Source organism: Opisthocomus hoazin, chromosome 6 (genome assembly GCF_030867145.1).
Source record: "Opisthocomus hoazin isolate bOpiHoa1 chromosome 6, bOpiHoa1.hap1, whole genome shotgun sequence".
NCBI lineage: Eukaryota > Metazoa > Chordata > Aves > Opisthocomiformes > Opisthocomidae > Opisthocomus > Opisthocomus hoazin.
In genome coordinates, this window is record NC_134419.1 from 314,348 (window position 1) to 437,558 (window position 123,211).

Below are 123,211 nucleotides of genomic sequence, written 5' to 3' on the forward strand. Positions count from 1 at the left end.
CCTCTGTTTTCTAATGCTGTGTGTGGTTTAATCACATCCCCAGGAAGAGGTGTAATTATTAAACCACAGGAAAGTTAATGACTGGTATTTGCTCTTCAGCATAACCCATTTTGGTGTCCAGGCTTTGGCATGTCATCCAATGGGAAAATCAGCTTGGAGACATAATCCTCAAACCACACATGATTTCCCAGTGATTTATAGATCTTTTTTTCATGTACTAGTTAGAACAATAGTTTTGCTGGTTATTTTAGAAAGGCATGTTTTTTCGATCAAGCTGTGTGGTGCTTACCATGAGGCAGAAAGTAGTACCTGCTGAAAATTCTTCCCTGGATTTTGCACATCTTTCATATGGGGGATGGGTATTTCACCATATGCAAACTAGATTTTACATAAAATTTGCATACTTGTGTAAAGGTTGCCTACAGTACTTGTCATTACACAAATGCATAATTCAGGGGTTTTTGTTAAATCAAGAGCTCCTAATGTACTTTGCTTATTATGTATAAAATCCCTAGGAAATTGGCTGACAATTGCTCAACATTTTCTTTATTGAAGGGATTTCCTGGCAGTCTCACAATAGCAGTGGGTTATTAGTAGCTCTCTGTGTGTCTTGTGAATTCCTTTTAACAAAAGGTCCACTAAACTATATCAAATTCTATACTGGTCAAAAGGAAAGAAATAGAACCCATTAGAAAACAGCATTTCTGCATACAGTTGGTATTTTATTTAGGAAATGATCTAGAATCAGATCTCTCCTTTTGGCTGTGAGGCTCATTAAATGATAATAATAATAAAAGCTTAGAAAGAGGGCCAGTTTAACCATCTTTGTTAGTCCCCACACAAAGTATGCAAACCCAGAAAGAAATCTGTGAGCTGTGAGTACCTGAAGAGCTGCTGCACTGACCCCATTGCTGCTTACACACGGCTGAGCCTGCCCCTGCCTTTGGTCTTTTACCCACTCAAATCAGTAAATCAGACACTGGAGAAAGACTCTGCATATGGAGGATTAGGAAACACAGTTTTGCTCTAGGGGTGAAGGAGACTCGTGCAGGGGTTGTGCTTGGTTTATTGTTTATGAAGTCCGAAGGTGAAAAGAGAAGAGTATACCATTGACAGTTTGTTCAGGGAATAATTGTGTGAAATCAGGGGAAACACCCATGGAATAAGGTTCTATTCTGTGTGAGTAAAGGTATCAGAACTGCAATGAGTAAACTTGAAACAACCCTGCCTGTTTAAAGGAACTGGTTAATAGTTCTGGAAATGGAGGATTAACAGTATTTTTTGGGGTGAAAATTACTGTGGTTTGCTTTCTGTTTCACGGAGCTGAATAAACTGCACACTGCTAGTTCTGCTCCTTGAGCATTTGTGAGACTTCTTCTCTTGCTGTGCATGAAATTCACTTTCTCCTCTTTTTAAGATGCTTAGTCTGAGCTGTATATAGGGCTGCTCTTAAAAACAACAGAAACTTTAAAGGGCTGCTTCTAGGTTCACACACAGACTTGACACTAGTGGTGTTCTACTACGTTCGTTTTAAAGACTGCTTCTGATTTCATATATTTCAGTTCAAAAAAGTCAAGATTCCTGACTTAAACTGGACTTGAGGTCAAAAAAAGGCTTTAAACTCTTGCTTAGGAATTTACGGTCACTTGAAAGGGGCTGTAAAGCCCTTCCACAATGCAGTGGCAGACTCTGTGTGGGTGTAAAGATTGCACATGATCTGGACACTGGAGAATCAAGCTTTGGGATAGAAGTTTGTCTTCCTTCAGCCTAAACCTCCTTATCCTGGCACCTTAGTGAGAGCAGGCTAAGTATCCCCATCACCAATTAAAATTCCCCACCCCTTAGGTACAGGTGAATTGCATCAGTGGAGGTGATCCTCAAAGGAGGTTCTTCTGCACATTCCCTTTGATACTGGTGGGGGCTGAGAGAGCTGAGGTGTGGTGAAACTGCTGGTGTGCTGCCAGAGGTATGTGGCTATGCAGAACCTTAACTTAAGAAAATCAGCTGATTTCTCAATGAAAATGTGCATGGCATGGGAATTGTTTCTATGTTTTAGGGAAGATGAAATCTAGGAATGTGCTTTTGTTTTTATGCAAATGGGGCTCAAAAGAAAAAAATGTTGTTGGGGAGTAGGGAAGCAGTTATTCAGTTAGAAAGTTTGAAACTTGTTTTTGAAGCAAGAGAACATACTGGGGGTTTTTTTCCCCACTCTATAAATAACTCTTGGCAGGCAGAAACAACCTTGATTGCATGAGATGAAGTAGAGCAACCAGCAGGCTCTACAGCAGAATAAATGGCACTGTGCCAGGAGCTTCATCAAATGAATAATAGCTTCCACTTGACAATCAGTAAAGTGCCTCTTCTCCTGTGGATTTAGTTTTTAATGATGATTAGAGAGGATGGGCCCCTAAAATTTCTCTGGTAGAAATGACCTCCTATTAATTTCTGTTACTTGAAATGCTGAATTTCAAAGCTATTTTACAGCTGCAAAACCAAAGGCACTGACATAAAGGAACTATTATCTTTGTAATTGTAGCAACAAGTATTAAATTTGTCATTGATTAACAGAGACTTTTTAACTTTATGATCCTTCTGTTGGCTATGTCCCTTACATAATGTTCTGAGCTTTCCAGATTGCCGTCCTTTGAAAGTAAAATGTTTATTAGAGTGTGAAAGTATGTCTTGTAGACTAGAAACCCTTTCTATATTGCTGCCTTTCTCTAATGTAATTCCTTCATGTGTTTTTCTCCTAACATTTGGTATTGATCATCGTGGGTAGCAAAGGGTGTGTTTCAGTACGCATGGTGTGGTTGAGTCCTTCCAGGCGTGCGTGTTCAGGGGTAGGTAGGTGTGCTTCCTCAGTCGGGTGCCTCACAAGACAGTCAGAACGAAGAAGTAAATCCCAGTTGCGATCCTCGCCATGAACAAAAGGATCTTCCCTACTCTGAGAGTAAATAATCATGGAGTTTAACTGACTTGAAAACCTAGACCTGCAAACATATCCCATGCCTCTTGTCCTTGGTGGTTTGTGTTTTTTTTGTTTTGTTCTGTCTTGTTTAAGGCAAAGTTGTAGAAAGAAACTTTGGAAAATGCTGTGAGAGGCTCCATGATGCTGTTTTAGTGGGGAGTTATGAGAAAGGCTGATTAGGTCTTGCCTCTTGATTAAAATGCAGAAGCAAATTACAGTCTAGGCTTCTGTCCTTGGGCTGCTACTGCTGGTGGTTTGGGACAACACATGCTGCACAGTGTTTAATAACACAGAATAATTTTACAAAGCTATAAACTGCTTGGTACGATCACCGCAGTGTTTGAAATGTCCTGAAGGTGCCTGTTTCCTTGCTAGCAAGGCGCCAGGCAGTGCAGGTGTCTGCGCCGAGGGGCCGGCTGCCCGGTGCCTGGTCCCCTCGCCCCAGGAAGGGCAGTGCAGGCGAGGGGCCCCTTCCCTGGCCCCACTGCCAGCGGCCGCAGCCCACCGCACGGGCGACCCTGGGAGGGACAGCCTTCTGGGAAGTCTGGCTAGCCCTCCGTGCTCCCCGCGGGAACGGGAGAATGGGACACACAACAGTAAGAGAGAAGGAACAAATATTAATTAACAATTGCATGGCGTAAGGCTGTTACTAAGTGGACAAAAGAAGAGCTTTGAAGGAGATGAAGCAAACTTTCTTTTTTACATCCAAAGGGGGTTTCGGAGCACTGTCTCCTGTGCGCCACGCTGTGATGGAGCATTAGCAGGGGACAACGTAAGGAGCATTGCGATGGGAAATTTCTGTCAGTGCAGGTACTCAGATGCGTTACGCACGAGGATGTGCTGGCTTGACCGCCTGCACAGTGAGCCCTCTGTGTTTGTCTGGATTGTGCTAAGAAGCAGCTTTCACAGCTATTGATGGTACTCAGAATAATGCTGCAGGGGAAAAAAACATGAGAAAAGACTTAAGACCGCTGTCCAGATTTCTGGATGTCAGGTTAGGATGTGAGGAACTACTGAAAAGAAAAAAATTGGGCCAGTCAGTTGTAAACACTTGCTTAGAGTATTTTTAAATGTTTTGTGCTGAATTTCATTTTTTTGTTTTACATTGCATTTTTACCATAAGTGATCACATTTTCATAGTAAAAAACTTGCTTTGAACAAAAAATTGGAACTTTTCATTTAGACTACTGTAACTGGATTTTGAATTGGATATTGAAACTGGGAATTTGTCATAGCTGACCTTTTTCCCTCCATAAAAAATCAGTGCTGATGAATCAGCGTATTTTTAAAATAAACATTTCTCTAAAAAGTCTTGGCAAGCAATGTAAGTATACAGAGCAGAGCACGCAAGCAGAGATAGTAATTTATTTCTGGAACTGGTCATTTGATATGCGTACCATGGGAGCTGGGATTTTCTTCAGTTTTGCCACGAGCGAAAATTATTTTGCAAATGTTTTTTGTAGATACTTGTTCTGGCTGCCTTTGTGTGTTGCATGATGTTGTGGTTATTGCCAAGTCAACAAAATAACTCGAACTAGGCATTTTGGGCAAGAGCTTTGTTTGCGAGTTCAGCTGCAGGGTGGTGTGGACCTTGCCTAATGTTTGCACAAGAGGTGCTGTGTCTGGGACCTGCTGCTGTGAAATCGCACAGCGTTTCTGCAGCGAGCACGCTGGAAGGAACAGCGAGCGGCAGGGCGAGGCGCTGGCGAAGTGAACGAGGGCTGCAGGAGGGCCTGGTGGGAAGGGGCTCTGCTCCGACCCCGGTGGTGGCACGCGCAGGGCAGGAGCAGGACTGGGCAGCGCGGAGGGGGCTCGCGCGGCGGAGGGACGGGGGCTCGGTGCCGTGATTTGGGTAGGACACAGCAGCCCTGCCAGCTGTTAAGACTGGCCTCAGCTTTCGGACACCTCTTCTCTATGCACCGTCTCTGGGACTCCTGACGCAGCCGGGCAGTTTGTAAGGTGTGGGCAGTCACTGTCTGCAGCATCCTGACGTAACACGGAGGTGCTCAGAGCAGTGTTCGCTCGCTGAGATGAGTTTGCAACAATGGGACATGGTATCCTGGGGACGATACATCATCCTACCAGCAACTCTGCTCACTGGACTCTGGTGTGTGCCCCCACCCAGTCTTTGCAATGGGCTTACAGTCTGGGTTTTTCTCCTTTAGCTGCTGGGACCTGTATCAAACACTTGCACAATTATATTTTTGTGATTATTGGCAGAAGTTGGCTTTCATTCAGCAAGTAGTGTCCTATCAGTTCATCTAGAGTTCTCTCACAGATGGTGTGTGATCAGCAAACAGCATTTAAATTACATTTCTATGCTAGCAGACATGTACTCCAGGGGATTTTCACTGAAACTGTCACAGCTCTTATCAAGGTTTGGAGAATAAATAGAATATCCAACGCTGACAACACTGAATTTCTTTTGTGAGATGCCACAACACTTCAAAAATTGTTTCCTGCTTGAAGTTCATGGGAATATGGCACTGTCTTGGACATTGTTGTGTGGTAACTGGTAGTAAATATTTCTTTTACCATAGTGACCTGTGTGTGACTGCCGCAACACCAGGCAGCACCGAGGCAGTAATGCAACCTTGGTGTGCAGTGGAGGGGCTGGGAATGAAAGCAAAGGCAAGGAAGTGTTCAGGAAGTCAGGTAACACTAGTAGGAAGGACTTGGTTTCTCAACAGGCAGAGGCTTTGTTGCATACACTGTAGATCTACAAAGTTCATACTCAAACGAGATGGTAGCAAGAAGAGTGCTTTTACAAAGTCCTTCCTACTGATGAATGTCCTTTGCATACTCCTACATCTTCAAGAACATCCAGCATTTTATTTAGCCTTTCATAACCTGTTTGTCCTTTCTTTTTTGCGCCTTCATCGCAGAAGGACTTCCCAGTATTTGCACTGGTGCTTCAGTGCAAGTGCTGGCGCTGTTGGGACACACTTGGTAAGGCTGTGGCAGCCTGACATTTGTGCATTTATATGACATTAAACATACCTGGACTATCCCAAAGGCACTAGCATTGGCCATGGAGTTTAAATCACTGTACATCTGTGAAAGCCGAATAGGATTGTGGATAATACCCTACAAGGGATGCTGCGAACACCCTGAGTCAAATTCAGCCCAAAAATGTTAAAGTTTGAGTTTATTATTTTAAGTTAATGAGTCTAGTTTTAACTCAAGACAAAGACAAAGCTGAAATCAGGTTAATGTGGCTTTAAACCACACAAGAGTTTCCCTTTTTTTATTTTTTTTTCCCCTGATAAGTTTAGTAGAATAAAATAATCAAAATACTCTGTAGGAATGATTAGCTTGAAAGTGTTTTATTCGAGTAGCGTGGTTTGGATAATTTGTGGCAGCCTCTTTCACTCAGAAAGTGGTCAAAATAATTTATTGCAGATATTGGGAATAAAAATTAGCTTTAGAAATGGACTCCTTGAGAAATTCTTGTAATTTCATCTCTCAGAATCACAGAATAGTAGGGGTTGGAAGGGACCTCTGTGGGTCATCTAGTCCAACCCCCCTGCCGAAGCAGGGTCACCTACAGCAGGCTGCACAGGACCTTGTCCAGGCGGGTCTTGAATATCTCCAGAGAAGGAGACTCCACAAACTCCCTGGGCAGCCTGTTCCAGTGCTCCGTCACCCTCAGAGGGAAGAAGTTCTTCCTCATGTTCAGACGGAACTTCCTGTGCCTCAGTTTGTGCCCATTGCCCCTTGTCCTGTCACTGGGCACCACTGAAAAGAGCTTGGCCCCATCTTCCTGACACCCACCCTTCAGATATTTGTAGGCATTTATAAGGTCCCCTCTCAGCCTTCTCTTCTTCAGGCTGAACAAGCCCAGCTCCCTCAGCCTCTCCTCGTAGGAGAGATGTTCCAGTCCCCTCACCATCCTTGTAGCCCTCCGCTGGACTCTCTCCAGTAGCTCTTCATCTTTCTTGAACTGGGGAGCCCCGAACTGGACACAGTACTCCAGATGAGGCCTCACCAGGGCAGTGTAGAGGGGAAGGAGAACCTCCCTCGTCCTGCTGGCCACACTCTTCTTGATGCACCCCAGGATCCCATTGGCTTTCTTGGCAGCCAGGGCACACTGCTGGCTCATGGTTAACCTGTCGTCCACCAGGACACCCAGGTCCCTCTCCACAGAGCTGCTCTTCAGCAGGTCCTCCCCAAGCCTGTACTGATGCATGGGCTTGTTCCTCCCCAGGTGCAGGACCCTGCATTTGCCTTTGTTGAACCTCATCAGGTTCCTCTCTGCCCAGCTTTCCAGCCTGTCCAGGTCACGCTGAATGGCAGCACAGCCTTCCGGTGTGTCTACCACACCACTTCTCGTGGAAACTAATTGGACTTATTTGAAAAGCTTTGTCACAAACATAGATGTATTTTGTAGGAGATCAAGTTTTAGAGAATTCATAATTTTCCACAAGAAATCTAACTCTTCTGTATGTCTTCATACTTTTTATAATCATTAAGAATATCTGTAATTATTTTTCTTGAAGATTCTTCATGCTTCCAGTCTCCATTTTCTTGCTGCCTTAAAGAAAAAAAAGTAATCAGTCAATTGTTTCAAAGAGTTGTAAAGTCCTGAAGTCCCCTGCAATCTAAACTTGCAAGAAGAAGGAATCAAGAATTGAGTTTTCCATAACAATCCTACTGCAGCTTCCTCGGCTGGAAAAGACATGCTCAGAAGTTTTGTGCTGCTGCAAGCTGTGAGCTGCTGCACGTGTTGCAAAATAGAACTGTAGTCTTGAGGTTCATTCTTTTTCTAACTACAGCTAATTTTTCATGTTACGGAGGAGATCCTTCTCAAACAGATGGTCATAGTCCTGTTTTATAGGCCAGAGATCAGACCATGGAAATTTCAGAAAATCGGAATGCAAGTGGAATCCAATCTACTTTTTTATTATTTTGGATTTAGCATATTTTCTACAAGTTTTATAGGTCTGAGCTATATTTAGCCACCAAAGAAAGAGACTTTCTTCTCTGCAAGGCTCTGAAGGCTGCTTGATCATTTATGATGCTGAAGACTTTTATTTCGCCCTAATAGGCAGGTTTTTTCTTTGCAATAGGCACAAGATGTTGAAATTAATAGAAATTCAACCACATAAAACTAAAGACAGAATGGAAAATGGAGGGCTAAATCTTCAGATGCTACTAATTAGCTTATTTCATGGACTTTGTGCAGCTTTTGAGCTGAGGGAGGTGGACTCTAGGATATCTTTAACCCAGAGTGCCTACTTCTGCCAGTGCATTAGCTAGTGGTCTTAACTGAAATGAAAACCAAATTATTTATGCATCTGCTTTGTCATAACACCTCCACATCACTGTTCCGCAAGCATTTCAGATATGAACTAGAACCCTGGAGAAGTGTCTTTGTGTTTGAGGTGGATGTGCCCTAAATTAGCAGCGTCTCCTTCCTCTGAACAGCTGGAGGTGAATCCTGCCCTTGCTGCTGTAAAGGTGACAAAGATTTGGCTCCATTGAATAAATGGCAGCAAAATCTTCAACTTCAACAGACTTCTGCTGGCAATGCTAAAGCTTCTTTTACAAGACTGCTTATGAATCTTGGCTTCTCCAATGTAGTGTTCCTGAAAAAGTGCCTAAAAAGATGCTTAAACCTCACTGAGGATGGAGTTTAATCCTTGCTTTTTGCAAGTGATTACTTCTTGCTACAAGACAATTGGCTAAAATATCCTAGCAGCCCTGAAGTCAGTATGAATTTGTCTTGGACTGGTGAACTGCTGCTGTAGTATCTAACAAGTGGGATGGAACAATAGTTATTCCAATATTCCCGAGGAGCCCTGAGTAACAAATGAACATGTTCAGGGCTCTGCTTTGTTAATATGGGAGTAACAATAGACGTTCGTTGTGAAATTTAAGATCAGAACTTGCTGCCCTTGCTCTTGCTGTGGTAATCAAAATGATTCTATTTCCCCGGTATTATCATACTGATCTTCCAAAATGTGAAAGCAGTACATGATGCAGCTCAGTGACTCACCCCAAAGAAAACAATGCTTAATTATCTTTACTAAAAGCTGCATTTTTCAGGAAATTCAAGCCCCAGAACAGCCATGTTGAGGCAATCTGGTATTTATCAGTGAACAAGGCCCCTTGCGGGGCATGTAAGTGTTTGCCATGATGTACGGGGAAGGACAGATTGATCCCTGACTGCCCGCATCTGGGTGGGTCTCTGGAGGGTGCTCAGCCCTGGCCCACCCCTGATGCTACTAAGTTCTTGATTTAATCCCTGTCTTTGCCCATGTTTTACTGTGCATTTCTGTGACAGCACAGACAGCGATGAGCTGTTAGAAAACCTGACTCACTAGAGTAACCTGCAACTACTTGAAGACCTGCCAAAATTTAGGCTAATCATTTACTAATTAATTAGATGGCAGAGGTGCCTTTGAGGAAAAAACACATAACCAGGACCCCCACTGATACCAGGGCTGTAATGAGCTGAATCCTGCTCGCTGTGGCCATGATGCTCTAGCATCTCTGAAAGGCTAGTGCGAGACCTACTTGTCACTGTAGCCTGATTCGAAGGCTGCCCAGGTATCCAAGAAATCCTCTGCCCTTTGCTTAGTCACGCATACGAGTGGTTTGGTAGCAGTGATACTTGACCTCTTGTTGCTACAAGCAAAGCGGATGTCTCCCGCCCACCAGACACAGCTGGCTCCTCTTGCTCCTGGGACTTCCCTTTGCCTCTCTCTGTGTAGTACCAGCCTCTTGCTCAGCAACGAGCTTACTGAGTGAAAAATATAGTAAAAGCATAGTTTTCCCAATTAACAGAGAAAGAACTCTGATTATTCTCACAGGTTAGGTTCACTGGAATTAATATGACCCTGTCTTCAAACAGCATGCAGTCCTTGTCCCCGCGTATTTCTGAACTCTACCCAAAGCTTCCTGAGCCATTGTCTGTGATAAAAAAAGCACGATAAAAGTAGCAAGGCATTGAAGTTACGCCCACAAAGCTGCTCACAAAGGGCTGCAGGGCAGACTTTAGCCCGTGCCTGCGCTGGCAGTGGTGCACAGCCTTGCTGGCCCTGTGGATAGCAAGGTGGAGCTCCTAGGGTGACAGCAGGGAGCTTGCAGCATGGTCCTTTCCCTTGTGGGGAGTCAACTGGTTCTTATGTCCCTATGCAAGGAAGAGCAAAACCACAAAGTTATTTGCCAAACTACTCAAATCATTCTCCTTGCTTTGGCATTGATTCTTAAGCCAGGGCATACACTTCCCTCTTTGCTTCAATGGGACTTCTGTACATGTTTAAGGTTAGGGACATGCTGAAGTCCTTTCCTGGATTAGGAACCACTGAAAACAGATAAAATGACTTGTATAAGGGTGAGCAAGCCAAAAAGATGATCAGCGTGGCTACAGCTTAAAAATTCCCCCAGTGCAAAAAGCTAGAGTACAATGAGGAGAGGAATGCTTCTTCCCACCTTGCTTATCTAGGTAGCAGCTGCCATGCTCAGCCGGCTGCTAGATCCTCCTAACCACTTAAACACGATCAGCTTTTGCACCTTGCTCAGCACTCGTTGAATGCTTATAGGCATCAGTGTCTCTTTTTTTTTTTTTTTTTTGTGACTTTTGCTCATCACTGTATTATATTTATGTAATCTCCAAGTGGATGAATTTTGGCCTTCACTCAGTAATTTTTTTTCTAATGATTCCTGCCTATTAAGTCAATTGTATACATTTGATTGTGACTTTGTCTCTAGCCGGAGAAATATCCAGTGCAGGTCCAACAGGTGCTCAAGAAGACCATTATATGTCATTCTAAACCGACAAGTTTGCATGCTTTTTAAACAGAGTTGTTATGAGTACTTTTATCTTTGCTGAACAACATGTAAAGAATCAAAAAATATCTTGACCTGGAGGGGACTTGTGAGGACCATCAAGTGCAACTCCTGACTCCACACAGGGCAGCCTAAAAGTTAGACCATATATGCAAGAGCGTTGTCCAAAGACTTCTTAAACACTGACAGGCTTGGGGCCGTGACTGCTGCCCTGGGGACCTTGCTCCAGTAACAACATGTTACTTAGGGTGTTGATTTTAACGAAAAATTGTAATCTAGCCAATCCCTTCAGAAAAGCATTATCTAAGCAAAGTTTTACATAAGTCTTAGATTTCTTTATTTAACTCTTGTCCCTCTGTAATATGCTTTACATGAACAAAAGGAATCTTTTATCAGTTTCGTTTGCAGAGAACTTTTCAAGAGAGGGAATGAGGAGCCAAGTTTGCTTTAAAGACTGAGCCCCTGGGAATAGCTTTATTGACCCTCTGTGTTCATCTCCTGGTCATATGATGCAGTCTCCAGATAGTCCGGACTGATAGAGTGAACACTCATCTTCTGAGAAGCACTTACGAATTCTCCAGGATCCCTCTGTTCTCGAACAGAGGAGGTGTAAAAGGTGTGCCAAGTCGTGTAATTCATCTCTGCTGGGTTCAGATGTGAACAGCGCCTTTTGAACACGGATTTTGTAATGCTGTGTGTGCATGACTGTGAATAATAACACAACCTGAAGTTATTTTCTTTCGCACTGTTGATTCCGTTTTTTCCTTTGCAGTGTACTGTAGCAAAGATGAGCTTTTATGTTTGCACTGAGAAACAGACAAACAGATAAACTCTCACAGCATCAGTAACTAATAAAATTGTTATTTTTTGTTATCGTAAGTAGCAAGTACAGAATGTTTCATGCTGGTATTTAGGCAATTTTTCTATAGGCAAGGTTGTAGCACTCAGGAGTATATAGTCTAATTCCTTGGTTTTAGAACCAATAGAACTAATTAGTGGTGGTTAAGGATAACTATTTTGTTCAGCTGTTAACTTTTAACACTGAAAAGCAAATAGGGGCCTGGCAGTCAAAAATGCTGAATAAATTGGATTTTACAGGAGATGCCACGATGAACAATGCTATTGTGACCTTGCTGTTTGTTGAGCTGGGTTTGCAATACCACATTGTTTTGAAAAAAACATTTCCATATAAGTATTGGTGTGAGATTTTTACTTTCTGAACATACCTTCCTCAGTTTGACATGGTTTTCACTGCCATGGAGCTATAGGTAAGAACCTATCTGTTTTCAATTAGTTGCCAGAATGCTCACATACTTAGAGTCTGCAGTTAGAATTGATTTATTTTGTGGATATGAAGTTGCAGTTACAAAGTTTTATTGAAGGTAAAGAAAAAGCTCAGACACACTGCAGAGAGATTAAATACCTCTGAACCCGTGGGCTTTAGTCTGAGTGATGAAATGGAGAGCAGTCTTCTGTCATCGCAAGAAGGGCCTGGGACACTCCACTGTCAACCTGCTAGGAGATCTCTGTTTCACACTGAGTGTTGTGGTGTAGGTGGTAATGGATGTCTGATGGAATATTCTGAAGAAGGTCAAAATCGGCCTTTGCTTGTCTTGCTGTAGTCCTTCGGGCTAGCAAACAGAAATCCCTCTAAAGGATACCACCACACTGCGTGTTGCAGTAATCTGAGCTGGACCACTGAAGGTTACAGCTAGAGGGTAGCTTTAAACATTTTTATGCCTCTGCTTTTCTGCTATTTCTTGCTGGCCTGTACATGCCTTTGGGAACAGATTGAGTGTGGAGGATGGGCTTGTGTTTGGTGAACAAGCCAAAGACTCTGGACATCAAAATTCAGCCTCCTGCTGTGGCATGGCTTTCCATATGCCCTTGGGTAAATCATTCAGTCACTTGCTATGCCTCAACTCACTTTCTGCAAAATAGTGCACAACCTTACCTCTTAGGGGTTTTATAAGTGAAAATATACCAAATATGGTGAGTTGTGCAACTTCCATGGCAGTGCAAAGTACTACCCAAGTCCTGGAACTGCGATCAGGCCTCCTGTGTGTCCCCTGGGCATTCTTCTGATTGCAGCAGGAGTTCACAGTCACTCAGCACAGAGGAAAGGTTCAGATTAACAACTGTGTGTTTCTTACGCTCACATTCATCTGTCATCTTTGCTCAGTCTCCCAGCATGATTAAGTCATGCAGGAACGGGTTGAAAGGGCTGGGTTTGTAATTAAAATGGGAACACATGGCTGAGTTTTCTTTTACCTGTTGCAGAACATGGGGTGTAGGGCATGTAAGACATGAACTGGATGTAAACCTCCAAGGGGAATTGAGTAATCATTTCAGTGATACTGTCCGCAGCTTGCTCGCTTGCTTTTCATGCAACTATAGCGTTACCAGAGGGTTGTTCACATCTTTGTGACTGTTGGGATCCCAGGATTTTGATGACGTTTCCTTTCACTGTCTATTTCTCCTCAACTCATTTGTAGGAGTGCATAATTTTTTTTTGTTTGTTTAAAGGAGTCCTAGTCACGTTTTTCCCTCCAGTTCTTTCTCGAGGAAGCAAAACTGAAAAGAACAGAGTCTTGACAGCATTTTGGCTCCAGTCTTTGGCAGGTATTGAGTAAAAATAGTGTGAAAAGTGTAAGCTCACACTATTTACATCCACAGTGAATAGCTGATAATAAAGACTGGAGTGTTAATTTGTTTGTTTAACCAGTGTTAGGTTTGTTACCTTTGAGCTTCTGTTGCCTTTTGCAGCTCAAGCCCCACCATCTGCAAATGTCCCACTGCCGGATTTTTCTGGGTTAGTTGTTGTCCACGGATGCACAGGTTGGTACCCAGTAAGCTTTTCAGAAACGTCTGTAACTCCAGTTGGTGCTTTCCTGGGTGGACAGCAGAAACTCCAGGGTCATTCCACATCGCCTGTTGGCGTGTCAGCAGGTGCTCCACACTTGCGTCCGGTGCAGAGGCCGTGCCGTGCTTTGTACCCGTGCGGGGTGCCCGCAAGGTGCTGAGGGGTTTTCCAGCTGGCACCTGCAGTGCCCCATTGCAGCCCAGTGACCCACGGCTTGAGCTGACCCACAGGGGGTCCTCAGATAAGACTGTAATTTGGGTACGCTTTGTAAGAGCTCTACCTACCTCAGAGACCTCACTGAGATGTTTTGATGCTTGCAAAGCAGCCACCCAAAGCTCTGCTCTGAAGACATCTTCGCAGAGCACCCTGCCAGAGAACTGGGTAAGGCTAAGGTGTCTGGTACTGCCACTGCTGTTAGCGTGTGTTTTACCTGCTGCTTTGGGTGTATCACAGTCACCCTTTCAGAGTAAAGCTTGTGTTAAAAGGGCAACTGTAGTTTGCTGTTTTGAAAGATGGGCAAAACACCGCACCAAAAATTGGGTAATATTATTTGAGGTCACACAGAGGATCTACAGGAAGGGGAAAGATAGAAATCGAATCTCTCAAGTCCTGGGCCTCAGTTATGATCACAAACCTGTTTTACTCTCATTTACTTGTATTGTCATCAGGAGCTGATTTATTAAAATCTCTAAAGGTCACAGTGCTCCCTATAGTAAGAATCAGACAATGCAACAAACTATTGTCTTCTGTATTTGCCATAATCTGATATAATAGTTTGTGTTAGCATTTACGTTTATTTATATACCTAGGAAACTCTCCTTACAGTTTACTTTTGCTTGTTTCAGTTGTACATTCTCAGTAAAATAATTAAACTTTGATATCCCACTGGAAACCACCATCTATCCTCAATTTAATCAGAATGATGTAGGCAGGAGGAGTGTCTTGGTACAGACCCCAGGGTCTGTCTCCGTGGAAGCGTACCTGGCTCCAACTCCGCCAGCGCTCCGGGTTGGACTTTGCACTGCGTTCTGGTACCCCAGGCAGGCATGCTCTGTTGCAGCTGGGTATGGATTGTGTGCGGCACACAGGTCTGAGCTACTAACATGGTGCAAGAATTCAGAGCTATCCTTGTTAATGTCAGGCAAAAGATCAGTAAGATTTGCAGATCAAAAAAAATATCTATGTGAAATATCCGTATCTGGATTTTGTCCTTGATCCTTTTTCTGGATTTTGGAGATGAGCTCTCACTCCGCCATTTCCCAAGATAAGGAGGACTGACTGAGGTTGTCTTCTGAGTTGGCAGGGTAAGCAGGCGTGCATTTGGGCATGCAAATCCCAGCTGCAGTTCAGCACAAAGGCTCTGGGGAGACGTTGTTGGACAGGTCGGGGGGGTGTCTGTGGTCCGAGGCCATGTGGTGGAAAGGAGCCTGAGATGGCTGGCCAGCATAAGGTGACTGCTGTACTCACCTGGTGCTATGCTGAGAGAAAGAGGTGAGCTATGAAATGCTGGTTTAGTGTGGTGAAGGTGCTGAAGACAGGGAGGGAGCTGGAGTTCAGAACCAACCATCCGAGGAGGGGTAAGGGGAAAGGAATGGTGGGCTAGCCGCTCCAGAAAAAATCGCCTTGGAACTTGGCTGTCCATCAAGTTACTTGACTGTGTGTTATGTTACAGCATGTTACTCAACAGTGCTTACTGTTCAAAAGGAGAAATTGCAGCTAAATTCTGGGGGAGAAACACATTCACCGCTAATACTGGAAAGGTTAGAATCCACTACACAGTTCTACCAGTCTGACCTGGACTGTAGTTCTGGAGTTTCCTCCCCGTCAAGTTGCTGGAGTACATTGATCCTCAGGGTCCAATGACCGTCTGATTCACTTTAAACAAAAAGGAAAGTCAGAGTTTTACGAAGTGTTTTAATTATCATCACTAAAGCCCTTTGCTGCCAAAGTGAAATGTGAGCTGAGGCTGTGCTTTGGGCTGGTTCTCGTAGCACACAGCCAAGATAACCAGCACAAGGCAGAGTCATGAGCCACAGGGAGAAGGGGAGATCTCAGCCCCTGCCTCTCGGTTCTCGGGTTTTCATGTGGAATAGTTACACTTTCCAGAGTCGCAGCACTGCGTTGCTGCCAAGACCACTGATTTCCTTGACATCGTTTCTACCCAAGGTTAATAATATCACACTTTCTTTGTTTAAAACTACTAACAGCATTCTCAGTGTGCACTGGGACTCAGATGTCTAAATTACAATGTCAACAGCCTCAGCTGTTTTACTTCTGTGGAATGAGCTGTAGTTACCAGAACCCAAATTACTCCCTATGCTTCTGCTTTTGCTCAGATCTCTCCTGTGTTGCTTTTCTTTAAAATTAATCTGCTAGTCCTTTCCTTGTTTCCTTAGAGCCCATTCCTGAAGCTACTGTGGACATAACTGTGTGAACTGGGGGTGCGCACACAACTGCTTTGCTTATGGATTAAAATCAAACGACATAGGGTGCAGACAGTGAAGACAAATAATGACAATCTTCAAGCTGTTTTTCTTTCTTTTTCAATCATTTATTTCTGTCAATATTAAGAATTTGGGGGTTGGAGCTGAGACACCTTTGCTGTGCAGTGATAGAACTACCTGCCGTGTTTAGGGCACAGCAAGGTTGTTTGCGTTTTTTAGCACAGTCTTGGAGGTAGGTTTTATATCTCCATATGCCACTGAATAATTTATCTTCATTGTTTGCCTCTTGATTTTTATTTTTTTTTAAAGTTTCCAACTAACTACTTTCTGACCATGAAAAACACACGTGCCAGAAATTTTCCATGACAGAAAGTTCAAACTCAGTACAAAGATTTCTTCTTGGAAAATGGCTGAGGAAATAGGTTTTACTGTGTGCCCTGAAGATGAACAGACCTGGATCCCCATCAGTCAATGACAGAAGATAATTCCAGAGTCCAGGGGGCTGAAAAACTCCATCTTCTTTCCCAGAATAGTTAAATTTAATGGCAACGAACAATTAGATGGTATGGAAATCCCAGGATCTCTCAATGCCTGTACTGCATAAGACCCTGGTTAGATTAAAACAGGGTGAGGGTTGAGGGAAGATGTTTAGAGGAGCTAGGCTGAAATGAGTCTGCTATCGACATACTTACTTGAAGAAACTGTGCTGTTTAGGTTAACTTCAGTGAATGATAACCTTAGCTGAGAGATTTATAAAGATATATAAGAACGTGTCTGGCACTTTAGACTGTCTGAAAGATTACCGTGAATTTTTTATTGGTTCCAGCCCTAAAATAGTGCAAGCCATTCATATATCTCTGTGAACGCTCTTGATAAGAGTAGCTTTACATCCTATTCTTAAACAACTCTGCACGAAAAATGTTTTTTATTCGACTCTGCAAAGAAGCTGGAGATCTCCACAATATGTTCTGTACCCTTGAAAATTAGTGAAAGTGGAAAAAGAAAGGTAATGCAACAGTAAATCACAGATTGAAGGGGCATGAGCTAGAATAGTAAATCCAAAATTATTGAATGAGGGTTCATTACTATGTGCTGTGAGTGCTGTGTGATTAAAGAATCGGGCCAGATTTCATGTTGTATGCTAGTATAATCACAATGATTTTATCACAGCTATGTCAATATAGTGCAAAGGGAAATGTGACCCTAGAAATCTTTATGATTAGGTGTTAGCAACTCAAAGGAAACAGTCCAGTTGTGTGGCTTCCAATGACACAAAGCTCCTGGTGAAGTCAGCAATTGAAACTGCTTTGTCACTCCAAGGAAGAACTTCTGTGGATGGGGGTGTCGGGGAGCAGCACGGGTGGCTGCCCAGGGTACTCCATCCTGTTATGAGTCTCGTGCACCAGGTCCCTGCTCCAGACCCTGACCCTTATGCCTGGTAGTATCACGGGGCTCAGTCCGTTAGCTGCTGATGAAGAGCGAGCATCCGAAGTGAGTTATTCGGAATGGCTCTTCAAATACTGGCAGCATCTGTGCAACATTCATGGCAATCACAGAGTTTTGGGAGCTTAGTTTCCAGTCATATCTGTGCTTTTCTGTAAGATTCCAAAGTTGCAACAAGCTGTCCAGCACTTTTGCAAGTTTTTACATTAAATTGGATGATAATAAACATCTTTCAGGAGACCTGTGCACATCAGCATGTTTCTCTAGCAACATGCCTCCATACCTCCTGTTCCACCAGTAATGGAATTTCAGCAACTGGCTTTTAGTGATACCAGTAATTCCTTGTGTCTGTAGGAAGCTCGATGAACCAGAATATGACATGCAATTGTAGTGACCTGCGATTAACAACATCATTGATGTTACATGGTTGGCTAAGGCATACGGGTTCCTATCTTATATTACTTTCTCAGACCTGTGTAGGCAGCGACTATGAAGGCACTCAGGCAATGCGTTTATTAGATTGCTTTAGTTAGCGTAATAAGGGTCTACTTACTCAGCCTATAACCCTGACAAGGAATTTTCATTCTTACTTGCTGCATGTTCTTTTGGAAGGATGCAGGCTAGCCAACAGTTACTTTTTGAGTCTGATGTTGACCAGAAAAGCTGAAACTAAAGGTGAGAGAATGGATCTCTCAAAGTATCATGTTTCTTATGTTTTAACTCCCTGTGGATTGGTTTTGTTTGTTGTGATCAGTAATGTCTGTTCATCTGATACCCTGAACCTTCTTGCTGAATCAATTTTCCTCTCTGATTTAGAGTTGCTAGTTCTTTTTTTAAGCTCAAGTTAACTCCAGTTGGCATTACATGCCACTACATATTATGTTAGAAGTTTCTTTATCTCCACACAGAAATACGTGGTGACAGATTGATCCGCAAAGAGCTCATTGCTTTCACCTATTCTCCAGCTTGACACTTTGCTAGCTATTTGGAGACCTGTTTTTCAACAGAGATTGTAGATGCTACCAAAAGATTTAGGGTATTTGAAGGCAAGAGTCAACAGTCTCATGCTTTGCCAACTATGTGTAGTGCCAAAGTAAAGCTATCACATTAAAGGAAAATACACTCTAGACTTTTTTCACATGTTATTTATAGAAGCTAGAAATGACCAATACATTCAATGGCAGAAAATATGGGACTACATCCTGTTCTTGTTTTCTTCTTAAAACACCTTGTGGCCCTTCTTCCTAAGGAAACTTTCTGCTGTGGTGCGGGTTTCAGTTGTCTGAGCTCTGCCTCCAGGTGCTGGAAGAACCAAATACTCAATACAACCCTCATTAATGCCAATGAGTGCTGCTGGCCAAGGCCCCCATTCAAAGGGGAAAACCTGCCTTTTGCGTGGTGACTGCCAAAAAGACTCTCGCATGTAACTTGTCAAGGTGTGATTCAATACTGTCACTTTCCCTCATTAGACTGGGCGCCTAAAAGCCCCCACACTGGCTTTGGCACGACAGCCTAGCAGCGGGGCTCGGCTGGTACCGAGTCATGGGGGATTTTGTGAACGCACCAGGAGTTCACCAGCACTTGAACTCCTTGGGCCAGAGATAACAGATGCTGGGGATAGCCCAGGAGGCCAAGATCCTCAGGGCTGAGGAGAGGAAGCAAGCTGGCCAGTGACAGCAGGCTCCTGTCCTTGGGGCAGGGCTCAGGCAGGGACCGGCGGCTGGGAGGAGAGACCCACACCCGGGGAGCAGAGCAGCCCTGGGCAAAGGGCCCCCGAGTGAGCTGGGCATCGACAGGGGAGTGTGGTGTGCTGCTGTGCTGCTCTGCGCCTGTCTCCTCCATCTCCCCCGGGCTGCTCACCGGTGCTTGCGAACAAGTGTATTAGACTGGGACTTCTGACTCTGTTTTCCTTGTTTCATGGCAAGTAATGTCTATGGTGCTGGCAGCTGCACGTGCGTAAGTTGTCCTCTGAGATGAGCCAAGCAGTCCTGGTGCCAGGCTTTCTCACCCAGCCCCGAGTGTCTCTGGCAACGCGTGTCTGCACAGGGGTGCTTTGCCCACTTTTCTACGGCACCTTTTTTCAGCAAGGGGAATTTGTCTGGTTTGGATTTTGTTTTTGCATGAGGTTTCCAGTCTTGGGCTATGGGTAGCCTGCCTGGTCCAAGAAGTTACAAGTGTTCAGCGACCATGGACATGGTTATACCCTTCCTGTGTGAACTCTGCATTGCTGAAATGTTAATTATATCGTTATAACTTATCACGGGCAAAATTCTTCAAATGCTAGCCCTCACTGATAAAACAGAATAATGACCTTCCTAAGTCGTGCCAACCAGAAGAGTCCCACTGGAAGCTATTGCAGTTGAGGGCAATAAACTAGCACATGACGCAATAAATAAATGAGGGTAAGGGAGAAAACACGGGCACAGTGTGTGTTTGCTGTGTGTAGCTCACCCTGGGGATGGCTGGGCTTCTATGATGCAGTTTGGGTGGCTGCTTGAAATCCTGTAGTCCTGGAGAAAGGTGGAACCCCAGAAAGAGAGACTTGTGCTTTGTGGACCAACAGACAGCACTGATCATCCCAATGCGCAGCAGGACTGGGTAACTTCATCCCAGCGTGCTCCGCTGTGTGTGTGCTTACACAGACCTGGGATTTCTGCCTCTGTGCAGGGCAGGATCGGGGCCTGTGCTCACCTCCCTGGCCTGACAATGCAGCACTTAATGGGAAGAGCTGTTTGGAAAACAGATTTTCATTCTAAGGGGGGCAGAAAATTTGTTACTTAGCAATTTTTTGGTGTCACTTCTCGTGCTTTTGAACTGTGAATGTTTAGACACTGGCACAAGTGAATTTTTTTTGTTATGACAAAAATGAATTGTGTAATGGAAAGTTGCCTAAAAATGTCTGGACTGGGCTTCCTTAATAGGTAGAACACTGTCAACGGAGAAAACAGTAGAGGTCAATAATCGATTTGGCAGGTCTGACCATTTGAAGAAATGTCTTTAACAAAGAGCAGCTCCCTGCCCATGGCAGGGCGTTTGGAACTAGACGATCTATAAGGTCCCTTCCAATCCAAATCATTCTATGACTCTATGGATCACAGAAAATCCTTAAGTCTTAAAATAGACACCAGAAACTGGCTGAAAAAGCACAAGGACAAATCGACAAAGGACTACTGCCCTGACTGTCTAGTAGGCTTGAGGTGATGGTCTGGTTCTTGTTCCAGGCAGGTCTTTAAATACCAGAACTTCACTTAACTTGTTTAAACCATGTAAACTATGATAAAAATCAGGTAATATATTATTAATAGCTTTAATAGAGTGATTCTGGGGTAACAGGATTTATTTCCTCTGGGCTGGAAAATGGAAGCCCCTCTGATGGGCCCCTTGCTGAGCATCTCTTCTGGGAGCATGAAGCTGCCCCGGAGCTGCAGAGCTCCGGTTCTGCATGTAGCCCCGCATCCCTGCTGAGCTGCCCGGCACTGTGCTCTGCTGCGTGTGTGAACGCGGCCTGCCCGCCCTGTGTGACCAGCGTGGTGGGCCCCAGGGCCAGCTGGGGTCTGGGGCAGGCTGGGCAGATGTGCTTTCGGGGCTCTGAGCTGACTGGCACTTCAGAAGTACACTTACCAGAGCTGTGTCGTACCCAGCGGGCAGGGCAGCACTTGCGTGGGGAGCAGACTGGGCAGCCAACGTGCTGGTGCTGGGGAGGGGGTGAGGGGTCCCGAGCTCTCCTACCTGCGGAGACCCGCCTACATCTCCCGGGTCAGCACGTCCTCGCCGGTGAGCGGGTATGGTCAGGGCATCACCCTCTGTCAGCCCTTGGGTGCAGCGGCCCTCCGCGCGCAGAGGCACCAGAGCCACTGCAGGGGAGCGGGAACATGGAGTAGGGGGGGCAGGGGTCGGCTCTCAGGCCATCGAGAAGGGCGTTTGGCAGCCCTGGGATCTGTTCCCCACATCCCACGCTACTCCAGGATGCTGCCTGATGCAGAATATAGAAGTTGTCTTGCAGCCAGACCCATGGAGCAGAGTTGTAGGGTTTTTTCCTGGGGAAGTGCTCAGAAGTCAGAGTTTGCAGTACCTGGCTGCTTGTTACGTGGGGCCGGGTCCAGCAAAGTGTATCAGCAAGATGTCATTTGTTAAATGAAGGCTTGCGCTCTGTGCCAGACCGCAAACATATCTGTGTGATGCGAGTCATTCCACCAGAAATAGACCCTGAATGACCAAAAGCTCGTTGCACTGTGTCAGGAATAAAGTTTGGACAGGAAATGGAGATTTTTTGGCTTCAGCAGACAAAGTGAACCCCTTGTGAAAAGAATTTGCAATTTCAAGTGGAAAATGTGGAAGGAGGGGAGAGTGTACAAACAATGCCAAAAAACGAACTCACTTCTCTGGCACAAAATATGAAGAAGTCTTTCCAGCTGATGGTGGGGGACCCAAAAGCAATGTAGTGGTCAAAAGTTAGTAAACCGTGTTGTCTTTTCATTCTGGTTAGTATGAGTAATTTTCAAGTAAATTTTAAGGACCGTACAGTGTGTTATGAAATCCCTTTTGTGTGACAAGAGCAAGAACAAAAAGCAGACTCTAAGTTTGTCAGATGCATATATTCATGTTTCACTGGTGAAAACAAACAGAAGGGACAGTTCTTTTGAACTTGGGTGTAGGTGTATACAATGAGCTCATGTAGATCCAGGTGCAGCCATTAAGGAAACATTTGATATTTCTGAGTTCCTTGAACTTCAAATGCTGGTACTTCTAGAAAGTGTGTTAGTTCATGTAAGTGTAAATACCAGGCAAGAAAGGGAACTGCTTTTTATAGCTTAGGAAGTCATGTGCTTTCTCAATGTTAAATACAATTAACCATTTCATACACTTTGCACACAAGAAGAGGGTTTTAATGATGTCGAACCTGTGACGTTGTCCCTCTATACACTGCTGACACACGAAACTGTGACAATACTGTCTGCCGATAGCTTTACCAAAAACCACGCTCGAGCTGCCTGCTGCCTACAGAACAGAAACGCCCTGCTTCTGAGACTGCTCCCAGCGGTTTCTCTGCAGAGCTTGTCTTCGTGATTTCCCTGCCCTCGTGCCTCCAAGCCAGTTTAGCAAGGTGTCGAATCCATGTGGTGTGTGGGCAGGCGGGTGTCGAGCGGGCCGGAGCTGCTGGGGTGGTGGCTGGCCAGCGTGAGGGCAGAGGTGGCCCTGGCAGGGACCCTGTCGCTGTGCCTCAGAGGTGGCCCTGGCAGGGACCCTGTCGCTGTGCCTGGGCAGGACCGACTGCTGCGGGGGGCTTCCCCACCTTCAGCGGGGCTTGCCTTCTTCCTGTCCACCGTCAGGTTTCGGTGGGTTGCACCCGGTACGTGCCCTGTAAGTAAAAGCTGATGGTTTGTGTTCATGAATATGTTGAGAGCCAGTCTTGGATAGGGAAATTGCTCTGGTTTGGGCCAAGTAAAATATTAGTACAGGATTAATAAGGAAGACAGGCCTCCTCCTGCACTCCAAATTCATTTGTTTCAACACTGTAAAGCAGGAATTTTTTTTTTTTACTCTTTTGTCTCCTTAAAAAGATTTCCAACTTTTAGCAGCCTCTAAAACTGGTAAAGAATTAAGGCAGTAAATGCTCTACCTTTGTAATGGTGTTAAGTGTTGGGGGCATCAGCATATTTTAGTGTATTTGTGGGAGGAATTAAACAACAGATAGTCGGTCAACAAAAGTTTAGACCAAACTCTACTCTCTGCAGATGCTTACCCTCTGAAATGCGGACACAAAATCTCTTCAGATTTTAAAGGCTGTGCTTTACACTTGTTTCTCAATTCTAGTATTAAAGACAACTTCTCCCAAGTACTGCCTAATATTCTTACGTTCTCGCCTTCACTGACATATTTAGATCTTGCAACGTACTGATCATATCTCTTAAGTTCCTTTGTGCAGGACTAGAAATAAATTACCCTAGGTCAAGTTCTGTTTATACGGTGGACTGTTCTTGCAGAATTACCTTCTTGACTTAATAGCTTCCTTTTGGATGACATTTCTGCCAGAAAAGACAAATTGTCTAAGGTCAGCGTGCAGATCAGCTCAGAGTGTAGGAGGAAATTGCAGCGGATCAGCTAAATTGCAGCAGGTCTGGCCGGCAGTGCTGGGCATCACGCTGCCGGTCGCTGGCGGGCTCTGTGGGAGCGCAGCCCCTCCGGCACGGCTGAGTGCAGCCAGAGCCCTGCGGCTCTGAACGGTGTCTTGCTGTCGTTCGTCCAGTTCAGGCTGTTCCTGAGGTTGACGAGTGTAACTGGCGTGGTGACAGTGAATCAGATCAGCATAGCTATCCTTTCAGCTTAACGTTGATGTGTTTGGCGGTCCCCCGGCTCATTGCATGACACCTAGCAATTACCTGGCCGTATCCAAAGTGGTCATGTTTCTCTGCAGATGTTACAGGGTGCAATTTTCCCTGCACCTTCCCTCCCACGCGGTCCTGCAACCTTTTTGAAATCGTTGTCTTGCAAATAGTTGGGAGCTGAAACCTCGCAGCTGAGTCTGCCCTGGTAATTGCAGAACGGCTGTGATGTTGTTTCCTGATGTGTAACGTTGGGGGCCAGGACTGAAGGAGCTGTGGCAGATCCCATAATCCAACTCTTGCTGAACTTGATGCTGTTCCATATATGTATGTATGCTATATAGAATACATTATATATATATATGCTATATAACATATTATTTGTTTTACATATAGTATCAAACCAAATAAATATGATTTGATTGAGAATAGCTCTGCTAAAGTTAGTGGGTTTATATTGTATGAAATCTATGGTAAGAGAACAATCGGGGCTGCAGGCACTGATCAAAGGGGCACCAAAACCTGTGCCTTTTGCAAATGTGCTTAAAAAACTAAGCTAAAAGTTGACTCCATGCCTATCTGACAATACACTCTGCTCACTGAGGCAGGGCCTTAGCCTGTTTCTCTGTCGCGTTGCTTGTTACTGCACCTTAGCTTTATTTAAAGTGCACCTCCAGAGCCCAAGCATGTGGGGGGAAAAACCTAAAGCACAACCGTGTCATGTTCAAAACAACGGAGTTACCTTTTCCACTTGCAATTTCTTCTACTTATTCTATGTTTTACACAAGAAGTAGTATAAAAATCTCCTTTTAATTAAGCTCTTTGTCCTTTGAAGTTATTTTGGACTTTTTTTTTGCATTGGTGATGTAATTTATGTAAATAATCATCTATCTATGAAAGGAGTGTGTCTGTCAAAAGCTAAAATAAAAAACATCCGTCATTTTGAAGTGATTAACATTCTCCAGATGTTTAAATCATCAGATTTCAGGAGTTTCCCTTTGTTGTGATAATGATATAGTATCCAGAACAAGAATGTTTACTTTTTTGTATGGGTCAAACACAGATTTTTCACAATCCTATTAAAGCATGCAGTTTATTGTAATTGTATGTGCAGATGAAAGCATATGCAGTTATTATTATTTCCCTTAATTGTAAACTGCTGCTGGTAATTTTACTGTAAAGCTGAAACAAAAGGAGCATACTTGAAAGGACCACCACTGCCCACTTATGTAATCAATTTATAGATGTCAAGTTTGCACAGAGATGGTTATCCCTCGCCGTTAGAGGACCGGTGACATGCTACCACCCGGCAGCGTGCTCTCCCCCTCCCACGCTTTGGGGGAGTTCCTCGGGCATACAGTAGATGTAGCTGATAATATTAAGTGACAGTTCTGAACCGCCGTGGTCAAATGTGTTCAGCTTTAGACTTCAGGGAGGAAATAACACGGGCATTCATCTCTAATGCGATGGCCCTCATGGTTGATCAAGAGAGCTTTACCCGTCCTCCGCCGGCCAGCTTGCTGTGGCAACTGGAGCCACAAAACCTTGTTGGAGGTGAAGCGGCATTTTACAGTCAAGCAAAATGGCTACACGTTGTGTGAAATGGATCATTTCCTCCATGCTGTAGCCCTTGCCGAGCAACACCCTTCAATTCATAAAACTAGCTAATGTACGAGAGAAGTGTATGGATCTTGCGCGTCACCAGGCTGGCAAACTGTTCCCAGAGCTGACAAAATACACCTGGATAGAACTTTGAGTGCGCTGCTGGATGATGGCAACTAGCTGACACTTCTAACATTTTTTTTTTTTTAACAAAACCTCTCCTGAAATAGAAATTTTGAAAAAAATCCCTAGAAAAATAATAGATAGTTGTACCAGACAAATAACCTCTTTTTCTTCCCCAAGATTTAATTTGAGCTGAAACATTAACCAAGCAATTGTCCAAAATTTAACATTTTTTCAGCTGAGGGAAGGTTCTTGTCAAATGAATAGATGCACCCTGCAGGAATGTGGCGCGAGGTGGCAAAGACACAGGGTCTGTGAACGTGGCTGTGGCTGCTCTCTGCCCTCCACCACCTCCCCCCAGGGCTTGTTCTGGCACCCTGGCTGCTCGGCAGCTCCAAGCAGACTTTTCTTAGGCAGAGCCACAAAGCTGGCAGAGCGATTTCTCCCTTGTCCCACCCAGAACTCGCGTTTCTCTAAAGCTGTGCTTGGATGGGGTCCGTAAGGGGGAAGTTTAACCGTGTGCCAATCTCTAGTGCATGCTCTGAAAAACATGCCTTTTCCCCAGCATTATCTCATCCCGCTCGCTGGCCGTTACGCCACGGGAAAAAGGCAGATAAGTGAAAGCTGCGTTTTGTGGAAGGCGAGAAGCCAGAATCTCTGTTTCCCTACAGGGGCCCCCTAAGATACTATACATGATTAAGTCTCTAAAATGTTTGTCAATTTTTTTTTTATGTGGCTCCTTGGATCTGATCTTGCCTCAGGCACTGTGACAGAGAAAACTCACTGAAGTACAGCTTTTCCAAAGTCTAAGCCATCCTGAAGTAAGTTTTCTGCAGTGTGTGACCATTACAGGGCCATCAGTGTACTTGCTTAGGTTGGCCAAAATAATTTATTAAGGACTTCAAGATTTATTTGCAAATAAAACAGCTTATTCCACCAAAGACTTATTCTGCAGCCAAAGAGTTGAAATGCTGAGCCAGATCAGCCGAGGAGCTGAGGTGCACAGGGAGAAAGCAAACACACACGTGGTCCAAGCTCCGAGAGCTGATCCCGGAGCGGCTGGAGAGAGGAGACGGGACGCGGGACGGGAGGCCAGCGCGGTGGCACGGGCAGGAGGGCAGCAACCGGTGGCGGGAGGGGAGGACCGGCCAGGGTGTGGGCAGCCGGAGGGCGAGGTGCAGGGACACGGTGCATCGAGCGGCTGGGAGGGATAGGGCTCTGCCCTGCGGCCCCGGCACAGCCTGTCCTGGGCAGCACCGTCCCCCTCCTGCCCGTGGTCCTCTCCTGCACGTCCCCGTCTCCCGGGAAGCCTCTGTGCACGGGCGAAGGCTGTGCTTGACCTGGCCACAGGCCGCGCTGCCCTCGCCGAACGGCGACTGCTGTGGGCGCAGGGCTCGTGCAGGGCTCGTGCAGGGCGTGAGCGGCTCGCATGGGACAGTATTTCTGATGTGGGCGTGGGACGCGGACCCCCAGCCCGCCTCCTGCTGCACAAGGCATGTGGCAGAGCCGGGGCCGGCGGCAGCGGGGCGTCCCTGGATGGCTGCGGTGCCCGAGGCGGGCAGCGACGGGGCTGGGGGACACAGCAACCCCGCGGCTCCGGGCCAGCGCCTGTGGGGTTTGGGAAGCGCTGAGCAAAGCCGCTCGCTGGGAGAGCCAGAGCCTGGGGCTTCTTCCCAGCCACGTTTCAATGTTTTGATTGCTCTTGTGTTATTTTTGTCATGCCAAACTGGCTTGTAATTTTAATTACCTTAGGCAGGGGAGATGGACAAAGGGCAATTCTTCTGAGTCGTGTTTTGCATCATTTTACTTCTTTTCCCTTCTTGAGTTCTATTGGTGTGACTGTCACGGATGCATTAGCACAATTGACGAAGCTGGTGATAAATGGGCAGAGCTCAGTGCTGGTTCCCGGAGCCCTCGCCCACAGCTGAGATGCCGGCGCTGGGGACTCTGGCAGCGGCTCGAGGCTCTGCTCTGCGGTGCAGGGTCTGGCTCTGCATCCCCGCGGGCGCAGAGCGCGCCAGCAAGCGTGGGCATGAGGGTCGGGTCAAACTCCTCGCTCCTCCCAGCATACTCCCACCCTCCCTAGAAACCAGTGCACTGCGGAATACATGTAATCAATTATGCAAATGCTCCTGTTGCAGACTAGGTGAACTGCCCAGATGGGCAAGTGCAGCTAGGCACGTTTGTCCAAGTACAAGGAGAGTGGGTGGAGGAGTTTGGTTCTTAGCACGGGTGTGGACTGGGAATAAAATGGCTCTCACCTGGAGAGTTAGTTAGCAATAGCTAGCATCAACGAGGGATGAATTAAAGCTAAAGGCCGTTGTCTGTCTTTGTCCCACATTGTTTTCTCAAAACAGTCCTGTGCCGTTCACTCTGGACTCTTTGTGCTTATTAGAAAGGTAAATGCAGTGCAGCAGAGTTTTTCCGAGTCTGTCTTTTGGGTTCAAGTGCGGTTTGTTAATTGCAGATAATGTACTGGTCAGAAGTAAGCATTTTTTTCATCACTGGTTAACTGTGTACCTGGTTGTCTTTTTCTGAGCTGGTTCTCCTGTTTTTTCCCAAGGATTTATGGCACTGCCTTGGGGGTGCGTGTTGTTGTGTTTTCGCACAACATCCTCTGGCAGTCCGTGGGGCTCCTCGTGTTGAGCATGCTGCCTCTTTGATGGCCGGAGCAGTGGGCGCCTGGAGCCCCAGCCCCTGCGTGGGACCCCGGGGGTGGTGGTCCGGCCGAGGGGCGCAGGGGTTGGCAGGAGCGGGCAGAAGACGGGCTGCGCACGGGGATGTGGGGCAAGGTGGGGGTCTGTGCCATTGCCACCTCTGCCGCAGATGGGCCTGGGGCGTGGTGGTGGACAGCGCGGGTCGGCACGCCGGGGCAGAGCGTGGGGCAGCTGCTGGCGCGGACATGGGCAGGGGGGAGGCCCCACTTCCTCCGGGGGACACCTCATCCCGGCGGTATCGACCTCCCCCTGCCCTGGCACTGCTCTCAGGGCAGCCTGCGCGCTGGTGCTCTGCAGGAACGGGCGGTGAATACAGGTTGGGAAAGCAAATAACTTCTGTCCTTGTGTTTTGGCTTCGCTGTGCCTTGCCTCTGAGGCTGGCTAACGTGGGTTTTTTACTGCATAATGCTTCCCTTTTCTACAGTAATTTCTTTTTGTGTGTCTTCTACTACCTCATTCACATAAGCTTGCTAATTGGGCTGAAATATGAACCGGTTGTGTAGCTAATTTTCCCCTTGATATACTGGATCCTCCAAAATGACAGTTTTGGAAAACAAATGACTGTTAAATGGAAAGTAAGCTACAAACCTACACTAAAATATCTGTTCTGCTGCATTTGCAGTCTCTAGCACCTGGAAATATTAGTTCTGTTATTTTTACTCTTCCTGTTCTTACATACAGTAGCAAGCACTACCTTTCTAATGCAGCATTACATTACATAGCACAGTCTGGCTTCTGCACTCCCAGGGCCTGGCACACCATTGCAGTCGTGGATTTGGTAGCATTTCAGTGCTGCTAAACCACTAGTTTTAGGGATATGCCACTGGACCATGGAAGTATGTTTTATTTGGTTAGTTGACAGAGCTTCTGCCTGCAAACGTACTCTGAAGCAAAATCCAGCTATTTTCAGAGCAGTAGCAAGTAAATAAATAAATGTATTTGGCTTAAAGGTACTTGTGGCTTCCTACAGATGGGTGCATGTGTTTCTGAACCCAAAGCGCCCGTGTCCCTGCAGGCTGGTGTCTGAGCGGGGCTGGCCCTGGCGTGGGCTGCGCTGTGTTTCTGTGCCGGCTTTGCCTTGCGGCGGTGGGCTGTGGGCGATGTGCTGCGGGCTGGAGGAGCTTGGGGCGACGGGGTGAGCCGCCATGGTCTGCGAGCTGTTTGTCCCTTGCACCAGGACTCCCTCAGCTGTGCTGCACACCTCCAGAGAGAATCTGTGATGAGTTGTAAAATATGAAATGCCGGCAAAACAGATGGTTTCTGGAAAGAAATGGTATAAATACAAGTTCTTGGCTTGAATCTGGTTTTCAGGCAAACGAAACTTTAAACTCCAGCACCTGGGCACCCGTCAGTGCTTTTGGCTGACTTCAGTCATTTGAACAAGTCACTTTATCCCTATTTCTCATGTAACTGCAGATTTGTTGTGTGTCGTGGAGTCCAGACAACACCCCAGCCAGCTTCAGCTGTCTTCTTTCAACTTCAGATGTGGAATTAAAGTTCACACAGTATTTTCATTCCCCCCCCCCCCCCCAAAAAAAAAAAGTAGGGAAAAAAAAAGGAAAGAAACAGGGTGAGGAAGGAAAGGGGCAGGAGGAGGAAAGACAAACACAAAATGCAGTTCACTTAAAAATATCTCTGCTTGATGGAGGCTAAAAGGTGGCAGCTGTGCCAAAGTAGTGGACCCTAAATCGCTGAGCAAAAAGGAGCAGGGAAAGCTCTGATTGCTCCTAGTACAGCAGTGAATGTGCGCTCTCAGCCACAAATCAAGCAAGCTTAAAAAAAAAAAAAGACTCAATCAAGGCAATAATGGCCTCCACTTCACAATCAGACAAGTGCTTCTACTTCAGAAATCCTACCATTTATGGCTGATTGCTAACCCTGGCCTCATTTCTAATCTAAAGGGCGAGTAATAATTTGGAAAAGGAATTATAACAACTTCCCAACCATTTGGTAAATCGTTATTATTTTAAAGGGGTGTTGGGAGGCTGTTGCTGTCTGTCAGATATTTTTTTCCTGCTGCTGCTCTACCACTTCCACCACACTGACTTTTGCTGATGCCGTACTAGAAGGAAAGAAATGTACAGCGAAAATATATATAAGAAAGAAAAGCCCAGAGCGATATTCATCTTCACAGGGTTTCAGCGTGTTAAAAGTTTATACAAAGGCAGAGAGAGAGGTGAAATGGCTCTTGCCCTGTTATGCTGCCCGGAGCCGTGCACAGGGCTGTGCTGAGTGGGGACGCTGCGTCCACCCCAGCAGCATTTGCGTGGATTCCCTCGGGTGGGAGCCTTCTGCCTCAGAAACGTCCCGAATGAACGCGACGGCGAGGGGCAGCGTGGCCCTGGGGTGCTGCAGGAGCACCCTCGCAGGTGCCAGGGTCTCTGCGCCGGGCTCGGGCGGCAAGGGGCTCTCCGTGGAGGGGGCTGGGGTCGGGCGGCGAGGGGCTTTCTGCGGAGGGGCTGTGCCTGGGCAGCGAGGGGGTCTCTGTGCAGGGGCTGCCACACAGCGGCCCAGCGACCAGGCGGCCTCGGCCCTCGCCCTGGGTGGCCATGTAACACCGGGTAAATGAGTCCATTTGTGAGACAACATTTAGGGCTGCCCAGCCCGACGGAACCAGTGCTTTGCTGTCCTGATCCTGCCTGTACTGCCTCGTTGTAGGCAGCGTAATGAGAGACGCTGTTAATCATTTAACCCATAGGTTATCTTGATGGGAAATGCAAGGTATATCAGTCTAGAACCCTGATACCTTAACTGCATTTATTGCACTTGTTTTCCAGTTCCAAGCATGCAGAACTGCATATGTAATTATTTCAATATTTATGTAAATATTTATACAAACATCTTCTGCAAGTCTGCTGTGATTTTCACGTGTGTATTTTCTAGGGAGAATCGGAGGATTCAGATAATGTGCCTTCCAGCCATGAACCCGGGAAGTGCCACAACTGCCCTGCTCAGAGCACAAGGTTTTGTCTGATGCCTCTGTTCTAAATGACAAAGCACTTAAAGACAGCTGCAGTGTGAGCAGAGCAAAAAAACCAAGGGGGACCTGGGCACGGCTTCACCTGGGTTAGTTAATCCTGTTGAAACCCTGACAGTGTTTTGGTAATAGCAGGCATTTGTGATCAAAATACCTCTTATTTTAGTGAATCAATGACAAAAGGGGATGCTATCATTTCCCTCATGAATGTGATATGTTTTCTGAAAGGGACGATCAGTATATTTCGGAGGATGGCAACATTTCGTTCACTGACTCAGGAGATAAACGCAGCAACAGCTTTAACGCGGCATTGTATGCCTTACCTCTGGTCTGTGTTGCAAAGGGTTCTGTTGCCACAGTTGTTGAAGTCCGTATTTTAAATATGGTTTGAAGAGGGACTGATTCAAAAATTTTCAATGACCCCGTGAAATCTGAACTACTTATTGCAAAACAAAAACTATAATGCTTCAATCAAAATAACAGCTTGGAATGTGTTTTATTAAAAGGAGGTCATTTAATATTACCCTAGAGTGCTGTGGATTTGAAAGCACGTTCTTGAATTTGTACTTCCATATCTAGGTAATAGGAATGAGGGGAAAATGGTCATTTGTAATATTGCACATTCTGGGACAAATTCTGATCCCAGGTAGAACTAGCCGCGGTGTTCCTGCGTGTATTTTCCAGCAGTGGCATGTCCCTGGCTCCTCTCTGTCATCCCGAGGTGAAGACAGTGCAGGGAAAACACGGATCCTGCACAGAACTCTGCCTAAAATTCTGCTGTATTTTACTTCTCATCGCTGCTAGATTTCTGCAGTATTTCTGCAGTGAGTGTGTTTTCATCGAGAGAAAACAAAACCGGGTCCAGTCTCAGTGGAATGGAAGAAAACTGTCTAAAATCTGCCACTGAGGGATGCAAAATAACGGGAAAAAGCAGATTATACGCACCAACTCTGGGCGCGTTATACTTTCAAATATTCCTTGATTTTTGTCGGGAACGTTACGCAAAGCGATTTAAATCAGCGGATGATGAAAGTGCAGCTCTGTCAGTCTGACACCGGCGCAGAACCGAGCGGGGACGGGGAAACTTCGCAGCGGGCAGCGGGATCCGCGGGCGTCCATGCCGGCAGGAGACGGGTGGCCATGCCCGGCACACCGCGCCTGTCCAGCCCGGCCCTGCAGCATCCGGGGCTGGAAGGGCCGCGCCCGCCACACCGCAGCCCGGGGGGACGGAACGCGGGAGCCGAGGGGTCCTCCCGAGACGGCCGCACAGCCCGCCCAGACCGGTGAACCGCGGCTGGCGCCGGGCGCCGCACACCGCCCGGGTCTCACGGGCGGCCCCGCACCGCCCGGGTCCCACGGGCGGCCCCGCGCCGGTCCCGCTGCGGGGCTGGGCTGCCCGGTCCGGGTGCCGTGGGCTTTGCTGCCGGCTGGGCGGCGGCGTCTCCTCCTCTCCTCCCCCCCCCCCCCCCCCCCCCCCCCCCGCAGACACCGCGCCCGTGAGCGACCCAGCGCGATGCGGGGTGCGGGGCCGGGCGGTGTCCCCGGCAGCCGGGGGTGCGGGGGGGACGGGGGAGGACGAGCCCGGCGTGGCAGCCCCGTTGCGGTGGAGCGCAGCGGATAGCGAGCGCGCCGGTTAACGGAGGTGTCGCGGGGTTGCGGGAGCCGCGCCCCGAGTTCCGGGGTCACCCGTGAAACCGCGTGACGGGGTCCGGGCTGCGGTGCGGGATGTCCCGCGTCGTCACCCGCCGCAACCAGACCCGGTGCTGCCGCCGCTCGGGGCTGCGCTCCCCGGCCCGGCACCGCCCCGCGCGGCTGTGCGTGCGTGGAAGCGGGGGGGGGGAAGCCGCGGGGTCTCTCGGCGGCAGCCGGTGGGAGCCGGGGAGCAGCAGCACCGGGGGCAGCCCGGCCCGCGGGGGGACCGACCCTGTCCCCGGCTCCTGTGCCCGGTGCCGGCCCCGGTCCTTGTGCCGGTCCCCGTGCCGGCCCGCAGCTCTCCCCGCCGAGCAGCCTCTCACGGCAACGCGGAGCCGGAAAGCCTTGAGAACTCGCCGATGACTGAAGGAAGGGAACCAACACCTCCGCAGCCGCGCTGCGCGGGTTGCTGCGTCTCCTAGGTGGTGTGACACGTACTGTAGGACTAGGTTTAAAAGGTGCTTATCTCGAGAAATGGAAGCTCCTGTTCTTTCACACACGGAGTAACCTCTGGTACACGGACGAATGGCCACGCGCTGCCAGTTGCTGCTGTTCCTGACAGCTCTCACCGCTGCAACCCGCCTACCGGGGGCTTGGCCTTCGCCTTCCGCTGCGCGGAGCGCAACGCACCGACCCTCGCCCCGGTGCAGCACCAGCTGTCGTTCCACCTGAGGAATGGGGAAGCCACGGAGATGCGTACGTCCTGCCATGAGGTGCTGGGACTGGCACGCCTGGCAAAGTGCTGTAATGATTAGGCAGTCAAATTGTGAGTCTTTAGGGTTCTCCTTCAAAAAATCTAGTTGCAATAACTACAAAACTTGATTACAGTGTTATCTGAGGAAAGGAATTATGTTCTTTTTGATAAAAACTAAATTGGTTTTGAGTAAAATATTTGCTCTTCATAGGCTCATGCAGAAAATTAAAACAAAATAAGATCCCTCCCCCAGTTTAAATTTGACCAAAGTATTTTATCTGCTCATTTACCATAAACAAACTGCATCCAGAGAGCAGAATAAAAGCTTACGTGTAGTTTCTGTGTGGAATTGGGATATTGCTCTCTGTTTTTAAACAAGAGCTGAAGCGACTCTGAGCTTGATGTCTAGGTAGATGTCTGCTGTTGTCACAGAGGAGCTGGCAGGTTGAAGACAGTAATTCTTACAGGCTTTACTTTCTCTTACTGTAAAGAAATCAGGTGGGCAGCTATGAAAATTTTGGTACGTGATTATCTATTTTTTTAAAGAGTCAAATTTCCTTTCAAAGGTTCTTTTAAAAAATGCACAGTGTGCTGCGTTGGTGTTATTTTCAACTGTTGGAAGGCCAGAAGTTAAGCGTTCTCCTTGGTATCACATTATGTAAAATCAAATTGAAAATATACTGCCAAGTAATTGCGTATTTTCAGTAACCAAGAGTACCAAAGACCTTCTAAAGATCCAGTGCATGGTATATTCAATAGTACAAAGTTATTTAAAATAATTGAGACTAAATTTTATACAGTTGCTTGTTGTTAAATACATAAGCTCAGGCAAATTCAAGTAAAGCTTGAACAGGGGTGGTGACCGAGAACTGATAAGCTGTGCTGTCCTGAGAGCTTTAGCTGCATTTGATCACAACGATTTCTACCGCAATCTGATGCTGTTACCGTTATGTTCCTGTAAACTGATTTAATTACTCAAGTCTCAGAGGAAGAAGCTGTTTCAAGCGAATACTTGTGACATCTGTGATCTGCATGTAAAGAATTATCTTGGTGAATCAGTCAAGTGACTTTCGTGCTGAAGTGCCTGCTGGATGCCATTTGTGAGCACAACTGGCTAACGCTTTGGCTCTAATTTGCGGAATGACAACTTAAAGTGATTTTCTGGTATAGATGCTAAATGTTACGGGTGAGAAAAGACGATCAGTTACTAGCGTGAACGAATACAACTGCCTCCCCAGAAACAACTGAATGCAAAGTGAATGAAATTGTAATTGTAAATGTTCCAATATTTTAGCATAGCAAAAGCAAATACGAAAATTGAGCTGAAAATACCCTTTTGTGGCTAAGCACGCTTACAAATGGTAAAGATTTGCCAGTTTTAGGAATCTTGTTGCTTATCAGCAATTTTTCCTTCTGCTGTGAACCCCGGAATTACCTTTCCAAAGGCTGCTGCTGCCTGTTGAACACAGCCATTCTGTCCGCTGGGATGCCTGTAGTCTGCAGCTGGATAGCGCATTTAAAGTGTAACAGAATTAGTTGTAGGAGCTGGAAATAAAACACAGCTTGACAAAAGTCATCTCAAGAGGAAGCTGTGAAAGGTGGGTAGAGCTGGGGAAAAGTGTGGTTATGCCCTGGCACACTGGGGCAGGGGTGCGTGGAGGAGGGCAGTACTGGCCCCCTGCACCTTCTGGCACGGCTGCAGGACTGCGAAACATGACCGCGGTCTCGCCTTCGGAAACATTCAGGGGGGTTAGAAAACCAGAAAAGCCTGGTAAAAACTGTTCAATATTGTAAGCACTGGAGTAACATGGCTCCTAATCTTTCACCGAGAATCAGGTGACTGTGTGGTTTTCTCGTTGTAGCATCTTTTTGGTTTTTTTTGTACGAGGTCCCTGGCAGACTTTAATAATTGGAGTTAACAGGTATAAAGTAACAAGATGGCAACAGATAGGGTAACCTTTCTAGGTCAAGCCTGTCAAAAAAAATCTTCCTGAATTTGGTATCATTTGTCAGAGGAGCGTGCGATCATATCACACACCAGTTTCTGACAAACCGTATTTCTAAGAACGTAAATTCTGTACGTGCCGTTACACACTGTGAAGGTTTGGAGGTGGTGGGGCAGCCATGGCGGGGCCATGGGCGAGCAGAGCGCAGGCCCCACAGCCCGTGGGGCAGCAGGCCGGCGGTGGGAGCAGTGGGGGTCCCCGCGGTGGGCCCGGGTGACAGCAGCTCGGTGGGCACAGTGACATGGCCTGGGCCGCACACGCTGACGGAGTCGTGCAGGGCAGGGGGCTGGCTTTGGGCCTTGGCAGTCGCAGGTTTCTGCAGACCTCCATTTCCATTCTGAGGCACAGCTCTGCGTGTCTTTGAGCTGAGGTGAAATAAAGCCCCAAAGCTTCCATCAACGGGCAGCGACACCCGCTCCCGTGCGGCTAAGCGCCGGCAGAGCCCGCCGGCTGGCTGTCCCGTCCCCGGTGTCGGGGGTCCCACAGGGCCCTCCTCACCGCCCGGGGGGCTCCTGGCAGCGAAAGCGGCCGTTGTGGCTTTTAAAAGCGGGGAGGTGGCTTTCAGCCCGTTTGTTCAGAAGGGCCCAGACCATCTTCTGAAGGTACAGCGGTTCCAGCACCGCCTGCTCCGGCCTGCTGGGAACGGCCGCAAGCGACAGTAAATGCCGTTAATGAACACGAGCAGTTTCCACAGGCTTTGCAGCGCTGTGAGCTTGCACCACACGTGGGAAGAGAAAATTTAGCACTGAAAAAGGAGAGATGCAAAGAAAAAGCATCGGCCTTCAACTCCAACCCAAAGAGTCTGCATTTCGGAGACAGAGGAAGCCTGTTTCAGAATTCAGAGACTGTTAACTTTACCTATGGTCGTGAATGCATCTGTGTAAGGTGGGAGAGGGATCACAGATACTCGTGTTGTGCATACACCAGAGCTTCGGTATGCTTTCAAGGGCAGAGCTGTGGGGCTGTGTACTGGGAGGAAAGGGTATTCAATGCAATCACTTCATTTTTGGGGAAGCTTCTTTTTCCTTTCACTTTTTTTCAAATTCAATCCAAGCACCGCAATAATGGCCCAAACATCCATGCCATGCTCTTTGGTCCCGCCAAGTGCCAGGTGCCTGCCACATGCCGCCCATCCAGCAGCAATTCAGCATCAGAAACGACCCCCCCCCCCCCGGTTCCGTTAGAATTAAAGAAGGCCTATTCCACCCAAATACACATCAAGTTTGAGAAAAACATATGTGCCGTATTACTTTTGAAGGTTTCTTGTGGTATTTCAACATCTTACATACTTGGTTGTCTCACAAGCTGACGTTCTTCAATCTTCAAAATTTGTCACCAGCACCTTGCCCCTCCAGAATGGAGAAAAATAGCAGGGCCTGCTCCTTCTGCTGTTTGCTCAACTTGTGCTGCAGCCAAGGACAGCATCAACCAGCCGGCATCCCACTTGATACAACTGCAATGTTCTGGCAAGGACGGAAACGCGTTGGCCTCCTGCGTTCCCAGGCCCAAGCCAGGTGCTGAGCTCTTTCATGCCACCAGAAATGGGATGAAAGCAACCACACCACACTGCTCAAGCTAGAAGTCAGTAACACAAACAAGAAATACAAAAGACTCAAGTTTATTTGTTTTGGCACGCCTGCTACTGGAAACACAGCCTAGCAGGTCTTCCAGAATCTATTTAAAGCCCCCAATTACTTTTCCCTTTGGCTGCCACCTAGTATGTAAAATTTTTACAGTGGAACTAAAATGTCCCCAAGACATTGGCTTATGTAATGGAAACAGTAAGTCCTGCCTATATGAACTGGGAGCTATGGCACCAAATAAACCATTTCCTTCAGTCAGGGTCTTGTTTTGCAGTGTTAGCTACCACTCAGCCATAAAAGGAAGGGCTCAGAATCCATTGTTGCTAAGTTTATAAATTCACCATTTTTTCTGAAAACTACGAGTATGGAGTAACTTTCCCAGCGCTAGAATACAGGAACACACGAGTTACTGCACTGTTTAACATTTGTCGCATGTCAGTAGTTCACAGCCTGGTACTGTAGGCTTCAGCTGACTTTCTGCCCAACAGCTGGACTCAAAGCTGGGTGCTGGCCACACAGAATGGCACGTGAGTGAGTCAACCAACACAGAGCTGGCTAAAAGAAGCAAAGAAAAATAACACTTAATGGCTGCTGGCCAAGCAAAGCAGAACACATGAACACCGTGGGGCTGGAGCTGAGGCAGAGTAAAGTACAGGAAAACAGCGTCAGCTTCGCTGCCCAGTGCAACAGTCAGGAAGGATCCTGGATGTGCCTGGCTGAAGCTGGCACAGAGCAGTGAGTAGCTTCCACCTTGCTATTCCAGCCTCCACTCCAGGTACTGTTCTTCAGCTGACTAACAGGTGGCTTTGTGTCGTTTTGAAAGGGTCATCTATATTGCTGCACACCGTCTTGCAGAGCTCATACAGGGATTAAAAACCTTCAAGGGTAACAACCAGTTTTTAGAGTTTCTCTGCTCTGCAAAAACCAGAAGGCCTGAACTCGGCATTTGGAAGTGAAATGCTTCCATAGAGAACCTGGCCAAAGGCTGTAGCAAACCAGTTATTTCTGTGATAACTGACAGAGTAAGAGAGCGTTAATTCAACAGTGCTGTCAATGCCCTGTGGCATTAAACCTGTTCACAATTCTGTTTAATTACCTTTTTTTCTGATAATTGTCCATGAGAGTGCTATTACTTAGAACAGAGCGGTACTTATATCTCTTACAAAGAGCATCACAATTATTATTCGGTTTGCCATGTGCTTTCAAATGCCTTAGTCTATATCATCATTTCAGCAAAAATATCAAGATTGCTTTCTGGATCATCCTCAGGCTGCAATTCTTCATCATGATCCTTTGGAGAGGTGCGTACACCTTGTTCTCGAATCGTCTTTCTCTTCCTTCTGTGAACGTACACAGAGCAATTCTTCTCCATCTCTTCAGCAGGCAAGTTGTTTGTGCTGACAGCAGTTTTCAAAGCTAACTCTAAGCGTTTGTAGAATCTAGAAAGAAACAATTGTGTAGTTACTATTTTTGTAGGTTTGCTCAGGATCTGAAAAACTAGTCTGAGAAACTAATGCTTTTGTAATATAATCAAAACGTGTTAAGAAAATCATTGCTAACAGTGAAATGTTCTAGCCAACACTGGAAGAAAAATCAAAATAGCAGCACGTGTCCTTGTGTATGCCATGCACTTCTCTTCGTAATGCTAACGCACACATTAGAAATCAATTAGTGGATGCATTCACATGCCGTGAAGACCCCGTTAATCTTACAGAAACCATAAAATGGTGTAGGTTAAATGTCTGATGAATGCTAGCATTAACGATCAGATGGACTGCTACTATTAGCAATTACTTTTAACAGCTACAGAGATTTTCAAGGGACGTATAAAAAGAAATTGGTCTTGGTACACGCAGGTGCCTCTCCTTTTGACCCCTGTGGTCTTTGGCTCTTCTGCCTATTCTGTCCCTGAGCTGGAGGCAAATGTGAAGACACAAAGTGTGTGTAACCCTCCACCAGCTTCCTAAATCATCAGTTTCGGAAACTATACACAGTATTTAGTGGATTAAAGTGTGCACTGCAGTCTGAATACTTCTGAAACGGTCGCTGTGTTAGAATAATAAATAAATAAATAAATAAATAAGCATTAGAAAAGGAAACTTCAAACCTACTCAGTAACAAAGACAGTCTGCAAACTCATCTTGTGTACAGGTTTTTGCCTGAACAGTTTTTAGTCTTCAGAGCTCAAAAAAACTAATTGAAATTGTATTTTAGATGTTGAGCGGGTTGTCTGGTTTTGTTTGTTTGTTCGTGTGGTTGTTGTTTTTTTTTTACATAGCCTCTCTCACTTCTGGATTTAGATGTCATGAATAGGATTGGTGTACTTTTACAAACCTGTCAATCCTCCTTCTGTTTTCTTCCATTTTCTGATTAGCTAAGTGTATCAGAAATTCAATATATTCTTCAGAGACCATCAATTTCCCGTTGTGGCTCAGTGGAACTTCTAAGCAATGAGTGCTCCGGACAGCCTAAAAAAACACAGAGAAGTATTTATCTAGAATGAAGTTTTTTATTTTATGAAGGTTATTTAAATAATATGGGGAGTTCATCACAGGAAAAAACCCACTTACCCACACAACGGGTTACTTTGCTACCAACTAAAGCAGAAAGATATTTCTTTGCTACAGCATGCCCTGTGATAACTGTTTATCATATTACAGTTCAGATCTTGGCTCGTAAAAATCAAGGTTAACAGTAACGGTACGATCTTGTTATGTTCCTTACAGGTAAGTAGAAAAGCCCTTACCATCACAATTTTTCCTCCTCTGCCAACCGTAATACCAGAGTTCCTGAACCCAGAGTCGATAGCCACTGAATGCTGCAGAACAAATACATGTGTTAAACAGGTGTTCTACACTTTCACAGCAAGAAATACTTATGGATGGGTTGCAATGAAGTTTATAATTGCAGCTGTGCAAAAAACTTGTTCAAAACCATCTCCCCAAATTAATGCGACAATAGTTACATTAAAATGTTTTTAAGATCAAACCCACAGAGTATCACAAATCGTGGTTGGTTTTCCAAGAACCACAGTCCATCCTGATCATCTAATCTTCCTCCGTCAGTGCAGATGGGACATTAACGCTTCTCTGGGCACTGTACTATTTTATCCTGAAGAGCTGGTAGCCGTGTAGACAGTCGTGTAACACTTTTATAGCTAAAAGTGCAGCACTACTATGAAAGAAGTTAATCAACACACTTCTACATTAGTGAAGGAAGAAACCTATCACACGTTACTCTCCAGAGTCATTCTGGAAAAGCAGAAGGCAAAAGTCCTACTTGGCTGAAATACTGGAGTCAAAGGGCCTGGCTGGTAGCAAAACGACATCTAAAAAAATCATCGCTTTCAGCCAGCAAAAGCAACCCAGGCTCACTGGGAAAAACTTTTTATGGGGCAACCTGCTTCAGCTCAAACAGTAAGGCAATTTTGTTTTCTAAAAAGGACAGCAAAATCTCTGCTAAGTTTAAAGCTGTATTTTCTTCATCAGCTTACTTTTACTACCCCAATTATTAAACATACAGCACATCTGGGTCTACTTTTAAGTGCTAAAGCTTACTCAGGAGCCAATACTTTCACTTTTACAGCAAGTAATAACAGAACAACAATGTAACATTGTTACTTCATGTCATTTTACCAGAAGCTGTGCATCTTGCAGCTCTCGACACAGCACATGAAGAACAAATGGTTCAAACTTCAGCACAACGTCACCAGTGGCTTTCTCTAGTGCTGTCATCTGGAAAATACACCAGAACATTTATATTTAAACTGCAAATACCTACTGTTGCTACAAAAAGAAAAAAAAAAAAAAGAAAATAGCTAGTCAGTGTGTGAAACAAGCATTAAAAATGCAGCAATTGAGCGCCAAGCAATCGGGTTTGTTCAGCTGCTTTTGACTTTTCATTGCTCATAATACATAGAAATCCCATGGATTTCCATGATTCTGTTTGCTAAACTGATTAGGTTTGATAGCAATTCATAGCAAGATAGACTTTAAAAAGTGTGCTTCCCTGTTTATTTCTTTGTAGATTCGAAAGAACTGATACAGTCAGTACAGCATGGGAAGAGGACTGTTTTACTGCAATCAGATGAAACCCGAGCACGTTCTTTATTTTTTTTTTTAAACTGTTCTTTAAAATCAAAGACATTCAGATTCTGAAGTACATTCCTCAACTTCAAAAATCTTTCTGGAGTTCAGCATATTAAATTCATGGCCTAACATACTTGAACACATTTTAATCCTAGTTTAAATAATAATGCACAGCCTACTGTATAAGACTTCTAAAAAATTCAGAGTTGAAACAAGAGGTATAAACCCACAAGGAAAAAAAAAGAGGAAAGTAACTTCACAATTATGAAATTGAAGAAATTCCCTTCAGATTCCTCAGTTCTGCTACAAGACTGAGAAGCTAATGGAAATTTTGCCTGGATTTGTGAGTGTGGAGAAAACTGTATGACATTCTGCATAGGTTATTATTACAATTTCTCTATTTTCCTATGGTGTCTTTTTTCAGAGCAATCTTAACGGCCGCTATTACTTTTGCCATTCAGAAAGATTGCTTTGAGGGCAGTTATATCACTTATTTCATTTTATGATTATTTAATCACAAGCACTATTCCTGCCCCCTTCTTGTTTGCCTTCACTTGCTTAATTCTCAGCACTAAGAAATTTGCTGCGTTAACTCGAGAAACTTCAGCTGTTTTCCCATGCTTTGTTGTTTCATCTAGCACTTCTCATCTTTCCTGTAAAATGAAAATATTCAACAAAATCATCAGGCAATAATCAAATTTGTATGATTTTTTTAAGACATGATGGCATAAAGGAAAACTGCTGAAGTAACACTCTCTCCTTTCCTCTAAACTTTGACAAGTATTTAAATGTATTTATGCGGGACCTCCTCCATATTCTTATTTTAAGCTGAAAGAAGGTCTTTCTGAATGGCTAAGTTTGTAATTCGTGTGCCAGATTTCACAAAATGCCCAAGTAACCCCAGCTGTGCTCAAGCGGATGAGAAGCAGAGAGGACCCACGCTGCACAGCGCAGTGCTCCACCGAAATGCCTGAGCTAACCTGCTCAGCACGGCCCCGCACCACACGCTGTCCGCCCGGGCCGTGGTGGTCCCAGCAGGAACGTGAACCCACGCCGCAGCCAGCATTCACCGTGCGTACTGCGGGCTGCGGCCTGCCATGGACGCAGGCGTTCCCACTCCAGGCACGCTTCCGCGACCCCCCTTCAGACATTGCCCGTGTTTGGGAACTCTGCTCCAGCCACCGGAGCAACGCGTGCCCCGCTGCGGCAAGCGGCTGAGCCAGCCAGACTTCTCCCCTAGACAAGCATGTTACGAGCTGCGACCGGTGCGCGTGACATCGGCGAGGGTGTTTCTATGCGTTTCTGTTTCCCTGAAAAGGCTAAGTAATTTAGCAGACACTCTAGAGGTAGCCTTTCAGTGAGAACACAGCTAGTTCAGAAAGTCACTCTGACTGAAATCATCTACGTGTACTAGCACTGCCCCAAAGCTGTTTTACAATACTTGTTTCCTCAAAAAGCTTATTAATAGAACAAAATATTTTCAGTAAAGGTTTTTTATTATCTTACTGCATCTAGACCATTAATTTCACGCAAACTCAGTTTAATAGGAAAACACTGAAAGTAGTTTTCTATTGAGCCCCATGAATTCCGAAGCCCTGATTTGCTCCCAGTGAAGCTGAAAACACCCGACGGCAATAGGATTAGGCCCCTCACCTCTGAAGAGTCAAAGTCTAACTGCCGTCATGAAGCGACAGAAAGCACCCATCAGCGATACGTAAAAAAATCTCACACAAATGAAAACCCCTCTGTTCAAACAGAGGAACAAATATCCTATGTTCATACCGCTGAGGTTAATATACGCAGTGAGGTCAAACGATCCCACAGCTGGAAAGCACAACACACGGCATGCAAGAGCCTGACTTCTCATTTCCTAAACACTGCACTAGCAAAGATTTGTCATACATTATAGTACTTTAAAAATGATTCAAAGACTTTTTTCTCACACTTGCATTTCATGCATTAAAATTCCAGTCTACGCGTTAAAGGGAACAGGAAAAGTAAAAATATTTCCTCTTGTAAGAGTCAGCAACAACCTACTGTGTCCTGCTCAGCCTGAAATGTACTCATGGAAATTTCAGCAAGATCTACTTTGCTAGAACACATAGTAATGAAGAGAAATATTTTGTAGGGTTTGTTGTGCATGTGTGCGAATGTATGCATATGGTAAAGTGGGCTATGCACGAGTGAGAGAATTCTGATCTCGTAACTGCTTCTTTTTGGGGCAAAGCAGAGATGTCTGCAGAGAGCAGACTATTCTGAAAGCATACTAAAAAAAACCCCACGTTGTTTTTGTGTTTTTTTCTTTTTTAGATTTCAGGGGATTTCAAGATACTAAATTAAAAATGCAGTATAAGAGATTCATGGTTACACTAGTTTCAGGTGTCTGTAAACGAAAGGCTGTCACTGCAGCAAGGTGGGCTCAAGATAGTTTTTTTAACTCCAGACAGTTTTCACTGCCTTGAAGGAGTCAGTTACTACAAAATGAACACATTTGCTGCCGTGCTTACATGTCTACATTTAACGGAAACAAAGGAATTAATTTTGGTTACTTCTGGAATTGCTGACCACAACAGCAAAGCACGAATGGTCACAGCTTATGAAACAGTTAATGAGGATAACCCAAAATACTTGTTAGTCCCAGCTGACCCGTTCTGAAAGCGGCGTTACAGCTACTGCAATGAAGGTGCACGTCAGACCCCGACTGCTGGAGGACGGGACGAAGGCCACGCTGTCCTGCACCCGTGTCCCGCAGCAACGCTGCTGCTCGAGGAAGCACCGTCTCAGACGCTGCCTGACACAGAACTTGGACGAGCCGGACGCCTGGCTTCACACGACAGATGTCACCGCGGTGTTAGCGAGGAGCGTGCCGACCCCGCGCAGCCCGGTGCAGCCTCCAGTGCCCGGCTGCTCGCTGCCCCGAGACCACCAAGCGCTCTGCGGAAACGGACGGCGCTTTGCTTTCGGACAGGAAGGCTTTTAACCCGAACCTGGTCTGCAGCTGACACCTGGCCGGCAACCCGGCAGGGAAGGAGAACGCAGAGCGGACACAAAGCCGCAGGAACGCGCAGCCCCAGAAGAGGAAGGGCATCTCCGCTCGCTGCCAGCAAGCGAGGGGCGCTGGGGAGCACCGCAGCCGCCGCGCCTCGGGCGCTGGGAGATGGCTTCCCGGCAGACCGTCCCCTGCGGCTGCGGCACCGCGAGCTGCGCGCTGCGAACGGCTCTCCGGGCTCGCGCGCAGCCCCTGCAGCCCCGCGCGCTCGGTGCTGCGGGGCCACCCGAGAAACGTCTTCACGCTCCTCAGGGCGCGCTCGCCGCACCGCGCCGCGCCGCACCGCGCCGCGCCGCCCTCTTACCACGTGGTCCCTGTCGCACAGCTCGTGGGTCACCAGCAGCCAGGCGCAGTCCTTCTTCTGGACGGCGCAGCCCCGCGCGGCCTGCCAGCGGAGGGGAGGGCGGCGTCACGCGTCCGCTCGCCGAACGGACCGCCCCCCCCCCGGCCCGGGCCCAGGCCCACCCCCCCCCCGGCCCAGGCCCACCACCCGCGCTGTCGCCATGGAGACCCGGCCCCGCCCCCCGCACCGCCCGCCCCCGGGCCCCGCACCGCACCGCCGCGTGGCCCTGCGCCAGGACGAGGCGGCCGGAGCACGAGCTGGTGGTGCAGAACTGCGCTCGCGCGTTCAGTAACCGCACCACGGGGGCGGCGCGCGCGTCCAGCGCGCCCTTCCTGCTGCCGTCCGCGCGCGCCAGGCGCTGCGCCTTCCGCCGCTGGAAGGCCGCCATCGCCGACCCCGCGCCGCGCGCGCCGGACAGCAGCCCGCGAGCGCCAAACCTCCCCGCGAAACGGCCGAGGGGCGGGCGGGGCCGCGCGGGGGGCGGGGCGACCGACGCAGCGCCCGCCCCGCGCCTCCCCCTGCCCCGCCGCGCTCCGCGGCCGATCGGCCCCGGCCCGCGCCCCGCCGCTGGGGCAGGAGCTCTCCGCAGGTAGGCGGCAGGCGCGGGGCTCCCCGGCGGCACCCGGGACTCGGCTCTGACCCGGGCGGCGGGAGGGGCTGCCGGGGGTCCCGCGCTGCCCGTACTGCCGGGCCCCGGCGCGCGGGGCTGCGCTCCGCAGGCCCGGGCGGAGGCGGCGGCCATGGGGGAGAGGCGGGGCCTGCCCTCCGGGGGCGGGCCCGAGGGTCGGGGTCTCCCGGCCGGCGCTGAAGGGCTCGGCGGCGGCGGGTTGCCTGGGCTGTGTCGCGGGGCTTCTCTGTGCCGCGGCCGCGTTCCGCTCCCGAGCAGCGGGTGACCCCGCCCGGGGCCGGGTGAGGCCCGTCGCGTTCGGCTGTGCCCCCGCTGTTGGCGGAGGAGCGGGCTCCCGCTCCCGGCCCGCGCTCCCGGCGGCTGCCCTGAGGCGCTCGGGGCCGCCGCGCCCGCCCGGCCCGGCCCGGCCCGGCCCGGCCCGGCCCTGCCTGGCCCTGCTTCCCGTTCCGGTGCCCTGCGGTTGGCCCGCAGCTGCCTCACCCCGATCCGTCCGGGTCCCGCGGAGCTGGGAGGGGCGGGTGCCCGCCGCTCGGCCAGCTCTCCGGGCTGCCCTGGGCCCCACCGCGGGCAGAGCCTGCTCGGCTGACCGAGGGCCGGGGCCCGGCTGCCCGCCCCGCGCCCTCCCGGGCCGCAGCCGGCAGCGCGGGGCCTCGCAGGCTGTGCCGGGAGGGAAGCGCGGTGCGTGTGAAACCAGAAACCCTCTCTGGGAGGCAGCCTGCCGCTGGCCGCAGCGCGGGAGCTGCGGGGCTGGAGGTGCCCAGCGGCGGGACCCGTTGGCGGCGTCCCGCAGCAGCCCTGCGGGTGTCTGCTCCGCTCTCCGGGCTGCTCGGGGCCCTGGGGCAACTGAGCACGGCTTTCCCTGTCGGGGGAGCGGCTGGCGGCGTGCGGTCAGAGTGCTTCGCGCAGTTGGTGGGAGCGGCGGCGGCTTCGTCCGCTGGCCAGTGGCCGCCATGAGTGCCTGCGAGGCTCTGCGCCATGGGCTCGGTCCTGCGCGGCTGCCGGGCACCGTCCGGCCGCGGGTGACAGTGCTGAGCGGCTGCACCGCAGCCTTTCCCGGCTGGTTTTCATGTCCTACGGTGTCTTCTAGTTTTGGTGGCTGATGACTGTTTTTTTGTTACTTTTTTACCTAGAAGTTTAATCATAAGTTTGAGCAGTGACTGGAATGTCGCTTGGCTCGATGACCCCACCGGCCAGCATGTGGCAGGCTGTTTTGCCAGAGTGTAGCAGTAAATTGTCAGTGTTTTTGTCCACAAAGTGCTGTACGTCTCTGCATACGTGACAGCAGTGCAGTGTTCGCAGGAGATGCTGTAGAAATACTTCTACGGGTGAATTATTGGCAGGTGATTGTCTTAATACGCATAAAGTCCTGCAAATGGTAGGGTTAATTTTCTGCCTTTTGCAAGATTTGGGGGAAAAAACCCCAACCTAAACAACTCCTTCCCTCCCCCCGAAATTTAAATCAGGAGTGAGGCTCTTTTTAATCAGTTCCTTGACAGACGGTTGTTTGATTTCTTTGTTTTGAAGATGCAAAATAAATTATGAAGGCAATACAGTATTACTGTTTCTTCCCCCCCCCAGATATTCTGATCACTATGGCAGCCACGAGAAATGTGATGAGAGCTGTCAGAGTTTTTGAATTTGGTGGTCCCGAAGTGCTTAAACTCCAGTCGGATGTCTTAATTCCTAATCCAAAAGAAAATCAGGTATATATGAGTTCTGTGACCTGAGACAATGATGTTGAATGATAATAGGTGTGCTCAGAACAGAATGAAGAATACAAGCCAATACTTTGCATCTTGAATATGTAGTTTTTGATCAGTGTATTCACACTACCTGAGGCACCACGTTTAACTAATGTGGGCATTTTACTGTTATATGGGCTACATATTCCATATAAATGATTTCCTGAAAATAGCTTCAATTCAACACTGAATTGTTGCTGACTCCGTTTAAGAACGTAGTTAAAATGCCATGATACTGTGCTGTGAATTTTTAATTATTGCTTAAAAAGTATTTTTTTCTTTTAGGTATTAATTAAAATCCATGCCTGTGGGGTAAATCCTGTCGAGACATACATTCGTTCTGGAAGTTATGCTAGAAAACCAGCTTTACCGTATACTCCTGGCTCAGATGTGGCTGGTGTAATCGAAGGTGTTGGGGAACATGTGACTACGTTCAAGGTATTCATACACTGAGTTTTAATTCATTGTTTTTTATAGAATCATCGAATAGTTGCAGTTGGAAGGGACATCTAGAGGTCTAGTCCAACGCCCCTGCAGTGAGCAGGGACATCTTCAACCAGATCAGCTTGTTCAGAGCCCCGTCCAACCTGACCTGGAGTGCTTCCAGGGATGGGCATCTCCCACCTCTGGGCAGTCTGTGCCAGGGCCTCACCACACTCATTGTAAAAAATTTCTTCCTTATATCCATTCTAAATATACAGTCTTTTAGCTTAAAACCATTAAGGGAGCCTATAGGAAAGATGGGGACAATCTGTTTAGTAGAGACAACAGTGATAGGACGAGGGGTAATGGTCTTAAACTAAAACAGGATAGGTTTAGGCTGGATATAAGGAAGAAATTCTTTACAATGAGGGTTGTGAAACACTGGAATGGGTTGCCCAGAGAGGTAGTGGAGGCCCCATCCCTGGAAACATTCAAGACCAGGTCGGACAGGGCTCTGAGCAACCTGATCTAGTTAGTGGTGTCCCTGCTCGCTGCGGGGGGGTTGGACTAGATGACCTCTAGGGGGTCCCTTCCAACCCAAAACTTTCTATGATTTATGATTCTCTTGCTACAGGCCTTGCTAAAAAGCCTGTCCCCATCTTTCTTGTAGGCCCCCTTTATATGTGGAAAGGCCGCAGTAAGGTCTCCCCGCAGCCTTCTCTTCTCCAGGCTGAACAGCTTCAGCTCTCCCAGCCTTTCCTCACAGCAGAGGGGTTCCAGCCCTCTGATCACTGCTGTCGCCTCCCCTGCACCCACTCCAACCTGTTGGTCCTCTGTTGTGTCCTCTTTGTGTGATTGCTGCACTGCTGTTCCTGGCTTTATTGCTTATAATCATGTAATCTGGGAGCGAGGGATGCGGCAATCGCCCTCCTCGCCTGGTAAAAGCGTGCCGTGAGATCATACTGGCAATCCAGCCTGCAGACTGAACTGCAGGGAAGTCTTTAGCGTTGTTGACCTCCGAGAGTTAAAGGGCGTCAGAAGAGGCACTTCGGTTTGTCTGCTTAAAGCAATGATATCAGGTGTACACAAGTTGTGGTGCTCAGAACTCTTTTTTTGTGGCATTGCAGAAATATTTGAAGTTGGATGCTTCTGGTTTGAGGCAATAATTTCACACAGAACTGAAAAACTTTCTGTAACAGAAAGTTTTTTTGGAAAGTGGTAATAGGTTTTATTTTACTGACTTACAAAACCTCATAAATTACATATTTGTTGTTAAAACTGTTCAAACGCTTTATTAGTCCAGTCTAGTAATTTTACTTAGATTTTCTCAGGGGGAAAGTCTTGGGACAGACAGGCCTTGCCCGAGGCTGGGTGTTGGGCTGGAGCAGGTGGCTGGCGTTGTGCTCCATCAGCAGGATGCCAGCGTGCTGCTGGGCACACGTGTCCGTCACTGCCCACTGAACTGCTGCTCTGGGGACCGCGTGCTGAAGAGCAGCAGCAGTGTTTAGTTACCTTAGGGTATGTTAAGAGTGTATCTTGTTTCCTCATTTAAACAAAAATGAGAAGTGTTTCTTTTGTGTTTGTAAAAGCTATGATTATGACACTTAGATTTAAGTATATGAAATGATGTGGTTTGTGTTGTAATGATTGTATGTATTGGCATTTATAAAAATCTTCTCTGTAATAATTATAACTGGTTGTTTTTAATAGGAGAGCTGTTAGAAATAGCCTGAACTTCTGTGGAGTGATTCTTAATGTATATTAAGGAAAAAATAAGGGAAGTGTTTAATTTCTCTGTTTTCTTTCCCTCCTTTCTAGAAAGGTGACAGGGTTTTTACCATTGGTACAATCTCTGGAGGATATGCAGATTACGCAGTTGCTGCAGCTAATAGAGTCTTTCCTTTGTCGGATAAATTGGACTTTAGGCAAGGAGCAGCGATTGGAATCCCCTACTTCACTGCTTATCGTGCTCTTTTCCAAAAGTAAGGTGCCAAATCTAAGTTTGTGCATTTCACTTTTGAATGTTTAAAATACTGAAGCTCATATTTTCATTGTCCTGTAAAATGGAGGGAAATGAGTGAGTGGAAAATGTTTAAAACACTTAAGTTAAATTTATTATACTGATGGAATTGTCAGATAATTGTTACCTGGAAGCTAGTGACTGTATTTTCCGCTTAAGTATTTCTTCTTAAGAGAACAGACCTCAAAAAGCTTCTTTGATCAGTATCATGTAATAAAACGTGTAACTTTTTTTTTCAGCACTCATTGGTGTTTTAGCTAGGGGAAAAAAACCAGGAATAGCTCTAATTTCTTAATTAAATGGACACCGTGCTGCAGAGCAGACCCACCTCTTCTCTTTGTGAGCTTCTCTTGTGTACAGTCCTGTCTGTTGGCGTAGGACAGCATAACGAGTGAAAGCCAGACTGTCTCAGCTAGGTGAGGGTTTAGGGCTGGGAATCTGCTTTAGTTTGATAGAGCAAATGGTTAAAACTAGTGTGGTTTATTTTAAGATTTGTGACAAGTGAGGAACTTGAGCTGAGGTTCAGTACCAGACTGTTACTTGCTGCTAGTTGCCTGTTGACATAGTTGCATATTACTTAAATTCAAAAGTGATATGGTTTATTTTCCCTCCTTGTTTTCCAAAGAGGCTCATTATACCTGTTTAGCCGTAACATAAATTGGAAATAATACTGTGTGAAAGATGAGATTTGATGTCAGTATATGCAGTCTGATGCTTAATGATTATGTGCCGCAATCCTAATGCCAACATTTTCTGTTTCTCCATTCAGAGGGCGTGCCAAAGCAGGGGAAAGTGTGCTAGTGCACGGTGCAAGTGGAGGAGTAAGTATTTTGAGAAGACAAGTTACAAGAAATGCTGCTTTCCTTGTATCTGCTTCTGTCTGCCATATGATTTGTGGTCACATTTATATCAATTAATGGATTAACAAAATTAGGTTTTTATTTCAGACGCTTTAGGATACTTTTCTCTTAGTGCAAACTCTGTTATTCCAAATAACTGAGACTGTATGAGTGTTTGTGTAAGGCCCCTAATACAGAGGATCACATAAGAAACATGTTGCTGCAGTGAGAAGTTGGTCCAGAAGCTTTATAACCGGTTCTTCCTGAGATTAAACTAATAGCAGAAAGCTGTAACTTTTAAATATGTACAAGTTGTTCTAAGGTCTCTGAGTAGTAATCACAGGTGCATAGTAACTGTGCATTTCTGGGATATTTTTTCCTACTGGCTAAGAGCTAGCTGCACAAGGAGAAATACTGGAATACATAAATTCATGACCGAATACTGTGTGAAAGTGAACAAATAGTTTTCTGTGGTGTTATATGACAAGCTAACTTTAGATCCCTTTCATACAACATTCTAGTTCAGTTTATCCCCCGTACTCTGCACTTCATTGCTCAGCTTCTGCTGATGGCACCAAACAGCTGCTATAAATGGGCAAAGTTTCCTTAATTATTTGGTAGACAGCAAAAAGGTGATTGACTGTCTCATATGAGGAGGAATTCAGATCTCATTCTAAGATACTAGAATGACAGTCAGCATGGTAGCCTCTTTTTTTTTTTTTTCTTAAACTAAATGTAGTGTTTCTATTTTTCCTTATTTTATGTTTCTTGAAAGGATATATTGCCTTCGCTTTGCAGAAGCATATAATGCAAATCTGTTGTTCTGTGGACTTGTAACCTTTGTTATAGAAACACTTGTAAAAGCAGTGGGATACGTATAGGTGTGAAGCACATGCTGGAAAGAAAAGATGGCTTGTGCTGCATCTCTTCTTTCAAGTGATGCCGACTTCCATAATGATTCTTACAAATGTGCCTCCTTTTGAATTTTTCTCTGAAAATCAGTCTGGCCATGACATGTTTTAATTAATGGTGTTTGTTTTTTTCATTTAGTTGAAAACTGAGAATCTGCTATTGAAAAAACAAGGTCATGTTTGGCAAACAGTTTGGGTAGATCCTGGCCAGACAGATGATCATTGTAGATTTTTTTTTTTTTTTGAGAAGCCTGTCCATTTATTTTGTGTTATTCGTACACACAAATTTAGATAGGAGAGCCATAGAATGGAGTTTTACTGGTTTCTTTGTTTGTGTATTTCTTTGTTTCCCCCCCCCCCCATGCAAACACGTGCATATCACCACGTCCCTGGGTAGGTGTCCAGCTGTCTAGCTGATGCAGCAGGCTGCCGAGTCTGTAGCCTCAGGAAGCTGACCAGCTGGGACCGAATACCAGGGAGGGACCTGGACGTGTCCACTCTTCCCTCGTGGTGCTTTCGCATTGTCACACAAAGCAAAGCCAAGAGGTGCAATTGGTATGCCCCGAGGGATTGTTGGCTCCATTGTCAGGTTTCTGTGAAGGCATCCTCACCTCTAAACATCTCTGGAGTGCAAAGCTGGTATGAGACATTGAGAATTTGGTTTCTAAAGATATCATTTAATCTGATTCTGAAAGCTGCAAAGGTAATGTTAATAAAACTTGTGCCTGCAGATTATCTTTGCAATATATAATGCTGGTATCAATAGCAGGTGATGCTGTGAAGAATTTCCATGGCTTTTTATGAAAGATATAATGCCCAACTTTAACAGATAAACAACATTCTACTTGGGTTTATATGATAGCTATTAAAAAAAACCCACAAAACTTTGCTATACCTCTGTAAATATCTTTTCCTTTTTTAAAGACTATTTCGCTGTCTTTAAGATCCAAATTGCTTATTATGGCTAAAACAAAATGTTACCAGACCAGCTTTTTCAATGGGTAAGTTCCAAGTTGCTGGCAGAGTATGCAAAATTTAAAATGCTAAGAAAGAAAGAGGATAAAAAAGACTTTTTCTTTCTTTTCTTTGCTTTTGTCCCCTCAGGTGGGAATAGCAACATGTCAGATTGCCAGAGCTTGTGGTTTAAAGGTTTTGGGTACAGCAGGAACTGAGGAAGGCATGAACGTCGTTCTGAGGAATGGTGCTCACCAAGCATTTAATCACAGAGAAGCTAATTACGTTGATAAAATTAAGGTAAGCATGTATCAGGGCTAGGTGATGCAATATGTATTTTTCTTACTAACAAAATGTGAACAGTTGTTTGAAGAAGTTTTTTAAAGTATATTTATGTAGGAGCAATAGTGTACTGCCTTTTTCATTTCTACACAAGCAAAAACTCTTCCAGGCTGGAAAAGCTGACCTCCTTCACAGGCAATGGTATTTAGAAACTCTTGTGTTCCAGCAAATTCCAATATGGTAGCATATCATAATTCAGCATATCAAAATAGGCTAAAATTAAACTCCCTAGCTGTCAGCCTTAGTAGAAGAGGTGTATTTAAAATTTAAACAGTAAACTGTAAAATGTATGTTATCTGTAGCATGTGAAATAAACAGTGGTACCCAAGCACTAACTGGAGTGATTTAAATAACATATTATGTCCTACACAGGAATGCACAGGAACGGAAGGAGTTGATATGATAATAGAAATGCTCTCTAACGTCAATCTTGCTACTGACTTGCAACTGTTGTCCTGTGCAGGAAGGGTGATGGTAAGTATTTTTTTGTCACTGACTTTAGTTTGTGCATTTAGCAACCCAATTCCACGGTCATAGCTTGAACTATCTTTTAACTCATTTGTAACAGGTTGTGGGCTGTAGAGGTACTATTGAGATAAACCCAAGAGACACTATGAGTAAAGAATCTAGCATAATTGGAGTTAGTCTGTTTCTTGCAACTGAGGTAAGAAACTTTTTTATTTCAAAGAATGTTTTGTTGGCTTGTTCCAACACCTCTCTATTTCTGGTTGAAATCGTTTGTAGGGATGAAAGCACAATTTCACTGTAAGTAACATGTTAGTTCATTCCTTTATGTTTTGATTTAATCTCGGAACATCATAAAATATTCTTGGGTTGTGAAATTTGGTTTAACACTTGCATAAATAGTCAATACTTTTCTAAAATGTAAAGACCTTGTGTTAAATGCTGTCTTTATTACACGCAGGAGGAGAAGCATGAATGCGCAACAGCGCTTCTTGATGGCATAGAAGCTGGTTGGCTGAAACCGGTTGTAGGCTCTGAATATCCACTGGAGAAAGTAGTTAAGGCTCATGAAGACATTATTCACAGCAGTGGTGTGCGAGGAAAGATGGTGCTCCTTCCATAAAGTCTTTTTCCATTTATCTTGTAGCTGTTCGAACTGCACCTTCTCTTACGCGATTCATTGAATTTCATGTTATAAAACATACCTTTGATCAGGTTGACAGTAATAGCAAATGCCAGCTTACATTAATTAATTACATTAAGTAACAAACAGACTTGCATATACTTTAATTTTTGTAGCTTTTTTGGCTGATGTGGAAATAATAAATTTTCTCTGCTGGTGTGGCCTTGTGATGCAAGGTAAACTAACATCCAAGATAGAATTTGATGTCATGCTCTATGTGAAGTTGTAGTGAGGCCACTGTAGGTAGTGCAAAATGAAGCCTGCTTTTTAAGCAGATACAGAAATGTGTATAACTAACTATATGCATATAATGAGGACTCTGCAAATTCTTTAGCCACAAAATTTGTCTGATTCATCTTTTGTCACATAATTCACTTGGAATAAAAGCTTTTACTGCCAAAATAATTCACTTTCCAGCTCAAAAGATGGCCAAAGTATCTCTCAAATATGAACTGTTCAGAAGCAGGGGCAGTTTCATTTTGCTGTGCCTGACTTAGTATCTGAGGTGGAAGTGTCCCAGTTAATGCAAAGGGACTGTAACTCTGAAGCTGCATGCTAGTGTTTGCTACTTTGCAACTGATTGTATTGGCAGGGGCAGCTGATTCCTTGATGGTAAATGGCTGGGTAGTGAGGATTTCAATTCTTCCTGTGACCTTTTTATTAAATGTAAAGTCACTTGAACCCCTGGCTACAGTGAGGAGGAAAGAGGCTGCACTGCTTTCATGAGTACTGAGAATTCGTGTTATTTCATAAATGAATGTGTATACATTGTTGGCTTGTTCCAAATACAGTCCAGTTAAGGAAGGACAATTTTTTTTAGTATGTTGACAGTTTTCACACCCAAAATAGTGTTTGATATTACAGCCACTTCCTTTTAATGATGTAGTTCTCTTATGAGCAGTGAAGTCATCACTTGTGGAAGAGTCTTCTCAACTTCAAGGATAAGGTTTTCTGTTCCTTTGAGGAAAAGTGAGTCCCTACTAAACAGAAACTTTTTATAAGTTTATCTGAAGGTTACTTGCTTTTTAACATTCGGTCTGGGTTCATTTAGTGTCATACTATCACAAATCAGCACATGTTCTGTGAATCCATGTGTAGCTTCCTCAGGGTGGTAGCTTCATCATGCTACCATTTCCTAAGTTGCAATTTTCTTCTGAACAGGCATTCAGTTCTACTGACACTTTGCTTAATCTAAAATAAGAAAATAATTGGTGAAGTCTTTTGAAACGTCTGGATTACCCCTCTGTTTGTGATCCCTTGTTAAAATATTAAGGTAAGAGAGGGTCCCACAATCTGTCTCTCTATAAGCCTCTTAATCAGATCTTCACACTTTGTTTTAGTGCTTAATTGACCATGATTGCTCTGTCTGGTTGGGAGAAATCAAATTGTCATTCGAGTGTCCACTGTACTTGGCAGACATGTTTAAAACAAAGCATTCCGCAAAACGAAGAGAAATAAGATGCTTGAATCTCAAAATGTTTCATGGAATCATAGAATGGTTTGGGTTGGAAGGGACCTGTAAAGATCAGCCAGTTCTACCCCCCTGCCCTCGGCAGAGACCCCTTCCACCAGCCCAGGGTGCTCCAAGCCCTGTCTAATCTGGCCTTGAGCACTGCCAGGGAGGGGGCAGCCACAGCTTCTCTGGGCAGCCTGGGCCAGGGCCTCACCACCCGCAGAGTACAGAATGTCCTCCTTGTATTTAATCTAAATTTCCCCTCTTTCGGTTTAAAACCATTGCCCCTTGTCGTGTCAGTACAGGCCTTGGTAAAAAGTCTTTCTCCATCTTTCTTGCAAGCCCCCTTTGTATATGGAAAGGCTGCAATACGGACTCCCTGGAGACTTCTCTGGGCTGAACAACCCCAATTCTCTCAGCCTTCCTCATAGGAGAGGTGATTGTTGAGTACATCAGACTTCTCCATGTCGGTTGTCACCAGCTCTCCTGTCTTATTTACTGGAGGTGGCCCATTGTCTTTAATTTTACTCTTCTGGTCAGCGTATCTGTAAAGGCTTTTACTCTTTGTGTACCTCACCAAATGGAGCTCCAACTGTGCCTTAACTTTGCTAATCCCATCCCTACACATCTGCACAGTGTCCTTGTGTACGTGTGCTCAGGACGTGTGCTGGTGTATGTGTGCTCATGCTGCTTCAAACCTAACGAGGATAGTTAGTGAGACTGTTGGGAACTGTTCTTTGCCCAGTTGCATGTTGTCATATTCTAATTTTAGAGAATGCAAGACAAATAATAAACACTGATATTTTTTTAAATAACTGAGTATAGATACCACTATTTTTCTTACTGTACATTCTAAAAATAAATTGTAGTGCTCACAGTCGCTTTTGTGTTAGCAATCAGTGGTAGGAAAGACTGGTGTCAGATGAAAGACAAGTGGCATCTGTCCTTCAGTTGTACCTGGATTAACGTTTCCTTTTTATTAAAGACATTAGTAAGGTCTCATTGGGTAGTATTTTCATCATTTCCCTAAGCTGAGAACTGAGGCTCAGGTCTGAGACAGGTGACATCCTGGAGACAAATGTTGATGTGCAAATAGTAGTGCATTGGGGGAGGAAATAAGTATGGTTTTCAAGAATATGAACTTGTGAGCAATAACCAGGCACTTAGCACAAAAAAGGACAGTTCTTTACAGTGAGGCTTATGAAACTAATTCATTTAATACTGATGATAAAAAAGCAAGGTCTTGGTGTCAGATAGGGAAGGAGTGTTTTTCTAATGGAAGGAAGACTTTGTCCAGCACCAAGCTGGTCCCTGTGGAAATGCTTCTCCTGTGTTTTAAGTCAACTCGTAGTAGATAGGACACCACTCTAAGTTCACGATTCCGTTTGCAAAGTCAGTCTTTTCTGGGTATGGAGAGGTCTCTTTTAATGCCATGTTAATTTCATTTGGGACAGCTGCTCAAGTGTTAATTTAGACTTACAAGTGAATAATTTTTTTAACATACCATAAATAGATACACATCTCTACAAAGATATACATACCTTTTTTCAACAATATTAATTCAGCAGGGTATAAGTAAGTATTTTTATTTCTGATGGGGGTGGATGATATGAAGATATTGGAGCTTTAAGTCTTGTTATTAAGGAATATGCTGGATCACTAAGTCCTTATTTCTTTCAAGCAGTTTGTCATGCAGCTGGTTTTGTGATCTTCTTGAGCTCTATCTTGTAGGTAGAGCACAGAACTGTTTCTTCTGTGCAAATGTGAATGTGAGGTTGTTTTGCTGTTTTACTGAGGCATCTGATTGTTTCTGGTTCTTACAAACCTTAAAACCATTGCATCCAATGGATTGTTTTGCCAGGGGAGAAGACCGAGTGTTTCTGGAGCTAACCATTTCAAATTAGTGTTTCGATAAGTGCTTTCGGTCGTGGTGGCTGTGGGGGAGCCGGGTTCAGCAGCTGAGCTGCAGGAGCGGTGGCTTGGTGCCCTGCAGCCGTACCTCCAGCTGCTTGCTGCCCTGCGCTTCCGGTCGGGGCAGGGAGCTGCCTCTCTGCCTAGGCCAATTTGAGGGTTGAAGAACGACTAACCTAGTGTAACTGGTGTGGGTGGATAGTTTTTAGTTGATTATTCAGGTAAAAATGCTTATTATTCCTATTCATTCTGACAGAAGGCAGTCTGAGGCAATGATGGCGTGTAGGGAATCCGTGATTCCACTTGGCAACACTGCCAGAAAACATAAAATATCTCTGAATATTAAGGTTCTAAATAGCACGTTGAGAGTAACAGTTAACCGTGGATATGATGTGCATAAAAAAATACACCTTTTTTTTTTTTACATTGTATGTTTTAAAATGTTTAATTCTTTTTAATTTGGCCTTGGGTCTGAGGGTATTGTGTGAATGAAAGGCTTATGATTTACAATGGCTCCTTTCTTGCCTGGTGCTACCTCTGCATCGTGGCTGATGCTCGGGGATGGAGTTCAGCGCCGAGTTTTCTTGTCCGTGTACGCATTGCTCCTGTTGACACAGCGTTTGTTACAGGGTTTCTCACCAGAAGGTGTCAGAGTGGTTCTTCTGTTTGTCACATCACCAGCTTCTCTCTACAAAGGTAACCTAGCAGAGTTAGACAGCGTAACTCAGACTGCTTTGTGAAGAAAAGTAATACAGCATTGGATTCCATTGTCCATTTTTGATGTATCGTACAAATGGAAGGGCTAGTTTTAATTTTGGAAGAAGTGGTGTGAATAAAAGTAATGCTGTAGCGCTGAACACAGTGCAGGAAGGAACGAAGGAGCTGTAGTGGCTGCTTCCAGGCTGCGGCCAGGAGAATGTACTTGGGAGGCCCAGGCTGTGTTGCTGCAGAACTGAGGTAGGGCTCCAGCTGGTGGGTGCCAGTCTTGTCACCGCTGTCCTGCTGAAGGTGAGGGGACATAGATTTGCCCATGGCTCAGTTACTGTACTGCAAGCCTTGTGCACTAGTGCAAACCCACCTTTGCTGTGACCTGCAAGGGGATGTTTGAGAAATTCACGGGTGTCAAGGCAGTGTTCTCCGCCAGCATTAATGGCCAGTGGGGTGAGAATCACCTTGGCTAGGTAACATCAGTTGCTGCAGCTGAGTCTTAGGGCTGTTGTCACGTTTCTGGCTCCTCTTTCAGATGTGGCTGACATGTGCAAGCTGACCAGCCCGAGAGTGTCAGCCTCAGGGGTCAGGTGGTCTGCCTGGTGGTGCTGTGGGCAGTGCGAGGGGCCGCTCTGGCTCTGTCCTGGCCTGTGCGCACGCAGGGAAGGTTTGGGGTGAGGCGTGCCACTCTGTGGGCACGCTGCGGTCTGGAAGCCACTGCTGTATGTGTTTCCGGAACAGGAGAGAGTGGAATTGCTCTCAGAAGCAGCTGCTATTTGTTGTTGTGCCCAAAACAAACGCTGCCTATGTGTGCTAGTCATGGAACGTGTCCCCTCTCCGTTGTAGTCGTGTGGGCCCCTGCGTGAATCCTTCACTTGTCGGGCTGCAGCGTGGTACAGCAAATTAGCGAGCCTTTAGTTAAAGGGGTGGGAAGATCAAAAACCAGGAGGACGGTGAAGTTCCTGATAGCTGCTTCTGTTACAAGGGAGTTCCGCGGCGAGGGCGGGTGGGTGGTGCCGCAGAGGGCCCGAGGACCGGCGCAGTCCCTTCAGCGCGGGAGGGAGGGCTGCCCGCCGGCGGCAGCCGCGCCGGGGCCTGGAACCGCCGGCCGGGGGGGGAGGGAGGGGCCCGGCCCTGCCCTGCCCTGCCCTGCCCTGCCCTGCCCTGCCCTGCCCTGCCCTCGGTGCGGGCCGAGGTGGCGGCGCATCCCGCCGCCCCCGGGCTCTGTGCTGGGCCGCAGGGCCTGCCCCGGCCTCCCCGGCCCCGCGGCCGCAGCGCTGCGGTCGCGAAGGGGCCCGGGGCCTGCCCCCGCCGCGCTCGTGCCACCTCAGGGCCCGGCGGGAGCGCGCCCAGTGCCGGGGCGGGGCGGGGGGAGGGGGCGGGCCGGCTCGGGACCCGCCTTCCGCGCGGGCCAGGCATTGTTAGCCCCGCCCCACGCCGTCTCCTAGCGACGCCAGGGACGCGGCCGGCAGCGCGGGGTCCCTCGCGGCCGCTTTCCTGCAGTGAGCGCGCTTTTGCTTCCCGCCGCCATGAGCGTCCCGCAGCAGGGGTGAGTGGGGCGGGGGGGGCGGGGGGCGCGGGGGGCCGGGCCCTGTCCCGCGGCGCTGCCCCACGTCCCTCGCTGTCCCAGCGACGGGGCGGTGACCGGCCGGGCGCGCCGCTCGGTGCCCGTGTGCCTCTGTCACTGCGAGCGCAGCGCCGCGGGCAGCCCCAGAGCCCCGAGGGTGTGCTGCGGCGAGGGAGGCGGGGGTGGTGCGCGGCGGGGGGCGGCGCGGCCTTGGCCGCGGAGCGCGTCGGAGGCCGTGGTGCCGCGCCGAGTGAGCGCGTCCCGGCCCGGTCCCGCTGCGGGTCCCGGCGCCCCCGCCCAGGCAGCTCCCGGGGTCTGCGGGCGGGCGGGGCCGCGGCCTCCGGCCTCCCCGGCGCTGCTCTCCGACGCCGGAGCTGCAGGCCGCGAGTTTCCGAGTGTCCGGACCTCCCCCGGACCGTGTGGGTTACGGACACCGAGGAACCGAGGGTCTCTGCAGGTCCCCGTCGCCACCCATCGCGAGAGTGTCAGCCTCAGGGGTCCTTGGTTCCGCTCTCCCCGTGGGACACACCGTCCCCTGGGCAGGGTGAGGAGGATGGGGACCACAGATGAATTAGGCAGAACAGTTCTGTCAGCCAGGTGGTTTATTTTTGAGTAACTGATTTAATCGGGGGGGGGGGGGCTGTCTATGAAGCAGTGGCTTCCAGCGGTGGTCTGCCTGGCGCCGCTGTGGGCAGTGCGAGGGGCCGCTCTGGCTCTGTCCTGGCCTGTGCGCACGCAGGGAAGGTTTGGGGTGAGGCGTGCCACTCTGTGGGCACGCCGCGGTCTGGAAGCCACTGCTGTATGTGTTTCCGGAACAGGAGAGAGTGGAATTGCTCTCAGAAGCAGCTGCTATTTGTTGTCGTGCCCAAAACAAACGCTGCCTATGTGTGCTAGTCATGGAACGTGTCCCCTCTCCGTTGTAGTCGTGTGGGCCCCTGCGTGAATCCTTCACTTGTCGGGCTGCAGCGTGGTACAGCAAATTAGCGAGCCTTTAGTTAAAGGGGTGGGAAGATCAAAAACCAGGAGGACGGTGAAGTTCCTGATAGCTGCTTCTGTTGCAAGGGAGTTCCGCGGCGAGGGCGGGTGGGTGGTGCCGCAGAGGGCCCGAGGACCGGCGCAGTCCCTTCAGCGCGGGAGGGAGGGCTGCCCGCCGGCGGCAGCCGCGCCGGGGCCTGGAACCGCCGGCCGGGGGGGAGGGAGGGGCCCTGCCCTGCCCTGCCCTGCCCTGCCCTGCCCTGCCCTCGGTGCGGGCCGAGGTGGCGGCGCATCCCGCCGCCCCCGGGCTCTGTGCTGGGCCGCAGGGCCTGCCCCGGCCTCCCCGGCCCCGCGGCCGCAGCGCTGCGGTCGCGAAGGGGCCCGGGGCCTGCCCCCGCCGCGCTCGTGCCACCTCAGGGCCCGGCGGGAGCGCGCCCAGTGCCGGGGCGGGGCGGGGGGAGGGGGCGGGCCGGCTCGGGACCCGCCCTCCGCGCGGGCCAGGCATTGTTAGCCCCGCCCCACGCCGTCTCCTAGCGACGCCAGGGACGCGGCCGGCAGCGCGGGGTCCCTCGCGGCCGCTTTCCTGCAGTGAGCGCGCTTTTGCTTCCCGCCGCCATGAGCGTCCCGCAGCAGGGGTGAGTGGGGCGGGGGGCGCGGGGGGCCGGGCCCTGCCCCGCGGCGCTGCCCCATGTCCCTCGCTGTCCCAGCGGCGGGGCGGTGACCGGCCGGGCGCGCCGCTCGGTGCCCGTGTGCCTCTGTCACTGCGAGCGCAGCGCCGCGGGCAGCCCCAGAGCCCCGAGGGTGTGCTGCGGCGCGGGAGGCCGGGGTGGTGCGCGGCGGGGGGCGGCGCGGCCTTGGCCGCGGATCGCGTCGGAGGCCGTGGTGCCGCGCCGAGTGAGCGCGTCCCGGCCCGGTCCCGCTGCGGGTCCCGGCGCCCCCGCCCAGGCAGCTCCCGGGGTCTGCGGGCGGGCGGGGCCGCGGCCTCCGGCCTCCCCGGTGCTGCTCTCCGACGCCGGAGCTGCAGGCCGCGAGTTTCCGAGTGTCCGGACCTCCCCCGGACCGTGTGGGTTACGGACACCGAGGAACCGAGGGTCTCTGCAGGTCCCCGTCGCCGCCCATCGCGAGAGTGTCAGCCTCAGGGGTCCTTGGTTCCGCTCTCCCCGTGGGACACGCCGTCCCCTGGGCAGGGTGAGGAGGATGGGGACCACAGATGAATTAGGCAGAACAGTTCTGTCAGCCAGGTGGTTTATTTTTGAGTAACTGATTTAATCGGGGGGGGGGGCTGTCTATGAAGCAGTGGCTTCCAGCGGTGGTCTGCCTGGCGCCGCTGTGGGCAGTGCGAGGGGCCGCTCTGGCTCTGTCCTGGCCTGTGCGCACGCAGGGAAGGTTTGGGGTGAGGCATGCCACTCTGTGGGCACGCCGCGGTCTGGAAGCCACTGCTGTACGTGTTTCCGGAACAGGAGAGAGTGGAATTGCTCTCAGAAGCAGCTGGTATTTGTTGTCGTGCCCAAAACAAACGCTGCCTATGTGTGCTAGTCATGGAACGTGTCCCCTCTCCGTTGTAGTCGTGTGGGCCCCTGCGTGAATCCTTCACTTGTCGGGCTGCAGCGTGGTACAGCAAATTAGCGAGCCTTTAGTTAAAGGGGTGGGAAGATCAAAAACCAGGAGGACGGTGAAGTTCCTGATAGCTGCTTCTGTTACAAGGGAGTTCCGCGGCGAGGGCGGGTGGGTGGTGCCGCAGAGGGCCCGAGGACCGGCGCAGTCCCTTCAGCGCGGGAGGGAGGGCTGCCCGCCGGCGGCAGCCGCGCCGGGGCCTGGAACCGCCGGCCGGGGGGGGAGGGAGGGGCCCGGCCTGGCCCTGCCCTGCCCTGCCCTGCCCTGCCCTGCCCTCGGTGCGGGCCGAGGTGGCGGCGCATCCCGCCGCCCCCGGGCTCTGTGCTGGGCCGCAGGGCCTGCCCCGGCCTCCCCGGCCCCGCGGCCGCAGCGCTGCGGTCGCGAAGGGGCCCGGGGCCTGCCCCCGCCGCGCTCGTGCCACCTCAGGGCCCGGCGGGAGCGCGCCCAGTGCCGGGGCGGGGCGGGGGGAGGGGGCGGGCCGGCTCGGGACCCGCCCTCCGCGCGGGCCAGGCATTGTTAGCCCCGCCCCACGCCGTCTCCTAGCGACGCCAGGGACGCGGCCGGCAGCGCGGGGTCCCTCGCGGCCGCTTTCCTGCAGTGAGCGCGCTTTTGCTTCCCGCCGCCATGAGCGTCCCGCAGCAGGGGTGAGTGGGGCGGGGGGCGCGGGGGGCCGGGCCCTGCCCCGCGGCGCTGCCCCACGTCCCTCGCTGTCCCAGCGACGGGGCGGTGACCGGCCGGGCGCGCCGCTCGGTGCCCGTGTGCCTCTGTCACTGCGAGCGCAGCGCCGCGGGCAGCCCCAGAGCCCCGAGGGTGTGCTGCGGCGCGGGAGGCCGGGGTGGTGCGCGGCGGGGGGCGGCGCGGCCTTGGCCGCGGATCGCGTCGGAGGCCGTGGTGCCGCGCCGAGTGAGCGCGTCCCGGCCCGGTCCCGCTGCGGGTCCCGGCGCCCCCGCCCAGGCAGCTCCCGGGGTCTGCGGGCGGGCGGGGCCGCGGCCTCCGGCCTCCCCGGTGCTGCTCTCCGACGCCGGAGCTGCAGGCCGCGAGTTTCCGAGTGTCTGGACCTCCCCCGGACCGTGTGGGTTACGGACACCGAGGAACTGAGGGTCTCTGCCGGTCCCTGTCTTTGTGACACCGCATGGCACAATCTTCTTCTAGTGGACGACGCTCTGACTAAAGAAACGATGACAGAGCTTGCTCACGGCCGTGTAACCCATCGGCAGCAGAGCTGGCGTCTTTTGGCTCCCGTTTCCATGTCTGGCTGTGTTCGGGATTGGCACACAAACATGGTTTGGGTACACGAAAGGCTGTCCTCGCTGCAGGGCGCCTGGCTGGCTCACAGTCAGTTCGTGCCTGCTGGGACTAGCCGGCCCTTCCCGCAGAGCTGACCCCTGCCTGGCTACCTGCAGCCTGTGCTGTGCGCGGGGCTGGGTCCTCCCGGGCACAGGACTTCTGTGCGTCCCCGCTGTCATGAGGGTCCTGCAGCACCCATAGGCATGGTGCTGGGGGGCCCGCTCTGCCTTCCAGGGCATTGTCGCTGCCTTTGGGTAGAATCATAGAGTGGTTTGGGTTGGAAGGGACCTTAAAGCTCATCTGGTTCCAACCCCCCTGCCATGAGCAGGGACATCTCCGACCAGCCCAGGGTGCTCAGAGCTCCATCCAACTTGGCCTTGAGCACTGTCAGGGAGGGGGCAGCCACAGCTTCTCTGGGCAGCTTGGGCCAGGGCCTCACCAGCCTCGTGGGGAAGAATTTCTTCCTAATATCTAATCTAAATCTGCCCTCTTTTAGTTTAGAGCCATTCCCCCTTGTCCTATCACTACACACCCTTGTGAAAAGCCCTTCTCCATCCTTCCTGTAGGCCCCTTCAGGTACTGGAAGGCTGCTATAAGGGCGCAGGCAAAGCGAGCTCATTTCCGCCTGCTCACTGATTTACAGATGCCCTTGAGCTTGGTGACCATCCCCTGGGGCAGTGTGTTCATAAAATAATTCTCGCTGAGTATCTTTACAAAGAATCTTCAGTGGTTTGGCTGCTAAATAATTCAGGTTAGGCAAGGAGTGAAGAAAACAGCGTGCAGCTTTCGAAGCAAAACCCCAGGGGGTGTCAGCAGTGTGTCCATGGAGCAAGCCCACTGGTGGTCTCGCTGAGGTCAGATGGCCAGGGCTGAAGGGGTCCTGCAGACTTTTAAGCAGAGGCACAGTGTGGTTTGGAGAGACCGTGGCCTCTCCATTCCGTGGTTACCATCCGAGTAAAGCTGTATGTGTGCTTAAGGGCCTTGTGGACTTGGAATAAACCAGCTAATTATAGTTTGGCTCCACAGCCCCGTCAAAATTTCAAGTCACCTGCTGACTCCGGTGAGCTTTGGTTCAGCAGTTGTGTTCCAGCGTGGTTTCTCGTGCGTGCGGCAGCAGCAGTGGGAGTGAACAAGGTTGGCAGCTGCAGCTGGGCCTGGGGGAGCGGAGCAGAGCAGAGCGGAGCCTGCAGCCACGGGTCAGGTGGTGGCACTGCTGCGAGCAGCAGCTTCCCCTTCCAGAGCCGTGCCGGAGGAGGGCTGCAGTTGCTAGAGCCGGTTCACAAGTGTGGCAGCCCTGTCTCCTGGCAAAGCATGAGCCTCCTTTCCTGGAGACTGGGCATGGTTTTCCTGGCTTCTCATCCTCTGGGTAGATGGCCCTCTTTCTCAGAGAGAGGAGCCCAAGTGCAGCGTAGTCACTGGATGTATTCGCTTGGCTGAAGCTTGAAGACACTCAGCAGAACAAGCATTTATGCTGAATAGTGTAACGAAGGTAGCAGTTACCTTCCGAATGCCTGTACTGGCAAGTAGATGGCAAAATCCCATTCTCTGTTGGAATCTTTTGACTCCTAGGCCCATGGGTGCCTGCTGGGCTGTTCCCAGCTCGGATTTACAAAGTCCTGACCTTCGGGATTTAACACCAAATTCCAGTTCTGCAGAAAACCACTTTGCCACTGTCTGCCTACCTCTCTGGAGACCCTGGCAGCATTTTTTTGGGAAGCGAGATATACTTCATGGTGATGGAAGAGTTTCCTTAGGGAGGGAAGGGCAGACAGCGGCTGGGAGTCTGGAGAGTCTCCTAAGAGTAGTCTTTGCTCCCAGATGGAACATGCTGGGCAGGTGCCCCTGCCTCGTGGGACGGTGAACTTGCTGTTTGCAGGTGGCAGCCTGTGGTTAGATTTGCTCTGCTGGGAAGCTAGACGAGCCTTGCTTGTTCATGTCCCCAGCAGAGACATTGCAAGGTCCAGTGGCTGCTTAGAGGGGGGAATGGTCTCCGTCAGGGGCAGGGCTGTTTGTCTGGCTGGAGGGGCCACAAACTCCGGCTGTAATATCAAACGCAGGGGCTGTAATTCCCTGTGACTTTACCAAGCAGTAACTAGAGCTTTGATGCACTCTTAGATTAGTTCTTCGGTGAGCAGTCAGTGATTTAATTGCACTCACCTGGGCAGAGCTCAGGCTGCTCTCTGCAGTGGGGCTCTGCCAGAGCTCACGGGATCCAGCTGCATTCCTTTCAGTGGTGAATGGGTTTTGGTTCTGGACATTATTTCCTTATTTCCTCCAATACCCTTTTGAACTTTGAATTTAATTCAGCATTTTTGAGGACCAGCCTATTCATAATTTAGATGAGAAACAACATGTACAGAGACTTCTTTGAAACTGAAGTTGCTACATCGCTGTGCTCAGGTGGGAGTTGCATTTTAACAAGTTATATGGCCCGTGAAATATTAGAAAAGGAATTGGACTGAGTTTCTCTGCCTCTGTGTGCAATTGCCAGGTGATACCATAAGTCAATACTTAGTACAATTGATGTAATCTGGTGGTTTCAAATGCATATGCAAACAGTGGATTGAGAAAGTGGTGTAGGTCAGTTGCTATAGTACCTATAGTTTAATCAACATGCCTAACAGAGTAAGCTAAATTGTTTGTTTAAAGTTTAATTTATTGTTGGTAGGCTACCTGTGAGATTATTGTGAAACCCCAGATAAAATTCCTGTAAATTTATGATCTCTCTGTTTTTTGGGATTTCTTTTTTTTAGTTCTTTCTTTCCTTGAGTATACTTTTGTGCATGGTAACTCAGCATAGCAATAGACATTCACTTTGAACTATCCTGCTGAAAGATATGTAATTGAGGTACAGTGGCATTTAAATTTAAAGCCAAAGGAAACAGATCAGTCTGTTGTTGTGTAAAACATGTCCTGCCTAGAGAGCCCAAAGGTCAGGCTGAACCTGTTATGCAATATGTATCTGTGTGTATTCATTTTACGAATGTGAATGGATTTAGAGTATTAAAAACTTAAGCCTGCTGACACTTACTTTGCTGTTTGTCCTGTTTTCTAGCAGTTGAAGTAAAATATGGTTGTGCTAAGAACTATTAAAAATATATCTGCTGATTATAGAAGCTTCAGTTTTTATGTTCAGCGCTCATATCTTATGTTCAATTTTTGGAAGCTCTGATCTTTGGCAGCTGCAATTATTTGGCTCTGTTGGCTTTACAGAGGTGCGTGACATTCCCGCGGCAGAGCAGGGGAGTGCCTTGCTCGGTGGTCTGCATGGTCTGGTTCTCCATGTTTGTTGATCTTAGTTGTTCACCAGTGAGTAGGAAAGAGATGCAATTTGTTCACTTTGGATTGTTTGATGTATGCATTAAAAAGATCTTTAGTATCTTGACTTGGGAATTGGAAAAGACTTGAGAGGTTCTTGCATTTCATATTGGGCCCATTTTTATTACTCTGGGTGCAGAAGAGGACTTGTGCCCGCCTGCGTCAGGGATCTTTAAAGAGCTGAAGATCCGCAGAAGGTCGCTACAGCAGCGGAGTCCCAGGAGTCTGTTTGACTGATTGGCACTTGAGAGCCGTCGTAGTACCGGCTGCTTGGTCCGTCCAAAATCTCGGGAGTGTGGTCCGGCAAAAGTGATCGGGTCTTCAGCTGTGGCCCGCGCAGGCTGGCGCTGACCTGAGCCGAGAGCTGTGCCCGTGCTTCGCAGCCCGGGAGGGGCTGGGGGCCTGGGGGAGAGGCCCTGTCCCTTGCCACTCCGCTGTCTGCTGATGCCCTTCTGAGCTTGGGCGAGGGCTCATTGCTGTCCCTCTGGCACAAGGCACGGTCTGCTCAGAAAGACCGGGTCGGTGACGAGGTGGCAGCTCACTGAGCGCAGAGCAGCGCGGCACCCGGGTTCACGCAGGCAGACAAGTGTGCTTGCTGGCCGTTTGCACAAACTCCTTGGTTTCCTGTAGAGCACGCTTGGTTTTCATTGAGCTTGAGCAAATCCGTCACATAGAGTCAATCTGATGATTTCTGGTAAAATGTAGTGTATTTAGAGGGGGGAAAAAAGAAGTATTCCCATCAATGCAAGCCCTGTACAAGTTTTGTGCAATTGAATTTATAAATATGTTTGTGGGATAAGCATTCTTGGCTGTTTATTTAAATAAATATTCTAGCGTGTGTGTTTGAATAAATGGTCCCCGAAACAGACAGGACAGTTCCTGATCTTGCTGTTGTAGAGTAGTTTTCCCGAGTAGTTTATGAGTTCTGTAGGTGTAAAGGCCATCTGGAGAACTGTTTTTGAAACTGGCTTTTTTTGTTCATGAACAGATTAGTGCTTGGCCAGGCAATATTGTAACAGACATATAGCTGAATCCCCATTGAGAAAAGGGTTCAAAACAGGAGGAAAGACTTAAATGTATTTTTTGACACCTGAAATTGAAGCCACTTAGTTTTCTGTGTAGGTGTTCCAGGTGATGAATTTGATACGCCATCCCTCTGATGGTGGGAACAATGAAGAAGAGGGAAGTGCCATAAAGAAATGGGTGGAAATGTAGATACTGAAGGAGGCTTTGGCTGAAGACGCAAATAACTAGTCTTCATCAGAGCAAAGATTTGTACCCAAGCTAATAACGTGTGCGCTAACTTTCAAGCCGGTGAAAATACTATGGAAACAGTGTCCTGTCCTAAAAATATGTTCTGGCGCTAGCAGTTTTTGCTAACATAAGTAGACTGAAGAAAGCAATTTAATTGTGGTGGATACTAGACAATAATGGCTGAGAGCTGGCGATGAAGACCACAGGAAAATTCCTTTGTGTAGGTGAAGTCTGATAAGTGCTGTGCCTTGAGCCAGGGGCTGGACTATATGGCCTCTGGGGGTGCCTCCCAACCCGCCTTGTTCTTACAGGTCTCTGCAGAGGCTGCCAGAAGCTGCGTCGCTGCCGTGTCGACCGCTGGCGAGCGGGCGGCAGGAGGAAGGGGAGCGTGGGGCAGGGCAGTGGGAGGTGTGCGGTGGTGCAGGGGTGGTGGCACGTCTCTCCTGGTGATGCACAGTGTGCTCTGCACTTCAGCGGGGCCCATGGCAGGGCGGGAGGCATGTGGTGGTGCAGGGGTGATGGCACGCGTCTGTCCTGGTGATGCACAGTGTGCTCTGCACTTCAGCGGGGCCCGTGGCAGGACGGGAGGCATGCAGCAGTGCAGGGGTGATGGCATGTCTCTCCTGGTGATGCTCTGCACTTGAGCGGGGTGCGGGGCAGGGCGGGAGGTGTGTGGTGGTGCAGGGGTGATGGCACGCGTCTGTCCTGGTGATGCACAGTGTCCTCTGCACTTGAGCGGGGCCTGTGGCTGTGCCTGCTGGGCTCAGCCAGGAAACCGGCTCCAAACGCGGTGTGGAGTGATACCGAGCTGCCGAAGGTCCAAGTTTATTATCCGAGGAGGCTATTCGGGAGCTGTCCTTGGAGGGCTGGGCTCTGTTGGACCCTGTGCCTCTGTGGTGGTACGCTGCTCGATGCTGAGCTGCTGTATCTTACGCAGGAGTCACTTGTTTGATATGAATCTTCCAGAAGCAATAAGTTAGTACCTTTACATAATCTAATGGGCATTTATCTCACAAAATGCTGGGCATGATTCATCAAGACAGCATTTTGTGCAGCAAACTATTGGCGAGGTCTTTATAGCTTAAAGGGGGTTATATGCGTCTGTATTGGTTTTATTTCAGATTTCTTGCGACCTACAATAGCCTTATGGACAAACACCTGATTGGATATTTCAACAATACCAGGATAAGAGAACATCTTCAGAGATCAGGACTGGTGAGATTGAAGTTTCCTTTTTCTGAGAAAAAAAGAAAATAATTCTTTGTTTCTTTTAATATTGCACAAGTCAAACCACTGATGGTTCTGTTGTTTGTTTGTTAGAGGTATGTGTTGTCATTGGTAAGAATTTGACCAGCTAGCCAAAGACGTGAAATTATGCCATGCCAGATCAAAGCCACACGATCACACTGAGACTGAGAGGAGGTTTATTTAATCCAAGCATTTTCCACTGCATAATTATCTACTGTTGGTCAGCTAGATATCGCAGGGACACAGGGCTGTGGTGCATAAGGCTGCACTGCTGAAATCAAAGTGACAGAAAGACAAGTAAAACAGCCCGGAGCTTAGCTCTGTGTGCCAGGGGGTTTTGAAGACGCTGGTGACAGCTGAAGAAATGCTGTAGCTCACAACTGAGCACGTTTAGGACATCAAGGTGCAAGGGCCACCCGGGGCTGTGAAGATGCTGGCATGGAAGCTGCTGGTGGATGATGGTGCCACACTAGAAGTGATGTGATAACAGTCAATTCGGGGGCCATGCTCCACAGAATATCACACTTACGCTTCCACCGCGCCTGCTGTAATGCAACAGTCGTAATGCTTTTCTGTGTGAAGCTGGAAATGGTGGCTGGCGTGGGTTGATGATGTATGTAAATACTGGAGAGCCTTGGGTTAGCCGTGAGCTTCTGCTCAGTAATGCAGCTTCAGGAAGGTATTGCATATGGCACTGTGGTACTGCGCAACTACGCTGATGGGAGAATGTTTGTCAATCTGCTTGTATTTCACATCCAGGCAGAAGAAGATATTTTGTGGAAAGGTTTTGACAAATTCAGAATGTTTTTATGTTTTTGTTCTGTTTTTCTTTTTGCTCGTTGCAGTTTGCCTCTGCAAAATCTTTCAGTTTGCAAATACACAAAATCATATTGATTCTCTTAGGTTTTTTAAATTGTGAAATCTAAGCATATTTGACCCTACGAGTTGTTTAAATAGCTTCAGTGTTATTTTTCAAATGTGTTTAATGGAAAACTGAAGGATTTGGAAAAGATGAATATGCTGAACATTTTTAAAAATACTTACACACTCCTAGGTGTGACTGTTTAGCACAGGCAGATGCAACCCTCATGCATGCAGTAGGTAGGCAAGTATTTAATCCCCCTCCGCTGACTTGGGCAATGGCCCATGAAGAGTAGGGCTGAGCCTTCCGCAGTTAGAAAATGTGGCTGCTGCTCTCCTGCTCTCTTCATTTGACTGATGGGGTCCGTGTGGCCAGAGAAACTACAATTCTGTGCCAGGAAGGTGAGCTCCAGCACCATGGCAGAAGCAGAGGTGGTAGCTAACCGGGAAGAGAAAGTAGTCTTTCTGGGAAATTGCACTCTGTTTGAAAACATACTTTATTCTGTCATCTCCTTTTTAGTTACATTATATTTGTTTATGGCAGATCTCGAGGAGTGGAAGAATAATATCTGAGAAAGAATACCGTCTAAATGTTAGGAGGAAGGATCACGAAATATATGTACAGCAGTGCCTGGCTCTCGCCATATATCATAAGGTCCTTGACATGGAGGTATGCATTTACTAGTGATGTGTAAACCTTTTCAGATACTTCCCTACTGACAGCCAGTGGCTGTTAACTCATACTGGACTGTTGTCTGTGGCTGTACCCTCACACTCCCCTGAAAGGCTCTCTCCTGCTGGGAAAAAGGACAACCTTTGTGCTTGACATCCCCCACATGAAACCTCTGCTGGCCTCTAGCTGTTAAACCATGCTGTCATTAGCACATACACTGTCCTGGCTCACTTACTGCTCTTTGGCAGTCAGCACATTATGGGATGATATTCATAGAGCTAGTTTGCTTAAAAAATTCTAATCAAACCAAAATAGTTTGAACCTGGTTATATATTTTATCTCAGTACAAAATTTGGGAACATTTGTGTTATGTATCAAGAATGGATTTGGTCCCTGCAGCTTTACAAACGCTCAGTTGTTCCTTTGCCAATGTTAATATACACAGGTGTAATGCAAATCATTGATTGAATCAATAGTGGTTTCATAACAGGGCTCAATGAGGGTAACAACCAGGGAGCAGGCAAGGGATAAGCCAAACAGAAGGGAGTGTTCTTACATTCATTGACATCTCATAATGTCCATTAATGAGATTTCTCTTTTTCTGATAGCGTCATCATCAGCTGGAAATGAGAAGGAAACTTGAAAGTTCTGTGAGGAAGAAGAGGGAGCAGAAAATCAAAGTAAGGCTGCTGAGTACTGATGGGACATCACCGTTTTGCCCTGTGTTAAATAACAGCTGCGGGTCAGGCCAGAGATTCATTGAGCCGAGTGTCCTGTCTCTGATGATTATGGTAAAAGTACAAGAAACAGGCAAACAGAGGATGATCCTGCCCCAGGCTACATCTCCTTCTTCCTCTGTCCAGCAGTTCAGCAACTTCCATTCATGCACATGATTCCTTTTGAATCCACTTATTATTTTGGTTCTGCAGTATTCTTGATTGTGGAATTTAATTATGAGTTGTATGAAATGGTACTTCCTTGCATTTCTGCGCGATAGTTAATGTATCTACTGTCTGACAATTCTGTGTGATGCTCCATTGTTCTTGTTATGAGAAAAGTTAACAACTATTCCCCTTTTCCAACGCATTTGTGGTTTTACATACCTTTTTCATATTCCTCTTCAGTCTTGCAAGCTGAAGACCCTCATTCTATTGAATCTTTCTTACGTGAGCCATTCCAGACTTCTCATTACTGTTGCCATTTTTTTACCTTTTCTAATTCTACCGTTTCTGTTTTGAAACGGGGAACGAGAACTGCATGAATAATTTAAGATGCGTGTTGCAGTTCTTCTCGTAATTCTAGACACTATCTGCTTTTGACTGCTGCTGAGCACTGAGCTCACGTTTTCAGTCGTTTGCCTCTCCACATGATGTTTAGCAGAACCAGCATGTAAGCAGTGAAAAGAGCTTTCAGAAGTCTTCACTTTGGTATCACGTAGGTAGAGATTGATCCCGTAGTTGTTAGCGTCATGGAAATCCCACAGAAGTCAATGGTTCTTCTCCCCATGAAGTCACCTGGACTCGTATGGGAAACGTCGTTCCCATTTTGGCTGAAACATGCTCAACATCTTATTTCTTTATTAGGAGCCTGCATACATTGAGAAAAATGCATGGGGAAGCTAGCTGCTTCTTTGAACAGCTGAAGAACAATGTCAAATCTTTTTGATTTTAATTAATACACTCATGAGAAATTCATCAGGTAAAGAAAGGAGATTTTAATGAAAAACACAGATCACTATGGTAATTGCAAAGGCATTGTTTACTGACTGAACTCCTGCTGCTGGAAAGTCACCACGGTGGAAGCAGTGACTAAGGCACCCTGTCAAGGGATTCTGGCCTTGGAGAATTTTGGAACGTAAAGCAGCACTGCTTCCTTCAGTGACAAGTGTAAGAGAGATGCCTGCAGATATGTGATTGCATCTTTGCTGTGGTGTCACACTGGGACACAGGAACCTGCCTGGAATTAGCAGTGTAATTTAATTCTCACATCATATATTCAGTGATTTCGGCTGAGTAGCTAATCTGAAAGGAAAGGAGAAATACAGGTGACTGAGCCAGGGAGGATGAGAGATCGAGCAATCTGTTTGCAGAAGGGTAGTCGGCCCAGTGTGGAGCTTTTGTTTTTGAAAAGGTAGGGAGGGGCAGCAGAGCAGGTAGTCGGAGCAAGAAAGAGGCACATGCACTCAAATTTAAAAAAGAAAGAGCCCTTCAACCAAACCAAGAAGTAGGAGGTACACAGAAACAGGCAGAGGAGTTGAATTTGGGGGGATCTGCAGCTGGAGAGGGTTGCAGGGAAATGAATCGGAGGTGGTAACAAGTCTTTTCCCTTGTCCCTCGCTCATTCTCCCCTTGATCTCCTTTCCTTCCGTAACCAGGTGCTCCACCAGGTCTAGACAAGCTGGTTGTCATAGCTGTCCAATGAAAGACAGGCGGAAGGCAAGTTCAAACATTGCTGTATAGTGTATTTAGTACCTCAGAGATGTAAATTTGTGTTCTTTTAGGTGGACCAATCCAGAAGATCAGTGGAAGGTGCCAGTCCTGTGCGCTTCCCACATCTTGGTCCAAGAAAGTGCTATGATCTTCATCGTTTAGTGGCTGGAGAACCAGCTAGTGCCTCACAACTGGTGAGTTTCACCAGCTACTCCATACGCTGTAACGTGAGCATGTGCTGCTGAAAGCATACACGCATACCTGTGACATCTGTGCTTAGTCTAGAGCATTGACTGCCCTGATTGTGCCAGGTTAGGGCCTCATCCTTCATCACTTGAGGCTGATTTCCTGCTTGCAGGATTGTGTCATTAAAGAGAAATCGCGAGAAGCTGATGTTGCAGGAGTTGCAAATCAGAACCTAGACAAAAATAGCTTTGCTTTGTGATAAATCTGCTTTAATCTTTCCCTTTATCTGCCTTGTCATGCAAGATTAGGCCAGTATCAGTACGTTAAGTATTGCCAATGAATACTGTGGCTGTAGGCAAGTTTCCAGATGTTGTAAAATCCTGAAAGCAATGGAGGTCTTTTAGTAAACAGAGTTGAAAGGGTGCAGTGAGACTAAAGCTCATTCCAGAAGGCTGTGCTTTGGAACTCAGAAGCCTTTTACTCTCTGTTAACAGGCAGAGAGGGAATGTTAATATACTCTTGAAGTATAATGATACTAAAGTCAAAGGTCAAATATATAGTTCAGTTTTAACTGGTTCTCAATTTCAGTAACGCTAATTGGTGCAGACTGAAAGAGCCTTTCAGTCCTGAATGACCTTCTCCTCTCCATCCCATGCAGAGGGCACCTGGACCTGTAGTTGATTATAATGATGGACATCCTTCTCATCAACAACAATCCAAGGAGCCCGCCATTTCTAAGACGGTGAGTTAATTCAGTTAAACAGGGTTTTTTAGGTTTTAACATTTTAACATGGTATTCTGAAGGATATACAAGGAAAAGATGAAATTAAAAAGTTGGAGAAATGCTGAGTATTGAACAAAAATAGGCATGCTTTTGTCGTGCATTCTCTCCGTGTCCACATGCTGAAGTCACCAAAACATAGCACACTGCTACAGTTTCTGTGAGTTCATTATGTTTGCTTCAAGGCTGCACTGTGAAGAGACAGCAGCAAAACCTATAGTTATGACCAAGAGTTGTTTTTGGATGCGTAATTAGAGATGCCTAAAAGAGGTCTGATGCTTTGGAGGCAGACTAGAAAATTTCATTTCCTGAAGGTACCTGAGAATCACTCATCACTTCCAAACATCTCAATCGGTGCTATATTTTTTTTTCTTTATGTTTCTGTTCTGCACTGGAAACTATGCACCGAGATTCTGTAGCTGTTTTCTTTTTCCTTTTCTAGACTTCCTGGCAACAAAATACAGCTCCAGGAACCATGCAACACCCACTTCGACTCCTACGACTTCGCAGCTGTGCTGCAGTAGAGTCTGCACCAAAGACTTCTAGCTCTAAACAAAAGTGCCACACACTTGAACATGAGCAGCGGTTTCCCAGTGGGGTGAGGCCCTATTTCATTCTAAAAATAATATAATTTTAGGGACAGCTTTGTAATACTGCTTTAGTACTGTAGCTCCCACAACTGCATACTGCAGGCAATATGCCTTCCAAATGGTTGTCAGCTTTTGTTTAAACTCTCCTTTTTCACTTCCCCTTAAATTTCAAGACATTGTCTTACTGGTCTAATGCCCAGTTCTTGATCACAGCCAGAAAAATGTGGTGACTTATCTTATACTATAAAATCTCTCTGCATGCAAAATTTTTTCACTCTACATAGATTTTCTGTTATGTAGAGAGGGAGGCAACCACCTGGTTAACACCAATAACTCAGGCATCTATTCACACAGTCTTACAAGTTTTCATCTTTGTATACAGCTGCAAAGTAGCAACAAAACTTCTTTCTTTTTTTTACCATTCCTCCTACTAAGTCACACTGGTGGGTTCAGAGAATGAGAACTTTTTGGAGTAGCCATACATGATCTGATATGTATGCAGTTACTTGCAGGTGCAATTTGGACTTGTCTTCTCTTCTAGAAAAAACATTAAGTAATTGGCTTTATGTTAAGAGTTCCATGGGACTGGCGGATTTTGGAATGGGACTGTGACCTGCTACCGCTGACTGGCAGACACCATATGAATAGCTCTCTTCTGTTGTGTCTTTGCTCTGTGTTGTCATTGTCACGATCCTTTGTCCAAGAATTTGCTGGCACTATCTATGTCTATTCAAATTATGCGTGATTTAAATGGTTGCTTTAATGCTCACTACTGACAAAACAGCTAAATCCGGCATAAATTATGACGACATGATGCAGAGCTCAGGTCCAGAGCATGCAACGCTTGCAGAATTTATTCTCTAGACATGTCTTGCTTTTCAGGGCCCTGGTCCTCTATTTGTCTGTCATTCTGAACAAGGACTAAACCTCCACTACAAATGGGAAAGAAGCATTTTCCTAGAATCATAGAATGGTTTGGATTGGAAAGGACCTTAAAGACCATCCACTTCCACCACCTCCCTTCCATGGGCAGGGATACCTTCCACCAGCCCAGGGTGCTCCAAGCCCTGTCCAACCTGGCCTTGAACCTTGCCAGGGAGGAGGAAGCCACAGCTTCTTTGGGCAACCTGAGCCAGGGCCTCACCACGCTCAGAGTGAAGAATTTCCTCCTTACGTCTAATCTAAATGTTCCCTCTTTAAGTTTAAAGCTATTGCCCCTTGTCCTATCGGTATACACCCTTGTAAAAAGTCCCTCTCTGGATTTATTGTAGGCCACATCAGATACTGGAAGGCTGCTGTAAAGTCTACCCGGAGCCTTCTCTTCCCCAGATTTTGAACCACATCTTGTATAATTGATGTCAAATGATGTGACTGTTGGAAGATTCTGGCTGCTTTGGAATTTGCTTGCCAGCTGAGAGAACGCAGCAGTGCTGTGGGGTTGTGCAGTGTTCCGTCTGCTTGTGATCAGAACTCTGCATGGTTACGAGTAGTACATGGTTTACAGTGTTGTATGTATCTAGGAGGGTGACATTGTCAAACAATCTGCCTGTTGCTTTGCAAATTAAAAGAAAGGGTTTTAGCACAGAAACGTTTTAATGAACATAATTGCAAGCACCAAGATAAGGAATTGTTCTAGAAGCATGTGTGTTACTAAACATAAAGAGTAGTCAGACCATCGTTAGTTCAATATGCTTGGTAGCTATTGTTGCATAACCTACTTAACTTGCTTAATATGTTTTTGCAGGGGAAGAAGAGTGGGTTAAGACTTAAGGATTCAGTGAAACATGCGACTGGTATATCCCCATACCAAATCCCCATCGTTAACAGCTCTATGATACCAGTGCCACCTCCCCCCCGGCAAGGAGGAGACAAGAGCGTAAATGCAGTGAGAAGTGGGATGCACAGAGGCAGACGATTACGTCCCATGACTGTACCAAACGACACAGAGCAAATTTTAAGGAAGGCAAGTTATCTCTGCTTCTCTGTTTATGTATAGGCGTATTAGCCTGCTCGTTGGTGTATTTGCCTAATAGTGAAAGATTTGTGTACCTAGTTTGCATAACGTCACTGAATGTTTGAAAGAAAGAGAATTTATAAGTATTAAAATATATAACTGCCACCTATCTCTCCATATACTGAAACATTTGGTGGTTTTCATCAGCTGGGGAAAAAAGGGTGTTTGAACAAAATACCCATAGGAACTCTTACTTTAAGCCTTCCATTTTAGCCAGCCTGATCCTGTCTCTGATCATATCTAGTGCCAGAACTTCAGAGGGGCATGTGAAATGCCTTGAGTGTACAGAAGCTTTAGCTGTTACACCATATCTCCAGCCGGTTTTGACTGCTGTAAAGGAAACTGTAGGAACCCGGGATGGGGAGGGACAATATAGGTCATTAAACCTGGTCCCTGCAATTCTGGGCAATTCAATGCGGTGGATTTTCAGTTTGAAATATTTCCCTGCCCTTCTGCATGTTACAAAACACTTTCCAATTTAAGCAGCTCAAGGCCTGTCTTATAAGACTGGAAGCCTCAAGTGTATGCCGCACATCTATGATCTTTGAGTTCACCTTTTGTTAGAGCTGGAAGCTGAATGTGTTTTTTGTGTATTTCCTGCTGCAGAATTCTGAAGAATTACCTAAGCCCTTGTTACACAGCAATGCACTTGTTACCATGGTCTTCCTAAGAAAAAGTGGGCGTTTATCTCACGGTGACACTGATTACAGGGATGAAATCAAAGTCTATCAGCGGCAGGGTGGAGGAGAAAACCTTTGTGTCTACAGAGGCAAGCTATTGGAAGGAGGTAAGGATAAAGAGTCAAAGAGTTCATACGGATTCTGGCAACATCTCTTTTTTTTTTTTTTTTTTTCCTAAAATGTTGATGTATTATCAAAATGAATTCAGCTGAGCTCAGTCAAGAAATATGCATCAGGGATTTTTATACCATCTGCCTCCACACTAAATATGGATCTACTGTTTCATTATTGAAAACAAGGTTACAATTACTTTTGCAAATCATGGTAGAAGGAATTTAGAGAAATAATTTAACAAAATACTGTAGCTTAGATTAATTTTGTATAGAGATGTATGGTTAATAAAGTAGTTGTAGCAGTAAACTGTCCTTAAATAGGGGTTACCTGTTTCTGACTTGCTATAATACATCAGTGCATGTTGCTTATTATTCCAGAAGGAAAAGTACATAGTGGGAGCCCAATTCCCACCTTTTTACGTGAGTGTGATTCCATCACACCAGTAAAAGGTGAACTGTGTTCTGGGAAATTGGGAAGAGGCAAAGGCTGGGAGATTTTCACTTACGAGGAAGAGTGGTTCCACAGGTTGTACCCCTAATTCCAGCTCACAGGCCCCGCTGTGTCTGCACTTACGTGTTCCCTGGATGTGGGGAGATGGTGCAGAGGTCCCTGGCCCTCAGCCTGTCCCCTGGGGTTCCGCGTGCGCTGCGGCGTGCCCGCAGCACTGGCTGGGGCGTTGGTTGCAGCTGTGTCCCAGCTGTGCGGACGGTGTCCCTTGTGTGTGATCCTCATGTCCCGAGCCCCATTCGCGCTTACTGGGGAAGCTGCTGGAGTGCAGCGTGGCTGCCTCCCTGCCGGCGTGTGTGCGCTCTGCGCTGGGAGGGTGCGGCGGGTGGAGGGACGCCACTGCGCTGGTGGGTGCAGGGAGTACAACCCAGTGCTCCCCAGCAGCCCCCGTGCTCTTACGGCCTGGATGCCGAGCAGTGCCCTTGCAGAGCAGTCTGAAACGGCTCCCGAAGCAGCATCGTCCAGCTGCTCGGTGTTCTACCAGTACGGCCATATGACTGCGGGCGCAGAGCCACGCGTATTGCAGCTGGACTGATCTGGAGCCTGGCTGCGCTCTGCGAGGGGCTGCTCTGGGGAACGCGTGCCTTACACTGCGGGAGCTCTAATGTACCACTGCACTGCACCATGCAGACGCGTGCCAGGAATCCTAAACCTTCTGTGCATAGTGTACGCCCTTGTAAGGCAAGTGGCAGCCTTAATTCTTTTGAGACAAGGGGCTCTGGCTTCTGTTCTGCTGTAGCAGTGAGCAGACAAACTGACGATGTATTCGCTTGTCACAGGGCTGTCCAGCTTGGTACTCCTGGGTCACAAAGAGACAAGGCTGTTGTGTGGGGAGGAGTTGGGGTTTTACCAACTAACCGAGAACCAGAGTACCTGACCTGAGAGGGCTGGGTGCTTTGGTGGTGATGCAGATGAGATATGGCAATTGCAGTAGGCAGACAGTAAAGCATAACCTTTTTCTTTGAACCCTTTCCTTTCTGCCACTACAGAGACCTTTCAGTTCACCTCAAAGCGGCCCCACGGTTTCCCATTCTGCCTCATCTTTTTTCTCAATGGGATGCAAGTGGACAGGTTCAGCTGTTGCTGTGAGTACAAACATCAGAAGCTTTCCAGGCTGGAAGACAGACATGAATACTTTGCGTTTCTCAGTGCGGAGGGAGCATCTCCTTGCTACAGGTATGGAGATGAGTACATGTTGCTCATGAGGACTTGGCAGACCAGTTGTTACAGAGTTCATCCCTTGTTTCCTCTTTTTTAGCCTTTCTGGCACCCCACAGCTCTGTAGAACCCGGTCTGTTTCCCAGCGCCCCTTGACATGTGCAGAACTGAGCTTATCCCTCAAGGTCCCGCATCCGAGGGTGCCATCAAAGCCAGCTGCTTTCGTGCTGCCTCTCCAGTCACTCTGTTGAGTGCGTGCGGCAATGGACAGTGTTTGCCCTGGGTCTGTCGGCTTGTCAGGAGGCAGTCAGCGCTTTCTCAGCAGTCGAGTGTGGAGGAATAGGTGTGGGGTGGTATACGTGTGCCGCTTGCACGTTTCTGGTGGAAGTGATAGTGAAATAAATATCAAGAGTGCTGCTGAGTTTACTGTGGGTTTTGGGGTTTTCTTTGTGATTGTGAGAACAAGATAATTGATTTTTAAATAACTCTACCTGTAAGGTGGGATTCTGCTGTAATACCCCTGGCTGCAGAATAAGACAGTACTGAATGTTAGCCATGTTTCAGACGACAAATCTGTGCAGAAGATTCTTGGTTTTGGGCAAAAGTCAATGCTATGAGCAACTGCTGTGGCTTTGCTAAGAAGCTTTGATTTTAATAAAGTCTTCCTTTTATGTGATTGTTAAGTCATGCCAGACAAGTAAACTTCTGCACGCACAGATAATTTTAAAACTTTTTTTGTTCTTTTCGTAAGTAATTTTTAAAAGAGCAGCAAGCAGCTGGAAGAAGTGAACCTCCACAGAGCTATACTCTATTTTTTAAATAAGGACTGAATTCTAAGAAAAAAATTTCTACTTTATTGTGCCATATTTTTTCTACTCCAGTCTAACATTGAATATTATTTATGTAAATGTATTGCTTAGTATGTTCAAAGTAGTGATAACCATCTGAATTCCGAATGGATATAGCGGCTATAGAGTTTAGGAAATGCCCAAATCTCAGCTTTTGTGTGATTTCTAGAAAGATTTGAAGTGAATTTTCTGAATTAACATAGTCTCCAGAAAGTGGTTAATTCCTTCCTGAGTTGCCCCCACCTTCTGTCCACCTTCCCTCTTAGGGATATCTCTGTTTTCCTGTCTCTTGTCAGTCCAGCCAACCTTATCTGCTGAGTAAACAACATCTCCATTAACCATATTCTCCGCATAAATGACAACTATTTTCACGTCTCCTTTAAGTCAAATGCAGTTGTATTTGTTTCCTGTTTTGAGTATGACACCACGTCCACACATTAAATACCCACTCTGATTCTCAGTAAAGATCCCAATTGATTTTCCCTGTTGGGTTAAGGCTTTGGTCCACGAAAAGGTGATGCTGCAGTGATTTGTGCACCAATGCTGTGATCCTTGCACAGAGAGTTTTCTGCTGGCCTAGGTACAGCATTTCTGGACAGCAGAGGTGCTTCAGTATCTCAAAGGTCCCTGAGAAAAGTACCACGAAAAAATAATTACAAGGCAGGACTCTTTTCAGAAATTGTCACATTTACATTTTATGCCCACAAAACTAGAGGATTTCTAGACGGAATGACTGTAGCATATTTCACAGTAGTTTGTAAACAGCTGGAATGTGAGGGGAATTGCAATCAAGCCTTACATTAAAAAAGGCAGTTTTGGTGGAGGAAGAGTGTTTAAGACATAGTTGTTGGTGAAGAAAATACGATTTTCCAGTAAGACTGTGATTAGCTAAAGTGAAAGCTGCAGTTTCGTCCTGTGCTTGCAGGTTTGAATCAACGTACTACATACAGAACAGTGTCCTAACACTCGTAGGTGGTGTAGGGTGGCTCTTCATGTCTGCAGCTAGTGTTGATCAGGAATAAGTAAGTCTTCAAGTAAGCCTTTATCAGTAATTCTGTTGTCTGAGTGGCAGTAGGGAGGCAGATAGGTACCTAGTTTTGCAGCTGATAATGAGCTTAAGTAGCTCACTGTGTCTGCTGCATTTGCATTGTTCACAGGAAGAAAAACATGATACTTTCCAATTCTCCTTGTTTTTTTATAGGTGCATTATTGCAATGGGTCTAGACAAAAAGCCATCCCCTCCCAAGAGAAAGATGGAGGACCATGAGGAAAAGCATGTGGGTTCCTGGAGAGATGGAGTGCGCAGAAAGCCAACTAAAAACAGTGCTGAGCGGAAATCACGCAAAGATTCAACGTTAGTCATCTTACCAGGTCATGAAGCTAGTGTGGAAACTATTGAGGACAAAATGGAGACTGGACAGGAGTACAGAAAAGAAGAAAGGAAAAAAATATCTGATCATGCAAGTGAAGATAGACAGGAAGACGCTCGTAAAAATGGTACAGTATTCCAAAACACAAGCATGGGGTGAAAAATGGGAGAGGATGATACTGGCGAAGGTATGGGATTATGGGCTTCCAACTTTGCCTGGAGCATCCTCTCTTAGGACACATCCTGTGTGAGAAATGTGATACCTGTGTCTGGGCAATAAAATTAGTAGGTCTCCTGTCAGCCGAGCAACGGGATGAGAGGGTCTTGCAAGAGCCAAGAAAGTGAGTAAGGAAAGTCTGAGAGGCTGAAACAGGAGCCTGAGGTAGGTAGGTAGTAAAGAAGGAGGAAAGTGGGAGACAGTGAAGGGACAGCAGCGAAGGAGAATGGCAGTGGGTAGAGGACAAAAGCAGAGCAGAAGGAAGAAATGGGACTGGGTGTGGGTAGGGAGACAATCTGAGGTGAGCTTGTAAGGGAGACAGAACATTGGTGTATGGTCAATGGAGAGAAGTCGGTGGCCGTGGAGGCAGGAGGTGGAGGAGCCTGCTGCTGCTGCCTGATGTAGAGATGGGGGGGACGGGGACACGGACGGACACACGAACTGTGTAGGGGGAGGCTGACCCAGGGATGGTGGGAAGAGCACACAGCAGCAAAACATCAGCAAGGTTTAGCGCCAGATGAGCTGTCTTGGTCTTTTCTCCTGTCTGGTGCCAGTGGGAGGGCAATGCTTTATCCACCTGACCCCATCCCTACACAACCGGGCAGCTTCCCTATACTCTCCCCAGGAAGCCAGTCCCTGCTTCCACTGCCTGTGCAATTCCCTCTTCTTCCTTAGTTTGACCAGCATTTCTTGAGGTTGATATCAGCCTTCCCTGCGCGCGCTGCCTGCGCCAACTGCCGCGCCGCGCTCCCGGCCGCTCGCGCTCCCTAGGGTTGGCGCTTGTGCTCGGGAGGGCCGCGCCTCGTTACCGCTGACCCCGCCCCCGCCGCGTCAGAGCTGCGCGCTCGTTAGCGGCTGACCCCTGCCTGCTGGGGGGGGGGTGGTGGTGGTGGTGGTGAGGTGCCTTCTCCCTGCCTGCGCTTTTGACTTGTCGATCCTGCCGCTTTAGGAAAGGGTTCCCCGGCGCGGTTGTCCACTCCGCGGGGCCTTCGCGGAGCCCTTCGCCTCGGTGGCTTCGCTGAAATCGCCATTTCTTGTATTGATTTCTTGTATTGCAAAATGTAGAGTTTTTACTTTTAAAGTCTGGTCTAGTGTTCAGGCGATGCGTGGTCTGGTGGGAGGAAGCAACCTGCTGTGCTCCCTGCCCTCCTTCCCCCACCTCCATTCTCTCTCTGGAAATTCTCTTCCCAGCTTGTCCTCTCTTCTTCTGGTTCCTTCACTGTCTGCAGCTGCTTGAGCTGCCCTGCGCACCTTCTGCTTTCCCCTGCAGCCGGCATGCCCCGAGAGCAAGGCGGGCCTGGCTCTGGAGGGCAGGAAGGGCAGAGTGGCAGCAGGGAGCAGCGAGACAGTGAACTTCATCTCCAGTCCAGCTTGAGTGGTTTGCACGTGATTTTGGAGATCTTTATCGTATTCACTGAGATAACAGAAGTGCACTAAAGGACAGTTGCTATGTTTGCAATCTTTTATCAAATGGAGCGCAAGAAACTATTCTAAAACTGGAGTCATATTTAGAGGTGCTTTTGGAGGTGTATTTCTAAGTGATTGACGGAGCTAATCTGGTTCATTTCCATTGTCGGACAAAAATATGTTAAATGGCTTTGATTTTAACACTTCGATACCTGTGGGCAATGTTCTTCTGTTACACTTCCTGGAATTTTGTCACGCTATCATCAGATGGTGTAATTCAGAGGTTGATATCAGAGGAGCATCTGTTCCTTTGTGCGTACCAAAGGGAACTAGTGGCCAACGAATGCAGATGTTTTAGTGACAAATACTAAAACAAAATTATGTTTGCTATTTGTAGATCAGAGGTCTGCGCGCTCTCTCTCTTCTGCCGGTACTCCGTGCGGCAGTGGAGATGACTCTGATGGTGAAATGGAGAAAGACGGTGTTATGGGCAAAGAGGAGTATGATATTGAAAAGGCATCTGATAACGCAGCACGTGCACAATACGGAAATGAGCACGGGGAGAATAAACTGCTGAGAATGGAGGAAAATCAGGAAACTTTTGCACCGGAAGAGGAAGGAATAGATGAAGCGGAAAAGGCAGAGTCGGAAGATCTAACAGTAGGGGAAGGTACTGGAATTTTTCATGAAAATATAATGCGAAGACAGCATCAAAGTCCTGCAGTTAATGGAGAACTCAGACAGACTGGGTCGGTGGAAGGTGCTGTACAGGAAGATGGGGAGAAGAATGCAAGTATCAGGAGCGATGCTGGGGAAGAAAGCCTTCTAGTGCCTTTGGAAAGCAACACGATGGAAGCGGAGGATAGCGATGAAGAGTCTGCTCAGGGTGACGGAGGAGGTGGTGAGTACAGTCCGTCTGCACAGCTGTGAGTGACTAGCGCATGCAGGTGTTGCTGTGTTTGCCTTTATGCTAAGTCATGGTCTAGCACAGGGAATGCAGCTGCTGGACTATTTTCAAGCTACAAGAATACCGTGTACTGCTGTGAGCTAAATAACCGCCCAGAATGCCACCTGGGTTTATTGTTTGTTTTCTGGTATTTCCAGTCTAAGGCTTTGGCCAGTCTTTTTTACATGAAGCCTTTTTACATGGCTCCATTTGGGTCTGCCCTGACATTTCAGACTTTAAACCAAGCTGAGACAGCTGGATGACTTCTACACCCCTTTTGCTTTTTAATGGTTCTCTTTCTTACCTCCTCTTTTGTAACTTTGTGACAGTTTTTGAAGATTGCAAACCAGTCCAGAAGGAAACAGCAAAGGCAGATGGAGACGATCGTCATGTGAATTCCGAACCTGAACCTATTGATTCCTGCGTGGGTGAGGAAGAAGAGAACATAACAAGTACAGAGCGTGATGCCAATGAAGGTGAGGTTGGCCGTCGATCCGGGGACATGGATTAGATCTTCTTCATCTGAGGTCTTGTTATAGAAATGTTTGCCCTTTCCCTTTTCTTTCTAGGCTATCAGACCCTCTCCTTGTGCTCTTTTCTTTCCTAATGTATAAAATCGGGTGATGACTGGCTGAATTCTGTGGTCATGTCTAATTAACACTTTTTGGCACTTGGAATGGTGTCGGGTAAAGAATCCAGGCCATGAAAAAACTGGCTGCCAGTCAAGAAAACAGCTGTGGAAAGCAGGACTCCAGTGAGTTTCCCTTTGCTTCCAGGCAGCGTGGGGCCTCCTTGGGAAAGGCATTGTCAAGACGGGCAGGCTGGGACTGACGGACTGGGACCGAACTGCAGCCGAACTGCAGACCTGGTCTCCGTGCTGTACCCTCTTTGTCTCCCAAACTCATCTCTCTGTTCGCAGTTGGCGTAACTGGCAGTGAGGAAATTGCAGCTTGATCTTGGTTCCCTCCACGAATGTTTCTGGTCCTTGCAACCTTAGCAGTTTATCGCTGGAGACTTGATCTGCCCGACAGAAGAGCCTTGCGTGTTAAACAGGGGGTGTTAAGGCCAGCCATCCTGCTGCAGCCATGAGCTGTAGTGAAAGTAAATGTTAAGATTCTGCTCCGCAGTAGCGACGAGTCTGAGAAGAGAAGAAAACCATAGGTTAAAACCAGCTTCAGTCTGCACTGTTGCTCTTACATTTCTTTCTTCTGTCCTCTAAGAGTCTAAGCTGGCAGGAACAGGTCATATATATTGTTTTTAAATTGCTAGTTGCGCACTGTCTTGGACTTTGGCACATTAATCCAGGGTGTTGTAAGTTTTTTTTTTTCTGGTCAGCTGGGAGCCTGTAGATCTTCTTCCTCTGTGTAGTGTAAGAACATAGCCTTTCAAGGTTTGTTGTCTTTCATCCAGAAGATGTATACAGGAGGCTGGAGGTTCCTTCTCATCTCTGGTCTGTCAGTTATTCTCTTATTTCTCAGTAATTCTTTCTCAGACGAGATTGCTTCTGCCTTGGTCTCATCAGCTGACCACAAACAACTGTCCATAGCATTTAATTTCAAAGTCCAGTAGTCTGCATATGTTGATCTTCACAAGGACCTGTATTTGTGATGCATAGACCAGGGCAGGAGAACATGTGGTTCCTGTGCAGCCTGACTTCTGTGTCAATTGTCCCTCCAAATCATAGTTGAAACATGTTTGCTTCCCAGGCAGGAGGTCTTTGGAAAGCCTGGAATCTCCTAGTTGTTAACTTCTCAGGTTTGCATGGTGCCTTGTTTTGAATACTTCAGCGCTGAAGCAGCTTCCCGGTTGCCGTTACCGTTCCTGCCCAAGGCAAGACCTCACTTTACAGGAGGGAATACTTTGTAAGCAGCAGCCAGAGTAAATGAACGCCTCTCTCTGCTGGTGAAGCAGGTGAACACGTAGAGTATAGCACGCACAACACAGCATTTGGTTTCTTTTAGACAAAGTGAACAAAGCATCTGTGTTACAGGGACTGGCAAAATCCATTACGTTAGACTCAGTCCAGTATTAGCGGCTGGACAGTTCCAGACACTGTGCTTTTGTGGAGACAGCAATATTTAGCTCTGAGTTTGGATGACAGTTTGGGATGTTTTATTTCATTTTGTACCAAAACTTCCATTAGAAGTTTCTTAAATGATGACATGTTACTGATTTTGATAGTGGGCCTGAGTGCTCCCAGGTTCAGGAGGCAGGATTTTCAGTGTGAGTGCTGTAAAAATACGACAGTGATTGATAACTCATAAGTCCATGTATCAAAGAAGAAAAATTTTAAAATACAAGGGACAGAAATCTAGTGGTAAACATAAGCAACAAACCTGGTGCAAGATGCGTCTTGGATGAAGTCATGGTTTTTCATATTGCAAAATGTAGAGTTTTCCACTGCCTGTGCAGTTCCCTCTTCTTCCTTAGTTTGACCAGCATTTCTTGTCTCGGCCATGCCGGTCTCTTCCCTTCTCTGCCTGACTTCTTACACTTGGGGATCGAGAGCTCTTGCGCTCTGTGGAATACATCCTTAAAGACCTGCCAGCTCTGTTCTGTTCCCCTGTCCCTGAGGACCGTTTCCCAGGGAGTCCTTCTGACTATCTCCTTGAAGAGCTGGAAATTTGCCCTCCTAACATTTAGGGTCCTGACTATGCTCTTCGTTATTCCCGTTTCCCTCAGTAGCATTAGTTCCACCAGCGCGTGGTCTCTGCAGCCCAGGCTGCCTCTGATGTTGACATCCCCAACGAGCTCACTCGCATTGGTGACCACCAGGTCTAGTATCGCATCCCCTCGGGTAGGGGTGCTTATTACCTGGCTTAAGAAGTTGTCCTCAATGCATTCTAGGAACCTGCTGGATTGCCTACAGCTTGCCGTGTTGCTTTTCCAGCAGATGTCCGGGTGGTTGAAGTCCCCCAGTAGGACGAGAGCCTGCGAGCGCGAAGCCTCCTGGAGTTGGAGGAAGAACGCTTTGTCTGTCAGCTCCTCTTGATCTGGCGGCCTGTAGTAGACACCAACCACTAGGTTCCCTTTGTTGCCTCTCTCTCCGATTCTTACCCATAAGCTTTCGACCTGCTCGTGGTTATTCTTCAGGGCCAGCTCTTCACTCTGTAGTGTTTTCTTGATGTAAAGGGCAACGCCCCCGCCCCTCCTTCCTTGCCTGTCCCTTGTGAACAGCCTGTAGCCATCAAGAGCTACATTTCAGTCGTGGGATTCATCCCACCAAGTTTCCGTGATGGCAATCAGGTCGTAGCTTTCCAGCAGCACGATTGCTTCCAACTCCTCCTGTTTGTTTCCCATGCTGCGTGCGTTTGTATAGAGGCATTTCATCTGAGCTGTCGGCCTCGTTACCTTCATAGCAGAGCACCCCTTTTTTCCCTTGAGGTGTTTCATGGGTATTTTCTTGTTGGCACCTGATACCTCAGGCGCCTCCAGCTCCCTTCCGCAAGACTTCCACATTGCTGCAGTGTCCCTCGCATGCTGCTGGGCAACGGGTTGAGGGCTCCTACTAGCCCCCCATCCCTCTAACCATTGTGTATCCTCCCCTAGCCTGTCGCTGGCAAGCCTGATAGGCTCCCCTTCCCCCTTCCCCTCTAGTGTAAAGCCCTGTCAATGAGCCCCGCCAGCTCCTGGGCAAAGATCCTCTTCCCCCTTTGAGAAAGCTGGCTCCCATTTGATGCCAGCAAGCTTGGTGCTGTGTATGTCATCCCGTGGCCAAAGAACCCAAAGTTGTGGCGGTGACACCAGTCACGGAGCCATGTGTTAGTAGACCGAGTCTGCCTATGTCGCTCAACGTCTCTGCCCACCACTGGAAGGAGCGATGAAAAGATAACCTGTGCTCCAGATTCCTTTACTAATCGTCCTAGGGCTTTGAATTCTTTTTTAATTACCCTCGGGCTACTTACTGCAACTTTGTCTGCACCCACGTGGAAGAGCAGCAGAGGATAATAGTGTGAGGGTCGGACCAGTCCAAGAAGTTTCCTAGCAATGTCCTTGACCCATGCTCCCGGGAGGCAACAGACTTCCCTGAGAGGAGGGTCTGCCTGGCATATCGGACCCTCTGTTCCCCTCAGCTGGGAGTCTCCTACAACTATGACTCGTCTCTTCCTCCTTGTGGAGCTGGTAGTAATACGAGAGGGAGGTCCTTCTGATCTTTGTGCCTCCTCAGCTGTGGATGGGTCAGCCCCTGCACCATCCACCGCCTTGTCCTCCACATCTAGAGCCTCATACCTATTGTGCAGAGGCACCTGTGGAGATGTGGTGGGCAAGGGAAGGGCTGGCCTCCTGCCCCGATTGCGGACCCGCTTCCACTCGCTGTTTTCCTTTACGTCCCTTCCTGCAGCCTGGTGGGGGGAGGTTACTAGTGCCCTTTGGTCCCGGGCCTTTTTTACAGGTTGTTCCTGGGTAGACTCCTGGGTTGTCAGGGCACGGCTCCACCAGTCGATCTCCTGCTCGGCCTCCCTGATGCTCCCTAGCCTATCTACCTCTTCTCTTAGCTCTGCCACCAGGCAGAGCAGATAGTCCACCTGGTCGCACCTTGTGCGGCCATTCCCTTTGCTGCTGTCCGTCTCCAGCGCTAGCTGGCGGCACTCGCTGCAGCCAGAGGCCTGGGCAGCCGCGTGCTTTCCAGGGACCTCAGTCTGGGCCGAGGCTTCCTTTCTGACCAGCAGGGAAGCAGCAGCCTGCTGACGGCGGGGTGCCATGGCCGAGCTTCCTTCCTGCAGATGAGTTTCCTCAGCTTCCCCGGGGGCTGGGGGAGGGCTCCGCCTTCCCTGCGCGCGCTGCCTGCGCCAACTGCCGCGCCGCGCTCCCGGCCGCTCGCGCTCCCTAGGGTTGGCGCTTGTGCTCGGGAGGGCCGCGCCTCGTTACCGCTGACCCCGCCCCCGCCGCGTCAGAGCTGCGCGCTCGTTAGCGGCTGACCCCTGCCTGCTGGGGGGGGGGTGGTGGTGGTGGTGGTGAGGTGCCTTCTCCCTGCCTGCGCTTTCGACTTGTCGATCCTGCCGCTTTAGGAAAGGGTTCCCCGGCGCGGTTGTCCACTCCGCGGGGCCTTCGCGGAGCCCTTCGCCTCGGTGGCTTCGCTGAAATCGCCATTTCTTGTATTGATTTCTTGTATTGCAAAATGTAGAGTTTTTACTTTTAAAGTCTGGTCTAGTGTTCAGGCGATGCGTGGTCTGGTGGGAGGAAGCAACCTGCTGTGCGCCCTGCCCTCCTTCCCCCACCTCCATTCTCTCTCTGGAAATTCTCTTCCCAGCTTGTCCTCTCTTCTTCTGGTTCCTTCACTGTCTGCAGCTGCTTGAGCTGCCCTGCGCACCTTCTGCTTTCCCCTGCAGCAGGCATGCCCCGAGAGCAAGGCGGGCCTGGCTCTGGAGGGCAGGAAGGGCAGAGTGGCAGCAGGGAGCAGCGAGACAGTGAACTTCATCTCCAGTCCAGCTTGAGTGGTTTGCACGTGATTTTGGAGATCTTTATCGTATTCACTGAGATAACAGAAGTGCACTAAAGGACAGTTGCTATGTTTGAAATCATTTATCAAATGGAGCGCAAGAAACTATTCTAAAACTGGAGTCATATTTAGAGGTGCTTTTGGAGGTGTATTTCTAAGCGATTGACGGAGCTAATCTGGTTCATTTCCATTGTCGGACAAAAATATGTTAAATGGCTTTGATTTTAACACTTCGATACCTGTGGGCAATGTTCTTCTGTTACACTTCCTGGAATTTTGTCACGCTATCATCAGATGGTGTAATTCAGAGGTTGATATCAGAGGAGCATCTGTTCCTTTGTGCGTACCAAAGGGAACTAGTGGCCAACGAATGCAGATGTTTTAGTGACAAATACTAAAACAAAATTATGTTTGCTATTTGTAGATCAGAGGTCTGCGCGCTCTCTCTCTTCTGCCGGTACTCCGTGCAGCAGTGAAGATGACTCTGATGGTGAAATGGAGAAAGACGGTGTTATGGGCAAAGAGGAGTATGATATTGAAAAGGCATCTGATAACGCAGCACGTGCACAATACGGAAATGAGCACGGGGAGAATAAACTGCTGAGAATGGAGGAAAATCAGGAAACTTTTGCACCGGAAGAGGAAGGAATAGATGAAGCGGAAAAGGCAGAGTCGGAAGATCTAACAGTAGGGGAAGGTACTGGAATTTTTCATGAAAATATAATGCGAAGACAGCATCAAAGTCCTGCAGTTAATGGAGAACTCAGACAGACTGGGTCGGTGGAAAGTGCCGTACGGGAAGATGGGGAGAAGAATGCAAGTATCAGGAGCGATGCTGGGGAAGAAAGCCTTCTAGTGCCTTTGGAAAGCAACACGATGGAAGCGGAGGATAGCGATGAAGAGTCTGCTCAGGGTGACGGAGGAGGTGGTGAGTACAGTCCGTCTGCACAGCTGTGAGTGACTAGCGCATGCAGGTGTTGCTGTGTTTGCCTTTATGCTAAGTCATGGTCTAGCACAGGGAATGCAGCTGCTGGACTATTTTCAAGCTACAAGAATACCGTGTACTGCTGTGAGCTAAATAACCGCCCAGAATGCCACCTGGGTTTATTGTTTGTTTTCTAGTGTTTCCAGTCTAAGGCTTTGGCCAGTCTTTTTTACATGAAGCCTTTTTACATGGCTCCATTTGGGTCTGCCCTGACATTTCAGACTTTAAACCAAGCTGAGACAGCTGGATGACTTCTACACCCCTTTTGCTTTTTAATGGTTCTCTTTCTTACCTCGTCTTTTGTAACTTTGTGACAGTTTTTGAAGATTGCAAACCAGTCCAGAAGGAAACAGCAAAGGCAGATGGAGATGATCGTCATGTGAATTCCGAACCTGAACCTATTGATTCCTGCGTGGGTGAGGAAGAAGAGAACATAACAAGTACAGAGCGTGATGCCAATGAAGGTGAGGTTGGCCGTCGATCCGGGGACATGGATTAGATCTTCTTCATCTGAGGTCTTGTTATAGAAGTGTTTGCCCTTTCCCTTTTCTTTCTAGGCTATCAGACCCTCTCCTTGTGCTCTTTTCTTTCCTAATGTATAAAATCGGGTGATGACTGGCTGGATTCTGTGGTCATGTCTAATTAACACTTTTTGGCACTTGGAATGGTGTCGGGTAAAGAATCCAGGCCATGAAAAAACTGGCTGCCAGTCAAGAAAACAGCTGTGGAAAGCAGGACTCCAGTGAGTTTCCCTTTGCTTCCAGGCAGCGTGGGGCCTCCTTGGGAAAGGCATTGTCAAGACGGGCAGGCTGGGACTGACGGACTGGGACCGAACTGCAGCCGAACTGCAGACCTGGTCTCCGTGCTGTACCCTCTTTGTCTCCCAAACTCATCTCTCTGTTCGCAGTTGGCGTAACTGGCAGTGAGGAAATTGCAGCTTGATCTTGGTTCCCTCCACGAATGTTTCTGGTCCTTGCGACCTTAGCAGTTTATCGCTGGAGACTTGATCTGCCCGACAGAAGAGCCTTGCGTGTTAAACAGGGGGTGTTAAGGCCAGCCATCCTGCTGCAGCCATGAGCTGTAGTGAAAGTAAATGTTAAGATTCTGCTCCGCAGTAGCGACGAGTCTGAGAAGAGAAGAAAACCATAGGTTAAAACCAGCTTCAGTCTGCACTGTTGCTCTTACATTTCTTTCTTCTGTCCACTAAGAGTCTAAGCTGGCAGGAACAGGTCATATATATTGTTTTTAAATTGCTAGTTGCGCACTGTCTTGGACTTTGGCACATTAATCCAGGGTGTTGTAAGTTTTTTTTTCTGGTCAGCTGGGAGCCTGTAGATCTTCTTCCTCTGTGTAGTGTAAGAACATAGCCTTTCAAGGTTTGTTGTCTTTCATCCAGAAGATGTATACAGGAGGCTGGAGGTTCCTTCTGGTCTGTCAGTTATTTTCTTTTTCTCAGTAATTCTTTCTCAGACGAGATTGCTTCTGCCTTGGTCTCATCAGCTGACCACAAACAACTGTCCATAGCATTTAATTTCAAAGTCCAGTAGTCTGCATATGTTGATCTTCACAAGGACCTGTATTTGTGATGCATAGACCAGGGTAGGAGAACATGTGGTTCCTGTGCAGCCTGACTTCTGTGTCAATTGTCCCTCCAAATCATAGTTGAAACATGTTTGCTTCCCAGGCAGGAGGTCTTTGGAAAGCCTGGAATCTCCTAGTTGTTAACTTCTCAGGTTCGCATGGTGCCTTGTTTTGAATACTTCAGCGCTGAAGCAGCTTCCCGGTTGCCGTTACCGTTCCTGCCCAAGGCAAGACCTCACTTTACAGGAGGGAATACTTTGTAAGCAGCAGCCAGAGTAAATGAACGCCTCTCTCTGCTGGTGAAGCAGGTGAACACGTAGAGTATAGCACGCACAACACAGCATTTGGTTTCTTTTAGACAAAGTGAACAAAGCATCTGTGTTACAGGGACTGGCAAAATCCATTACGTTAGACTCAGTCCAGTATTAGCGGCTGGACAGTTCCAGACACTGTGCTTTTGTGGAGACAGCAATATTTAGCTCTGAGTTTGGATGACAGTTTGGGATGTTTTATTTCATTTTGTACCAAAACTTCCATTAGAAGTTTCTTAAATGATGACATGTTACTGATTTTGATAGTGGGCCTGAGTGCTCCCAGGTTCAGGAGGCAGGATTTTCAGTGTGAGTGCTGTAAAAATACGACAGTGATTGGTAACTCATTAATATATGTCCATGTATAAAAGAAGAAAAATTTTAAAATACAAGGGACAGAAATCTAGTGGTAAACATAAGCAACAAACCTGGTGCAAGATGCGTCTTGGATGAAGGCATGATTTCTTATATTGCAAAATGTAGAGTTTTTACTTTTAAAGTCTGGTCTAGTGTTCAGGCGATGCGTGGTCTGGTGGGAGGAAGCAACCTGCTGTGCTCCCTGCCCTCCTTCCCCCACCTCCATTCTCTCTCTGGAAATTCTCTTCCCAGCTTGTCCTCTCTTCTTCTGGTTCCTTCACTGTCTGCAGCTGCTTGAGCTGCCCTGCGCACCTTCTGCTTTCCCCTGCAGCAGGCATGCCCCGAGAGCAAGGCGGGCCTGGCTCTGGAGGGCAGGAAGGGCAGAGTGGCAGCAGGGAGCAGCGAGACAGTGAACTTCATCTCCAGTCCAGCTTGAGTGGTTTGCACGTGATTTTGGAGATCTTTATCGTATTCACTGAGATAACAGAAGTGCACTAAAGGACAGTTGCTATGTTTGCAATCTTTTATCAAATGGAGCGCAAGAAACTATTCTAAAACTGGAGTCATATTTAGAGGTGCTTTTGGAGGTGTATTTCTAAGCGATTGACGGAGCTAATCTGGTTCATTTCCATTGTCGGACAAAAATATGTTAAATGGCTTTGATTTTAACACTTCGATACCTGTGGGCAATGTTCTTCTGTTACACTTCCTGGAATTTTGTCACGCTATCATCAGATGGTGTAATTCAGAGGTTGATATCAGAGGAGCATCTGTTCCTTTGTGCGTACCAAAGGGAACTAGTGGCCAACGAATGCAGATGTTTTAGTGACAAATACTAAAACAAAATTATGTTTGCTATTTGTAGATCAGAGGTCTGCGCGCTCTCTCTCTTCTGCCGGTACTCCGTGCAGCAGTGAAGATGACTCTGATGGTGAAATGGAGAAAGACGGTGTTATGGGCAAAGAGGAGTATGATATTGAAAAGGCATCTGATAACGCAGCACGTGCACAATACGGAAATGAGCACGGGGAGAATAAACTGCTGAGAATGGAGGAAAATCAGGAAACTTTTGCACCGGAAGAGGAAGGAATAGATGAAGCGGAAAAGGCAGAGTCGGAAGATCTAGCAGTAGGGGAAGGTACTGGAATTTTTCATGAAAATATAATGCGAAGACAGCATCAAAGTCCTGCAGTTAATGGAGAACTCAGACAGACTGGGTCGGTGGAAGGTGCTGTACAGGAAGATGGGGAGAAGAATGCAAGTATCAGGAGCGATGCTGGGGAAGAAAGCCTTCTAGTGCCTTTGGAAAGCAACACGATGGAAGCGGAGGATAGCGATGAAGAGTCTGCTCAGGGTGACGGAGGAGGTGGTGAGTACAGTCCGTCTGCACAGCTGTGAGTGACTAGCGCATGCAGGTGTTGCTGTGTTTGCCTTTATGCTAAGTCATGGTCTAGCACAGGGAATGCAGCTGCTGGACTATTTTCAAGCTACAAGAATACCGTGTACTGCTGTGAGCTAAATAACCGCCCAGAATGCCACCTGGGTTTATTGTTTGTTTTCTGGTGTTTCCAGTCTAAGGCTTTGGCCAGTCTTTTTTACATGAAGCCTTTTTACATGGCTCCATTTGGGTCTGCCCTGACATTTCAGACTTTAAACCAAGCTGAGACAGCTGGATGACTTCTACACCCCTTTTGCTTTTTAATGGTTCTCTTTCTTACCTCCTCTTTTGTAACTTTGTGACAGTTTTTGAAGATTGCAAACCAGTCCAGAAGGAAACAGCAAAGGCAGATGGAGATGATCGTCATGTGAATTCCGAACCTGAACCTATTGATTCCTGCGTGGGTGAGGAAGAAGAGAACATAACAAGTACAGAGCGTGATGCCAATGAAGGTGAGGTTGGCCGTCGATCCGGGGACATGGATTAGATCTTCTTCATCTGAGGTCTTGTTATAGAAGTGTTTGCCCTTTCCCTTTTCTTTCTAGGCTATCAGACCCTCTCCTTGTGCTCTTTTCTTTCCTAATGTATAAAATCGGGTGATGACTGGCTGAATTCTGTGGTCATGTCTAATTAACACTTTTTGGCACTTGGAATGGTGTCGGGTAAAGAATCCAGGCCATGAAAAAACTGGCTGCCAGTCAAGAAAACAGCTGTGGAAAGCAGGACTCCAGTGAGTTTCCCTTTGCTTCCAGGCAGCGTGGGGCCTCCTTGGGAAAGGCATTGTCAAGACGGGCAGGCTGGGACTGACGGACTGGGACCGAACTGCAGCCGAACTGCAGACCTGGTCTCCGTGCTGTACCCTCTTTGTCTCCCAAACTCATCTCTCTGTTCGCAGTTGGCGTAACTGGCAGTGAGGAAATTGCAGCTTGATCTTGGTTCCCTCCACGAATGTTTCTGGTCCTTGCAACCTTAGCAGTTTATCGCTGGAGACTTGATCTGCCCGACAGAAGAGCCTTGCGTGTTAAACAGGGGGTGTTAAGGCCAGCCATCCTGCTGCAGCCATGAGCTGTAGTGAAAGTAAATGTTAAGATTCTACTCCGCAGTAGCGACGAGTCTGAGAAGAGAAGAAAACCATAGGTTAAAACCAGCTTCAGTCTGCACTGTTGCTCTTACATTTCTTTCTTCTGTCCACTAAGAGTCTAAGCTGGCAGGAACAGGTCATATATATTGTTTTTAAATTGCTAGTTGCGCACTGTCTTGGACTTTGGCACATTAATCCAGGGTGTTGTAAGTTTTTTTTTCTGGTCAGCTGGGAGCCTGTAGATCTTCTTCCTCTGTGTAGTGTAAGAACATAGCCTTTCAAGGTTTGTTGTCTTTCATCCAGAAGATGTATACAGGAGGCTGGAGGTTCCTTCTGGTCTGTCAGTTATTTTCTTTTTCTCAGTAATTCTTTCTCAGACGAGATTGCTTCTGCCTTGGTCTCATCAGCTGACCACAAACAACTGTCCATAGCATTTAATTTCAAAGTCCAGTAGTCTGCATATGTTGATCTTCACAAGGACCTGTATTTGTGATGCATAGACCAGGGTAGGAGAACATGTGGTTCCTGTGCAGCCTGACTTCTGTGTCAATTGTCCCTCCAAATCATAGTTGAAACATGTTTGCTTCCCAGGCAGGAGGTCTTTGGAAAGCCTGGAATCTCCTAGTTGTTAACTTCTCAGGTTCGCATGGTGCCTTGTTTTGAATACTTCAGCGCTGAAGCAGCTTCCCGGTTGCCGTTACCGTTCCTGCCCAAGGCAAGACCTCACTTTACAGGAGGGAATACTTTGTAAGCAGCAGCCAGAGTAAATGAACGCCTCTCTCTGCTGGTGAAGCAGGTGAACACGTAGAGTATAGCACGCACAACACAGCATTTGGTTTCTTTTAGACAAAGTGAACAAAGCATCTGTGTTACAGGGACTGGCAAAATCCATTACGTTAGACTCAGTCCAGTATTAGCGGCTGGACAGTTCCAGACACTGTGCTTTTGTGGAGACAGCAATATTTAGCTCTGAGTTTGGATGACAGTTTGGGATGTTTTATTTCATTTTGTACCAAAACTTCCATTAGAAGTTTCTTAAATGATGACATGTTACTGATTTTGATAGTGGGCCTGAGTGCTCCCAGGTTCAGGAGGCAGGATTTTCAGTGTGAGTGCTGTAAAAATACGACAGTGATTGGTAACTCATTAATATATGTCCATGTATAAAAGAAGAAAAATTTTAAAATACAAGGGACAGAAATCTAGTGGTAAACATAAGCAACAAACCTGGTGCAAGATGCGTCTTGGATGAAGGCATGATTTCTTATATTGCAAAATGTAGAGTTTTTACTTTTAAAGTCTGGTCTAGTGTTCAGGCGATGCGTGGTCTGGTGGGAGGAAGCAACCTGCTGTGCTCCCTGCCCTCCTTCCCCCACCTCCATTCTCTCTCTGGAAATTCTCTTCCCAGCTTGTCCTCTCTTCTTCTGGTTCCTTCACTGTCTGCAGCTGCTTGAGCTGCCCTGCGCACCTTCTGCTTTCCCCTGCAGCAGGCATGCCCCGAGAGCAAGGCGGGCCTGGCTCTGGAGGGCAGGAAGGGCAGAGTGGCAGCAGGGAGCAGCGAGACAGTGAACTTCATCTCCAGTCCAGCTTGAGTGGTTTGCACGTGATTTTGGAGATCTTTATCGTATTCACTGAGATAACAGAAGTGCACTAAAGGACAGTTGCTATGTTTGCAATCTTTTATCAAATGGAGCGCAAGAAACTATTCTAAAACTGGAGTCATATTTAGAGGTGCTTTTGGAGGTGTATTTCTAAGCGATTGACGGAGCTAATCTGGTTCATTTCCATTGTCGGACAAAAATATGTTAAATGGCTTTGATTTTAACACTTCGATACCTGTGGGCAATGTTCTTCTGTTACACTTCCTGGAATTTTGTCACGCTATCATCAGATGGTGTAATTCAGAGGTTGATATCAGAGGAGCATCTGTTCCTTTGTGCGTACCAAAGGGAACTAGTGGCCAACGAATGCAGATGTTTTAGTGACAAATACTAAAACAAAATTATGTTTGCTATTTGTAGATCAGAGGTCTGCGCGCTCTCTCTCTTCTGCCGGTACTCCGTGCAGCAGTGAAGATGACTCTGATGGTGAAATGGAGAAAGATGGTGTTATGGGCAAAGAGGAGTATGATATTGAAAAGGCATCTGATAACGCAGCACGTGCACAATACGGAAATGAGCACGGGGAGAATAAACTGCTGAGAATGGAGGAAAATCAGGAAACTTTTGCACCGGAAGAGGAAGGAATAGATGAAGCGGAAAAGGCAGAGTCGGAAGATCTAGCAGTAGGGGAAGGTACTGGAATTTTTCATGAAAATATAATGCGAAGACAGCATCAAAGTCCTGCAGTTAATGGAGAACTCAGACAGACTGGGTCGGTGGAAGGTGCTGTACAGGAAGATGGGGAGAAGAATGCAAGTATCAGGAGCGATGCTGGGGAAGAAAGCCTTCTAGTGCCTTTGGAAAGCAACACGATGGAAGCGGAGGATAGCGATGAAGAGTCTGCTCAGGGTGACGGAGGAGGTGGTGAGTACAGTCCGTCTGCACAGCTGTGAGTGACTAGCGCATGCAGGTGTTGCTGTGTTTGCCTTTATGCTAAGTCATGGTCTAGCACAGGGAATGCAGCTGCTGGACTATTTTCAAGCTACAAGAATACCGTGTACTGCTGTGAGCTAAATAACCGCCCAGAATGCCACCTGGGTTTATTGTTTGTTTTCTGGTGTTTCCAGTCTAAGGCTTTGGCCAGTCTTTTTTACATGAAGCCTTTTTACATGGCTCCATTTGGGTCTGCCCTGACATTTCAGACTTTAAACCAAGCTGAGACAGCTGGATGACTTCTACACCCCTTTTGCTTTTTAATGGTTCTCTTTCTTACCTCCTCTTTTGTAACTTTGTGACAGTTTTTGAAGATTGCAAACCAGTCCAGAAGGAAACAGCAAAGGCAGATGGAGATGATCGTCATGTGAATTCCGAACCTGAACCTATTGATTCCTGCGTGGGTGAGGAAGAAGAGAACATAACAAGTACAGAGCGTGATGCCAATGAAGGTGAGGTTGGCCGTCGATCCGGGGACATGGATTAGATCTTCTTCATCTGAGGTCTTGTTATAGAAGTGTTTGCCCTTTCCCTTTTCTTTCTAGGCTATCAGACCCTCTCCTTGTGCTCTTTTCTTTCCTAATGTATAAAATCGGGTGATGACTGGCTGAATTCTGTGGTCATGTCTAATTAACACTTTTTGGCACTTGGAATGGTGTCGGGTAAAGAATCCAGGCCATGAAAAAACTGGCTGCCAGTCAAGAAAACAGCTGTGGAAAGCAGGACTCCAGTGAGTTTCCCTTTGCTTCCAGGCAGCGTGGGGCCTCCTTGGGAAAGGCATTGTCAAGACGGGCAGGCTGGGACTGACGGACTGGGACCGAACTGCAGCCGAACTGCAGACCTGGTCTCCGTGCTGTACCCTCTTTGTCTCCCAAACTCATCTCTCTGTTCGCAGTTGGCGTAACTGGCAGTGAGGAAATTGCAGCTTGATCTTGGTTCCCTCCACGAATGTTTCTGGTCCTTGCAACCTTAGCAGTTTATCGCTGGAGACTTGATCTGCCCGACAGAAGAGCCTTGCGTGTTAAACAGGGGGTGTTAAGGCCAGCCATCCTGCTGCAGCCATGAGCTGTAGTGAAAGTAAATGTTAAGATTCTACTCCGCAGTAGCGACGAGTCTGAGAAGAGAAGAAAACCATAGGTTAAAACCAGCTTCAGTCTGCACTGTTGCTCTTACATTTCTTTCTTCTGTCCACTAAGAGTCTAAGCTGGCAGGAACAGGTCATATATATTGTTTTTAAATTGCTAGTTGCGCACTGTCTTGGACTTTGGCACATTAATCCAGGGTGTTGTAAGTTTTTTTTTCTGGTCAGCTGGGAGCCTGTAGATCTTCTTCCTCTGTGTAGTGTAAGAACATAGCCTTTCAAGGTTTGTTGTCTTTCATCCAGAAGATGTATACAGGAGGCTGGAGGTTCCTTCTGGTCTGTCAGTTATTTTCTTTTTCTCAGTAATTCTTTCTCAGACGAGATTGCTTCTGCCTTGGTCTCATCAGCTGACCACAAACAACTGTCCATAGCATTTAATTTCAAAGTCCAGTAGTCTGCATATGTTGATCTTCACAAGGACCTGTATTTGTGATGCATAGACCAGGGTAGGAGAACATGTGGTTCCTGTGCAGCCTGACTTCTGTGTCAATTGTCCCTCCAAATCATAGTTGAAACATGTTTGCTTCCCAGGCAGGAGGTCTTTGGAAAGCCTGGAATCTCCTAGTTGTTAACTTCTCAGGTTCGCATGGTGCCTTGTTTTGAATACTTCAGCGCTGAAGCAGCTTCCCGGTTGCCGTTACCGTTCCTGCCCAAGGCAAGACCTCACTTTACAGGAGGGAATACTTTGTAAGCAGCAGCCAGAGTAAATGAACGCCTCTCTCTGCTGGTGAAGCAGGTGAACACGTAGAGTATAGCACGCACAACACAGCATTTGGTTTCTTTTAGACAAAGTGAACAAAGCATCTGTGTTACAGGGACTGGCAAAATCCATTACGTTAGACTCAGTCCAGTATTAGCGGCTGGACAGTTCCAGACACTGTGCTTTTGTGGAGACAGCAATATTTAGCTCTGAGTTTGGATGACAGTTTGGGATGTTTTATTTCATTTTGTACCAAAACTTCCATTAGAAGTTTCTTAAATGATGACATGTTACTGATTTTGATAGTGGGCCTGAGTGCTCCCAGGTTCAGGAGGCAGGATTTTCAGTGTGAGTGCTGTAAAAATACGACAGTGATTGGTAACTCATTAATATATGTCCATGTATAAAAGAAGAAAAATTTTAAAATACAAGGGACAGAAATCTAGTGGTAAACATAAGCAACAAACCTGGTGCAAGATGCGTCTTGGATGAAGGCATGATTTCTTATATTGCAAAATGTAGAGTTTTTACTTTTAAAGTCTGGTCTAGTGTTCAGGCGATGCGTGGTCTGGTGGGAGGAAGCAACCTGCTGTGCTCCCTGCCCTCCTTCCCCCACCTCCATTCTCTCTCTGGAAATTCTCTTCCCAGCTTGTCCTCTCTTCTTCTGGTTCCTTCACTGTCTGCAGCTGCTTGAGCTGCCCTGCGCACCTTCTGCTTTCCCCTGCAGCAGGCATGCCCCGAGAGCAAGGCGGGCCTGGCTCTGGAGGGCAGGAAGGGCAGAGTGGCAGCAGGGAGCAGCGAGACAGTGAACTTCATCTCCAGTCCAGCTTGAGTGGTTTGCACGTGATTTTGGAGATCTTTATCGTATTCACTGAGATAACAGAAGTGCACTAAAGGACAGTTGCTATGTTTGCAATCTTTTATCAAATGGAGCGCAAGAAACTATTCTAAAACTGGAGTCATATTTAGAGGTGCTTTTGGAGGTGTATTTCTAAGCGATTGACGGAGCTAATCTGGTTCATTTCCATTGTCGGACAAAAATATGTTAAATGGCTTTGATTTTAACACTTCGATACCTGTGGGCAATGTTCTTCTGTTACACTTCCTGGAATTTTGTCACGCTATCATCAGATGGTGTAATTCAGAGGTTGATATCAGAGGAGCATCTGTTCCTTTGTGCGTACCAAAGGGAACTAGTGGCCAACGAATGCAGATGTTTTAGTGACAAATACTAAAACAAAATTATGTTTGCTATTTGTAGATCAGAGGTCTGCGCGCTCTCTCTCTTCTGCCGGTACTCCGTGCAGCAGTGAAGATGACTCTGATGGTGAAATGGAGAAAGACGGTGTTATGGGCAAAGAGGAGTATGATATTGAAAAGGCATCTGATAACGCAGCACGTGCACAATACGGAAATGAGCACGGGGAGAATAAACTGCTGAGAATGGAGGAAAATCAGGAAACTTTTGCACCGGAAGAGGAAGGAATAGATGAAGCGGAAAAGGCAGAGTCGGAAGATCTAACAGTAGGGGAAGGTACTGGAATTTTTCATGAAAATATAATGCGAAGACAGCATCAAAGTCCTGCAGTTAATGGAGAACTCAGACAGACTGGGTCGGTGGAAGGTGCCGTACAGGAAGATGGGGAGAAGAATGCAAGTATCAGGAGCGATGCTGGGGAAGAAAGCCTTCTAGTGCCTTTGGAAAGCAACACGATGGAAGCGGAGGATAGCGATGAAGAGTCTGCTCAGGGTGACGGAGGAGGTGGTGAGTACAGTCCGTCTGCACAGCTGTGAGTGACTAGCGCATGCAGGTGTTGCTGTGTTTGCCTTTATGCTAAGTCATGGTCTAGCACAGGGAATGCAGCTGCTGGACTATTTTCAAGCTACAAGAATACCGTGTACTGCTGTGAGCTAAATAACCGCCCAGAATGCCACCTGGGTTTATTGTTTGTTTTCTGGTGTTTCCAGTCTAAGGCTTTGGCCAGTCTTTTTTACATGAAGCCTTTTTACATGGCTCCATTTGGGTCTGCCCTGACATTTCAGACTTTAAACCAAGCTGAGACAGCTGGATGACTTCTACACCCCTTTTGCTTTTTAATGGTTCTCTTTCTTACCTCCTCTTTTGTAACTTTGTGACAGTTTTTGAAGATTGCAAACCAGTCCAGAAGGAAACAGCAAAGGCAGATGGAGATGATCGTCATGTGAATTCCGAACCTGAACCTATTGATTCCTGCGTGGGTGAGGAACAAGAGAACATAACAAGTACAGAGCGTGATGCCAATGAAGGTGAGGTTGGCCGTCGATCCGGGGACATGGATTAGATCTTCTTCATCTGAGGTCTTGTTATAGAAGTGTTTGCCCTTTCCCTTTTCTTTCTAGGCTATCAGACCCTCTCCTTGTGCTCTTTTCTTTCCTAATGTATAAAATCGGGTGATGACTGGCTGAATTCTGTGGTCATGTCTAATTAACACTTTTTGGCACTTGGAATGGTGTCGGGTAAAGAATCCAGGCCATGAAAAAACTGGCTGCCAGTCAAGAAAACAGCTGTGGAAAGCAGGACTCCAGTGAGTTTCCCTTTGCTTCCAGGCAGCGTGGGGCCTCCTTGGGAAAGGCATTGTCAAGACGGGCAGGCTGGGACTGACGGACTGGGACCGAACTGCAGCCGAACTGCAGACCTGGTCTCCGTGCTGTACCCTCTTTGTCTCCCAAACTCATCTCTCTGTTCGCAGTTGGCGTAACTGGCAGTGAGGAAATTGCAGCTTGATCTTGGTTCCCTCCACGAATGTTTCTGGTCCTTGCAACCTTAGCAGTTTATCGCTGGAGACTTGATCTGCCCGACAGAAGAGCCTTGCGTGTTAAACAGGGGGTGTTAAGGCCAGCCATCCTGCTGCAGCCATGAGCTGTAGTGAAAGTAAATGTTAAGATTCTGCTCCGCAGTAGCGACGAGTCTGAGAAGAGAAGAAAACCATAGGTTAAAACCAGCTTCAGTCTGCACTGTTGCTCTTACATTTCTTTCTTCTGTCCACTAAGAGTCTAAGCTGGCAGGAACAGGTCATATATATTGTTTTTAAATTGCTAGTTGCGCACTGTCTTGGACTTTGGCACATTAATCCAGGGTGTTGTAAGTTTTTTTTTCTGGTCAGCTGGGAGCCTGTAGATCTTCTTCCTCTGTGTAGTGTAAGAACATAGCCTTTCAAGGTTTGTTGTCTTTCATCCAGAAGATGTATACAGGAGGCTGGAGGTTCCTTCTGGTCTGTCAGTTATTTTCTTTTTCTCAGTAATTCTTTCTCAGACGAGATTGCTTCTGCCTTGGTCTCATCAGCTGACCACAAACAACTGTCCATAGCATTTAATTTCAAAGTCCAGTAGTCTGCATATGTTGATCTTCACAAGGACCTGTATTTGTGATGCATAGACCAGGGTAGGAGAACATGTGGTTCCTGTGCAGCCTGACTTCTGTGTCAATTGTCCCTCCAAATCATAGTTGAAACATGTTTGCTTCCCAGGCAGGAGGTCTTTGGAAAGCCTGGAATCTCCTAGTTGTTAACTTCTCAGGTTCGCATGGTGCCTTGTTTTGAATACTTCAGCGCTGAAGCAGCTTCCCGGTTGCCGTTACCGTTCCTGCCCAAGGCAAGACCTCACTTTACAGGAGGGAATACTTTGTAAGCAGCAGCCAGAGTAAATGAACGCCTCTCTCTGCTGGTGAAGCAGGTGAACACGTAGAGTATAGCACGCACAACACAGCATTTGGTTTCTTTTAGACAAAGTGAACAAAGCATCTGTGTTACAGGGACTGGCAAAATCCATTACGTTAGACTCAGTCCAGTATTAGCGGCTGGACAGTTCCAGACACTGTGCTTTTGTGGAGACAGCAATATTTAGCTCTGAGTTTGGATGACAGTTTGGGATGTTTTATTTCATTTTGTACCAAAACTTCCATTAGAAGTTTCTTAAATGATGACATGTTACTGATTTTGATAGTGGGCCTGAGTGCTCCCAGGTTCAGGAGGCAGGATTTTCAGTGTGAGTGCTGTAAAAATACGACAGTGATTGGTAACTCATTAATATATGTCCATGTATAAAAGAAGAAAAATTTTAAAATACAAGGGACAGAAATCTAGTGGTAAACATAAGCAACAAACCTGGTGCAAGATGCGTCTTGGATGAAGGCATGATTTCTTATATTGCAAAATGTAGAGTTTTTACTTTTAAAGTCTGGTCTAGTGTTCAGGCGATGCGTGGTCTGGTGGGAGGAAGCAACCTGCTGTGCTCCCTGCCCTCCTTCCCCCACCTCCATTCTCTCTCTGGAAATTCTCTTCCCAGCTTGTCCTCTCTTCTTCTGGTTCCTTCACTGTCTGCAGCTGCTTGAGCTGCCCTGCGCACCTTCTGCTTTCCCCTGCAGCAGGCATGCCCCGAGAGCAAGGCGGGCCTGGCTCTGGAGGGCAGGAAGGGCAGAGTGGCAGCAGGGAGCAGCGAGACAGTGAACTTCATCTCCAGTCCAGCTTGAGTGGTTTGCACGTGATTTTGGAGATCTTTATCGTATTCACTGAGATAACAGAAGTGCACTAAAGGACAGTTGCTATGTTTGCAATCTTTTATCAAATGGAGCGCAAGAAACTATTCTAAAACTGGAGTCATATTTAGAGGTGCTTTTGGAGGTGTATTTCTAAGCGATTGACGGAGCTAATCTGGTTCATTTCCATTGTCGGACAAAAATATGTTAAATGGCTTTGATTTTAACACTTCGATACCTGTGGGCAATGTTCTTCTGTTACACTTCCTGGAATTTTGTCACGCTATCATCAGATGGTGTAATTCAGAGGTTGATATCAGAGGAGCATCTGTTCCTTTGTGCGTACCAAAGGGAACTAGTGGCCAACGAATGCAGATGTTTTAGTGACAAATACTAAAACAAAATTATGTTTGCTATTTGTAGATCAGAGGTCTGCGCGCTCTCTCTCTTCTGCCGGTACTCCGTGCAGCAGTGAAGATGACTCTGATGGTGAAATGGAGAAAGACGGTGTTATGGGCAAAGAGGAGTATGATATTGAAAAGGCATCTGATAACGCAGCACGTGCACAATACGGAAATGAGCACGGGGAGAATAAACTGCTGAGAATGGAGGAAAATCAGGAAACTTTTGCACCGGAAGAGGAAGGAATAGATGAAGCGGAAAAGGCAGAGTCGGAAGATCTAACAGTAGGGGAAGGTACTGGAATTTTTCATGAAAATATAATGCGAAGACAGCATCAAAGTCCTGCAGTTAATGGAGAACTCAGACAGACTGGGTCGGTGGAAGGTGCCGTACGGGAAGATGGGGAGAAGAATGCAAGTATCAGGAGCGATGCTGGGGAAGAAAGCCTTCTAGTGCCTTTGGAAAGCAACACGATGGAAGCGGAGGATAGCGATGAAGAGTCTGCTCAGGGTGACGGAGGAGGTGGTGAGTACAGTCCGTCTGCACAGCTGTGAGTGACTAGCGCATGCAGGTGTTGCTGTGTTTGCCTTTATGCTAAGTCATGGTCTAGCACAGGGAATGCAGCTGCTGGACTATTTTCAAGCTACAAGAATACCGTGTACTGCTGTGAGCTAAATAACCGCCCAGAATGCCACCTGGGTTTATTGTTTGTTTTCTGGTGTTTCCAGTCTAAGGCTTTGGCCAGTCTTTTTTACATGAAGCCTTTTTACATGGCTCCATTTGGGTCTGCCCTGACATTTCAGACTTTAAACCAAGCTGAGACAGCTGGATGACTTCTACACCCCTTTTGCTTTTTAATGGTTCTCTTTCTTACCTCCTCTTTTGTAACTTTGTGACAGTTTTTGAAGATTGCAAACCAGTCCAGAAGGAAACAGCAAAGGCAGATGGAGATGATCGTCATGTGAATTCCGAACCTGAACCTATTGATTCCTGCGTGGGTGAGGAACAAGAGAACATAACAAGTACAGAGCGTGATGCCAATGAAGGTGAGGTTGGCCGTCGATCCGGGGACATGGATTAGATCTTCTTCATCTGAGGTCTTGTTATAGAAGTGTTTGCCCTTTCCCTTTTCTTTCTAGGCTATCAGACCCTCTCCTTGTGCTCTTTTCTTTCCTAATGTATAAAATCGGGTGATGACTGGCTGAATTCTGTGGTCATGTCTAATTAACACTTTTTGGCACTTGGAATGGTGTCGGGTAAAGAATCCAGGCCATGAAAAAACTGGCTGCCAGTCAAGAAAACAGCTGTGGAAAGCAGGACTCCAGTGAGTTTCCCTTTGCTTCCAGGCAGCGTGGGGCCTCCTTGGGAAAGGCATTGTCAAGACGGGCAGGCTGGGACTGACGGACTGGGACCGAACTGCAGCCGAACTGCAGACCTGGTCTCCGTGCTGTACCCTCTTTGTCTCCCAAACTCATCTCTCTGTTCGCAGTTGGCGTAACTGGCAGTGAGGAAATTGCAGCTTGATCTTGGTTCCCTCCACGAATGTTTCTGGTCCTTGCAACCTTAGCAGTTTATCGCTGGAGACTTGATCTGCCCGACAGAAGAGCCTTGCGTGTTAAACAGGGGGTGTTAAGGCCAGCCATCCTGCTGCAGCCATGAGCTGTAGTGAAAGTAAATGTTAAGATTCTGCTCCGCAGTAGCGACGAGTCTGAGAAGAGAAGAAAACCATAGGTTAAAACCAGCTTCAGTCTGCACTGTTGCTCTTACATTTCTTTCTTCTGTCCACTAAGAGTCTAAGCTGGCAGGAACAGGTCATATATATTGTTTTTAAATTGCTAGTTGCGCACTGTCTTGGACTTTGGCACATTAATCCAGGGTGTTGTAAGTTTTTTTTTCTGGTCAGCTGGGAGCCTGTAGATCTTCTTCCTCTGTGTAGTGTAAGAACATAGCCTTTCAAGGTTTGTTGTCTTTCATCCAGAAGATGTATACAGGAGGCTGGAGGTTCCTTCTGGTCTGTCAGTTATTTTCTTTTTCTCAGTAATTCTTTCTCAGACGAGATTGCTTCTGCCTTGGTCTCATCAGCTGACCACAAACAACTGTCCATAGCATTTAATTTCAAAGTCCAGTAGTCTGCATATGTTGATCTTCACAAGGACCTGTATTTGTGATGCATAGACCAGGGTAGGAGAACATGTGGTTCCTGTGCAGCCTGACTTCTGTGTCAATTGTCCCTCCAAATCATAGTTGAAACATGTTTGCTTCCCAGGCAGGAGGTCTTTGGAAAGCCTGGAATCTCCTAGTTGTTAACTTCTCAGGTTCGCATGGTGCCTTGTTTTGAATACTTCAGCGCTGAAGCAGCTTCCCGGTTGCCGTTACCGTTCCTGCCCAAGGCAAGACCTCACTTTACAGGAGGGAATACTTTGTAAGCAGCAGCCAGAGTAAATGAACGCCTCTCTCTGCTGGTGAAGCAGGTGAACACGTAGAGTATAGCACGCACAACACAGCATTTGGTTTCTTTTAGACAAAGTGAACAAAGCATCTGTGTTACAGGGACTGGCAAAATCCATTACGTTAGACTCAGTCCAGTATTAGTGGCTGGACAGTTCCAGACACTGTGCTTTTGTGGAGACAGCAATATTTAGCTCTGAGTTTGGATGACAGTTTGGGATGTTTTATTTCATTTTGTACCAAAACTTCCATTAGAAGTTTCTTAAATGATGACATGTTACTGATTTTGATAGTGGGCCTGAGTGCTCCCAGGTTCAGGAGGCAGGATTTTCAGTGTGAGTGCTGTAAAAATACGACAGTGATTGGTAACTCATTAATATATGTCCATGTATAAAAGAAGAAAAATTTTAAAATACAAGGGACAGAAATCTAGTGGTAAACATAAGCAACAAACCTGGTGCAAGATGCGTCTTGGATGAAGGCATGATTTCTTATATTGCAAAATGTAGAGTTTTTACTTTTAAAGTCTGGTCTAGTGTTCAGGCGATGCGTGGTCTGGTGGGAGGAAGCAACCTGCTGTGCTCCCTGCCCTCCTTCCCCCACCTCCATTCTCTCTCTGGAAATTCTCTTCCCAGCTTGTCCTCTCTTCTTCTGGTTCCTTCACTGTCTGCAGCTGCTTGAGCTGCCCTGCGCACCTTCTGCTTTCCCCTGCAGCCGGCATGCCCCGAGAGCAAGGCGGGCCTGGCTCTGGAGGGCAGGAAGGGCAGAGTGGCAGCAGGGAGCAGCGAGACAGTGAACTTCATCTCCAGTCCAGCTTGAGTGGTTTGCACGTGATTTTGGAGATCTTTATCGTATTCACTGAGATAACAGAAGTGCACTAAAGGACAGTTGCTATGTTTGCAATCTTTTATCAAATGGAGCGCAAGAAACTATTCTAAAACTGGAGTCATATTTAGAGGTGCTTTTGGAGGTGTATTTCTAAGCGATTGACGGAGCTAATCTGGTTCATTTCCGTTGTCGGACAAAAATATGTTAAATGGCTTTGATTTTAACACTTCGATACCTGTGGGCAATGTTCTTCTGTTACACTTCCTGGAATTTTGTCACGCTATCATCAGATGGTGTAATTCAGAGGTTGATATCAGAGGAGCATCTGTTCCTTTGTGCGTACCAAAGGGAACTAGTGGCCAACGAATGCAGATGTTTTAGTGACAAATACTAAAACAAAATTATGTTTGCTATTTGTAGATCAGAGGTCTGCGCGCTCTCTCTCTTCTGCCGGTACTCCGTGCAGCAGTGAAGATGACTCTGATGGTGAAATGGAGAAAGACGGTGTTATGGGCAAAGAGGAGTATGATATTGAAAAGGCATCTGATAACGCAGCACGTGCACAATACGGAAATGAGCACGGGGAGAATAAACTGCTGAGAATGGAGGAAAATCAGGAAACTTTTGCACCGGAAGAGGAAGGAATAGATGAAGCGGAAAAGGCAGAGTCGGAAGATCTAACAGTAGGGGAAGGTACTGGAATTTTTCATGAAAATATAATGCGAAGACAGCATCAAAGTCCTGCAGTTAATGGAGAACTCAGACAGACTGGGTCGGTGGAAGGTGCTGTACAGGAAGATGGGGAGAAGAATGCAAGTATCAGGAGCGATGCTGGGGAAGAAAGCCTTCTAGTGCCTTTGGAAAGCAACACGATGGAAGCGGAGGATAGCGATGAAGAGTCTGCTCAGGGTGACGGAGGAGGTGGTGAGTACAGTCCGTCTGCACAGCTGTGAGTGACTAGCGCATGCAGGTGTTGCTGTGTTTGCCTTTATGCTAAGTCATGGTCTAGCACAGGGAATGCAGCTGCTGGACTATTTTCAAGCTACAAGAATACCGTGTACTGCTGTGAGCTAAATAACCGCCCAGAATGCCACCTGGGTTTATTGTTTGTTTTCTGGTGTTTCCAGTCTAAGGCTTTGGCCAGTCTTTTTTACATGAAGCCTTTTTACATGGCTCCATTTGGGTCTGCCCTGACATTTCAGACTTTAAACCAAGCTGAGACAGCTGGATGACTTCTACACCCCTTTTGCTTTTTAATGGTTCTCTTTCTTACCTCCTCTTTTGTAACTTTGTGACAGTTTTTGAAGATTGCAAACCAGTCCAGAAGGAAACAGCAAAGGCAGATGGAGATGATCGTCATGTGAATTCCGAACCTGAACCTATTGATTCCTGCGTGGGTGAGGAAGAAGAGAACATAACAAGTACAGAGCGTGATGCCAATGAAGGTGAGGTTGGCCGTCGATCCGGGGACATGGATTAGATCTTCTTCATCTGAGGTCTTGTTATAGAAGTGTTTGCCCTTTCCCTTTTCTTTCTAGGCTATCAGACCCTCTCCTTGTGCTCTTTTCTTTCCTAATGTATAAAATCGGGTGATGACTGGCTGAATTCTGTGGTCATGTCTAATTAACACTTTTTGGCACTTGGAATGGTGTCGGGTAAAGAATCCAGGCCATGAAAAAACTGGCTGCCAGTCAAGAAAACAGCTGTGGAAAGCAGGACTCCAGTGAGTTTCCCTTTGCTTCCAGGCAGCGTGGGGCCTCCTTGGGAAAGGCATTGTCAAGACGGGCAGGCTGGGACTGACGGACTGGGACCGAACTGCAGCCGAACTGCAGACCTGGTCTCCGTGCTGTACCCTCTTTGTCTCCCAAACTCATCTCTCTGTTCGCAGTTGGCGTAACTGGCAGTGAGGAAATTGCAGCTTGATCTTGGTTCCCTCCACGAATGTTTCTGGTCCTTGCAACCTTAGCAGTTTATCGCTGGAGACTTGATCTGCCCGACAGAAGAGCCTTGCGTGTTAAACAGGGGGTGTTAAGGCCAGCCATCCTGCTGCAGCCATGAGCTGTAGTGAAAGTAAATGTTAAGATTCTACTCCGCAGTAGCGACGAGTCTGAGAAGAGAAGAAAACCATAGGTTAAAACCAGCTTCAGTCTGCACTGTTGCTCTTACATTTCTTTCTTCTGTCCACTAAGAGTTTAAGCTGGCAGGAACAGGTCATATATATTGTTTTTAAATTGCTAGTTGCGCACTGTCTTGGACTTTGGCACATTAATCCAGGGTGTTGTAAGTTTTTTTTTTTCTGGTCAGCTGGGAGCCTGTAGATCTTCTTCCTCTGTGTAGTGTAAGAACATAGCCTTTCAAGGTTTGTTGTCTTTCATCCAGAAGATGTATACAGGAGGCTGGAGGTTCCTTCTCATCTCTGGTCTGTCAGTTATTCTCTTATTTCTCAGTAATTCTTTCTCAGACGAGATTGCTTCTGCCTTGGTCTCATCAGCTGACCACAAACAACTGTCCATAGCATTTAATTTCAAAGTCCAGTAGTCTGCATATGTTGATCTTCACAAGGACCTGTATTTGTGATGCATAGACCAGGGCAGGAGAACATGTGGTTCCTGTGCAGCCTGACTTCTGTGTCAATTGTCCCTCCAAATCATAGTTGAAACATGTTTGCTTCCCAGGCAGGAGGTCTTTGGAAAGCCTGGAATCTCCTAGTTGTTAACTTCTCAGGTTCGCATGGTGCCTTGTTTTGAATACTTCAGCGCTGAAGCAGCTTCCCGGTTGCCGTTACCGTTCCTGCCCAAGGCAAGACCTCACTTTACAGGAGGGAATACTTTGTAAGCAGCAGCCAGAGTAAATGAACGCCTCTCTCTGCTGGTGAAGCAGGTGAACACGTAGAGTATAGCACGCACAACACAGCATTTGGTTTCTTTTAGACAAAGTGAACAAAGCATCTGTGTTACAGGGACTGGCAAAATCCATTACGTTAGACTCAGTCCAGTATTAGCGGCTGGACAGTTCCAGACACTGTGCTTTTGTGGAGACAGCAATATTTAGCTCTGAGTTTGGATGACAGTTTGGGATGTTTTATTTCATTTTGTACCAAAACTTCCATTAGAAGTTTCTTAAATGATGACATGTTACTGATTTTGATAGTGGGCCTGAGTGCTCCCAGGTTCAGGAGGCAGGATTTTCAGTGTGAGTGCTGTAAAAATACGACAGTGATTGATAACTCATAAGTCCATGTATCAAAGAAGAAAAATTTTAAAATACAAGGGACAGAAATCTAGTGGTAAACATAAGCAACAAACCTGGTGCAAGATGCGTCTTGGATGAAGTCATGGTTTTTCATATTGCAAAATGTAGAGTTTTCCACTGCCTGTGCAGTTCCCTCTTCTTCCTTAGTTTGACCAGCATTTCTTGTCTCGGCCATGCCGGTCTCTTCCCTTCTCTGCCTGACTTCTTACACTTGGGGATCGAGAGCTCTTGCGCTCTGTGGAATACATCCTTAAAGACCTGCCAGCTCTGTTCTGTTCCCCTGTCCCTGAGGACCGTTTCCCAGGGAGTCCTTCTGACTATCTCCTTGAAGAGCTGGAAATTTGCCCTCCTAACATTTAGGGTCCTGACTATGCTCTTCGTTATTCCCGTTTCCCTCAGTAGCATTAGTTCCACCAGCGCGTGGTCACTGCAGCCCAGGCTGCCTCTGATGTTGACATCCCCAACGAGCTCACTCGCATTGGTGACCACCAGGTCTAGTATCGCATCCCCTCGGGTAGGGGTGCTTATTACCTGGCTTAAGAAGTTGTCCTCAATGCATTCTAGGAACCTGCTGGATTGCCTACAGCTTGCCGTGTTGCTTTTCCAGCAGATGTCCGGGTGGTTGAAGTCCCCCAGTAGGACGAGAGCCTGCGAGCGCGAAGCCTCCTGGAGTTGGAGGAAGAACGCTTTGTCTGTCAGCTCCTCTTGATCTGGCGGCCTGTAGTAGACACCAACCACTAGGTTCCCTTTGTTGCCTCTCTCTCCGATTCTTACCCATAAGCTTTCGACCTGCTCGTGGTTATTCTTCAGGGCCAGCTCTTCACTCTGTAGTGTTTTCTTGATGTAAAGGGCAACGCCCCCGCCCCTCCTTCCTTGCCTGTCCCTTGTGAACAGCCTGTAGCCATCAAGAGCTACATTTCAGTCGTGGGATTCATCCCACCAAGTTTCCGTGATGGCAATCAGGTCGTAGCTTTCCAGCAGCACGATTGCTTCCAACTCCTCCTGTTTGTTTCCCATGCTGCGTGCGTTTGTATAGAGGCATTTCATCTGAGCTGTCGGCCTCGTTACCTTCATAGCAGAGCACCCCTTTTTTCCCTTGAGGTGTTTCATGGGTATTTTCTTGTTGGCACCTGATACCTCAGGCGCCTCCAGCTCCCTTCCACAAGACTTCCACATTGCTGCAGTGTCCCTCGCATGCTGCTGGGCAACGGGTTGAGGGCTCCTACTAGCCCCCCATCCCTCTAACCATTGTGTATCCTCCCCTAGCCTGTCGCTGGCAAGCCTGATAGGTTCCCCTTCCCCCTTCCCCTCTAGTGTAAAGCCCTGTCAATGAGCCCCGCCAGCTCCTGGGCAAAGATCCTCTTCCCCCTTTGAGAAAGCTGGCTCCCATTTGATGCCAGCAAGCTTGGTGCTGTGTATGTCATCCCGTGGCCAAAGAACCCAAAGTTGTGGCGGTGACACCAGTCACGGAGCCATGTGTTAGTAGACTGAGTCTGCCTATGTCGCTCAACGTCTCTGCCCACCACTGGAAGGAGCGATGAAAAGATAACCTGTGCTCCAGATTCCTTTACTAATCGTCCTAGGGCTTTGAATTCTTTTTTAATTACCCTCGGGCTACTTACTGCAACTTTGTCTGCACCCACGTGGAAGAGCAGCAGAGGATAATAGTGTGAGGGTTGGACCAGTCCAAGAAGTTTCCTAGCAATGTCCTTGACCCGTGCTCCCGGGAGGCAACAGACTTCCCTGAGAGGAGGGTCTGCCTGGCATATCGGACCCTCTGTTCCCCTCAGCTGGGAGTCTCCTACAACTATGACTCGTCTCTTCCTCCTTGTGGAGCTGGTAGTAATACGAGAGGGAGGTCCTTCTGATCTTTGTGCCTCCTCAGCTGTGGATGGGTCAGCCCCTGCACCATCCACCGCCTTGTCCTCCACATCTAGAGCCTCATACCTATTGTGCAGAGGCACCTGTGGAGATGTGGTGGGCAAGGGAAGGGCTGGCCTCCTGCCCCGATTGCGGACCCGCTTCCACTCGCTGTTTTCCTTTACGTCCCTTCCTGCAGCCTGGTGGGGGGAGGTTACTAGTGCCCTTTGGTCCCGGGCCTTTTTTACAGGTTGTTCCTGGGTAGACTCCTGGGTTGTCAGGGCACGGCTCCACCAGTCGATCTCCTGCTCGGCCTCCCTGATGCTCCCTAGCCTATCTACCTCTTCTCTTAGCTCTGCCACCAGGCAGAGCAGATAGTCCACCTGGTCGCACCTTGTGCGGCCATTCCCTTTGCTGCTGTCCGTCTCCAGCGCTAGCTGGCGGCACTCGCTGCAGCCAGAGGCCTGGGCAGCCGCGTGCTTTCCAGGGACCTCAGTCTGGGCCGAGGCTTCCTTTCTGACCAGCAGGGAAGCAGCAGCCTGCTGACGGCGGGGTGCCATGGCCGAGCTTCCTTCCTGCAGATGAGTTTCCTCAGCTTCCCCGGGGGCTGGGGGAGGGCTCCGCCTTCCCTGCGCGCGCTGCCTGCGCCAACTGCCGCGCCGCGCTCCCGGCCGCTCGCGCTCCCTAGGGTTGGCGCTTGTGCTCGGGAGGGCCGCGCCTCGTTACCGCTGACCCCGCCCCCGCCGCGTCAGAGCTGCGCGCTCGTTAGCGGCTGACCCCTGCCTGCTGGGGGGGGGGTGGTGGTGGTGGTGGTGAGGTGCCTTCTCCCTGCCTGCGCTTTCGACTTGTCGATCCTGCCGCTTTAGGAAAGGGTTCCCCGGCGCGGTTGTCCACTCCGCGGGGCCTTCGCGGAGCCCTTCGCCTCGGTGGCTTCGCTGAAATCGCCATTTCTTGTATTGATTTCTTGTATTGCAAAATGTAGAGTTTTTACTTTTAAAGTCTGGTCTAGTGTTCAGGCGATGCGTGGTCTGGTGGGAGGAAGCAACCTGCTGTGCGCCCTGCCCTCCTTCCCCCACCTCCATTCTCTCTCTGGAAATTCTCTTCCCAGCTTGTCCTCTCTTCTTCTGGTTCCTTCACTGTCTGCAGCTGCTTGAGCTGCCCTGCGCACCTTCTGCTTTCCCCTGCAGCAGGCATGCCCCGAGAGCAAGGCGGGCCTGGCTCTGGAGGGCAGGAAGGGCAGAGTGGCAGCAGGGAGCAGCGAGACAGTGAACTTCATCTCCAGTCCAGCTTGAGTGGTTTGCACGTGATTTTGGAGATCTTTATCGTATTCACTGAGATAACAGAAGTGCACTAAAGGACAGTTGCTATGTTTGCAATCTTTTATCAAATGGAGCGCAAGAAACTATTCTAAAACTGGAGTCATATTTAGAGGTGCTTTTGGAGGTGTATTTCTAAGCGATTGACGGAGCTAATCTGGTTCATTTCCATTGTCGGACAAAAATATGTTAAATGGCTTTGATTTTAACACTTCGATACCTGTGGGCAATGTTCTTCTGTTACACTTCCTGGAATTTTGTCACGCTATCATCAGATGGTGTAATTCAGAGGTTGATATCAGAGGAGCATCTGTTCCTTTGTGCGTACCAAAGGGAACTAGTGGCCAACGAATGCAGATGTTTTAGTGACAAATACTAAAACAAAATTATGTTTGCTATTTGTAGATCAGAGGTCTGCGCGCTCTCTCTCTTCTGCCGGTACTCTGTGCAGCAGTGAAGATGACTCTGATGGTGAAATGGAGAAAGACGGTGTTATGGGCAAAGAGGAGTATGATATTGAAAAGGCATCTGATAACGCAGCACGTGCACAATACGGAAATGAGCACGGGGAGAATAAACTGCTGAGAATGGAGGAAAATCAGGAAACTTTTGCACCGGAAGAGGAAGGAATAGATGAAGCGGAAAAGGCAGAGTCGGAAGATCTAGCAGTAGGGGAAGGTACTGGAATTTTTCATGAAAATATAATGCGAAGACAGCATCAAAGTCCTGCAGTTAATGGAGAACTCAGACAGACTGGGTCGGTGGAAGGTGCTGTACAGGAAGATGGGGAGAAGAATGCAAGTATCAGGAGCGATGCTGGGGAAGAAAGCCTTCTAGTGCCTTTGGAAAGCAACACGATGGAAGCGGAGGATAGCGATGAAGAGTCTGCTCAGGGTGACGGAGGAGGTGGTGAGTACAGTCCGTCTGCACAGCTGTGAGTGACTAGCGCATGCAGGTGTTGCTGTGTTTGCCTTTATGCTAAGTCATGGTCTAGCACAGGGAATGCAGCTGCTGGACTATTTTCAAGCTACAAGAATACCGTGTACTGCTGTGAGCTAAATAACCGCCCAGAATGCCACCTGGGTTTATTGTTTGTTTTCTGGTGTTTCCAGTCTAAGGCTTTGGCCAGTCTTTTTTACATGAAGCCTTTTTACATGGCTCCATTTGGGTCTGCCCTGACATTTCAGACTTTAAACCAAGCTGAGACAGCTGGATGACTTCTACACCCCTTTTGCTTTTTAATGGTTCTCTTTCTTACCTCCTCTTTTGTAACTTTGTGACAGTTTTCAGCTGAAGATTGCAAACCAGTCCAGAAGGAAACAGCAAAGGCAGATGGAGATGATCGTCATGTGAATTCCGAACCTGAACCTATTGATTCCTGCGTGGGTGAGGAAGAAGAGAACATAACAAGTACAGAGCGTGATGCCAATGAAGGTGAGGTTGGCCGTCGATCCAGGGACATGGATTAGATCTTCTTCATCTGAGGTCTTGTTATAGAAGTGTTTGCCCTTTCCCTTTTCTTTCTAGGCTATCAGACCCTCTCCTTGTGCTCTTTTCTTTCCTAATGTATAAAATCGGGTGATGACTGGCTGAATTCTGTGGTCATGTCTAATTAACACTTTTTGGCACTTGGAATGGTGTCGGGTAAAGAATCCAGGCCATGAAAAAACTGGCTGCCAGTCAAGAAAACAGCTGTGGAAAGCAGGACTCCAGTGAGTTTCCCTTTGCAGTACAGTGAAAGAAAAATCTGATGCGGGGGTGTCGGTAGCGTCTGTGGAGGTAGCCAGAACATAGCCAGGAGGCAGGGAGGAGGCTGCGGGTGAAGCAGCAGGTCCCGGGGGGCTGGCAGTGGGGACAGAGGGATGGCTGGAGTCTGCGAGGGATCGGGGGCCGGTGGACGGAGCGGGGCTGCCGGCTGCGAGAAGGGCAGGGGAGGCAGGCGTGGTGGCCGTTGCTGTGGTGGGCGGCGTGGCGGGGCGAGGGCCTCCGTCCGAGGGAGTGACGGGGCAGGCGGCGGTGACTGGGGATGGCGTCGTGGCGGCGGCGGAGGACAGGGTGACGGGAGCACCGCATGTGTCTGCAGGGTGGGGGGTACGGAGTGGGACAGAGGTGGTGGCGGGGGTGTCCGCCGAGGGAAGGGGGGCAGCGAAGGGGAGGCTGATGGAGCCGCAGCCTGCGGGCGAGGGGTGAGCCGGGAGGCTGTGCTGCGGTGCGAGGGAAGGGGGCCAGTGCCGGCAGAGGCTGAGGCAGGGCAAGAGTGGGGCACAGCACGTCTCATTTGCCTGTGGTGCGGGGAACCGCCTGGAGGCACGTCCCTCGGGAAGCAGCCGACGGCAGATGCTGCCCTGAGCACCCCGGCACCTCTGGGAGGGGGAGCGGGGCCGGGGGGCAGAGGGGCTGCAGGAGGCACGTAGCTGTGCCTGGCGGCTCCCGGGGCAGGGGTGCTGAGGGGCAGGGACGGACTGCTCAGGGGGACAGAGCAGGCGGGGGTGAGAGGCACGGGGGAGCAGCCAGGCCTTCACGAAAGGATGAGGGAGGGCGAGGTAGCAGGTGTCACGCAGAGAGTGGGGAGCGTGGCCGGCGTCGGGAAGCAGAACACGGATGGTGCCTGTGGAGCCAGCCCAGGCGGCCCTGGTGCTGCCGGCGCGGGCGAGAGGACTGCGGTCTCGTGAGGTGAGTCCTGTGTGGGTGACCGTGTCCCTGTGCCCGCTGAGTATCCAGGCTGGGCCCTGCCAGGAGCGGAGCATACACTGCTTCGTCCCCTTTCCTGTGCTGAAGTGCCTGCTGCTGGTAGCTGGGTGTTATGGTTTGGCTGCCGCTGGCAACAAAAGCGCCACGTGGCCGCCCCTCCCCCCACCGGGGTGCGGAGGAGAATGGAAAGAAACAGGCAGAAAACGGTGGGTCGGGATAAGGGCATTTTAACAGAACAGCAAACAAAGGGAACAGGAACAACAACGATACAGATCAGGAGAAAACACAACACAAACTGCACAACCCAGAGAGCCGCTCTCCCAGACCGGACCGCCACTGTGCGCTCCCAAGCCGTGAGTGAGTTCCCGCTGCCCCGCTCCCCCCCCACCGGAACCCAGCATGACGGCACATGGTATGGAGTACCCTGCTCTGTTTGGCCAGATTGGGTCAGCCTGCCCGGCTGTGTCCCTTCCTGGATTCTGGTGAAAATTAACCCTGTCCTGGCCGAACCCAGGACACTGGACATGGGACAATAAATCCTCTCGGGTGGCAGCCTCTGCATTCTCGCCTGTTGTCAAAGTCTCGTTGCAAATGTCTTTGCTCTCGCACTGATGCTCGCAGCCCCTCGGTCACTGAGCTGCTCCTTCCCCAGAGCTGGTGGCAGCCGGTCAGCCTTGGCAGCACCGCCGGCTCTGGTGCTCCAGGTCGACCGCAGCACCCAGCCGCTCTGGTTACTCTGACATCTGCGTGTAGGAAATCTGTTACAGCGGTATCTCGGTAGCTCAAAGTTTAGCACGTTTTCTGTAAAGCTAATGTTTTTCTCGTTGTTTTGTAGGATGTTGTAAACCCAGATGCAGTTATTGTGCCCTTAGTACAGCCCCAGGATGGGGAATAAACTCTCCTCTAAGCTTTTTCTGCAGATCCTTCAGTGCTGTGTCCTGCAACATTTACACAAATCGCCACAGATCTGTGCTGGTTGGGGTGTTCATTCCTTTGTTTCACTCCACGAGTAGCACAACCTTCTGTCACATTTTACTGGAGCAGCTTCTTGGTGTGCAGCAGACAACTCAATGAGCCTGCATATGCCAGCCCAGGAAACAGCACTCCTTCATAACTATAAAGACAATGATCACAAGGATTGTTCCACAGCTGTTGTGCTTGTTTTTCCCAAAACACAGAGAAATATTGGACTGGCTGAACCTCGCCTTCTCCCCCGGGCACTGCCTGCTTCTGCTGGCTGGCGGGAGGGGGGGGGCCGAGGGCAGATGTGCTGTGCGTGTTTCCGCTGGACAAGAGGTGTGTGTCTGTACAGCGTGCCTGTGTTTGACTCTGTGCCTATGTCCTGACTGCATTTTTCTGCATGTCACTTGCCTTTCTGAACTGCAGACTCTTCACTGTCAATCGGGGCTGTGTCTTCATTGCCGTGCATGGGCACTTGCGCACATTAATGCTTTGGTTGCGATGAGAGCATCTGGGGGTGTGCAGCAGAGACGGGGAAGGGCAGGGCCGTGGGGGGATGGTGGCCTTGCACAGGGGCTTTTAGCCTGGGGCACAGCCCCCGAGCCCTGCAGCGAGCAGGATGCCTGTGCTGCCGGGCAGGTGGGCTTCGCTCGCCTCCCGGATCCAGGCTTGCTGCTGGCCACACTTCACGGTGGTCTTGGGACTTTGAAATGTTGTTGAGCATTGTTCAGTCAGAACAATTCTAGCATATTTATAAATGAATAAAGCCTGGCCTTTTGCCTTTGCTGGTGTCGGTCAGCAGTAACGTCCTGGGCCCACGGAGCCTGTGCTGAAACTGCAGGTGGGGTGATCGGTGTAAAGCCGTGCCAGCCCAGCGCTGGCTGCGCATCTCTGTTGCTGGAGGCTGCCTTTTGGCTCTGCCGCACCTCCGAGGGCTCCCCGAGACCCTGACAGGCCGCATGTCCAGGACTGTGTGCGTAGTGGCTGGCAGGCGTTGCTTGGTGGGCTGCAGGGTTTTGAGTGGATTGTTACTGTAAGTCACTTAAGATCAATACACATGGGATAGGAAATTTACATGTGATCGGGTAATCCATGTTTGTTCCCTCCTGTATAAAAGCAGTTGCATATGCATTTGTATTTTCAGTCTGGATACCAGGAAGTGCTTTGAAAGAGAAAAGTAGACAAAAGAGACTAATAATAGCGGTACAGTCCTCAGCACTTTAAATGAAAGCATTGCATCAAGTGATCCTGAGTGGTGCAGTTGCAGTGTTTGTTCTGTGCAAGACGTACAGTGTTTGCTTGCAGCACGCATGTTTGACTTTTGACCATTCAACAGTGGTCTTCTCCTGTTAACTAGGGAATGTCCGTAGAATTGGAAGCAGCTTATTCACTAGACCAAGACGTTTTCAGTGTTGTTCAATGTAAAAATGTGCAGTAAATAGATAATCAGTGTTTACATACTCTACAGCTGAATACATCTGGCATGTGGAGTGTTCAGAACTCAAATTCACACTAAGGACTTTCTCCAGGGGTTTGGTTTTTTCTGTATACGTATGCACACCTGCACATTTACTTGGGTCTATAAAAAAACCTGTACGTGTAGTTCCTTGAATTTTTGCAAATGATTTCATGGTAAGAATAATACTTGCCAATCAAGCAGTGCCTGATCTTCAGTATTTATCTCTGCTTTCTAACGGAATGACTGGTGTTGTGTTGAGTGTTTGTGCCACGAAAGCTGTGTCATGCAGATGCCCATGCAAAGCAAAGCCTGTGGCTTGTGAGCATGATGGTAGCAAGGCTGTTTACAGATGCATATTTTGGTACACACGGGCTGCAGTTCGAGTGTTTTAGGTGAACAGAGGCAGAGAGCAGTGCAGGGGTTTGCCTCAGCAGTGGTTCCCTGGAAGGGTCGGGATTAAAACTACTGCTGTACGGGGGCGGGTGGTGAAGCACACTGGCTTGTTCGATGTGTTGCTGCGTTACCGAGCGTGGCATGGAAATGCCAGAGGTAAGAGGTTTGGTTCATCTGTCGCAGGCGCGCACCGGAGTGGTCTGCACAGCATCTCAGGGTGCTCTTGTCTCATGCTCCTGCTCTGCAAATCAGGAGTGCCAGGAGCGGGTCCCTGCCCCAGTGCAGGCTCTGCGTTGTGTTGCGGGCGCTGCAGTGGCACAGGGCCCCAGGGAGAGGACCCCACGGGCACTGCTGTGCGAGGGCTGCTCGGATGCGGCGGGAGGGCATGTGGGGGGCTGCCCAGGGGCAGAGAGCCCGCAGGGGAGCAGGTTTGTCGCCTTGGCGCAGCTGCTCGCCAGCCCCCACTGCCAGCACTGCAGCCGGGAGGGAGGGTCCTGGCCATGTGGGTAGAAGCTGCCTTGAAAGAGACCCGGCGTTCAGAGCGTGCTGGAGAGGGTGAAGTGGCAAAATGGGTTTGCATCAGCAGTGGACAGCTGAATTAGACCCACTTCAGCTTTTCAGAAGAGAAAGCAAGAGTTGGTAAGCTAGAGGCAGCTCAGCTCCCACGGCACTCCTGGGCTGCCTAAGACCTGGGGCATCAGGGGACTCCCAGATGAACAGTGTGGTACTGATTGTAAGGAACTGGAAAAATGACAATTCATTATTTAAAATACTTAAAATATTTATAAATGGCACTTGTGTGTATGATTTTATTAATTAGGGAAATGAATCCTTTGGTTAGGAACACGCTGACTCTACAAGTTCTTGCATTGCTCTAACAAAACCACTCTTTGGATACTCTGGTTTTATATACCAATAGAAAAAAATAAATTTCCCAGATTTCCCAAGAACACTCCATAATTTCTGACCTCACACCGTATTGATGAGATCATCTCGTTTCTCATTCTTCATTCTGACAGCTGTATTTGCAGGATAGGTAGAGGCGAGCTTTGGTCTCTGTGAGGAAGAGCCCTCACCCCAGCCTGCCAGCTCTCCCCGCGACGTGCCGGACGGTTTCCCCTGCTCGTGTGCTCACCTTCTCCCTCACTTGTTTTGCCCGCTGGCAGGGCCACAGGCAGCTCGCTGGTACCACATGGCCATGGTGTGGCGTGAGCCGGATTTGTGCCTGGGACGTTGCACTACTCCTCACGTGTTGGGCTCCTTTAGCGGTCAGAGGACTTGAACCAGACAGGGGATTGAGTTGAGTGTGGCGACTCCAGCTTCAGAGAGCTGCTGTCCTGCTGTTGGCGTGGCTGTCAAAGACGTACCGTCTGTGTGATTCAAAAACATGGGGTGCCTGTCATCTGAGCAGGTGGGATTTTGGTAAGAAGCAAAACATCAGAATGAATAGTTTTATGGTTTTGGAAATGCTACCCATGGTAAGTTCTGCTCTCCTATCTGTTGCTAGTTAGTATCTACCTTCAAACTGAAAAAGGGTAGGTGGCACTTGGGGAAAAACAAGATGTGCACCAAAAGCAAAAAAAGGAGACTAATTATTAAACTGAACATATGTGAGAAAAGCAAAATATCTAACAGTGTTGCCACTGGCAAAACTCATTTTTGGCTCATCACAAAGGCCTTTTTTACCTCCCTGAACTGTCAGGTATTCTCAGTAGCTTGTCACTAGATGCTGGTGATTGCGCCTCAAATGTATCATTACTGGCTTATGCAGCTGAAATCGTACCTGGTGACACGACACCAGCTAAACGGATGCATTTCACCAGCTGAAAAAAAAAAATGCCAGCCTTGTACTATGGACACAGGTTGTTGGCAGGAGGCAGGTTGTTGTTAGTCCAGCTGGTGGAACTGGGTGGCAAGCCTCTGGCACCGTCGGCAGGGATGTAGGATGGTGACCTTCAGGGCAGCGAGGAGGAAGGTGTGCGCAGGGAGCACCTCGCACGTGGTGCCTGCGCCTGCCTCGCACCGACGCCGCAGGGTGGGCTCCTCCGCCTGGGGAATCTCCACAGCGTCTGGGAGGCTCGGCCATGTGAACGGGGTGCAACCGACCCCCCGCCCGCCGGCAGGGCTGTGCCCACTAAGGGTCCCGGGCCCCTGCTGTGCCCGGGGCTCACTGCAGCCGCCTGGGAAGGTGCCCAGGCCACGCTGCCAGGAAACGTAGCCAGCCTGCGGGCTGCCTGGGCCAGGTCCCACCGCCACAGCCTGCTGCTCGGCTGGGCAGCACAGCTTCTGCCACGGAGATGCCGGCCGTGCTCTGGGCTGCGGTGCAAGCGCGTGTTTGGTTGGACACCACTCTGTTTTAATCTTGATCGTCTATTACTGGTATGTTAAACAGTCTGAAATGTTGCCACAGATGCCAGGCACTGGCTGGTCTTAGAAGCAGGGTAGGAATCCGTGGAGTGTCTCATTCTTTGTAAATATTTCATTGTGCTGGGCTCCTTGGGCTTCTCTGGGAATGGCACAAACAGGTTTCATTCCCACAAACAACTGTAGAGCACATTCTATTCAGTAGCTTACAGTTTTCAGAGTTTTCATTTGTATTAATAACTGATCACTCCTATGAAACACGCTTTTCCCCTAAGCCTGATGATTTTTCTATAGGGACCAATTAACTAAGACAACGTTTTCTTCAAGGAGCCAGTAATTTTAATTACTAGTGAAAGTATTTGCAAGTGGTTAGCCTTGCAAAGAGCTTTCTAAACTATAGAAGTTTTGTCTTCAAAAACTTTCTGATTTTTGTTGTTGTTGTTTCTGCGTGTCCACTGCTGACACTTTCCAAGGCAGTGCTCGGAGATCATGCCGTGCAGCTCGGATATAAGGCAGTCCATAGAGGTGTTAATGCAAATGAAGTCTACTTTCCTTGCTCTGTTTTCTGTTCTCTAATCCAGTTTAGTTTCTGGCTTCCTGGTACAGCTGCTGTCCTAATGAAGAGTCATTGCGTGATTGTTTTAAGCAAGGGAAAAAGACATAGTGTAGAGAGGTATTTGTAAGAAAAAATTCCCGTTGAAAAGGAAACTTCATGCTGGAACATCTCAGATAGGACAATTGATCCTTTCTGCCCTGTTGGTGTCTCATACACTGGCCAGTGCAGAAACCAAGGGATAAGATCTAGTCTCTGTCCACCACTCCCTTCTTATCACAGCTTGCTCCCTACCTGCGCTTCGGCAGCTCTGCCATATGAATTGTCTGGTCAATCGGACAGTCAGGTAGGGAATTTCATCAGCATCCCAAATGCATTGTCTGCCATCTGCTCTGCATGTCTTCCCTCAAAGCATGCAAATTTCCGGTGTCGCTTTTACTTCTGGAAAGAATACGACATATTTCCTCCATTTGCAAGGAAATCTGGACGTTGTTTTGTTGTGGTTTGCAATGCGGACATTGGATTGTTACAGTGGAGGGACAACAGAATGGCTGAGTTCAGTGTGTGTTGGACGTTGTGTTCGACCGGGAAGGTGTCAGCACCAAGGTCAGGACAGTTTGTTAGCAGTGAACTGGAATTTGCTCAGGGGACAGCTTCTTGCCCCCCCGCCCTCCCCCCAGTGATTTATCTGAGTGGGGAGAATACTGATTTCAG

The 123,211-nt window shown here is 48.0% G+C and overlaps 3 protein-coding genes across 7 annotated transcripts; 2 read left to right on the forward strand and 1 right to left on the reverse strand.

Moving 5' to 3' along the window:
* Positions 1-37,262: 37,262 nt before the first annotated feature.
* On the reverse strand, positions 37,263-45,151 carry TYW3 (tRNA-yW synthesizing protein 3 homolog). Of its 2 annotated transcripts, none has more exons than XM_075424204.1 (6): positions 44,924-45,151; positions 44,671-44,751; positions 40,865-40,963; positions 39,976-40,047; positions 39,564-39,697; positions 37,263-38,668 (listed from the first exon to the last, which is right to left on the reverse strand). In XM_075424204.1, the coding sequence occupies exons 1-6, from the start codon at positions 45,095-45,097 to the stop codon at positions 38,446-38,448; spliced, it is 783 nt and encodes a 260-aa protein (XP_075280319.1). In that variant the 5' UTR covers positions 45,098-45,151; the 3' UTR covers positions 37,263-38,445. The 2 variants fall into 2 exon arrangements, with proteins under 2 accessions (XP_075280319.1, XP_075280320.1); XM_075424205.1 differs by having other exon boundaries at positions 45,008-45,146.
* A 64-nt stretch (positions 45,152-45,215) lies between these two features.
* CRYZ (crystallin zeta) lies at positions 45,216-54,120 on the forward strand. Of its 2 annotated transcripts, none has more exons than XM_075424201.1 (9): positions 45,216-45,298; positions 46,916-47,040; positions 47,365-47,517; positions 49,321-49,484; positions 50,292-50,343; positions 52,377-52,526; positions 52,941-53,042; positions 53,137-53,232; positions 53,494-54,120. In XM_075424201.1, the coding sequence occupies exons 2-9, from the start codon at positions 46,930-46,932 to the stop codon at positions 53,653-53,655; spliced, it is 990 nt and encodes a 329-aa protein (XP_075280316.1). In that variant the 5' UTR covers positions 45,216-45,298; positions 46,916-46,929; the 3' UTR covers positions 53,656-54,120. The 2 variants fall into 2 exon arrangements, with proteins under 2 accessions (XP_075280316.1, XP_075280318.1); XM_075424203.1 differs by lacking the exon at positions 45,216-45,298 and adding an exon at positions 45,514-45,618.
* An 8,369-nt stretch (positions 54,121-62,489) lies between these two features.
* Positions 62,490-115,671, forward strand: ERICH3 (glutamate rich 3). Of its 3 annotated transcripts, XR_012764358.1 has the most exons (28): positions 62,490-62,587; positions 68,924-69,017; positions 70,456-70,581; positions 71,193-71,264; positions 73,085-73,207; positions 73,858-73,941; positions 74,423-74,578; positions 76,315-76,533; positions 77,191-77,371; positions 78,875-79,061; positions 81,093-81,388; positions 83,282-83,785; positions 84,160-84,306; positions 89,695-90,198; positions 90,573-90,719; positions 93,370-93,873; positions 94,248-94,394; positions 97,045-97,548; positions 97,923-98,069; positions 100,720-101,223; positions 101,598-101,744; positions 104,395-104,898; positions 105,273-105,419; positions 108,070-108,573; positions 108,948-109,094; positions 114,483-114,986; positions 115,361-115,511; positions 115,605-115,671. XR_012764358.1 is itself a non-coding variant. In XM_075424216.1 (27 exons), the coding sequence occupies exons 1-27, from the start codon at positions 62,568-62,570 to the stop codon at positions 115,369-115,371; spliced, it is 6,630 nt and encodes a 2,209-aa protein (XP_075280331.1). In that variant the 5' UTR covers positions 62,490-62,567; the 3' UTR covers positions 115,372-115,671. The 3 variants fall into 3 exon arrangements, 2 of the variants coding, with proteins under 2 accessions (XP_075280331.1, XP_075280332.1); XM_075424216.1 differs by having other exon boundaries at positions 115,361-115,671; XM_075424217.1 differs by lacking the exons at positions 114,483-114,986; positions 115,361-115,511; positions 115,605-115,671 and adding an exon at positions 109,188-109,254.
* Positions 115,672-123,211: the final 7,540 nt, after the last annotated feature.

Excerpts from the sequence above, each read along its gene's own strand:
- TYW3 (XM_075424204.1), bottom strand. The coding sequence starts at position 45,097 with ATGGCGGCCTTCCAGCGGCGGAAGGCGCAGCGCCTGGCGCGCGCGGAC. Across the intron at positions 44,752-44,923 it reads TGGCGCAGGGCCACGCGGCG|GCCGCGCGGGGCTGCGCCGT; the intron begins GTGCGGTGCGGG and ends CTCCGCTGGCAG. Across the intron at positions 39,698-39,975 it reads GAGGAGGAAAAATTGTGATG|GCTGTCCGGAGCACTCATTG; the intron begins GTAAGGGCTTTT and ends GTGTTTTTTTAG.
- CRYZ (XM_075424201.1), top strand. The coding sequence starts at position 46,930 with ATGGCAGCCACGAGAAATGTGATGAGAGCTGTCAGAGTTTTTGAATTT. Across the intron at positions 47,041-47,364 it reads CTAATCCAAAAGAAAATCAG|GTATTAATTAAAATCCATGC; the intron begins GTATATATGAGT and ends TTTTTCTTTTAG. Across the intron at positions 50,344-52,376 it reads TGCACGGTGCAAGTGGAGGA|GTGGGAATAGCAACATGTCA; the intron begins GTAAGTATTTTG and ends TTGTCCCCTCAG.
- ERICH3 (XM_075424216.1), top strand. The coding sequence starts at position 62,568 with ATGAGCGTCCCGCAGCAGGG. Across the intron at positions 90,720-93,369 it reads AGAGCGTGATGCCAATGAAG|ATCAGAGGTCTGCGCGCTCT; the intron begins GTGAGGTTGGCC and ends TGCTATTTGTAG. Across the intron at positions 105,420-108,069 it reads AGAGCGTGATGCCAATGAAG|ATCAGAGGTCTGCGCGCTCT; the intron begins GTGAGGTTGGCC and ends TGCTATTTGTAG.